Source organism: Tripterygium wilfordii, chromosome 11 (genome assembly GCF_013401445.1).
Source record: "Tripterygium wilfordii isolate XIE 37 chromosome 11, ASM1340144v1, whole genome shotgun sequence".
Taxonomy (NCBI): Eukaryota; Viridiplantae; Streptophyta; class Magnoliopsida; order Celastrales; family Celastraceae; genus Tripterygium; species Tripterygium wilfordii.
The window spans coordinates 4,070,618-4,211,403 of NC_052242.1; the positions used below are offsets into that span (position 1 = coordinate 4,070,618).

Below are 140,786 nucleotides of genomic sequence, written 5' to 3' on the forward strand. Positions count from 1 at the left end.
TATTGGTTGAACGTGAATATTTGTGATGTTATGCGCATTGGAATGAGATGTGTGTTAGTTTATTCATTTGTATACTTATACATTCATATGGATGATAATGGTGGCATGAGCATGTTCATATTATTCCTACCTATTCTTGCCTTACTCTTGAGTTGATTGTCATTGGGATTTGCTCTCTCGTGTTTCCAACTTTGTTCACTTACAAAGGTATTCATACGTGAAAAGTAATTGAAGTCGAAGAAATCATATAACAATCTTGTACATAATTCGTAAAATCGATATAACATATTCAAATCCTCAATTTCTTCATGGTAGGCCACATACCAATCCCTAATAAACATAATAATGAAAGCACCACATACCGATCCGTAAATCCCTATGAAACATAACAATGAAAGTATCGCTCAGAATCATAAAATTTGCTACTGAATTCACTTCCAAAGCATCTCAAGCACTAACATCAATTCATGAATGAGAGCCACTCGAACGTAGCCACTCGAACGTTGCGTGGATGATATTTACATTTAAAAGTGAAACTTTAAAGTAATTGTTGATTTAAAGTGAAGCTTTAAAGTACATGCGTCCTCCATAAACTCAAATCCTCTATCGGCTAATGATCAAAACCTCGAATCACACCTAGAGAAGAGAAGAAATGTTTAATCAATTTGCACCATGCTGGATTCAAACACAAGACTTCCAAGTTTACAATTGGTCCGCTTTGTTGTAATATGAAGACAAGTAGTGAGACTGAGATCAACAATTTACAAGGTCTGCAACTGAGTTTACTGACCAGAAACACTGCCAACAATGAACAAACTACAAACTAACCTTCTGTAACAGCTTCCACTACTGTAATAACTTCAAGACCAACAACCACCAGCAACCAAGTAGAATAAAAACTATAAAGAACTCAAACTTGCAGACACTCAGCCAAAGACAAGAGAAAACTCAGCAAAAAAGATCTTTTCTTCACTAGAGAGGTCTCTTACACGACAGTACAAGTAGAGTGTTTTTGTAAAATGAGAACTGAGACACCTAGACACTTCTAGATAAATAATCAAGCCATACACGTGGCTATATCATAGCCTTTCAAGGATTACATCACATGACACAACCAGAAAAGTATTTTACTAAACTAATCAAACCAAACTAGTCAACACAGTACAGTAAAACTGTTTCTATACTTGACTCATCTCAACACTCTTCCCTCTCTTACCATGGGCTACCCTTCTTCAGGTGACAAAGCAATTAAGATAAGGATTTGTGTGACTAAATATAATGTAAAAGTAGTAGACTTAATGATCTTGAAATATGTACTTAAATTAGGCAAGTAGTTTCAAATACTATTTCTATCTATCTTATCTTATCTAAGATACTATTTACACATAGGAAATGAAATACATTAATGAAATTAATAAATATAGACACGACTATGATTTGAGATAATTAACATAAAAAATTCGAGGTGATAAGAAGAAGAGATCATGACATTCGAATCTAATGTACTTTTGCCAATGCACCTGACAAATGCTTTTTGATTTTTGAACCTTAATAGGTAGAACATAAAAATTGACAGCTATGTAGGAACAAAATATGTAAATATAGTGCCAGTTTGGCAAACAATTTTTGAAGGCAATATATTGCCCAAGTACAATTCCCAAACAATATATGCTACTTGTGAAACAAACAACAATTTTTGGGTGCATATTCCTAGGCATTTTTTGGATAATATTATTGTCTTTTTGGAATTGTTCCAATTTGAACAATTTTGAGACAATATTATGCCTATATTACCGAAATACCCTCGATTGCTACTGATATTTATGTATATTTGTAATACTTAAATATTTTTAATAATAGATTATTTATATGTATATTTGTAATACTTAAATATTTTTAATAAAAATTAAATTTAATAATGAATTGTGAAATTTTTTAGTTTGAATTGAATAATAAAGTGAACGAAATTTTCAAAAAAAAAATCTTAAAATTAATTTCAATGTTTTTATCAATATTATAAATTATTTGTTATTTATTTTATTATTTATTTGAATATATTACAACTTAAATACATAATACCCCTGCACGTAATTTGTCACAACAATTTTAACACCAATATGCTACCAGCAAAAGTACAATCAAACACCTACCAACATTTCAGCAACAATATATGCTACCATTTTATACCAGCATAAATTGTCCACAATATATGCTACAATATATGCTACTGTCAAAATTGTTTACCAAACGGACCCTTAATTTTGTTTTATATGTGGGTTGATCACAAAACGTCCAACTAGAAACAGAGACAATGAAATTGCAAGCGCGAAAACCAATGTCACCTTAATGTCATGACACTAACCTTGCCGAAGTTCCGAGTAAAAGTGGATAGAGGCAACCAACTACCAACCATGTTCGAACAAACCTGCTAAGTTTCTTCAAATGACCAAGAGAGAGAGATCAGAGAAGAAACCACACATGTTAGAATCGATCCAACATCCAAAATAAATCCCAACCCAAAACAAATGCAAAAAATGAAATTGAACTATCCCAATAACCCATCATCAATTCATCACATGGGATTGCACAGATGCATGACAACTGACCCAACATAGCCATCGTCCACATAGAAGACGCATGCACATAAGAAGAGGTATCACACGGAGCACCCTCCCAACAGTCCATCCAACCATTGAATAGGGATATCACACAACATGTCTCAACCAAGAAAACAAGTACGACAAAATACTAATAACATAATCAAATTCTAGAACCATCTAATCCTATTATTCTCCAGGGGCCTGATAGTTATGATAATACCTATTGTTTTTGGTAGAAATATCCCCCTCTTAAGCTTTCTTTTGATAAATAATGAGTGTATTTATGTGTTGATTTGTATTTTGATAGGTTGATTGCGGTTTGGATGAAAAGCGACGGAAAAAGGGCTGAATTGAAGAAAATGTCCACCAACCTTCGTGTGTTCAAATAGTCATAACTTTCTATCACGTTATTATAATCGAGCGCAATAAAAGGCATTGGAAACTAGACATCTCAAGCTTTCCGTAGAATCTAAAATCATGCAAATCGGAGGTCATATGGAGACGTTATGGTCATTTGAATCATGTGCCTAGGGGTAACGCGCCTAGGCGTGCGCCTAGGCGTGGCGCGCCTAGGCGCACAATTTGTGCACGCCCAGGCTCACTCCTGCACGCCCAGTCCAGAGAGTTGGACTTGAATTTGAAGTTGTGCACGCCTAGGATTGCGCCTAGGCGTGAAAACAACGCGCCTAGGCGCAAAAAGCAATTTTCTGGGATGTTTTAAGTCGCGATTTGTCCGAGCTGCGGGAACTTTTTAGACCTAGAACAGATTTCTGGAGAGAGAAAACAGAGGGGGAAGGTGATTCTTGGAGCTAGGAGGAGAGATTCTTCAACTCCACTTGGATCTACTCAACTCATTGGGTTTATTCATGCCTTTCTCATCTATCCTCTTGTGTTTTTCTCTCATTATGTGTAACTAAATCACTTGTGCCAAGGCTAGGTTGGGTTTGATGAATTTGTTTATGACTTGATTTACATATATATGAGTTGATTTGGGTATAAATCTTGTGTTTCTATGTTTGATTGCAATTTTTTCATGCTTGTGGTGTTTGGCCAACACTTTAGGTTTTTGGATGAAATTGTTTGGAGAATTTGCTTAGACAATAATATGTCAAGTAGATTATGCTTCTTGAAACACTTGATTATGAATGTGTCTCCCTTTAATTAGGTGACAATTTGTATGAATCCTAATCTCCATGGAACTCCATGAATTCCTATGCATGTTTAGACCAATAAGATGGCTAGAATGTATTTAGGAATATCCGACCTACACCAATAAGATGGCTAGTAATCGATTTTAGGGAGATTCGGCTTAAGTGCGCTAAAACCGACTTAGGTACGGATTCGTTATGCCCGAATTAGCAAATATGTGTGTGAATTTGTGTCATTGCAAGTCATTTCCCAAGGGGGATTCCAAAGCCTTGGTGTTCATCTCATTTGCATTAGTTGCATCCTTATTCTAAGAAAACACCAAAAACACTTTGCTATTTGCTTGCTTTAGTTTAATTACCAAACCAAACAATCTTGAGTTGAACTTTACTTTTGATTGCATTGTCCATATATACATACAAATATACATTTGGATTAGACATAACACCGTCCCTGTGGATTCGACCCTTGCTTATCATTGTGCTGTAGTCGCCGACTAATACAATTGCTAGTAAGGTTAATTTAGACCCAACAGGGCCTGTCCATGTCACTCACGCTCCTCCTATCCGCGACCCTAGTACCGGAACTAAACTCACCTGTGAGGAGGGAATAAGGATAAGGAAAAGAAAGGGTGAGCGAAATGTCTAGTAGGGAATAATAACGAATGAATAATTAATAATAAGACTGAAATATTATAGAAAAGCACAAATGCAACAATATGATAATTAACATCATGTACACCCAAAACACAATTAGATAACAACACCATACCAAATCCTAACTTGGCCCACCGGCATCCCTATACTTATCGGGACCCTGAATAGCCTAACGGCATCACTGCATGGTGCCTCAAGTACATGTGAATTCCTAACTTGGCCCACCAGCGTTCCTATACTCATATGAACCCTAAACAGTCCACCGACATTCCACATTTCACATCAATCAAACCTAGGAGATGTACGGGTCCATACCCGACATATACCGTGCATCTACAATGCATGTCCAACATGGTTATGCAATGAAGTATACATACAACCTACATATATACTACTACATGATGCATGCCAAGAATAATTAATGCTCAATAAAAGACTGAACATGTAGGGTACGCAATATACTCCAGTTATACAACAAAGTAATCACAATGGGGTTGTTCTCCCTTAGGGACAATTAAGGCGAGAATGAAATCATAATGAGCAATGGGAAAAGATAAACGTTCTTAATAGGAGGACATATTTAAAGAAAATAGCAAAGGGGGTGAAATTTCCCTACCTCGAACTCCAAAAATTTGTTATGTAAACCAATACTCAACCTTGAATTCTCCGGCCTCAAATCAACCTATTATTCGGTAAGCCCATCCTCCAATCAATATACAACAACTTCAATTTCATATATCTAACACAAATTAACCTAATAACTCAAGAAACCATTACCTTTTCTTACCCAAGACTTTTCAAGTTCTTGAACTTCACGTATTCAAGCTTGCTACTCCAATCAACAATAGAATCTAGAAACACTATCATAAACAAGTCTAAATCAACCTATTAAATCACTAATTTCATCCAATTCGAAGATTATCCCCCAAACCCACAAAACCCTAGAATCCAAAATGCCCCAATCTCTAAATACTAACTTTTAGATTTGGGAAACTTGCCAAAGTTGTAGAAACAAGTAAAAGGAAGGGATTCAAGCTTCCTTTAGGCCTCAAATGATGTAGGAATTCTTGGATTTGAGTTTGAGTTCAAACCTTGAAAGATTAGGACAAAGAGAAGAATTTAAGAATATGTAAGCTAGAGAGAGAAGTCATGAATCCAACTTGAAAGTGAAGAACCTTACCTTGGTTGATGATCTTGGGTGATGAAAATGAGAGATTTTGAGAGAAAATGGGGTTAGGGTTCGTTTAGGTTGAGTTATTTTTTAGAGAAATCGCGAAATTGGTGTTTTTAAAACAAGTCACGTGTGCAGATTTTAGGGAGGTGTTCGGACACCTCTATGGCCGCCCAGACACCTATGTCTGAGACAGTTACACCTGTAGTCAATAATTTCACTTTTAAAACCACCCGTACACCCTCAATTCACTCGGTATTAATTTCTAATGATTTTAAATATATATATATATATATATATATACACTCAACACATGTTGGTCCTACCTAATTTCTAAAAGAAAAAGAAGTTCGGGATAGTATACCAAAACTCACATTTCTCCATATATCTAGTGCTACATGTCTACAAACAAGTTTTACTCCAAAAATCAAGCAAAACTTAGAGCCACTCCACATTTGAAGTAATTATTAGTTGATGAATAGTGAAGAGAGAGATGATGAAAATGAAGAGAGAAGAGGGAGAAAATGAGCATTGAGTGTTGGTTCAAGTGTGTTCACTAATATATTCGTACTTACCCGACAAACAAGGGTGCTGGATTGGATGGTTGAGACACAATTAAAAAATCTAAGAGCATCCATATCAGATTACCTAAACATGGTTCTTTCCCTAAAATAGATAACAAATATAGAGAACTAGTCAAAAACAAGCGTACATCAGATTATCTAGTGGTTATCTAAACTAGGTAACTTGAATAATGGTTCCCTAGATGTAGGGAACCACTGTTCAATTATCTAAGAATAAAATAATATTTTTTCCTTTAACTTTTATCTTTCATGTTCTACGACATAGTTCTTCTCTTTCTCATATTCTGCAACGGTTCACTTCCTCTATGGGTTTTTGTTGATTTTCTTCTCCAGCATCGCCGACTGACTCTGGTGATAATCGATTTTCGCCAATCAGGTATCCTTCTCCCCTCTTCCCGATTGTCTCATAGAGTTTCATTTTGGTTGTTTTTCAATTTTGCTTTCCCTGTTCCCGATCATGTGGAATTTCGGGTGATTGTTCGTGAAGAAGGGAGTGATGTCGGGATTGATTTGTTTATGGTTAGTGGGTATTCCTGGGTTTTGAGTTTTGGAATGGGTCTGACTTCGTATGGGTATTTCATGATATGCTATGTGATATTTTTTTTTGCCCTTTATGTGGTTTGCTTTGGTTTTCATGATATTGGTTTTTCGTGATCCTACTTGAACTCAATTACTGTCGTGGATATGCTTTTATTTTTTTCTTTGTGCTACATAATGTGTTGGACATTGATGAATACCGTACCAAATGATGAAGAAGCTGAAGTATTTACCAAACTTTGTTTGAGGGCAAGGAAGAGACACTGATAAGTGTGTGGAAATTACATCAATGCATTGCTATTGCTATATAATCAATTGTATCTGTATGTATTGAAGGAAGTTGCATATTTAGATTCTTAATTGACCTTTTTTAAGCCTTGAATGCTCCAAATTGATAGGAAATATCTTGTTCTATTGAGTTTGATTTGTTTGACAAGAATGAATTCAAATAGCAGTGGCAATTGTTTTTTTGATACTATTCTTCATGAGATGTCACTGGGAGGTTCACAATTGGAGCGCACCACTAAAGAACAAACACCCATCTAGCACACCACTGAAGAACAAACACCCATACAAGTCGAGCAAAGTGGGGAGCCAAAAAAAATCCACGCCTTGGGAACTTTTCCACCCAGGAAGATCTAGCTCTAGTCTCAGCATGGCTAAACATCATTGGATGCAATTCAAGGGACAGACCAAAAAGGGATGACATTTTGAAATAGGGTTTCCTCAACATACCATAGTGCCATAGGTTCATCTTTTCCATATCGCATCGATCGCTCCTTAATCAATCAATGGTTAAATGTTCAAAGTCGTGTGAATAAGTTCATGGGATTCCTAGCTCAAATTGTGACATCTCGTCCTTCTGGTGTAAACGAACAAGATAAGGTTAAGTTTTGAAGTTATTTTCATTCATTATATGTCATGTAATAATTGATAAACTAACTTTTGCTTTCTTTACATCAGATTGAGATGACAAAAGTCATGTATCATGACATTTATAAGACAATTTTTTAGTTTGAGCATTTCTGGAACATACTACGACACTAGCCCAAATGGCTTTCACACATTGATGGGGGAGTAACAAGCGACGTTCTAGTATGACAAATTCTACGAATACACCGAAGTCAATAAACTTAAGTGATGAAATGCCTCCCTATCATCCCATTATTGATTTGGAAAGACCTATTGGATAGAAGACTGAGAAAGAGAAACTTCGCAAAGGAAAAAATAAAGACAAAGATGTGGGTTATCTTGGTGATGTTATCTCTGATTTGAAATTGGGGAAATTAAAGATGCATGAACAAAAAATGAAGATGCATGAAGAGAAAATGAGTATGGCAAAGATAGAGATAGAGAGGCAAGATGAACATGAGAGCAAGAGGATTAAGTTAAAAGAGATGAAAGAAGAAAGAGAGCGTAAGAGGATGAAGCTCCAAAAGAAGCAATAAGAGACGAACATAATGATGAAGCTCCAAAAGAAGCAATAAGAGACGAACATAATGATGTAGCAATAACAGCGTAAGAGGATTTGAGTAGCTTGAGTGAAGATCAAGCTGAGTACCTAAATATTTTAAGGGCAGAAATTCTCGGTAAAAGAAGAATATGTAGCTTGGTAAAGTCATGGAGGTCTTGGATTGTCTGATTGTGTTAAAGGCATCATTGTGTTTTCTTTTAGTAGTTGTAGTTGATTAACTAGAGAGGCAGCTTGTCATGGCTTCACACTGGAGCAATTATGCTAATTGTGTTTGTTGACTATGTATATAATCAGCTCTTTAATGATAGGAATATCTGAATCATAGGCATTGTATAATCTTGTAATCAAGTCTCCCTAATGTTAGGTAGTGATTGATGATTCTCCATGTAATTAGGGATTGTATATGGTATATTTAAAGGAGACCTTGAGACCGTGTAATAGTATGAGAAAATATCAATAATATTCTATCTATCTTCCTCCCAAATCTGTGCTTTCTTCTCCGACTCTGGAAGTTCGTCCACTCTCACGTCTTCCATCGCGAGTAAACCGAGGTATTCCAAAACCTGTCTATGAACCTGATCCTAAATGTACTGTACGATATCCTTTGAGCAATTATGTGTCTACTAACCGGTTGTCGAAATCAAATAAGTCATTCATTTGTCAGTTATCCTATGTATTGATTCCTAACAGTATACAGGAAGCTATGGCTAATCCCAAATGGCGAGTAGCAATGGATGAAGAGTTGAGCTCATTAAAAAAGAATGCTACATGGCGAATAGTTAACTTGCCAGCTGGAAAGAAGTCGGTGGGATGCAGATGGGTTTTCACTATAAAATATCTGGCAGATGGATCAATTGATTGATACAAGGCGCGACTAGTAGCGAAAGGATATACACAAAAATATGGCATTGATTATTCAGACACTTTCGCACCAGTAGCAAAGATCAATACTATCCGGGTACTATTATCCCTGGCAACAAACTTCGATTGGCCTTCGCATCAATTTGATGTAAAGAACACATTTTTACATGGAGAGCTACAAGAAGAAGTGTATATGGACCTTCCACCAGGATATAGTCTACTTGGCACGCATAAGAAGAAGGTATGCAGATTGCAGAAATCACTCTATGGGCTCAAATAATCATCCAAAGCATGGGTTGACAGACTGACTCAAGCAATGCGACGTTTTGGCTACAAACAAAGTAATGCAGATCATACTTTGTTTATTAAGAAGAAAGAAGGTAAAATAACAGTTCTTATCGTGTATGTTGACGACATGATAGTCACAGGAAACAATGAAAGGGAACGGGTAGCACTTCAGTAATATTTGTCTAAAGAGTTTGAGATGAAGAACCTTGGTTCCCTAAAATATTTTTTGGGGATTGAGGTATCCAAGAATAATTTTGGAATCTTCTTGTGCCAAAGAAAATATATCCTTGATTTATTGAAAGAAACAGGGATGACTGCTTGTCAACCAACCGATACACCATTAGAGGAGGGACTAAAACTTGGGATGAGTTCAAACCAAATACCCAAGGATAAAAGGAGGTATCAACGGTTAGTAGGCCGGTTAATGTATTTGGCACATACACGACCTGGCTTGGCACATGCGCTTGGAGTGGTGAGTCAATTTATGCACAATCCTGGAGAACAATACATGAACACGGTCATGAGAATACTAAGATACTTAAAAGGGAGTCCTACAAAAGGTATTTTATTCACAAGAAATAATCATCTCAATGTCGAGGGATATACCGATGCTGACTGGGCAGGGTCAATAGATGATAGAAGATCCACGTCCGGTTACTTTACATTTTTTGGCGGCAACCTAGTCACATGGAGGAGCAAGAAGCAACATGTAGTTGCTCGGTTTAGTACTGAGGCAGAATACCGTGGAATGGCACTAGGCATTTACGAACTATTATGGATTCGGTATTTGTTACAAGATTTGGGTTATAATAATGGTCAACCAATGCATTTGTTTTGTGATAATCAAGCTGCTCGGGATATTGCACATAATCCAGTCCAACACGATAGAACAAAACATGTAGAAGTTGATCGATTCTTCATCAAGGAGAAGATCGAGAGTGAAGTTATAAAGGTGCCGCATTTTCGAACAAAAAATCAAGTAGCTGACATTCTAATGAAGGCTGTGAATAGGCGTATCTTTCATCGATTCTTGTCCAAGTTGGATATGTATGACATCCATGCACCAACTTGAGGGGGAGTGTTGACTTTGTATATAATCAGGTCCTTAATGATGGGAATATCTGAATCATATGCATTGTATAATCTTGTAATTAAGTCTCCCTAAGTTAGGTAGTGATTGATGATTCTCCATGTAATTAGGGATTGTATATGGTATATTTAAAGGAGACCTTGAGACCGTGTAATAGTATGAGAAAATATCAATAATATTCTATCTATCTTTCTCCCAAATTTGTGCTTTCTTTTCAACTGTGTTTATTGTCAATACTGACAATTCGTAGCTTCTTTTGGTATATATTTTCATAGACTTGAATCTTTTTATATTTAGTCTATTTCTTTAACTATTCTAGTCCCAGTTGTGTGCTACGGCAATACCTATTTGAGGGGTTCATGAGTTACAATAACTCCAATCCACGCATTTCTTTAGAAAAAACATGTTACACAATACAAGATAAGGAATCATACACATTGACACAACACAATAACTAGTCACTAGGTTACTAGTTAATGGAATTAAAATATTAAACAAGACTATGAATATTCCATAAATGCTTAACAAGGTATGACTGGAGTTGCGAGTGCACGTCTCTAGATTTTATGCCAATATGACGATTGATAAAGTCTTGAAATTCTGGAGTACGGTCATGTGTCACTATTGGTGTTGGGAGGCCTTCCTCAATATCTTCATAGGTGTTACTATCTAGTTGAGGGTGCAAATGTCGCTCGTCTTCAACAATCATGTTATGCAATACTACACATGCTATCATGATATCATTGAGTGTATTAGGTTCGAGATAACGTGCAGGTACACACACAATTACAAAACATGATTGAAGTACACCAAATTCTTCCTAGCCGACTCTTAACATTGTTAGGTGTGAAATACACCTATTTTTCTGGGCTTAAAGTTATTATTTTTCTATGTTCTTAGTGCAAAATACTGTCCATATTGGTATTTTTATGAACAGGTACTACTGGAGAGTAAAGCTGGCATCGGATAGAATTTGTAACTTGTTTTTGTAACTTGTTGCGGCCGCAGAACGCGAGAATCAGTTTGCCCGTTTAAGTTGCTGATGTGGCAATTACAGCTGGGCCATCTTAGGGTTTTAGAGCTATATAAAAGGGGCTTATGTGCTGGGGAGAACGCACGTTGCAGCTGTTGAACAAAAACAAAAACCTATTTTGGACAAAGAGTGACGGCAAGAAGGAGGCGGCACATCAAGCTTAGCAGTCCGATCCTTCGGCAAATTTCAATTCTTCCACTGATTTGAACATTGTTAATGAGTAATTATATGGTTTTAATTATGACTATGTGTAGGGGTGGAAATTCGATGGTTCGGTTCGGGTTCGGTTCGGTTTTAGTCAAACCGAATATTTTCGGTTTCATATTTAAACAAATCGAACCAGATCGTTATACGTATATGAACCGAAATAAACCAAACCGTATATTTCGGTTTTGTTTCGGTTTAAACCGAAATAACTTCATCTTCTTCATACAGACCACAGAGATCGATGAAACGGAGTCAAGAATGAGAGATTAGAGACCACAATACAAACTATCAAACACAGATCACTAGACCTGAGCAAAAAGGGAGGCAGTCACGGATGACGATGTTGATGAAGAAGAAGAAACGGAGAATCGTTGATTTCCATCATAGCCTTGTACCCAATACCAGATTAAGAAAAAGAAAAGGAGCAGCTTGTCAGGATTAGCCAAGCAGAGGAAGAGTCGCGACTCATGAGATGTCGAGATCAGTGATGGAGATCCAGATGTGTATTAGAGGCGGAGATATCATAGACAAAGGGAGAGGATAATAAGGAATGAAGTAAAGATAATTCTAATATCAGTTAAAAAAATAGAAAAGTTAAAACTTATTATATTTAAACTTTTAAAGTATATAGTATTAGTAATAAATTAATATATAAATAAAATATTTATTTAGCACACACCAGACAAGTGTAGGGCTTTCACTCTAGACTGGACATGTGTCCACTAGTTCATGCAACTTTAATGTATTCTAAGCTATGTATATGTGTACTCTATATTACATACAAATTTATTCGGTTTTTCGGTTTTAAGCCGAATTTAATTTTTTCGAACCAGACCGTAAACCGAAAATCGAATTTGACAAAATGTTGAAACCGAAACCGTACCGAAAACCGAAAAACCGAACCAAATAAAGATTTACGGTTTGATTTTCGGGTTGGTTTTTGGTTTGGTTCGGTTTTTAACACCCCTAACTATGTGTAGCTAAACTATTTTCTAGCTAGGGTTTGGTAATTTTTCTACCATACACAGATTTGATTGACAATCAGACTGAGTTTAATTCTTTGTTCTCTGGATTAATTGTTTATTTCCTATTGTTATGCATGTCTGATCAACATCATAATTCTAGGAATTGCTAGTTAAACATATTCGGCTGACCATGACCCAGTGTTTGACGAAGTAACAAGAACTTGAGTAAGATCCAAGTTTTGGGAACATAGGACATAATTGATTGGGTAATAGACCATTATCCTAGATTGTGCAATTGTCAATTTCCTAGTGCTTATGCTTGTCTTAGGAAATTCTTAGGATAGACCAACCAAGACTCCTTTGATAAGAAAAGATCTTGCAACTGGATCAAAGTCAAGGTCGTTGTTTAGGGAAATTTAATTGACTGTAGCTGGAATAAAGCCTTTCAATTGACATTGTTAAAATTTTAAATTGTGTGATTGCGTATTAATTTGTGTGCACAGGTGGAGGTAGTTGGCAAGCCAAACCCAAGCTAGTTTTTATCCATTGATATGTAGTTCAATTTTATTGTTAGTGATATCTGAATTATTTGAGTTTTATTTTACACTATTGTTAGTAGTTATAGTTGGTAATTAATACAATCTTCGTGGATTCGACCCCATTCACCATTTTACTGTCTTTTGGCATGTACACTTGCAAGTGGGATAAACCCGTCGATATTGAATTGTAAGTATTTCTTGTGGTTAAAAGTATCGATTAGACATCTTACAAAGTGTTTTGTCTTGTTATTTTGTGGTGCCAGTATTTTCTTCACAAAAGTTGCCCAGGAAGGATAGATTCCATCAGCTAAATAATACCCCATCGAGTAATGATTGTTGTTAACATAAAAGTCCACTACAGGTGCACGACCTTGTGTATGTTCAGAGAAGACATTGAATCGGTCTAACACGCTGATGTCGTTGAGAGCACCTTGCATACCAAAGAATGTGTGCCATATCCAAAGGTCGTAGGAAGCTATAGCTTCCAAGATGAGTGTGGGTTCGTGGATATGACCTGTGTACTTACCTTTCCATGCACTCGGACAATTCTTCAATTTCCAATGTATACAGTCAATACTTCCCAACATTCCAGGAAAGCCTCGATTTTCCCCAATCGCTAATAATCTAGCAATATCATTGCTATTTGGGGACCTCAAATATTCCGCACCGAATATAGAAATTATCGGTCTTGTAAATTTCTTCAAGCTGGCTATAGTTGTGGATTCTCCAATCCTAACATACTCGTCCATAAAATCTACGGTTACACCATAAGCAATCATCCTTAAGAAAGTTGTTATCTTCTGTAATGGAGACAATCCTAGCTTTCTAGCCGCATTTCTTTTTTGTCAAAAATAAGGATCGTGAGCTTCCACTGCTGCCTGGATACGCAAAAATAGATTTTGACTCATACGAAATCTTCTTTGAAAGTGATCATGAGGATACACCAGATTTTCAGCAAAATAATCATTGAAAAGTTGATTATGGCCTTCGATGGATCCTCGGTTGATGTACAAACGTCGTTCATGTGATGTCGATCCCCTGCTCATTTTCAAGCTCAGTCTTTCAGCTTCAAGCAGGAGTATATCTTCAACCTCATCATCAGAGGAAGAGTTTGAGGATGAGTTAAAAATAAATTTCTTGATAAAGGGTCTCATTGATGGAAATGAAGATAGTAAACAACCACAAGTAAATAAGAGAGATATTTGGTCTTGACAAGATAAATGTTGTTTACAAAGAAGATAAATAGAAGTGATAATTGGGGAATGGTAGGTGAGAATTATGGTGTAGCCATGTGAATTTTGTTGGGGGAGTAGTAGGTGAGGACTGTAGTCATGTGAAATTTGTCGGGAGTGGTATATGAAGACTGTAACCATGTGAAGTTTGTGGGGGAGAGGTAGATAAAGACGATAGTCATGTGAATTTTGTGGAGAGGCAAAAATATATCATTAATAATTATTTTTTATTTTCAATAAATTAATTCATATTTATTTTTTTATTATCGGGTCATCAATATGTACTTGATTATTGATAAAAACAATTATTTGGTTTCTTATTTATAAAAACTAATGGAATAAAGAAAGAAAAGAGAAAAAAATATTATTTTAAAGAAGTAAAAGAATATGATAGGTACCTGATACAGGGTTTGTTGGATATAAAATCTGTAAAATAAAAAACAATTACATTTTTTTCTATATTTTAGATAATCTATTAAGATAAACCGGTGCAAATGCCCTAACGACAGATACAAGGTGGAAGTGTGGAACTCCGTTTGAGAAGATAGAAGAAGTTTTGATTGCGAATATACTGGAAGTTGCACAATATGAAAATTAATAGGGTTTTGAACAATTTGATTTCATTTCATGGGATATCTGTTCTCTATCTATCTATCTATCAAGAGTTGAATTGGCTTGGGATGGGAAGATTGATATGGATGCGTAAACCCTCTTTGAGACTGAATGGTGGCAGATTGGGTCATGACTCATGAGCGAGTTTTCCAGAGCAAAATCATCAAACTTCGAGAAGCTGATCTCAACTCCATTGAGGTAAAGAGGTTGATTAATATTCCTTGGTTTTCATTTGAATGTGTTCCATAAAGATTGCATTGAGCAGTGGCTGATCAGTTTTCTTCAGTATGTTATAGTTTAATGGGTTGGACACCTGATTGAACTAGAGCTTACAAGTTATCACAAATCAAGTCTGAGATATTAAGGTCAAAATCTAAACTTGCAGAATGAAATGAAAAAAAAAAACACTAGGGTTTATGCTCAAATGCCTCTAGTTACAACGAATCCGTAAATCTTAACCAGTAAAAACATTTGGTTTATTTGTGCAAAGAAAAGTCCCTTAATTAAAACATCTGGGGCCTACTATCACCCAGCATTTGAGCGTGTATCACATTGTTTGATTTTTAGCACTAATGACTTTTCCAAGACCAAGACCAAGACCTTCAAAAGATTCTGTTTTTAAGGAAATGACACTGTCATTGCCAGTGTTGTCAATCAAAAGTGCAAGTGGAAGGGAAATTTCTGCAAAGAAATTAAGCGCAGCCGTAGTTAGTGGGTAGACTTTTCCACATCTTTAGTGCTAACACATCCTACTTATATGTGTACACAATAAAGTAGCAATATCACATTCTTAAGTTACTCAGAAAAAACATACACAATGAAGTCTATTGCCTTTTCAATTGTTTCCCTCTCCATTTTCCTTTTGATTACTTTGTTTCTGATTGCTGCTTCTGATTCTACAGAGGAAGCACATGCTCTTCTTAGATGGAAAGCCAGTTTTCAGAACCAAACTCAGCCTCTCTTGTCTTCATGGTCCATTCTCAATTCAACCAAGACAAGGCATTGCACTTGGTTCGGTGTTTCTTGCAACAATGCTGGAAGTGTCACTATGATTAACCTTACCAGTTGTGGCATACTTGGTACGCTCTATAACTTTTCGTTCTCATCTTTTTCCAATCTCTCATATTTTGATCTTAGCATGAATGCACTCCATGGTTCCATCCCTCCTGAACTCAATCATCTCTCCAACCTCATCCACCTTGATTTGTCGAGGAATAAGTTTTCAGGGCAAATCCCACCTACAATTGGCGAACTAACTCATCTTGAGGCTCTTTTGCTCAATGAGAATCAACTAAATGGCACAATTCCTCAAGAAATAGGTAAGCTAAAGTCCCTCAATAAGCTTAACCTGTATGTCAACATTCTAGGTGGAGCCATTCCAACTTCTTTGGGTAATATGAGCAACTTGTCTAGCTTGAATCTCTATACTAATTCACTATCCGGTTCCATCCCACCAGAACTTGGTGAGCTCTCCAAGCTTGACTACCTTGATTTGTCAATGAATAGTCTTTCGGGGTTAATTCCACCTACAATTGGTTTGTTGACTCATCTTAAGGTCCTTCACTTGTATAAAAATAAGCTAAATGGTTCCATTCCTTGGGAGATAGGAAATATGAGCTCTGTTTATCAGCTAGATGTGAGCAATAATCAACTTAGTGGTCAAATTCCGACATCATTTGATGGTCTAAGAGGTCTCTGTTATCTTTACCTATATGATAACACACTATCTGGCAGCATACCTAAAGAGATTGGAAACTTGACGGCTCTTCTTCACTTGCAGTTGAATGATAATCAACTTAGTGGTTCACTTCCAGCTTTCCTTGAAAACTTGAGCAAGTTAGAGAATTTGCAGCTCAAGCAAAATTTATTTTCTGGGTCCATTCCTGAAGAATTGGGAAGACTGAAGTCTCTTCTTTCATTCGATGTAAGTTATAATGAGTTAAATGGTTCTCTTCCAACTTCATTGGGGAATATAAGCAACTCAAAATTTTTCAGTGTAAGCCATAATAAACTCTCTGGATCCATGCCTCAAGAAATAGGAAACTTGACGAAGTTGATTTTTCTTTCTTTGTTTGAAAACCAGCTCACTGGTCACTTACCCGAAAATGTTTGTAGGGGTAGATTCCTCCAGTATTTTGGCATAAGCAATAACCGTTTTGTAGGCTCAGTGCCCAAAGACATGAGAAATTGCACGAGCTTGACTAGAGTCCGTCTTAATGACAACCAACTAGAAGGAAATATAGATGCAGACTTTGGAGTCTATCCAAATTTGACCTTTGTTGATATAAGCCACAATCGATTTGCTGGAGAAATCTCACCTAAGTGGGGTCAATGCTCACAATTAGCCACTCTATGGATTGCCGGGAATAACATTAGTGGGAAGTTACCACCTGAGATTGAAAAATGGAATCAATTTTATGATCTTGATTTTTCTATGAATCATTTGGATGGGAGGATCCCGAGTGAGTTGGGGAACTTGACTAATTTGGTGAATTTGAGGTTGAATGACAATCATTTTTCTGGTGGTATTCCTCTTGAGGTCGGATCACTTACCAATCTCCAATTTCTCGACTTATCAACAAACAGATTGAGCTATATGCCAGACAGCATTGGAGCTTTGTCGAATCTCCATTACTTGAATTTGAGCTGCAACAAATTCAGCCAAAGAATTCCAAGTCCAATTGGTGAATTAATTCACCTATCTGAACTCGATTTGAGCCATAACTTGCTTATCGGAAAAATACCAACGGAGTTCACCAAGTTGCAAGACTTAGTGATGCTAAATCTTTCCTACAATCATCTTTGGGGTCCTATTCCTTCTAGCAAACCATTTCAAAATGCTCCTGTGGAAGCATTCCAAGGAAACAAAGGCTTGTGTGGAAATGCGAGTGGATTGCAAGCATGTGAACTGCCACTAGAAGTACAAAAACATGGTCTAACAAAGAGCCATAAGATTGTTTTTATAGTTGTGTTTCCTCTGTTAGGAGCACTTGCTCTATCCATTGCAGTAATTTGTGTGTTTCGTAATTTCCGAAAAAAGAAGGGAGACTTAGAGAAGAAGGGAGACTTAGAGAACATCGAGCTATCGATTTCATTGTCAATTTTTGACAGGATAGTAAGATTTGAAGACATCTTGCAAGCAACCAACAACTTTGATGCCATGTATTGTATTGGGGAAGGGGGTCATGGAAGTGTCTACAAAGCTAATCTTCCTTCAGGTGATATTGTAGCTGTGAAAAGATTTCATTGCTTGTATGATAGTCACAATATGGCGGATCAAAAGGAGTTTCATAATGAGGTTAGGACTTTAACAGAGATAAAGCATCGGAATATTGTGAAACTCTATGGCTTCTGCACATATTCAGAACGTGTTTTCTTAGTCTATGATTATCTTCAAAGAGGTAGCTTGGCCGCAATCCTAAGCAACAATGAGGAAGCAAAAGAATTGGACTGGTGTAAGAGGGTGAATGTCGTCAAAGATGTCTCTCACGCTTTGTCTTACATGCACCATGATTTGTCATTGCCAATCATTCATCGAGACATATCGAGCAAAAATATTTTGCTAGACTTGGAATACGAAGCTCATGTTTCTGACTTTGGCACCGCTAAGCTTCTCAAGCAGGACTCATCTAATTGGTCTAAACTAGCTGGAACATATGGATATATTGCACCAGGTAAATTTACACCCTTATGTTATATTGAAATTTAAATGTATATAATCATATTCATTATTCTGTTTTAATCTGCAGAGCTTGCTTACACGATGAAGGTGACTGAAAAGTGTGACGTATATAGCTTTGGAGTGTTGGCACTAGAAGTTCTCAGAGGAAGTCATCCAGGCGATATCATATCAAATGCATCATCTCCATCTGCTACTTTACAAGTTAAACTTAATGATTTGTTAGACCGGCGTCTTTCACCTCCACCACAAAAGGTTCTTGATAAACTGAACTGCATCATGAAGGCGGCCATTTCATGCTTAGATGTGAATCCACGATGTAGGCCAACCATGCACCTCGTTTCTAAGTTACTATCCAACTGAATATATGGAAGTTCATCACGGCTTGTGAAAGGTTTCTTTTACTCCTATTTAGTATTTTCTGAAGTCATCTATTGCTAGTATTATTGTTGGAAATGATTAAAGCTCGGATACTTTCTTTACTGTTAATGATTTTTATTTCTTCTATGATACAAGCCACAGGTTGCTATATATTCATACAAGTTACGTTCATTAAATAACATCTAAATGCCTACAAGTAGGGCATTAATAGTGTATTGGCAAGTCAGATGTATTAGACACCACACGTTACAGTTTTCTTCTTGTTTAAGAAAACTGACTCCAACTTACAGGATTGGGGGTTAAAAATTTGTGGAAACTGTCAAGTTCGGAAAAGTGTAGTACCATTAGTCCTTTGTCAATATGAATTGAGGACACTTGGTTTGGATGATGTTATCCATTCAAATGGATTTACTGTTGGTACTGATATTTACCATTGGTCTGTGTGTGAAGCTGCTGATGGAAACAAAGAGACCTTGCGCTCACTTATTGAGAAGGTATATAATCTGTGTATGTACTTAATAAGGTGAAATTGTTGTTTCAGTTTTCAGGTTAGGTAATTACATTCTTAGATTCTCATGATTTGTGTTTTGAATCTCTGAACAGGAGCCTGGAGGAGGGTTCATCATGGTCTACGTTGATGAAGTCTATGTAAACTTGAATTTTGTCTTCTGAAAGTATTGAAGTTTTGTGCTGTTAAAGGAAGCAGATTATGAGATAACATCTACGAACATATGATGCTAGAACTATATTAGCGTTTGAACAATGAGTAAATAAAATTGTACTTTTACATGTGATCTTTAATTACCAACCAAGAACAAAATAATTGTAATTCCATCAATCAATTTCAAGTGAACCATTATAAATTTTTGTCAAAAGAATAGAGATCAAGATGACAATTAATAAGAGTAATGATAATGATATGATGGACATTTGGCGCATTTTCATCATAACATAGTAGTGCACACACCAACCCCACATGTATGTATTTTGACATTGCATGGAAAGATCAGAAATCTAATTTGATGCTGGACTAAAAAACAAACAAATCAACCTGGACTGAAGGAAAATGTGAGGGATTTTTCTGGGTATATATATGTACATATTGTACTCACATAAGCATCGTATTTACATTTGCACAAGGTGGTAAGGTTTGGCCTAAGCATCACTTTGTCAATGTTGTTGAAGATGACAAACAAATTAGTTTGTCGTCAGGATCCAATGTGGCAGGAAATTCCAGAGCTCCTACACTGGGAAACAAATAAATCTCGACTTGATCAAACATCATCCATCTCAAAAGCTCAAGTATAATTATTGTCAGAACCGATTATCTAACAGTATATAATTATAATGAGCTAAAATTTAACAAAAATAGTTCAAACAAATTTGACTTAAAATGCAATATTTGTAATATGGCAGGTCAAGATGACAGAGCACCTGTAGCAAGACTTGCGTGATTGTAGGTGTAGAAGTCATTGTGGAAGACTTGCTTAATTATAGGTTGACTTATGATTAGCATGATTATAGGAATAGATTTTTCTCTTGACTATTGTATTATAACTACAGCTTCTTTCTCTTGTAAAGATAACTTGAAGTAATAAGGGTTATACATATTGCTCAAACGTACTCTCTGTTTACACAATTTAGTAAAAGATTATATTCTGCCGACATGTATTAACAGCGTTGGTGCAGAGTGCCAGTAATGGCAGGGAGTTCTGCCTTGTAATAAAGGAAATTATGAGCAACTTTTGTGAGGGAAAGTCAGGTAGTAGACTTTCTTTGCTGCTAGCACAACATATATATATATATATAGACACACACAAGAAATATGATATACTTAAAACTACATTGAAAACATACACAATGGGATTGCAAACCTTGAAGAGAGCGTTCACAGTTGTTTCACCATCCATTTTCCTTGTGCTTATTTTGTTTCTTATTGTTGCCTCTGATTCTACTGAGGAAGCAAGTGCTCTTCTTAGATGGAAAGCCAGTCTTCATAACCAAAACCAGCCTCTACTGCCTTCATGGTCCATTGTCAATTCAACCAAAGCGAGTCCTTGCCCTTGGTTCGGAGTTTCTTGCAACAGTGCAGGAAGCATCACTAGCATTAACCTTACAAGTTGTGGCATACACGGTACGCTCTACAACTTCTCATTTTCATATTTCCCCAATCTCTTGTACTTTGATCTTAGTATGAATGACTGCTATGGTTCCATCCCGTCCGAACTCAATCAGCTCTCCAACCTCATCCACCTTGATTTTTCGAGTAATCAATTTTCAGGACAAATGCCGCCTACTCTTGGCCAGCTAACTCATCTTAAGGCTGTTTACCTCTTTGAAAATCAACTAAATGGTTCAATTCCTCAAGAAATTGGTCAGCTAAAGTCCCTCAATGAGCTTGTCCTGTACAGCAACAATCTAGGTGGAGCCATTCCGACTTCTTTAAGCAATTTGAGCAACCTGACTCTCTTGCTTCTGTACAATAATTCGCTCTCTGATTCTATCCCACATGAACTCAGTAAGCTCTCCAAGCTTGACTACCTTGATTTGTCAACTAATAAACTAACAGGGCAAATTCCGCCTGCAATTGGCATGTTAACTCATCTTGAGGTCCTTCAGTTGTATAAAAATCAGCTAAATGGTTCCATTCCTCTGGAAATAGGAAATCTGAAGTTTACTTTGGATCTAGATTTGAGCAACAATCAACTCAGTGGTCAAATTCCAACATCATTCGGTGGTCTAACAAGTCTAACTTCTCTCCTCCTATATAATAATACTCTATCTGGTTCCATACCTAAGGCCATTGGAAACTTGAAGTCTCTTGTCCACTTACAGTTGAGTGGTAATCAACTTAATGGTTCACTTCCAGCTTTCCTCGAAAATTTGAGCAAGTTAGAGGTCATTCAGCTCATGAAAAATGAGCTTTCTGGGTTCATTCCGGAAGGGTTGGGAAAACTAAAGTCCCTTGTTTCCTTGGATTTAAGCGAAAATGAATTAAAGGGTTCTCTTCCAACTTCACTGGGGAATCTAAGCAACTTGAAAAATTTTCAAGTAAGCAATAATCACCTTTCTGGGTTCATTCCTATAGAGTTGGGAAAGCTAAAGTCCCTTGTTTCCTTGAATTTAAGTCAAAATGAGTTGAAGGGTTCTGTTCCAACTTCATTGGGGAATCTAAGCAACTTGGAATTTTTTAGCATAAGCTATAATCATCTTTCTGGGTGCATTCCTGAAGAGTTGGGAAAACTAAAGTCCCTTGTCATCTTCGATGTAAGTGTAAATGCATTAACCTGTTCTGTTCCAACTTCATTGGGGAATCTAAGCAACTTGGAAACTTTCCGTGTGAGAGCTAATCAACTCTCTGGACCCATTCCCCAAGAAATAGGGAATTGGACCAAGTTGCAAAGGCTTGTTTTGGGAGAAAACCTATTCACGGGTTACTTACCCAAAAGTGTTTGTAGTGGCAGATCACTCCAGTATTTTGGCATAAGTAATAACAATTTTGTTGGTGCAATACCCAAAGACACGAAGTACTGCACAAGCTTGTCTAGAATCCGTCTTAACGGCAACCAACTTAAAGGGCATATAGATATAGACTTTGGAGTCGTTCCAAATTTGACGTTCATTGATATAAGCAACAACCAATTTTTTGGAGAAATCTCAACCAAATGGGGTAGATGCTCTCAATTAGCTACTCTATGGATTGCTGGGAATAACATTACTGGTAAGATACCTCCAGAGATTGGAAATTGGACTCAGCTACATGATCTTGATTTTTCTATGAATCACATGGTCGGGGGGATCCCGAGCGAGTCGGGAAAGTTGACTAATTTGTTGAATCTGAGGTTGAATGGAAATAATCTTTTGGTCGTATTCCTCCTGAGTTCGGATCACTTACAGATCTCCAAGTTCTCGACTTATCAGGGAACAGATTGAGCAACATACGTGACAATATCGGAGCCTTGTTGAATCTCCATTACTTGAATTTGAGTTGCAACAACCCAAAACATACTCAAACTAAAATATCAAAACTATATAGATACCTTAACGGAAACTCAACTTCTAAGTTAGTCTAATTAAAAGCAAACTAGTACCGAGACTCGTGCGATGCACGAATAAATAAAAACATTGAAATAGGAAAATAGGAACTTGAAGTCATGTGTAATACATGTATTAGGTAGGCTCTTACAAACTGAACGTCTTATGCAAATAAATCAACCCTGCAATCAAAAGAGAAAACTCAAATGTATCTCCCTTTGGTGACAAAACCCAATACAAAATTGCTAATCGACCGATATAAAAATGAATCTGATACATTGTTTTTTGTGAGATACCCTCACAGATTAATTCTCTATTCCAATACTTGATAAGTTGATCAAACTCATTTTTGGTCGGATTGTTCATGAATTACGGAGTTCCAATTAACTTTACTAAACTCAAAATTAGGAACCTGTCAAGTGTCAACTATGATTTTGTACTTATATGATTTTTCTTTGAGATAACCTTTAAAGACACTTAATCAATGGAATCAAACAATTCAATAACTGGGTCGGTGAACTCCTCAACAAAACTCAATCTAAATTTCATGAACTTCATTAGAGAATCTTCATACTCATTCAAGAAAATACACTTTCAGACTTCAAGTCCCTGTGAATAATATCAACATTGTGAAGATACAAGAAAATAAAGGAGAATAATACTCAATGATATGAGATGACATCATACTCATAAAGGTTGTTAATGTATATTAATAAATGCACATAAACTCATGATCCCACTAATAAAAAGACAATAGTAATGCGTTGTTGCATAATAGTTTCAAATTTCCAATGTATTAAACAACGGAAGCTTAACAAACCTTCTTTTGGTGGTATTTCTTACAACTAAGTCTTAATGCATTGGAAACCATACATCAATTTCCATTAGTAAACTTATTTGAAGAGAAAGCATATGCATACGTGGTTGCTTTCTGGTTTGGGGACCTTTACTTTGGCAATCTTATAAATTAATTTTATTTTTTCGTATCATTTACAATACAAAGCACCAATAAATTCAATCCTTGCAAAGAGCGGTCAGAGATGATTATAGGTTACAATCCCCAAGATCTTCAAGATCACTATGGATCAAAACAACTCTTCCAATATTAGATTTTGGCCCAGATAGTGGAATCTGCAAGTACAAATAAGAGCCTTTTGCTACGAAGACCCTATGTATATCATGTTCAACATGCATAGAAATAAATGCAAACATGAAAGAATACTATAGTGAGATACACTGATAACCTAGTATTCTAGAATGGTAAATATAACATAATAGTGATTGCACCACACATACTGTCTACACATTTTATCATATCTTACAAAATCATAAAATAAAAAAAATAAAAAAGGAATATGATAGAAATTTTAGATTTTTCTATCAACAGAAGATAACGCTGGATCAAACATTTTCATCTAAGCATAGAGATTGACTTCAGTCCACCCATTTGGCATCCTGAAGATAACAGAAGTGAGGCTGGGGAAATCCTTGAGGTTTGGGCTTTGGTAATGTGTTTTGTGGTGATTTTGGTAGAAACATTTATCTGGTTCTCAAAGGCCCTGTGTGGAAAAGTAGCTGGGAACCCGTTCAGGAGGAGGATTGATATGCAGCTAGAACCTCTTCCACCCTACAGAAAAAAGGCGCCAAGAGAAGGCCATGTCTCATGTTTTGACTGAGAATGCAATGAGCACATATTAACCTGTAAAATGGTTTGAAAAATCATAGAAAGTACGCACATGATATCATGTTTTGAAAACAACATTACCCCATGATGCAACCCTGAGTGGCAACGCGCATGACTTTGGCCCTATTTGTGACCTCCGACTCTCTAATGGTTATAGCATCCTCCAGCACCCTCCTTGGGAGCAGTAAACCACAGAAAAAGAAGGTTGTTTACCACTGAAAGCAAGTTTTTACTTTTATCTTTTACATATATATAGAGTGACTGATATTGGAAGATCTGATATGACCTTATTCACAACACTTAGAGGTGTTATCAATCATTTAAAAATCTCATTGCACTTTCATGGTGGATATGGGAAACCTCACAAAAGCACAACTTCTCAAGTACTAAAAAACATCCTTGAGAAGTTCTTGGCTTGGAGACCATTAGTTAATGACTTTCCTCGAAAATAATTGCCTTCATCAGAAAGAATGTAAGAAAATTCAGGTTGTACCAGACTGTGAAGGGGAAAAAAAGAAAGGAAAAAAAACCCCCATGACCTGAGGGCTTCAATGTAATCTAACTTTCTATTAGCAATTATGATTTTTCATTAATTAGCAAATTATTTGACGCAGTGAAACCATATTGTTTGCAGGAGGGAAAAACTATAAAAACATAATCCATGATTCCTTTATGATATAAGACATTTTCAAAGTAAAAAAAAATGATAGATGAATTATTCAAGAACTCCTTATACTCAGCATACAAATATTATATGTAGATCGTTTTGGTTCTTCCATGCTTTAAAAAATCTAAGCTAACAGACATACCATAGAATTTGAGTTTAGAGCCTCCAACTGTCCTGGAAAACCATAAAACACCACATTAAGATCGAACAATTTTCAACTTTTACGACTCTTGTTTTCACCGTTTGCTTGCCTCTTACCTCTTTCTTTCACTACCTTCGCCCGTGGCCTTAATTCGGTATAGATGAACCATTGATACTTGCTTCCTACCAGAGGCGGGAGGCACCGTCATGATCTCTTCGTCACTCTCCAAACCTGGTTTCACAACCCAGCAACAATTAACACAATAGAGTTCAGATTTTTCAAAAAAAAATGTCAACAAAGGGAATGGTGCGAATAATGGAGAATTTTATCAAAGAAGCGATTATCAGCAAATTAAACTCATAACAAACCAAAAATCACAGAGAGGTTGCAAGATGAATAACAGGGATCCAGGAGCAAACAAAACCCACTTAAGATTCAATCATACAATGCCATGATTTTTTTTAGGGGAAAAATCAGATCAATCAATGCAATAAAAAGAAATTTTGGATTCAATTGGACACCTGATTCATCCTCAAGAACACCAAATTAAACACCCAAGAATCAATCATACACAAGCTAAGCTCTTGCAAAGGGACACAATATCAAATGAAAATAAAAATAAAAAAACAATCAAAACAAACAGAAATCGTCTAGACACCATTGCACGGCTTGGGAAAAAGCGTTTTGTCGCTTTCTTCAGCGGAAAGTTCACGGGAGAGGGGAAGAAACCAATCGTCCATGGGTCTTCCACTGGTCCGTTAACCTACAGAGAAGAAGAGGCAGACGGAAAGGTTACTGGTAAGAAAAAAAATATATTTTTGGTTGATATCTCTATTATATCGGTATATGCTATTATCTTCTATATTTTTAATTTAAAAATATTTGAATTTATTAGAAGGCTTAAGGCTTGTGCTTTAGAGGATTTTAGGAAGAAAAAAAACTGTTAGTTAGTATTCTCTATTATATTCTATTATCCTATACCTTGATTTAAGAATATTTGAATGCTTTTTGAAATACAACTGAGAAAAATGATTCTCATTTGAATAAGAACTTTGGACATATGAATGTTGTTTACAATTTAAAAAGTGAAAAAAGATAAAGGAAATTTTAAATGGTTGTTAGAAGAAAATGGATGGAAAATTAAATTTATTTATGGTTATAATTAAGCAATTAAAAGATAATGATGATTAAAATATCTGAAAAATAATAAAAGTTAAAAAATCTGGAAAAAATCGTGGAAGTTTTGGGAGGGAAAAAAAAGTGAAGGTGTATTCTACTTTTATGTATATATAGATAGACTAGATACCAATAAGAATATAAATACTAAATAAATATTAGTTGGTCCAAATTAGCTGGCACACCTGGATATGTCGCACCAGGTAAATATGTATCCTTGTTATTTAAAATTAAATTGTTATCTTATTCACCATTTTTTCTCTCAACAGAGCTGGCTTACAAAATGGAGGTTATTAAAAAATGTGACGTATATAGTTTTGGAGTGTTAGCACTAGAAGTTATCAGAGGGAATCATCCAGGTGATATCATGTCGAATGCATCATCTTCAACTGCTACTTTCCAAGTAGAACTCAATGATTTGTTAGACCAACGCCTTCCACCTCCTCGTCAAATAAAGGTTCTTAACAAACTGAACCTCATCGTGAAGTTGGCCGTTTCATGCTTAGATGTCAATCCACAAAGTAGGTCGACCATGTGCCACATTTCTCAGTTATCATCCGCCTGAATTTCATCCTCACGTGCTTCTAAGATGAAATCTTTCTGGGAAGATCATGATCATGGCTTGTGGATGGGTTTTGTTTTACTCCGATAGATTATTTTTGAGCCATGATCTATTGCTAGTTTTGTTGTTGCAAATGCTATGCATAACTACTAAAATGTTATTTTTTACAAGCTATCACCAATAAAGATTGATAAATTATTGCTCAGATACTCTCTTTACTGTTAACAATCAACTTATCAACAAAGACCCACAGAATATTTGGACATGCAGCATATGAACTTATAAAGTATGGGGCTGGAAAGTGGCAGGAAATTGCAACAATCTCTGTAGAAACCCCTTTAATGCAAAACAAAATGAAATAGCTTATGGAAAGAAAATTAGGTAATAGTAAGAAATGGATTGACTAACCTGAGAAGCAGAGATTGCGAACCCAATTTCTCTGTATATCAACAAGTTTACACTGACATGACATCTTGAAGAAGTGCGACTCCGTAGCGGATTTTCAAGGCCCTTAACCCATTCTCAACCCTAAAACAATAAACTGCAAAATAATTCACACCTAGCTAACCCTACTATTGGAGAATATCCTGTGAATATATGTCATTATTGTATACTTATTTGTTACCTAAATTAGTGGTGGTAGTTAAGGATAATATTGTATAGGTGTGTGTTAAGGTCTTGATGATAGTATAGGCATATATTTAGGCTGACTTCATGGAAGAGACGGGATTTATAGAACCCTTCCTCCATATATACATGTACTCTGCCTGTGATATATACAACTAAGAATATTATTTGGTTTTCAATTTCTTCATGGTATCGGAGCAATGATATTTATCTCTTGCTTTTGCTTACCAGATTCTTGTTATGACAGACAAGAAGATTGTTGTTACTACTGAAGGTTCAAAGGAGGTTTTGCCTCAGTCCAATGTTGTTGATTTTGAGGCCAACACATCTCAACGATTGAGTTCAGCTTTGCTCAATGAATTCAATTATCTTCCTTGGTCGAGGGCTATTACTATTGCTCTTGGTGGGAGATCAAAGTTGGGGTTTATTAACGGCACTACAAAGTCTCCAGATGAGAGTTCACTCGAGTATGAGGCATGGCGGTCCAAAGATCAACTGGTCATGTCCTGGATTCTCAATTCAATGGAACGTCATCTTGCTGAGATTTTTAGTTATTCCAAGTCTTCCGTGGATCTTTGGAATGCGGTTCAAAACATGTATGGCAATCAGAACAACTCAACCCTGATTTTTCAGATTCATCGGGACATTGCTAATTTTGGGCAAATATTGGGCAGTTTGAAAAGCTTGTGGAACAAACTAGAGGTATATCGACCTCATACCACTGATGCTGCTATCCTGCGAAAAAGGACAGAAGAGGATCAGATTTTCTAGCTTTTGGCAAGTCTTAGCCCATGTTTTGAGGACTTGCAAAGCCATATTTTGATGAGCTCTGAATTGCCATCCTTGAAGTCTGTATGTGCTACTATCCAACGTGAAGAAGTTCGTCGGAAGGTTATGAATCGTGATCTCAATTCTAGCACTTCAGAGGTGCGCGCTTTTGTCGCTCGTCCCTCCTCTGAAGAAAAGACCTACAAGGAGATGAAGCCAAGGTTTGCAAAGGATCAGAGAGGATCTCAGAAATGAACTACTGACCATAAAGCTCATCTTGCTACACACTCCATCGAGTCTTTTTCTTCGAACCTGGTTGCTTTACTAAATGATTTTGCTAGTTATCTACACGGCAGGCATGGGCAAGGAAAAATACAAGATGGAACGGTTATCGGACAAGATCAGCATACAGCTCTGCTCAGCCAGTTTGCTGCTTTTCTGGCTGATGCCGACCCAGAAACTAGTCAAGGTATTATGAGTGCTTTTATGACTACTTTAGAGATTGGTATTATGCATGATTTTTGGGTTGTTGATTCTATCGCCACATATCACATGTCAAATAAAATAACCAACATATGTGATTTTAATCATTTTTCCACTCCCAATTTTGTCTCTGTAGCTAATGGGAAGAGTGCTCCTGTGAAGGGTAAAGGAAAAATTAAACTGCTTTCGGATACAGTAAAGTCTGATGTCTTATACGTTCCTTCGTTTCCTTTTCAGTTGCTTTCTGTTCGAAAATCGATCTCTTCTCTGAATTGTGAAGTCATATTTACTCCTTCTAAGGTTGTTTTTCAAGACCTCGTCACCAAGAAGATGATTGGTGAAGGTTTCTACTTGCATGGACTCTATTATTTTTCACCTAATTCTCGGGTCTCCAAGGGACTTCAGGCCATTTCTACTCCATCACCTGAGCATTTTTTGTGGCATCGTCATTTAGCACATCCTTCAGAATTTGTTCTTAGCAAAATAAATCCAGCTCTCGCTAAAGAACCTCTCAATTGTGAGATTTGTCATTTTTCCAAGTCGTCTAGGCTTCCTTTTAATTTGTCATCTTCTCGAACTACTAAGGCGTTTGAACTTGTACATTCAGATGTCTGGGGCCCTTTTGCTCCTTCTCTTGATGGTTTTAAATATTTTGTAACCTTTATTGATGACTATTCTAGGGTTACTTGGGTGTATTTGTTGAAAACTAAGGGAGAAGTATTCAAGTATTTCAAGGATTTTCATATGTTGGTTACTACTCAATTTTTAGCTCATATTAAAATATTTCGATCTGATAATGGCATAGAATTTATGTCCCATGACATGACACAATATTTAATCTCTAACGGCATATTGCATCAGAGTAGCTGTGTTGGTATCCCTCAACAAAACGGGGTTGCAGAACGTAAAAATCGTGATTTGCCAGAAAAAACTCGAGCAATAATGCTTCAAATGAATGTTCCGAAACATTTTTGGTCCCATGGAGTACTTACAGCTGCTTATCTTGTTAATCGCTTACCTAGTCGTGTGCTAGATTTTCAATCTCCTCTTGAAGTATTGCAGGACAAAAGGCTGGATTTATCTCATCTGAAGATATTTGGTTGCACGTGTTTTGTGCATTTACCAGCTGTTCATCGTGACAAGCGAGCAATAAAATGCATCTTCCTGGGCTATTCTAAAACTAAAAAGGGGTACAAATGTTATGATGCTACTTCCCAGAAATTATATGTCACTAGAGATGTCCGTTTTGTTGAAACCACACCCTACTTTGCCACTTCAAGTCAGAGGGAGATATTGCCAGAATTATTTCCTCTCCCTAGTATTGATTCTAGTGATATGCAGACTAATGAATTGCTTGCCAATAACCTGGAGAAGGATCAGGATACATTGGGGTCTCCTTCTCCTCTTATGGTGTCATCTGACAACTCCACGCAAGCTCATGAACTCACAGCCCAGGAAGTGACAACTGAACTCAGCGTGCAGGATCCACCTATTCTTAGACGGAATCCTCCACGGCAGCGCCAGTTGCCAACATAGTTGCATGATTTTGTCACGTATACAGCCAGGTATCCAATCCATAATGTTTTGACTTATCAGCGATTGTCTCCCATGCATATTGCTTTTCTTACAGCAATATCCGATGCTCATGAGCCTAAGAATTTTCAAGAAGCTCAAACCCAAGTTGTTTGGCAGAAAGCCATGAATGAAGAGCTCAAAGTTCTTGCCAAAAATCATACCTGGAGTATAGTTCCACTCCCTCAAGGCAAACATGCAGTGGTAGTCATTGGGTTTTTAAAACCAAATTCAACTCTGATGGGTCTATTGACAGACCTAAGGCACGTCTCGTTGCTCAAGGTTTTACTCAAAAATTTGGTGTCAATTACAAGGAGACATTTGCACCAGCTGCAAAGATGACTACTGTACGTGTTTTATTATTCGTGGCTATCAATTATGGATGGTCCCTGTTCCAAATGGATGTGAAAAATGCGTTCTTGCATGGTGACCTCAAAGAAGAAGTGTTTATGAAGCTTCCTCTTGGACATCCTCAAAGTGGAAATCCGAGACTGGTTTGCCAACTTCATAAATCTATTTATGGCTTGAAACAAAGTCCACATGCATGGCATCCAAAACTGAGTTCAGCCCTTGAAGTTCTCGGATTTAATAGAAGTTTGGCAAATTCTTCTTTGTATGTCCGCCTTGGTACAGTTGACAAATTGATGGCGCTTATATATGTGGATGATCTTATTATTACAGGAAATCATGTTGATTCTATTGCCCAGCTAAAGAAGAGTCTCCAGCAACAATTTCCTATTAAGGATCTTGGTGCCTTGGAGTATTTTCTTGGAATCGAAATGGCGGCATCTAGCAAAGGATTATTTCTTAATCAGCGCAAATATATACTTGATCTCCTACAGGATGCAAATATGTTGCATACTAAACCCGCTGCCACTCCAGTTGATAGCAAATTGAAACTTGATTCTTCAGGAGAAAATCTTGATACGACTAGTTATTATCAGAAGCTCATTGGTAAGCTTATTTACTTGACTATCACATGACCTGATATTACCTTTGCGGTTAGTCTTGTTAGTCAACACATGCATGCTCCTACTGTTCAGCATCTTTGTATGGTGAAACGTATTATGCGGTATTTAAAAGGCACTATTGATCATGGCATAGTGATGTCTCGTAATGGCCATACCGATATTATTGGGTACACTGATTCAGATTGGGCAGGTAATAATCTTGATCGTCAGTCTACCACGGGTTATTGCATGTTCGTTGGCGACAATTTGGTTTCTTGGAAGAGCAAAAAACAGCATGTGGTAGCTCGTTCTAGCGCTGAAGCAGAATATCGTGCTATGACTTCCGCAGCTTGTGAACTAATATGGCTTAAAGGTCTTCTTGCTGATTTGGGTTTTCCAAGCGTTACTCCTGTTAGAGATGTGTATTTTATATATTTTTAGTATAAAAGGGTAGTATGGTCTTCTCTTCATTCTCTTGTCTATATACTCATGTATTACTCATTTGTTACACAATTTCATATCTATTATCATGGTATCGAGCTGAGTTTTTTTTTTCCTACAATTTTTTTTCGTGCGGCACTCTTCTCCGACGAGCTCCTCCCAGTGCGCCACTGTTCCCAGCTCTCTCAGCCCAGCTCCGGCGAGATCTCGACAGATCTCTGCTGTCTGCCGACCAGCACTGCCCAGTTCGGTGCTCTCTGCGGCCGCTGTTCTCAGCTCTCTCAGTCCAGCTCCGGCGAGATCTCTGCTGCCGACCAGCATTGCCCAGTTCTCTGCCGACCAGCTTTGGTCCACTCTGCCAACCCAGCTGCCAACTCCCAGCTCCGATCTCTCAGCTGCTGGCGAGCTTCTTCTAGTGCGCCTCTACTCTCATCTCTCTCGGCCCAGTTCTCTGCCGACCAGCACTGTCCAGATCGGTGCTCTCTGCCTCGTTTGGTCCACTCTGCCAACCCAGCCAGATCTGTTTTTTTTTTATCTTCTGACGTTGCAGTTTGGCCCTCCATATTTCTGAAATTGCAATTTGGTCCCTCCAGCTTTCTGACATTGCAGTTTGATCCCTCCAGCTTTCTGACATTGCAGTTTGGCCCTCCATATTTCTGAAATTGCAGTTTGGTCCCTCCAGCTTTCTGACATTGCAGTTTGGTCCCTCCAGCTTTCTGACATTGCAGTTTGGTCCCTCCAGCTTTCTGAACTTACAGTTTAGTCCCTACAGATTTTTTTTTTAAATTGTAGTTTGTATTGATGGCAACTCTTGGTGCTGATTTTCCACCTTTGACGGGGACTGGTTCCTCTGCCACTCGGTCTTTGTCGACCTCGGCTGCATCATCGACGACCGTTGGTTTGACCACCCTTGACCTTCCTCGGGATTTTCTTCCCACTTCGACTGATTTTCGGCTCACCTCAGCCGGTGACTGGCCTACTTGGAGTGCCACGGTTCGTAATGCCTTGTTTGGCCGAGGGCTCTTATCTTATCTCACAGATGGTCCACCTGCTGATGGTTCTGATGATGTTTTAACTGCTTGGACTCTTCGAACTAACCGGGTCTCCAGTTATCTGATTGAGTCTCTCGACCCGGCTCTCCGTCCTGATCTAGTTACTCAAGCTGCCCATGTTGTTTGGAGATCTCTTACCGCTCGTTTTGTTGAGCGCAGTGGGGCTCGTCAGTATTCACTTCTCACTCAGGCTGCTACTGCTCGTCAGGATGATCGGTCTATTCAGCAGTTCTATCACCACATGCGTGGTTTTTTGGCGTGAGTTGGAGGTTTTTCTCCCTGCTGGCAGTCATATTGCTGCTGATGTGATTTTTTGGGATATGCGTCACATGTACGAGTTTCTGATGGCTCTCCGCCCCGAGTTTGGTCCTCTGGTTGGTCAGCTTATACATCGCGACCCCCCTCCCAGCCTCGAGACTGCAGTTACTGAGTTAGTCGCCGAGGAGACTCGTCTTCGCCTACTAGGTGGGGTCAAGTCTACTCCTGCACCCTCTGCTTTCTCAGCCACTGGTATGTCTAGTACTTGGATTTTTGACTCTGGGGTCTCTCATCATATGACCTCTGATGCCTGATTGGACCTCTATTTTGAGGTTCTAGTGTCCTTTAATTAGGATGTTCTAGCACTTAGTTAATGTATTTGATTGCATTTTAGCTTAATTTTACACTTACAAATGTTTCCCCTTGGTTTTGTAGGAATCGGACCTTGTTCGGGCAAGTTGGAGCACTTTTTGGGCACTTTTTGCTGTGAGGTGTCGGGACACTTCCCAAGGTGTCCGGACACTTACCGTCCGGACACCCACAGTACCCGTCCGGACGCTTTCTTCACAAATTGAGACAGAGGCTTCAAAGTTGATGGACGGATGAAGTGTCCGGACACCCGTCCGGACACCACCGCGGAACTGCAATTTTCCTGCACAACATTTCAAGGGCATTTGGGGTAAATCATGTATATAACCAATGGGGAACGTTTGTATAAGGGTAGTTAGGTATTTTCAATGGTAAAAGGAGGAGAAAACTCTAAGATTTCTTCTTACTTCACACAATTCATCTTCTCCAACTTCTTGCCTCCATTGTTTTCTCTCTACTTCTCTCTCTAAGTTTTTCTTGGTTTTTCGTGATTTTGTTTGTAAACATTGATTTTCATCTATAAAATTGATGTTTATACCCATTATGATGAGTGGCTAAGTTCTCTTTCTAGTTTCTAGTCCCAAACGGTGGGTGCTCGGTTTCAATTACTCAAGGTATGTTCATGGAATTGTAGTTTTGATTTTGCTCCTTTAATTTCGTGGTTGTGTGATTGGATCTATGGAGATGACATATTTGATTGTATCTTTGGATTGTCTAGTCTAGGGATTGCATCTAATGTGTTTGATTGAGAATTGTTAAACCCATTGCATGATTTCCTTAATTAATTGAGTTTTCCATAACATAGCTATTAATTATGTGTATTGATGATGGGGTTTTGGGTTAAATTAGGAATATGCATGGGAGAGTTATGGTTAATTGATCTTTGAGTGTGAAACTAGGGTGTTAGCCAAGCCAAGCCCCAAGGGGGAACATTAATTCATAATATTAGGTGCTTATCCCTTTGCGTTCATCGTAGATTAAGAGACCCGATGGCCTACATGTATGAATTGAAGTCTTATAACCCAATTCCCTTTGCATATGTATGATTGATAGTATCACACAATGCATTGTGTATGGTTGTGTGTGTTTGCAATGATACCTTGAGTATGAGAACCGAGTAACCACCGGGACGGACTAGAGACTAGGTTTTTAATTAATTGTTTTAAATTCAATTTGTGCTTACTTTGATTACAAAATCGCTCATGCTACCGAGTCATTCGGCCCATTTCTTTTGCTTGCTTTTATTTGATATTCATTGTGTTTTATTAGTGTTAGCTAGTCATTTGCATATCATTCACTTCAAATTTACATTGCTTCCTCGTGGATCGATACCGGACTCACCGGTTTATTACTTGACGATACCCTACACTTGGGGTAAGTACACACACACACTTTGGTGTCGGTCAATGCCTCACTGTTGACTGATTGTAGTCCCGCACCTCCTATTCCCTCTATTTACACTGCTGATGGTTCTCCATTGAGAGTTTCTCAGGCTGGCTCTATTACTACTACCTCAGAGCCCTCAGGACATCTCTAACAACTCCTATGAAATTGTTTTGTGATAACCAGGCTGCCACGCATATTGCTGCCAACCCAGTGTTTCACGAAAGAACGAAACACATTGAAGTGGATTGTCACTACATTCGTCAGCAAGTTCACACAAAGCTTATCCAAACTCAGTATGTGCGTACCCATAATCAATTGGCTGATGTGTTCACAAAAATCCTACCATCACTCAGTTTCACCGTCTATTCCGCAAACTTGGTTCCATCGATCCTCTCGATCCAGCTTGAGCGGGAGTATTGGAGAATATCCTGTGAATATATGTCATTATTGTATACTTATTTGTTACCTAAATTAGTGGTGGTAGTTAAGGATAATATTGTATAGGCGTGTGTTAAGGTCTTGATGATTGTATAGGCATATATTTAGGCTGACTTCATGGAAGAGATGGGATTTATAGCTGTAACCCTTCCTCCATATATACATGTACTCTGCCTATGATATATACAACTGAGAATATTACTTGGTTCTCAATTTCTTCACCTACATGGCTTGAAAGAACCAAACATTAAGAAGGAAAAGACAAGATTTGTGTATCAATAGGACTTACTCAATTGTCTGGATTGAGCGATTCATTGAATCACACGAAGAAGTTATCCCACTGAGAGAAAGAATTTGAGTTGACGGAGAAATTTTCCTGGCTGTATGTGCCATTTCTTCTTCAAAGTCTCTTCGTTCCATGTCGCAGGCTCAGACGTTCACTTGTATTGTATGAGAAGCCTCGAGAGCTTCCATCGTTTGTGCATTCTTTAAAACGGCGGCGTTTTACAGGTCAAAAACTCACAAATGAAACGGCGTAGTTTTGAGATTGCTAACATGGGACTTCGCTTGACTTGACTAGTGATGTTTTCTTTTTGTGATAGAAACTAGTGATTTTTTCCCAATCCAATAATGAAAATTGGTCAAGATATTATAGGCAATAACTATATTAACAGCACACAAATATCTTCTTCAGACAAAATAAAAATATCTGATCTGGTCATAAGCTTTGAGACTGGAAGTCTGGAACAGAACAAACCCAGTTGAGCTATGTTAGTTTCTACAATCCCAACCAATCCGTTCTCAGGTTTTCCTGTGCAAAATAACAATTTTTCAAGGTAATTGATGCAGTATTTTATGGAATTTTGATTCTTCTCTAAAAGTTTTTTTATTTTGTCATTTCTATGTGTTGTTGGGAATTATTTGTGTAACTTGTTTTCATGATTCAGGCAGAAGAAATGTGTTGTAATAAGGTCATGTGCTAGGAAGGCAAAGGAGATAACAACTAAAAAGAAGAGTTACTATGAGTTGCTAGGAGTTTCTGTTGATTCAAATTCACAGAAAATCAAAGAGGCATACAGAAAGTTGCAGAAGAAACATCACCCAGATATAGCCGGCCAACAGGTCTTTTAGTTAATTTCCTCTCAATCCCATTTTGATGATGATCATGTATAGTGTAACAACACTCAGGTTCTGGTTTTGAAAAACTGTTTTAGGGTCATGAGTATACTTTGATGCTGAATGAGGCATATAAGGTTCTAATGAGAGAGGATTCAAGGAGGGATTATGATGCATCGATCGGTCAATTCAGAGCGAATTTCGAAAATGGCACCTCTAGCATGGGTTATAGCTCATGGAGAGGGGTTTTGAGACCCCAAGCTCTATTTGTTGATGAAAATGCTTGCATAGGTGATTTTTCATGTTAACAACTTCTGTGTATTCCATCAAAGAGTAGTGTGTCTTCAACTGGTTTTTTTTTTGTTGCAGGATGTAGAGAGTGTGTGCACCATGCAGCTAACACATTTGTAATGGATGAGGTTCTTGGATGCGCCCGCGTCAGAGTTCAGTATGGAGATGATGATAAAAACCTTGAGGTAGCAAAAGAAAGAGCTTATTTGCTTTCTGTTTAACTTCCTAGCTAGGAAGATGATGACTATGGGAACTTATAGGTGGCGGTGGATTCATGCCCCGTAAACTGCATCTTCCGCGTGGAGAGCGAAGAGTTGCCGGTGCTGGAGTTATTGATTCAACCTCAGTATAAGGAAGGGTATGGTGTGTTTGGAGGAGGCTGGGAAAGACCTGCAAATGTTTTCAAGGCAGCAGAGTCATTCAAAAAGCAGCAAAAAAGACAGCAGCATACCGACAGACATTATCAAAGGAATGGTAATCAATTTTACCCTATCAAGCAGGCCAGTTTCTGGATCAAAGATGCTATTCTCTGTACTCATTTGTACCTGATTCTTTATATTTGTGGTACCAATTGCAGCATGGACAGCCGTTGACAAGGAAACGCCTGCTCAAGCTGAAGCGCGAGCTAATGCTACTGTAAGAATGAAGATGGAGATATTCTCAAGGATTTGGGATCTGCTGATAAAAGCTTTTGGTTCTGGCATTTGGGATGCTAAGCAGTAGAATGTGCATGACAGGAAGGGATTAGATTCGAAAACGTCGTCTTCTCATACAATTATAGTACAAGAACAATGTAGACAGCACAAATGGCAAGCCTTACAAGCCAGGTTTCAGAGCTTCACAACATCTACGCATCATGTATATAAGCTGTAAAGGGATTGTAATAGCTATGGAATTAGTATAACCTTAAGTTTTGATAACCTGGCTCCGACACCAATTACGGAGGTAAAGAAAATAATGAAAATATTAACAAGAGAAGTGAGGAAAGGAAGTCTGATTTCACAATCTTTATATAGCCAACGAAACCAAAATATGACAAATGACATACCATCACATAAGTCAATTGAAATAGTATAGTCAAGACATATTTCACATTACTACTTTACACATGTTTCCCTTATACATATGAATAGTAAATGACTCTAAACCATAAACAAAAATTATTAGACAACGTAGCTTTGGGTTTTCTGTCCTATGATTTTGATGGATAATGAAATATCCACAGCGAAGACTCTTCAGTCTTCAATGCAGCAACCTTTTCGAAATTTGATTTGCACTTTATAAATAAATAGAGCCTTCATTTGCCTGTTCCCGCACAAACTGCACATTCATCTGCATAACCTTGTACATGGCGTAAGCAGTTCTCTATCCTGTCAATCACAACGTCCTGCAACATGAGCCACCCAGTTTAGAAGGAAAGACCTCCGCCTCAGTTAAAAGAACCAAAAACAAGTATTCAGGCAGGGGATCTGGCTTAGCGACCAATTCGAGTGGGAGCTAGTTAAAGTAAGACGTTGTCAATAGAATCAATAATCATTCTTCGGCAAGAACACTTGGTGGTACTTCATGCCTCTGTGAACAAAGTTCAGAATTATAACACAGTATGACAGGATTAACTCTTCTTTTCAAAAGGAATTTCAAGATGTGATGAAGTATATCAGCAGTCAAAGTACACCTAGCTTGAATCCTAATATCCCATGAGTGGCCAATCAAGCGATCTGAAGACATCAACGACAAAAATGGGGACTGCCAATAGAGAATCACAAAACTCAAATGATACACTGAGCAACCTCAAGAAAAACAAACAACTCTAGCACACAAGGCTTCAGTAATGGATCCTAGGTCGGGGAAGGACAAGATGTATGTAGTCTTATCCTCACATGGCACAGCTTGTTGATAGGATATGAACCTTTGGCCTCTTGGTTCAATGAAGCAAATTTACTACCCGGCCAAACCCTGAAATATCTGCAACTTCATTCCCTTCCCTATAAATATAAATACAACAATGCACTCTTGATGATAACTTAAGACAACTTTAGTTTATCTAAAAAATTCCGACGTTATAGGTTGACAGTGGCTAGCTAGGATGGGCATGCATTTTGACAGAAAGGTACAGTGCAACCAAGGGCAAAAAAAGTTTGCCACAATTTAGCAACATTTCTATCCTCCATCAACGAGATCATGCAATCTAAATTTGTACTAAAATATCCAAAATCCTACCCCTTTTTTTCTCAATTTGTGTGTCATTCCTGCTCAGGGGCCATGCTAATCTTCTTCTCATTCCGAATTAACCGGAGTTGCAAAAAACCAACACAGACCAACAGGTACAGCAGCTCAAACCCGTTATTCAGTCAAGTTTCTTCACAAACACATACTTCCATAAGCTCAGTAACTTAAGGAGAAAACCAACCAGCAACCCTAGTCAGTCTGTGAATAAAGTATCACATAAACTATTGTACAATTGTAAGTATGTGATCATACCTACTTGGATGATTTGAAGGCTACTAGTAATTGGTTTGAAATGGTCTCCAGTCCTGCAATTTACCGCTATCCTTATGCCTTGAACTGTATGCAAGGTACAGCAATTGTCCTTTGTCGAGGAAATAGGACCAAGTAAAAGTGTACAACATCCTGGACAAGACCATGATGCTCTTTTCCCTATACCCCATCTGAAATCATCCTCATTAGAGATTGCAAAATCAGGATACCGCAAAATCCATTCCAGTAGCTCTCCCTACAAATGATGTTTAATAGATGGAATTGTCAGTAAGCTAGGTACCAATCTGGGATTTGGTTTAGTTCTATGCAACAAAAAAACATTATTTTACAATGTGCATAATCAATCTAGAGCTTCCATCCTTCCATGTGTCGCTACAAAAAATTTTCCCATGATAGCACCACCCCATCCCCTTGCCTCTGACAATTCTTAAAAACTTATCATATCAAATATCTAAGCTGAAGTTACTTTGATTTCAGAACCAAACCAATCTTAATCAAACCACCATTTAGCCTGGTTGACTCAAATTACGTCTTTAAGCACAGCTAATATTGGAGCATCGGTAGTCAAGGATTGACTGATTCATTGATTGGACCTAATTCAATCATAGTTTGGAGTATATTGCATCCTTCATGGCTCCTTTTTGAGTATCTAGGGCAAAATTTTCTGATACTATTCTACTCTCTGAATTCTAAAAGGAAAGGAAATAAATTGCCAATTACATAATTTCCTCCAAAAGTTTACTTATGGCCCACATTAATTCAATGCTATATAATCTAAATTACTACACAAAAAAATTAACTAAATCACATTAAGTTGCATGCTTACCTTTGGCTCTAAAAGTTCGATATTGGACTTGATTTGAAAAGCATGAAAGTGTGACATTTTACATAACTGTTTATTTTACAACAAAAATGACAATAGAAACACATAGCTCTGACATCATCTGCATCTAAAACATTTCTCTCTTCTTCAACATCATTGATAAAATTATGATTCTGGGAGCCTACTGCCCTAGTGACAGCTTTGACCATGATAATACAAATTAAATCAAACTTACTGTAACTTAGCTCGCTTTTGTTACATCACAAGAGAACAAACTCTTAGGCCACACAATGATAAGGATGAGAGATTTGGCAAGAAAATTCATGGTCTAACGCAATAATGGTTTATAAGCTGAACAGGGCTAATGGAATTTGGTTCAAATATCATCAGGTTCATCTTGGGTTTAAAAGAATACTCGAGGTTTGCAGGTGACAATGGTAAAGGGAGCTTACTCAGTCAGTTTGGGTCCAATGTCGTCCAACATTGGACGGATTCCAGTTTCTCCAAAAAAAAAAATGCAATAATGATAAACTCACATTTTTGCACCAAATGGTCCAAATAGCCATCGAACCTTAAGCCAATAAAAACTTTGCTAATATTGATTTGCAAAAGAAGAATTTTGATCTGTAACAAACCCGAAATAGAGCAGCAAAGCAAGAACTATAAATTGGTTACCCCAGCACATATCAGTAACCTAAGCACCATAAATCTGACCATATTGCAAGAATAACAACAGAACCAACCAACACCAACAACTTAACGCAGAATACAGATATAAACGGGGAAAAAAAAAGGAAAAGGTTGACTAATGAAAAAGGCCAATAGACTACCATTATGATCACATGGCCACCTATCGCTCAAACAAAATGCTACCCTAAAGTCAGTTATCTTCATTTATCTTTTCAGCTGATATCTGAGAAGAAAAATAGCAGTCTATGTCCGGAGCTCACAATGTTCCTGAATTGGCTTCCTTTTACTTTGCAAAATTTCATTAAAGACAGGATCATTGCCGTGCAAGTTATAATGATAAATGTCTCATATCGTTTGGTTTGGGTGAATTGTATGTGCATATATGTGGTACCATCTCCTCTATCTAATAGGTCCTTTTAGAGAGTGTATGGTCATTTATGAGCCAAATTTAACATGGTACTGGAACGGACCCCTAGCGATGTGTCTTGGACGGCCTTTCCTCCACCCCATTTCTTGGATCATGGTTTGCTCGTTTGTTGCACTTGTTGGGACTTTGGATTGTCCAGCCCACAAGTGAGAGCGAGTGTTAAGATATAAATGTCCCACATAGTCTAGTTTGGGTGAATTGTATGTGCATATATGTGGTACCCTCTCCTCTATCTAATAGGTCATTTTAAGTGTATGGGTCACTTATGAGCCAAATTTAACAATTACAACCATTCATGGAAGGAGGAAAATAACTTTCATAGGTTGTATTGTTAAGAAAACTGGTTCATGTTCCTATTATACTTATACATTGACTTATACCTTCATTTTAGCAACAATTTGCCGTCAGCTATGGAGAACATTTCTGGCTTCAATGCCTGTATTTTTCGGCACATGCTAACCACAATAGCCATGTTTCAAGAAATTTTTTTAATACTAATTGCTTAATGAAGAAGAAGCAGATTATGCATTTGTACATTACCTTACGACAGCATACTTATAGCAGAAAAATGTAACAAGTTGGGCACAATAGCTATCTATGCAACAACTTGGGGGTAGTGTTAAGGGGAGTGCAAAATTTAAGCAGTGTGCCAGGTCCGTAATTAAATATCTTTTTTTATTGGGCATATTCGTAACTTCTGTTGTTTTGAATGATATCGAGACGGTAGAGTGGCCATGACTTTAACCTATCTTCTCGAAAAACCCAAGTCCTCTCCTATTTTTCTAGTCTGCCTTTTTTTTATACCTTATCAACAAATTAGTCTATAAACCCAGCATCTGTTTCATGGGAAATTACGTATAGTTACCATGTATGAATCAAAAAAAAAAAGTATAATATCCATATTGCAAAAATTTGTCTCCATAGTTCAGGTTGTACCTTTTATGCAGTATCTTGATTCCTGTCCTAAGCTTCAAATTTTTCCTCCCGGAAGTTTAATGCAATAAGAGTGCATCCGAGTGTCTGACTCCAAAAGGTATAGGAAACATTACCTAGGGACCACCATTTCAGACCTTAAGAGCTCTAAAATTTCATAAATCTCAACTGAATGAGAGTGAGTTCCATCATCCGAATAAAAAGAATGGACAAGGTTTCTGACCTCAACCCAACTACATCCTCCACTCTTCTTCAATCCTTTTTCTTTCATTTTTTTCCTTATATTTGTAACATCAATCCATCTTCCAGCAGAAGCGTAAATATTTGACAACAATACATATCCTGCTGAGTTTTTCTCGGCCAATTCCAAAAGCTTTTTCGCTGTCCTCTCAGCTATCTCCTCATTTTTATAAGTTTTACAACCACTCAACAAAGCTGCCCATGCATTACTTTCAGGTTCAAATGGCATGGAACAAATAAATTCTTCAGCTTCAAATAGGCGCCCTGATCGAGACAGCATATCCACCATGCAGGTGTAATGTCTTCCTTTCGGCATGATACCATAGACCGTTTCCATGGAATTGAAGTACCTGAGTCCTTTATCCACTAACCCAGAGTGTGAACAAGCAAATAGAACAGATAAAAGCATGAGCTCATTAGGTGCAATAGACGAAGTTCTTTCCATTTCTTCGAACAAAAGAAGAGATTCCTCTGCAAAACCACTTTCTGCAAGACCTTGGATCATCACAGTCCAAGATATCTCATTTTTCTCTGGCATTGAATTGAAGACCTCCCTAGAGCTGCCAATATCCCCAGATTTCGCATACATATCAGTTAGTGCAGTTCCTAAAAAAACTTCATATTGAACCCCAAATTTAATGATTTTCCCATGAAGGATTTTTCCTGTTTCTAAAGAGGTTATGCCAGCACAAGCGCAAAGCACGCTAGAGAAAGTGGAGCTATTTGGAATTTCCCCTGCCAAAAGCATCTCGTTAAATACTTCGAATACCTTATCAAATTGTTTATATTCTAAATAGCCAGCAATTATAGCACTCCAGGATACACAATTTTGCTTGGGCATATTATCAAACAACTCCTTAGCCTCTTCCATGTGACCATTCAAGCTATACCCACTGATCATTGAATTCCAAGATACCACATTTTTCCCCTCAACTGAGTCAAACACTTGGCGTCCATCTTTCGTTTCTCCACATTTACAGTACAAGTCAATGAGAGCGCTACAGATGAAGATATCTTCCTCAATCCCAGTTTTTACAATGTGAGCATGCAGGCTCCTCCCCGCTTGCAAAGCTACAAGGCTAGCCAATCCACTGAGGACACTAGACAAACAAGAGATATTTGGTTTGAGCCCATCTTGAACCATTTGATGGAAGAGTTTCAATGCTTCTTCAGGATAACCACTCTGACTGTACCTTGCAATCATTGCACTCCAAGAAACTTCATTTCGCTCAGGCATCTCATCAAAGATTCTTCTAGCTTTTCTTAGGTCACCCATCTCCATGTACACGTCTAGTATTGCAGTCCAAGAAATAACATCTCTCTTCTCCATCTGAGTGAAAACTTTTCTTGCCAAATCAGCTTCTCCCATCCTCAAGAATAATGTAATTAAAGAATTGGAAACTGATACATCTGACTCATATCCAGATTTAACAATTAACCCAAGAATATTCATCCCTAACCAAAAATCTTTTAGTTCTACACAAGCTTTAATCACAGAGGTAAAAGTAACTCTGTTAGGCTTAACCTTTGATTCTAGTAATCTCAAAAATATCCTCCAAGCTTCAAAACTGTATCCATTTTGGACTAGTCCGCTAATCATCGCAGTCCAGGAAACCACATTCTGATATGGGTTTCTTTCAAAGTAACAGATTGATTCGTCTACTCTTCCATTTTTCAAAAACCCCGAAATGATCGCAGTCCATGATACCTCGTTCCTCTCAGGCATTTCATCAAACAGTTTACAAGCCGCCTTGAGATTTCCGTACTTTACATTGGCAGCAATCAAACAATTATGTGCAACAATATCAAACCCTTTAAACTCCTTCACTATCTCATTAGCTTCCCAACTTCTCCTGCAATCCAGGTACAGTATAAGGAGTTTAATGGCGATAAATCTGTCTTTTGAAACACCATTTTTTAGCAGATGGCCATGAAGGATTCTACCTTGAGTGAGGGAGTTTTGGGTTGTGAAGGATTTCAAGAGGTTAAGACACTTTTCAACATAAACATTGAAGCTCTTAATCGGGTTGCTTGCCACCACTATTAAATTGCTTGTCATACTGCAAAACAGACTTTTAACTCGCCGAGGAATTGAAGATGGTAACAAGTCATGCAATGAAAAATAGGATGTAATATATGAAAGGAAAATGCTAAGGGGTGCCTGTCGCCGTGTCGGAAGAATAACATAAATTAGGCACTTGGGTATCGGGTCAAAATGAAGGCTAGTTAGAGCAAGATTTTTGTGGATGGAATCAACGGAGGATACTTTGTGATATTACCTGTATTTGTGAGTAATTCACTAACCAGGTAGGCACTATAAAAATCAGGTGATTACTGACTTGACTTCTTATTAAGCACGAATTTGAAGAAATAATGAAACATCTCAAGGGTGTAGTTACCGAAAATCATACGGCCTGTTGGGTCACCTGATAACGAACCTAAGTCTAAAATACCCACTTCACGGGCCCAACTGGCACACTTTGGCCCATGTTGAGGTCCATACGAAACGTTCGAGACTCTGTCCATTGACGACACAGCCACGTGACAACAAACAGTGACCCTGACACTACATTCGACAAAAGCGGCTAACATCACGTCTTATATCTACTTTACTATATTCATGACATCATTACTTAATAGGAATTTCCTCTCACCTAGCAATGGCGCCACCACAACGAGCGCCTCGAGACGCCCAGGAGTCAATCCGGCCCATGATCATTCCCTTCTAGGGAGCATGATCAATTCCAGTTCACACCAACTGACAGGTACGTATCTCCAGGTATGATATGATATCAGTTCATTTATGGTTGCCTACTGCTACTCTCCATTCTGTGACCAACACTTGTCAAACCCCATATCCTAACATTTTCACCTTACTTTTCGTCTACCAACCCTGACACATCTGCTACATTTTGACTATTACACGTTTATACCTTGGAGTCCCATCAAAATGGACACGGGTTGGTGACACGACGTCCGAGGCCAGTCCTCACTCTGATACAAATACTCTTCTCCTATCTTGGGGAAAAGGATTCGAACATTGAGAACCAAGATTCGAAACTCTCCGACCCTTCACTAAATATTCAGCCATAAACACTCCAGCCATCGCCAATCTTCCATCTACAATCACCACTGACTTGATCGTCAGAGCCTCTATTACCGGCACCCCCCCAGTCTGGTCTGAGAGCTTTCACGGTTGCTTTTATTGTGATGTTTACAGGATTCAAAGGTACAGACGAGCCTCCACGTAATCTAAGTTGGCTCTTCAACGATTGTAGAATCTGCACCTACAAAGGGTAATGCAATTTATGATGATGAATAAAGAGAGAAAGGAATTTAATACCACAAGTAGCTCGCGAATTTGCAGCTTCAGTAGTTAATGAAGGTATATCTTAAGTACCAAACTATGAATTCATATTTGTATCTTAATTACCACTTACCAAACTTAATAAAAATGACAAAATTCATTGACACCCCTGCAGTTAAGGCCATTTCGATATACACCCGCTTTTATTCAAATTGAAAGAATTGTATCCTCTATATTATGTTTTAGTTGTACGCAGGTCCCTCAATCCATTGACCATTATTTCACTAACTATGTCGTTTTAATCTCAACTTAAAATAAGTGAAATGTTGAAATGGTGTCCTTTTGCTCTTATGGCAATTAGTATGTAACTCCTCTCCCTCCCCCAATTAGGAAAAGTGACCTATACCATATTCTTATTCTCCCTCAAAATTCTTGACTAAGCTAAATAAATTTCTCCCATTTCCAAGGTATCTTTGTTCGCGACCCAAATATTAGGTATGTTTGTATTCGTGACCTAATTATTTTCAGCATTCTTTGGTTTGTTCTTCCCGAGATAGGTTTGTAGTGAATTTGTTGTTTGTTTCATACTAGTTTGGTATACTTTGCATGTCTATTGTCTAGTAATTTCATTGATTATTGTACAAAAAAAATGTAGATGGCTAATGACCCTACCGTTATTGATGAGAATGTAGAGGAAGAAGATGATGACACAATTGAATTTGAGGATGATAGTGATGATAATGCTGGTGACTTGTTTATGGATGAGAACAATGTGGTTGCAAGTGACAAAAATCAACAAAAGGAAAAGGATGAATGGGTGTGGAGAAGATCAGCAAGGGGTACTTCAACTAAATCTATTGTAGGTGATAACAGTGTGGGAACAGGGCCACTAGTTAGTATTAGAGAACCAACACAAACTTCACAATCATCTTCACAAGTATCATGTGGACTAATACCATCAGACTTTTTAATCATCAAACCATCAATACCTCCATCACGTTTTCAACCACCAAGATGTTCAACGACTCCAAAATCATGTTTTCAGCCACCAAGATTTTCAACAAGATCTTCACTGTCACCAAGGGTAGCAGTAGCACCATGACTCATCAAAAAGGAGTATGAAGACATGTCTTCAAAATATCTAGTCAAACTATGCGAGCTAGCCTTTTTTTTGGTATTTTTATTGCTAGACAATATGATATTTGTTGCTTTACATAATGCATGGTCTTTTTGGGACCATACTATGTATTATATTGGATAATGTTGACTTGCAAGTTGACACCTTTTTTTCAAACCATACTAACAATGTATATCTTATTTTGGATATCGATAAGTCTTTTTTGTGTATAATGTGTTAGTTGGGTGTTGTTTTGTTAATGTATCTTTTTTTAGTTTTGTTTTCAGTTAAAACGACGCATTTTACCTTTGTCTTTAGTTTTCGTTTAAACCCAAAACAACGTCGCATCAACTCTTCACTACGATCAAAACGACATGGTATAGAAACCGTTAATCAAATGACGATCAATGAACGGAGAGACATGCGATGCATCAAAAACAAATTACATGGATATAATTCTTTCAATTTGAATCGAAGGAGATGCACATCGAAATGGCCTACACGGGGGTGTCCATGACTTCTCAATAAAAATATAAAGGAAACATGGGATATCTTAAGTACCATCCTTAAATTGTTTGCTGTATCTCCGTTCCTTTTGCAATATAGCAAAAATACATTATTTACAACCATCATCAACGGAGAGAAAGAAAATCAAAATGAGAAATACAAGAGAGCACTTAGTAAAACTCTCAATCCCAGAAACTTATTCCATCCCTTGTCTTCAATAACGGAATTTTTTTTTTTGTAATACACTACTTTACAAACAATTCAAGCCCTTCATCTTCCAAAGTCCAATCTCAGGATGGTACACTAGAGACTGTTACGCTTACACTTACTGGAAACTGCGGTTTACATATATAAGTAAAAAAATGTGCAATCAAGAATCGTGACCGAGAAGGGATGGTCTGTAGAAAACATGGGATTGTGCAATCACAATTCGATCACGTGGGTCATTCATCGTTTCATCTCGCAATGCTTGTAGAATGGCCTCAGCTGAAAACTCCCTGAGAATTAAAACGAAACGGAAAGCATGAGTTACAGGTAGAGAGAGATGGAGTAACCACATGCAACGTCACACAAAATTTACCGACTATACCTTTTTATGAGTATTTTATATAGCATCTTCAGTATGGGGCAAAGCTCAACAGGAGCTACGGACTTCTTTTCTTCAGGATGTAAGACACTTAAGCAGGACTGACTGAGTAGTTCATAAAATGCTTTTACAGCAGAAACTCCCTGTAGTGCAAAATGTGGGTTTAACTTAACGTTCTTGGTAGATATATAGAAGGAAAATGGGGCAAGAAAAAAATTGGAAGAATAAGAATCCATATTACAGATGAATGTGGCACATAGTTAGAAGAGTATTGAGTATTGACACACAGAAATCAATAATGCTTGGATCACTGATCCGTACCTCATCTCTAAATGGACAGTTAAATGAATTCGAGTCGATCACATGATCAAAGGTTTCACCAAACAAAGAAAGGAAAAGGAACGACAAACTGGAAAACAGAAGCAGCGGGCCTAGAAACTTCATTTATACAATTTAAACAATAAGTTGCAAGAGTAAATATCATAATCCTTTATAATTGTCACACAGTTTCCTCATCTTCACACATCATGCTCGCACAAAATAGCATTAATAAATCAATTGAAAAAACAATATTCAGCAAAGCTCTCTGTCCATATGATTTTTGTTCAACAGGCATGTCAAAACTCATATAGATTTAAGGCAAAGCTAAACTAATATCATTCAAAGCATGCATCCTCTGATTTGACTGTTTTAAAATAAACAATGGTTTCTCCTATGATTGTTTAAGTCAACATTCAGCAAAGTTCATGCGCAATTGTTTTAGAAGGGCCAGATGATTCCATGAGTAATCAAGATCTATACCTGAATCATCCCCTTGCCCTTGATGCTATCACCCATTTCAATGCTCAATTCCCCTTTTGCCAATTTTTGCCCATACCATGAATTACGGCCTTTCAACAGGGTCACATAGGTGTCAGCCAACAAAGGCCCTGCAAGTCTCTCTGGCTCTTCTGACAACAGATGTGTGATGAATATCATCTCTGACGTGCAGTGTGCGAAGTAAACTGATTTACTGGTGGCACTTTCATTAGTTAGGGCCGCTACCATTCCTGAAGAGTCAAAATTTAAGTTGGAATATTAACAGAATAATATCACCCATTCTTTGAAATGTTATTTAATTACATGATCATATTTTGATTCAAAAGAATTAAACAAAAACTTTCTCCCAATATTCAGCAAAACAACAGTGTGACCAGCATATGACACAAAATCAGGAGACTGTGTATCGAAAAACACTAAGCACATAGCAACCTTCCAAATAATTGACATTAGAATAATGATTTGAACAGGCTTGTTTGTTTGAAGATATTGTTTGAGAGTCCAAAAAAACTAAACATAAATTAATAGATGAAGGAATAAAACAGTTTCCAGTATTGTATCATCGAATTTGATTGGAAAAGAAGTTGCAGCTAGATAAAGGGCTCTCTAACTCCCGTTGTATGGACTCTAAGAAAACCCACTGGTGGCATAGAAGAACAACATTAGAAATGCTATTGCATGTAGAATCGTGCAATATTCACAACGACATGATATGAACTGTCCTTTTTCCAGATCAGATCTTTAAGGTACTCGTGGTAATATCGCATAATTGACCATGACAAGCAAGTTAGCTAGTTTTCCTATTTCTTTCTCCTATAGCTTTGTGCAAGTTTATTGTTTTCAGAGTAAAATATGATTGTCCACTTTTCACAAAAAAAATTGATAGTCCGAATAAAAAACTTCACATCCAGACAAGCAAACAGAACTAATCGTATTTTTGAAACAATAAAACTCTCCAACATGGTACGACAAAGGCATTTAAGCACTAATAGCTATCCAATGCCTGGTGGAAATGGCTACTGCTATTCCTCCTTTCATGTTTCTCAATGGATGCACAACAAACAATAATCAGAAGTCAATATCTGCAAAAGCGTAGATGCAAACAGTCTTTAAAGCAGATCAAAACAAGCCAGACGCCCCCAAAAAAAAGAAAACTCAGGCAAAACATGGGCAATATACCTTAAGTGCAACCTATCTTTCCACTGTCTTACCATGCCAAAGTATAAATAGTAAAAGCTTTTAATAAACAAGCACAGTAATCTATACTATAAAGGAACAAGGATGGTAATTCAAGTCTCAAGACTAAACAAAGTCATATAATCACTCATCAACATCCCACTTTAAATGTGCTGTTGAAAATTGAATCTTACCTGCTCCAATGGCATAAACATTCTTTAAGCCACCCATAACTTCATGTGTGACAAGATCACCATTATCCCAAACTATAAAATGAGCCTGCCTCAAAAACTTTGCCAGTGGTTTCCTCCACTTCTCAGACCCGCAAATGCGAGCATTAGCATATTCCTTGTTATAAATCTCAGAGGCGATATTAGGTCCTCCAAGATAGAGTATGTTTTCCATTGGAACTCCAGCTACAGAGGACAATATTATCAGCGGCAGTATAATTCAATCAGAAATAGAAACACAGTAAACAATAGGGGAGGAGTCTTACTTGCTCGATTGATCATTTGAGTTGGAGTTATTATGCGTGGTTCAGGCTCCATCTCAGCTTCTACACCCTTCGCCAAAGAAATTATGACTGGCACCGTAACCCTCTCTTTCCAATACCTACTAATCTCTTCAAACACCTCACGTGTCTCTGTTGATGGCAAGCCATTGATCACTATATCAGCGTCCCATACAGCCTCTTGCAAGTTGGTGACAACTTTCAAAGGACAAAGAGGTGTATCAATCATGTTCAAGCAAAACCCATCTTTCAAAATCTCATCTGCATATAATGTCCGATCACCTAATCTTGCCTCAACATACTTTAGATACGCACAACGCCGGATAAGTCTCCTTAATACATCTTCCCTCGAATTGATCACCTCAAACAAATGCTCCGCGGTTGCTCTATCAACTGCCCTTCCAGGTCTTCTCCATATCCTTATTAGAACTTTATCTCTTAAATGACCATAACCGTCCTGTAACATAGCAGTAAAAACACCACCCCAAGCTCCTGCTCCAACGCCTACAATCCTCAGGGGATCACCTTCAGCTTTGTCCATGAGGTGTCGAAGCTCATCAAGTTTTTTTTCAAGAGAACCATTTGGAATCGGGCTATTGGAATACACGTTATGGCTTACTGATTCGGTGGTTCCAACCATCTTCACACCGACACTCAGCTAAAAATACAACAATCAAGACACTACAGAATACAACAATAAATGGTAACACGCTAAGTAGCCTGAAAGGCCTTCAATTAGGCTTCAAAATTGTACCCTTTGAAGCGATGTATAGAAGTTTCCCCAAAATCTCACAAAGAATTGAAATCAACAAACTACCTCCCAAGCTTAAAAAACAGTTTGATTTTACAGGTGGGTTTATTCAGAAACAAAAACGATTCTTCTCAGCCACTACTGAGCCAAATTTCTCAGCTACTCGAGAACCAAAAGGAAATTGGCTGCTGCCTTGTCTCAGTATATTTTTTTTTCCCTTCCTGGTATTGTTCTGGGGTTTTTTTTTTTTTTTGTGATTCTTGCTTAAGAACAAAACAAAGAAGGAAAATTCAAAAGGCGTTCTTTATAATCAAGAAATGCAAGACAAACAAATCTTAGGAAACTCAGCCCACAAATGAAGCAAACCCGGTCAACAAAGAACAGCGTGGTCAAACCTTAGGAACTGCAATAGAAGTGAAACCCCAGTCCCACTGTGTCGGCTTCTCGTTTAACGCGGTTACAGCGAGTCTCTGGTTGTGCAACTGTAAACCAAACATTGACACGCACCAGCAACTTCCAGAAATCAAAAAAGAGCGTAATGGGTTTCTCAAGAAACAGAAGCAAAATTGAATTGCGAGTTCACATGGACTGAGACACAAAATGGGTCCTTCGGAATTTTGTGCCGCTTTTGCCTTTTGCAAGCAGAAGGAGCGTGGAAGATGGAGAAGGGAAATGAAACTGTGCGTTTTGGACACTCTGGAAGAGAAGGAGCAAATATTTGCCAACGTAGCAGATCTATTGCGTGACGGGACGGAGTATTCCAGAAGCGAGAGCCCTTGCTGACGTCACGATGCTCCCTCGACATGATGGTTTCATCGCCACCATCGATTTCATTCATGCGAGGATGGTTTCCCCACGTGCCAACATGGTTTTCTGCTTGACAGCAAAACAAGAGTCGTTTCGGAATCTGATTTTAAAAAAAAAAGAGGCGTTTTAGAATTACGGATCTAGTGGGCCTCAAAAGGTTGAATCGTTGGTAGGCAAGAAAAGCCCATCTTTCTGTTAAGATTGCGGCCCATGGGCCAAAACATGGGTTGAGAAGGTCCAATGGACCAGCCCGCATTACCAGACTACCAGTAATTTATCTATCTATCTATTACTTTCTCTAAAATTATAAGTGTAGGCGTGATTTTATGACGAGTAGGCATTGTATGAGTTTGACACAGTTGCAACACATCTCACAGCACCATGGTTTTTTGTCACACACCAAACAGTTTTTGCGTTCCAACTCACCTCACAGCACCACAGTTTTTTACCTCACAGCATCTCATCACACCTTACAACACTCTTAAACGTTTACAATATATGTTGAATTGTCCTACGTAATCAAATTAGGTCAATTATTTTATTTTAGATTAATGTACAATGTAAACGTTAAGTGATTTTATATTAATATTATTAATCATCTAATATAATCATAATTTAGATACGCCAAACGCACCTCACAGCACCGCACCACAGTTTTAAAAATGATACGCCAAACAGCTTTTTTGCGTTCCAACTCACCTCACAGCACCACAGTTTTTTACCTCACAGCACCTCACCACACCTCACAACAGTTGACAGCACTCACAAACAAACCCATTACAATTCTCTACTACTGCGTTTGTGAGTGCTTTTTCGTTGTTGTGGTGTAGTTTTTTGTCATTTTCTGTTGTGGTGTGTTATTTTCTCTATGTTTTGTACGTGCACAAGTGGCGTGGTTTAAAAGCTTTTGGGAGGTTTAACAGTATGTTTGCAGTGCGTTTAGGTACACCTCACCTCACAGTACTACAGCTTTTTACCTTGCAACACCTCATCTCACCTCACAGCACTCCCAAACGGACACAATTTATGTTGAATCGTCTCACGTAATCAAATTAGGTCAATTATTTTATTTTATATTAATGTACAATGTAAACATTAAGTGATTTTATATTAATATTATTAGTCATCTAATATAACCGTAATTTAGATACGCCAAACGCACCTCACAGCACCGTACCACAGTTTTAAAAGTGATGCGTCAAACAACTTCGCGTTTAAACTAACCTCACAGCACTACAGTTTTAGACCTCACAGCACGTCCAAACGGACACTTTGTCTTTTGCAAGGACGTGAGGTGATTTTGGTCCATTAGATGAGATGTTTTGGCATTTTGCCATTTTTTTTATCTTCTTTTTCGTCCAAATGTTACACTTGTTGTGCATCCATGATGAAAACCTTGATCTTAACATAATTATGAACAAGGTTGAGTTGAGAGAAAACTCTCACTTTTGAGAACAAGTCTCGATTTTTGTTTAATTTCTTTGATTGATCCAAATAAGTACAATTCTATCAGCTTATATAGTCAAAGCAAACAACCCAAAACCTACTCAAACTAGAATACCAAAACTATATAAAAAATTACTTTATACCTTAATGCGCGGAACCAACTTCTAAGTTAGTCTAATTAAAAGCAAATACCAATAAGAAAATAAATACTAAACAAATATTAATTGGGAGTAAAAGCTAATAATATAAGAAACTAAACTAACTAGAACTTGTCTTTCCTTGGTGCTCATCATTCCATCCTTCTTCAAGACAAGACTATCCATGTCCACAAGGATGAAACTGCATCTTGAACAGCTTTCTAACCACTGCATCAACCTCCCCTTATTGAAAAAAACTCGACTTCGAATTTTAGAAAATAATAGTGGTAAAAACCCTGTCGAGAATAACATCATTGATACGAAGAGACATGTCTCCTACCAATACTTCCTTAAACTCTCAACTTCAATTATCAAAAAAACCGAAAGATTCTTGACCTTGCCAAACTAGTTGGGAATGAAAAATCAACACATTCAATAAACACCATAATATTGTCGGGATTTGCTAATTGAATAATGTTTGATTTTTTCTCCAATATTTCTTCCTTGATCTCTTCTTGTAGGAACAAATCTTCTTCGTCCGGATAATCATCGAATATTGGCCGATAATTCATATATTCCTATATCAATAGAATTCACGTTCAAGTCTTCCTCTTTTTCTTCATCGAAAATAGACATTGATAATTTATTTAGATCATATTTGCTCTTGACAAGTAAGTCGTCAATCTTATATAGCCGTTGTCGGATTAGGGCAAACTGCTATTGAATCTCCATGCGAAACACTCGAAGGTTGACTTTGATATGATCCTTGTTAGAACCCATGATGACTTCTCTCAATGAAAGCACCAATGATGAAAACCTTGATCTTAACAGAATTAAGAACAAGGTTGGGTTGAGAGAAAACTCTCGGTTTTGAGAACAAGTCTCAATTTTTGTTTAATCTCTTTGATTAATCCAAATAAATACAATTCTACCGGCTTATATAGTCAAATCAAACAACCCAAAGCCTACTCAAACTAGAATACCAAAACTATGTGGGAAACTACTTTATACCTTAACGAAAACTCAACTCCTAAGCTAGTCTAATTAAAAGCAAATACCAATAAGAATATAAATACTAAACAAATACTAATTGAAAATAAATAATAATAATAATATAAGAAACTAAACTAACTAGAACATGTACTTCCTTTGTTCTAATCAATCCATAATGACATCTATCACCCATTTCACTTCACTGTACGAAAAAGCAATAGAGAATGCTACTATTGACAACCCTCATTCATGCACCGCAGAAGAGACCCTTCAGTGCATTAAGCAAATTACAGCTTCCGAGGCATTTATTCCGTGTTGTTCGTGTGGGAGTTGCTTCATGTCAAACCCCTCTTCGCTCTCTCCTTCCACAACAACATCCGTCGACGCGCTTCCATGACAATATCCTCGGTGAATTCTCACTTAGAGGCTCTTGCCTTTGTGAAATCAGGTTTGCGTATATTTTACACATTCCTGATCTCACTCATTGTGGGAGTCTTGTGCATGAAAATTATTTACCTTTTTTCCTGGTCCTTCCATGCTATGTAGATAATGACACATCATCAAAATGGTAATGACTCTCTTGACTCGTGCTTAAATCAACATGATGTGAAAGATTGAAGAAGAAGAAGGACTTGCTCTCATTTGTATTGATCAAAGTTAGCTCCAGGCAACGGCTAGAAGCTGTATAAATATTTACAAGTTTTGAACTGTCAACGGCTATAAGGTTGACAAACATTTATTTGAAATAGAAATGATAAAAGACAATGGGCCAGAGAAAAGATTGGCACCTTAATTAAAATGAAACAAGACAAAGCCCATTAAGAATAAATAAATGAACAAGCCCAACTAATGGAGGACCACCAGAGGAAGTAAGCCCAAGAGAAAAAGCCTTAGCCAGTAGCCACCACTTGATGAACTGGAGTAGAAGACGATGCTAGGGCCTACTTCTTCCATAGAGTTCTTCAAAGGTGAGAAGATTGCACTACAAGATGAGGATGTAAGGTCCATATCTTATCAGTCATTCAATTCTCTCAGAGCCCACTCTCAAAAATCTGTCTCAAACCCCAGTAACATTGAACAAGAAACCAGTCTCCCAATCGGGACACAAAAAGGAACAAGAAATGAACTCTGGAGTCTGAAGCCTTTGGGTTTGTTAATTCATTTCAATAAGGGCCCATAATGGTGGCCTGGAGCTGGATCATTCACAGCACAATGACTAATGATATTCCTAAAGACGTGTCCTAGACAAGAAAAGAGACCTGGCAGAATTCGATTAGTCACTGGCCCACTGCAGATTTTCCAAATCTCATCAACTAATTTTATGATGAAAGTCCATGACACGTATAAAGCACAAAACTGACACGTATCAAAATTGAAGTATAGAATGATCAAACATTTAATTTTTCCTGCGTGCACCGGCACCAACATTAACGGAAAAAACCAACCCTTATCCGTTATTAACAAAAATGTTGTCTGAACATAGAATGGAGCGTGTGGCCTGTGTGTCTCCGCTTCCCAAGAAGCTGCACGTGGTTTTGGACGCGCATTTTTTGACAATTTGACTGTTTGCTTCTAATTAATACTTCTTTTTCCTTCGCTTTCTTTCTTAATCTCACCGACATTTTTGACTGTTAGGTTGTTTGCGTACGTTTGGTGTTTGGAAAAAAAAAAGGTCCACTTCAATCCTCCGTAAATGAAGGTAGAATTTTCATTCTCAGCTTTAATGTCTAAACTAGTTACATGCCCGCGCTTCGCGCGGTACATATTTTGATTGGAAAATAAATATGTGTGAAATTTTTTCGATATTTTGTTAACATGAAGAGCAATAGAGCTTTAATTGTAGAAAATAAAGATGATTGTGAGATGGAGATAAAATATGTATAATACCTGTTTTTTAATTTGTTAAGAAAAAAATTTTCTAATAAGGTGTAAGAAATTTGATGCATAAGGAATAAGTATGCTAAGAGTTTATCAATTTTTATTTGCGTCGCTAGTATCTACAAAGTGTTATAGGTCACCAAAGACATGTTTATGAGACAATATTGTATGATTAGTACAACAATCTTTACAAAGTGACATTTAATATCGAGAAATACAATGTAGCATAAGTAGTATTTTTAAAATTATATTTTTGGAATAAAATTCTTAATATTTTTAGAATAAGATTTTTGAATTTATATTTTTGAAATGTTATGTATGACTGGTAGATTTATGCCTATAATCACTTTGACCTTCAACAACTCATTGAATTCTACCATGCTTTCCTGTCACCACTTACATGTTCCAATACCAAATGGGTTGAATTTACTTACACATTAGAACAATATAGCATGAGAAAAGCCTCTCATGTTGTGTATGCTGCAATCCAAACAGACTACTAAACCTAGCGAAACTCTAAACATGCACAATCAATCAACTAAATATTACAGAAACACACAAAATACATCAAAAACACACAAAATGATAAAAACACACAAAAATCCCCACAAAATGATGGTAATTAATGCTAAAAACACACAAAATGTTTTCAAACTAAATACTACAAATGAATTTCATTGAGTCATATCAAAAGACTCTCATAATTAGCAATACATGACCTTTGAGAAACCAAAACAACATCAAACCACTCCTATGAAACATTAATTCTCATACAATTCAATATGATTTTTAAATTATTTGAATACTATTAATTGTATGAGTGTGGTTGTGGGTCTTAAAGTGTATGAGTGTGGTTGTGGGTATTAAAGTTTTGCAATACATTTATGTGTGTGGTTGTGGGTCTTCAAGTTTTCTAATATATTTTTAAATTTTATTTTGTCTATATAGGCTTTTTTGTAAAGGCGTCCAGTGGCACCATGAATTGAGGAGAAGCCTTGTGGATCCTTAGCTTTATATATATAAATTGATATATATAACCACTTGTCGTCGTAGATAGGATTGTTGGTTATCTCTTCGGATTTAGAGAGTACGATATCCGAGATCGAGAATTTAAACAATCAACTTGGATATTTTTCTATAAAATCTTGATTATGGGTTTGTCCCGCTTCCAAGTTTTCAATCGCATGAGCTTCGCCCTAGTATTACTAATCGTCAATCTGATGTAGCTCGAAGTTTTGACCCACTCAAATGTTCAAAGAGCATGTTAGGTTGAGTGATTACTTGATTACCGATATGGATAATATAAAAGAGATGATGCACAAAAGAACATCTATCACGCTTACGTGTTAATAAATGTTTAATATTCATTTTCCTAAAGCAAAGATTTAGTTTCTATGAGATTTTATTTTTACGGGAGATTTGACTGATCAACATAAATATGTTATATGTGTATATGTTCCATTGATTTATTATATTTATTATGCTGTTGAATTAATAATTTTATTAAACAAATCTTCTTTTTTGCCAGTTTATTTTGGAAAATACAGTAAAAATGTGAAATGAAACAATGATCTCGTTATACTTTTTGCTAGTAGATTTGGAGAGACAAAGCTAATTTCGGAAATTCAGATTGATTCTTACATGATTTCAGTGTTCTAATTAAAACTTCTTGTTGAAGAGGTGGACAAAGTTATGCAAAAACATAACAAAGCAAAAGACTATAAAAGACATATGATTATGTGGAAGAAAAAGTGCCTATGATTATCGTTTATTACTTTTCTTACTTTTTTCCAGAAAACGTGGTTCATTCTGCATCACTTTGTTAGTTTGTTTCCCATGTAAGTTTCTCAACCTAATAAAATATTTTCCGGGTGAATGCAAACAATCCGACGATCCACATGTCAACTACTGATACGATTGATTGAGCGGTAAGCCTTCAAGAATCCTACCCCAGCTTTTAGTCTTAACACGGCTTCCAATAAGCTGTTGCAGTACGTGAACTTTGTTCCTACGACACCTAACATGTTGACTAGACATGACTTATTTTTCTCATCCACATTTTCTAACAAATTATTTCATACTAAAATATTTTACTGCAATTGCATCTGAGTGTTTTCAAATCCTTGTATCTAATTTTCTTTTAAAAATTAAATTTATTGTTCATCAATTTATAACTAAAATAATATCAAAAAAATGGGACTGTCACTTCGGGATAAGGGCTGTAGTTACTTCAGATATTATTAGAATTAGAAATATATTTTTTGTGTTATTTAGTATTTTGAATCATCATAATGTTATATAATATAAATGATTTTGAAAAAAAAAATCATAAATCCTAATCAGTAAATCCTAAACTGTTAATTTAAACCCTAAATCATATCTTAAATTCTAAATTCTAAACCCTAAACACTAAATCATAATTCCTAAATACTAATAACACGAAAAAAATTAGAAGAGAAAAATTATTTGCGGAGAATTAGAGCTGTATAACCACAGCTAAAATCACTACAGCCACACTTTTTTCCTGTCACTTTCGAATCAGATCTGTCAAAGCTGACGTAATATTAGGGTCATTTGTTAACGCGTTCCACCGAACGAAAATTTGGTCGTTTCTCACGCCTGTACTAACTACCTGCGCCACCATGTTGAGGTGGTTAATCTTGATTGGTTAGAGTGTTAGTTGATCCATTCGACAGTTGAAGCCGACAGTTACAACGGTTTCAAGACAAATCGATAGCTTAACTAACAAGCATACCACGTGGCACATTTGAACAGGTCCACATTATCCTTATCTCTTTATTTATTTTTTTAAATGTAAGACTCTATAGTCTTGTTGGGTCGGTGGCCGTGGTTGAAGATAGTACTGTAATTGTACACGTGGCAAGGGTCGGCAAGCAATTGTTACATTTCTTTACAGTTTAATATCGTAAATTATAATATATTTTCTTAATTAAAAAAAATGGAAAGTAGTATATACAAATACAACTTGGAAGAGGATCAGAGGCTGGAGTTAAAGCGAGGCCCGCCCGAATCTTTTTTTAGAGGAAGCCCACTTGATTTTTTAATAAAGAATAAATGAATAATAGTATCACATCCGTTTAGTTGTCGTTTTGACGTCGGGGACCATCATGAATCAAATTCCAGGGTAGCTGAGGATGTTGGCTAGTTATTACATTTATATATTTTTTTAAAAAGAATAAAATAAGTATATGTAGTCATTATCTTTTTTTAAAATACTGTTAAAAAATATATTTATCATTGGAATCGAACATTGATCACACATATGCAGTCATTATCATTTGGGAGTTAAAACATTGGTAACCCACGAGGATTGAAGTGGAAGAAGATATAGATGAAAAGCTAATTGTATTTCTTAATTGAGACCTAGTACAATACACTACTTAAATTATGTACAAAGAATAAAATAATGTAAAAGATATACTGTACAAGATATTTGGCTCCAAAGGGGAAGTAACTCCCGCCTAAACTATCACAAGTATGTAACATTATTAACATTAGGTTGACTATGAGTCGTGTAACACCCCCCTTCAAGGTGGACGGTGGGGATCCACAACGTTCAGCTTGCTTAAAAGATACCGAAGTTGAATAACAGTGATTGGGCTTTGTTAGAAAATCACTTGGTTGTTCTGTGGAAGCTATGTGAAGGAGACGAACAAAACCAAGCTGGACCTTCTCTCGAACAAAATGACAATCGATTTCAATATGTTTAGTGCGCTCAAGGAAAAGGGGATTAGACCCAATATGGATCGCTGCTTGAAAATCACAATATAAGGAAATAGGCTGAGGATGTGGTTACACAAATTTTCTACATAATGAAGTTTTCTCTTGCTTGTCTTTTGACAATGGTCGTGGTTTTTCTCCGATTTTGGAGTTTTCCACATAATTCTTGTGTTGTGATTGTTGCTCTTCTCAGTTTCAATTTCTCTATTGTCGTGTTAATTAATCTATCAAGGAGGAGAGTGGGTCTAAATTCCAACATTTGTCTATGCATCACATGATCGAAAATGACATGTAACCCATCAATTTGGTAGCCCATGGGAGCCCAACATGTTTATTCCATTGATTTAATCAATGTCATAATTTTATTTCTACTCTTTTATCTCATAATTCATTGTCCAAAATTTATTGTTTTAATATATATTCTATTATGTTTTCAAGCATAGTCTAGAATTCATTGTTTTAGTTTTGAATTCATTTGTTTTTGAAATTCCATTGAAAAAAAAAATGAAATTAAGAAATTCCATTTAAAAAAACAATGGAATTAAAAAAAAAAGTTTTAAAATTTCGTTTAAGAGACTTGAACTCCCATGAGCTATTACTATATGAGTTATCTAGCACTACTGTCACATGATTGATGATTAAACACTTTAAAAATGTATGGGTGTTTTTGTAATTTAAGGATTACTTAAGGGGATTGTCAGAATTTTCTCATTTTTGTCTTATTATTGCTTTACATCCCATGATCGGAATATGCAAAAAGCTTGCAACATTTGTTCTTTTATTCTTATTCTTATTTTTTTTAATTATTCTTATTTTTTATTTTTTCGCTTGGGTTGGGTTCCTTCTTCTTCTTAATGGAGAAGTTAGGTCAAAGGTGTCAATTTGGTCTGTAGATGAGATAAGAGATGCATGGCAAAAAAAGGTAATGCCCAACCCATTTGGTATATTCGAAGCATTTTATATTAACTAGCTTACTTTTATAAGAACCACGAGTAATTCAGATGTCATTAGTATCTCATAAAAATCTTGAGTTCAAGTTTCTCCACCCCTTCTCCTGTATTCAAAAAAAAAAAAAAAAAAAACAACTAGCTTGACCTATTTTTTATAACCTAACAGAAAATAATAAGATTATGAAAAAAATGTCAAAAAATCTAGGCAAATAGGTGGCATCATCATAGCCATAGTGGGTGTATATCTTTTTTTACTTTTATTGCATATCTTTGTTTTAGTATTTGCCAACACTTTCTAGCATATTGCATTTGGTCATATAAACACGAGCATTTCTAATATGATTGAAGATTCATTTGGAAGAATATAGAAAATTTAAGGTCCCCAAGGAATTTTGTTTGATGAAAACCCTAGAAACCCTAGAGACCGTCCATGATATTTGTGAAGGATATGGTCACACGTACGTTTTGGACATTGACACCAATATGGTGAACCAATTTGTTGGTATTACTCCTAAATATTCTCTCTTTATGAGTTCATGGATTCACTTCAATTTGAAGGAATATGTTAATGCAAGTGCACATGACATTGGACCCACTCTTATTTATTCCTATTTTTTTAACCTTAAAACGAGAATGGTTAAAAAAAAAAAAAGAACCACAAATGAAATTTATGTATCACCAAACCAATTGAAAAATAATAAATGAAATTAAATTCATGTTAAATAAAGAGTAAAATTAATAATATTATTGTGGAGTTTAAATGTTGTGTTTCACCCATAAGTTTGCTTACTTCCCACCAAGAGCAATACCCTTATGGTCATATAATAGATTTTGACCCAATTTACTCTATCATCAGGTAAAATTTTTTCATGCACACGGTTTTGATAACCCCAATTTAGACCCATATTGAATATCCAAAAAATAAAATTCATAATTAGAAAGTAAATTCTCTTCAATAGTACAATGGCCCCAAAAAGTAAACATTCAAATATGTTTGTTAGTATAAACATTGACAAAAACAAGAGGACCACACTAATTTAATTTTGGGTCTCACTTTTTACACTTTTCTACGTGGCAATTTATGAGATGGTCAAATCTCACAATCTAATGGGGCCCTGTCGCCTAGATCTAGATGCATGTTACATTTGTCACCTTTTAAGCTTCCAAATCACCAAATTGTCTACAACTAACATGGATAAACACTAATATTTCAATTGGATAACCTTAATAAAACAAATTTTCCTTCTCTAGAATAACCTTGATCTTTTTTATTTTTTATTTTAGATAATTTAAAATTAATCTCACTTTCCTCCCAATTTCATGCATGGTAGCCTATAAATACCATGACAAACCTTCCCATTTGTGCTCACCATTGAAGCAGTAAACAAAACACACAAAAGGCAAATCTTCCGAGATTTACTCATCACAAACACAAACACAATCGAATCAAAGTTTAATTGATTCTTCTTTCCAATTAAAGTTTTTTTCAGAATCTTTTTTTTTTATTTATTATTTCTTCACTTGCTCATACTTTCTCTATTTAAGTCACCAATTACTCCTTCGCATCTCTCACATCCTCCCAATTGATCCTTTCTTACCTGTTCTTCTCAATTTTTTTGTGGGAAAAAAGAATTTCCAGTGTTTTCTTAGGGTTCAGTATCATCATAAATGGCTCCAAGCCTAAGCAAAGCTAGTTCTGGTGCTGCAGCCCTTGTTGATGGCTACAAGCAATCTCCAATCACTCTTGAAGACTCCACTTTCATGGCCAATGGTCATGTTTTTCTCTCTGATGTCCCTGATAACATCACAGCCACTCCTTCTCCCTACACTTCAATCTCCGCCGTTGGATCCTTCATAGGGTTTGAATCCAAAGAGTCCAAAGACAGGCATGTGGTCCCCATCGGAAAATTGAAGGACATAAAATTCATGAGCATATTCAGGTTCAAGGTTTGGTGGACTACCCATTGGGTCGGGTCCAATGGAGGAGATCTCGAGTCAGAAACCCAAATCATGATCCTTGATAGGTCGGATTCAGGCCGGCCTTATATCCTTCTCCTTCCAATCATCGAAGGCCCATTCCGTGCCTCGCTCCAGCCCGGATCCGACGACAACATTGACATCTGTGTTGAAAGCGGGTCGACCCAGGTGTCCGAATCCGGGTTCCGGAGCGTCCTATATATTCATCCGGGTGAAGACCCGTTTACCCTTGTGAAGGAGGCTATGAAGGTCATTAGTGTCCATTTGGGTACTTTCAAGCTATTGGATGAGAAGGACCCACCAGGTATTGTTGACAAGTTTGGTTGGTGTACATGGGATGCATTCTACCTTACTGTGCACCCTCAAGGTGTGATGGAAGGTGTGAAGGGACTTGTTGATGGTGGGTGCCCACCTGGGCTTGTGTTGATTGATGATGGTTGGCAATCAATCAGCCATGATCATGATCCCATCACAACAGAAGGCATGAACCAAGCTGTTGCAGGTGAACAAATGCCATGTAGGTTACTGAAATTCCAAGAGAATTACAAGTTTAGGGACTATGTTAGCTCTAAGGGCAGTTGCTGTAAGAAAGAGAAGGGTATGGGTGCGTTTGTTAAGGACCTTAAGGAGGAATTCAAGACTGTTGATTATGTCTATGTGTGGCATGCTCTTTGTGGGTACTGGGGTGGGCTTAGGCCCAATGTTCCTGGACTGCCTGATGCTGTCGTCATCAAGCCGGAATTGTCACCGGGCCTACAGGCCACCATGGAGGATCTTGCCGTCGACAAGATCGTTAATAACGGCGTCGGACTTGTGCCGCCGGAGTTGGCTGATGAGATGTATGAAGGGCTTCACGCTCACTTGGAGAAGGCTGGGATTGATGGTGTCAAGGTGGACGTTATTCATGTAAGTTCTAACCTACACTATTTTTTTTTTTCTAATTTAATACATATTTATTATTTTTTAATGGTACGTTACTACGTTTAATAGTTATTTATTTATTTATTTGACTTAATTTATTTGGTCGGCACGCAATTACAATTTTGAAGTCTCACGTTATCGGTTTCAAGAAATATTTGTTAATAAAATAAAATATCATTATTACTTTCTCTTTTTCAAAAAAGAATCAGTTATTGTGTTTTTATGGTGTTTAATTATATTAATCAGTACACCTGAGCCATTAGTTGAAATAAGAAGGATGGTGTGTATCACCATGGTGATTAGGGTTTCGGTTTTTTTTTTAAAAAAAAACATGAATAAAGACTTAATTAGTTGATTAATTGAAATTTTACAGCTGCTGGAGATGCTATGTGAGAACTATGGAGGAAGAGTGGATCTTGCAAAAATATATTTCAAGGCTTTGTCATCCTCAGTGAACAAGCACTTCAATGGCAATGGTGTTATTGCAAGCATGGAGCACTGTAACGATTTCATGTTCCTTGGAACAGAATCCATTTCTCTTGGTCGTGTCGGTATGTCTGAATTTTCATCAACTTTTTTTTTATTTTTATTCTTAAATAGACATATGGGCCGAAGTTAAGGCCCAATACCAAGTTCATGATTCTGATCATGGGCCCAACTATGTAAAACAGGTGATGATTTCTGGTGCACTGATCCATCTGGTGATCCTAATGGGACATTTTGGCTACAAGGGTGTCATATGGTGCACTGTGCCTACAACAGCTTATGGATGGGCAACTTCATACACCCTGACTGGGACATGTTCCAGTCTACACACCCTTGTGCGGAGTTCCATGCTGCTTCCAGGGCCATTTCTGGTGGTCCAATTTATGTCAGTGACTCAGTTGGCAAGCACAATTTCGATGTCCTTAAGCGTCTCGTCTTGCCCGACGGCTCCATCCTTCGCTGCCAATACTATGCCCTCCCAACCAAGGATTGCCTCTTTGAAGACCCTCTCCATGATGGCAAAACCATGCTCAAAATCTGGAATCTCAATAAGGTAACCATATATAATTTTGCCAGTTTTCATCACATATGCTACTAATGGGCCTCATTGATTGGGCCAAGCTCACTAGTCCATTGGGCCTTAAGCCCACCTTGCTAATGGGCTATATCTAATTTGTGCAGTATACTGGAGTGATTGGAGTATTTAACTGTCAAGGAGGAGGATGGTGCAAGGAGACAAGGCGCAACCAATGTTTTTCACAATACTCAGTGAAGGTGTCTACCAAGACCAACACAAAAGACATTGAATGGAACAGTGGGAACAACCCAGTCTCCATTGAAGGAGTCCAAGTCTTTGCAATGTACTTTTACAAATCCAAGAAGCTGCTTCTCTCCAAGCCATCAGACAACATCGAGATATCGCTCGAGCCCTTCAATTTCGAGCTTGTGACAGTCTCTCCGGTGACTGCCTTGCCTGGAAGGTCGGTCCGATTCGCCCCAATAGGGCTAGTGAACATGCTCAACACTTCTGGTGCTATCCAGTCTGTGGTTTATGATGATGATTCTGCTCAAGTTGGAGTGAAGGGGAGTGGAGAAATGAAGGTGTTTGCATCAGAGAAGCCTTTTGCTTGCATAATTGATGGAGAAGATGTTGCATTTGAGTATGAAGGGCTAATGGTTGGTATTCAAGTACCATGGCCTAATAATTCTTCAGGCATCTCAATTATTGAGTACCTGTTTTAATTTAAATGTGGGGAATTATATTATTGTTTTGCCCTGCATTAACTATATTATGAGTAAGGTATTTATTTAACTTTTGTCTTAATTTCCAAGTGTTGGAGAAGTAAACTAATGGTGATATTAATGAAGTATTTTTAAGTTTTTAACTATCAATATTTGTCCCAATGCCTTTTTTTTTAAATATTTATTAACTTTTGTTTACATTAATGGCTATTTTTTGGCTGCTTCGGGTGTTTATGTTTCATAATTAAATAGTTGTCTATCAGATATCCAGTTACACTTTATCAAAATTGCAAATACTTTTTTGAAATCAATAGGAAAAAATGTCCAAATGTTAAACTTAAATGCACCGTATAAGTCACAGGGTCAATAGATGAAACAAGATACTCTAAAGAGATTTTTTTGTGTGTGGGTGGGAGGATGGGTTTCTGTTCTGTCGATGATTAGTTTTCTTTCCTAGAATATTAGAGGGCTAGGCCCCTCACTAAAGAAAAGGAGACAAAAGTGAATGTGATGGAGCCGTGGAGAGGAGCTTTTTTGGTATGTAACACTCCTGGACCAATTGATTGGGCATATAACAATCGATTTCAATTATTTAGTGATATAACATTTTGTCATTGTTGAGAACAGCGACAACCTTTTGTATTTATTGAAACAGCTATTCAGAACAGCGGCAATGTTATTTTTAACAAATTTTGCCTAAAGCCACTATTAGGAATATCGGTATTGCAAATCAAAAATATATTTAAATTGAAGCCACTGTTACAAATAGCGTTACTTAAAAAAACTGATGCCGCAATTCATAATAGCATCAATCGAATATATAAACACATCAAATATTAGCATTAGGGCAAAGTTTGGGAGAAAATAGGGAGAGCAGCAGCCAGCACCAGCAATCCCACACTTCTGATCAGCACAAGCCGTAGCCTTGCTTCATCTGCACCTCCACCCTCGTTTGCAGCCGCGACCGTGCTACTCGTCGATTGGACTTTCATTTCTTCTTAGGTAATTTGTTGTGTGATGCTTACTGTTTGGACTTGGACTGAGTTAATTGTTGGGGTATGACAATCTTGGGTCTTCTAAAAATGTGCGTTGGAATTGATTAAGTGGGTATACATATAGATTAGGTGGGTATGCCAGGGGTATGCCGCTGTTAGAAGTCTGTTTTCGAAGCATAACACAAGCTGTTTAGACACCCTCAACACATTCTATCTTCCCCTTATTTACAACATGGGCACGATATGTATTGCATTCATTGTCATCTCTCAAGCCAACCGTATGGTGACAAACATACAAATTAACATGTCCATGTGCCACACCAATGATTGTCATATCATAATAGTCAATCTCGTCTTTCAAGTCAACAAGACCAGAAGAAAAAGGTGCACCATGTCTAAGAAATTTTGACTATGCTAAAGCAAGCATAATATGAAAGCCATTTTTCAAATAATGGTAACAATTCACTTTATTCCATGTGAGGTGGATAAGTGCAATTTTCTGCAAAGTAATCCCAGGGGATGCTTCGCGATTTCTATGGATGATTATGCGTGCCCTAGGTTGAATTGTGGTTGTTGCAACAAGTAGGGGAAGCATTTGGCTTATATGTTTCATTTGATCTAGTTCATTTGCATGCAATACTTCTAGATCTTCATCAATCTACTTTGTCTCCGTTAAAATATGCCCCATCTTCTACTCGAAGAGCCCTCGGACATTTTTTTCCCTTTTGAGATGCAGACACTCATAAATTGTTTCATGAAGCTCTCAATTCTTGCGCTACACATGTCATATATTTGTATAAACTATGAAAAACTATCTGCCTGTGAAGTTTTACAATTATTCATCATGAAATGTCATTCATGTAAGTTCACATGATGCAATACTATGCTTCATGTGATAGTTGTACATATATATAATATTGATGTGCCAAATATATACATACATTTATGCATCTTTTACACATAAGTTCATCCCATTTTTAGTTTATTAAGAGTTGATATTCTAAGAAAACTATATTTACATATTGTAGGTGTCAAGGCAAGAAAGTGAGGAAAATAGTGCAAAATGAAGATTTGGACTCCAGAAGCGATTTCCGATCAATCGGAGTCATTCCCGATCGATCGGATTTGCCAAAACAACCTTGAATTAGTGAATACCAGATTACATTTACGATCGATAAAAAAAGTGTTTGATCAATCGGAGTTACTATTCACAGCACGGGCAGTTTCGCGAAAAAGTTCTTAATTCACGTGTTTTTGAGCCAAAACGACGTAAGAGTTTGGGGAAGTATAAAAGGGCATAAAATAGGGTTTTGGGGGTGTTCTTGGAGCTGAGATTCATTCTCTACCTTGGAGGCCACCATTAGAGCTTGGAGGAAAAGAGGGTTCATAATGAGATTTTCTCCCTCCTCTTTTATCTTAGTTTTTATAGTTGATTTCCATTGCTTGATGATGTATCTTGACTCTATGAGTGGCTAGATTTCTTTATTAGGGTCTTAATGTAACCAAACCTTGAAAATTCAATAAACTTGGTTTCCTTATTTCTTAATTTCTCTCTCTTATTGATTGTCTATGGGTGTGCTTAATGCTTTTGGATGCTTGATCACCTTCTAAATGATTTGTTGCATAGATTGAGACCGGAAGGAGATTTCTAGGGTTTGTCTCAAGTCATAGATGACATAGGGTGCATGAACCATAGAAATATAAGGGCGTGACCTATACAATCGCTAAATGGTTGATCCACAAATCTTACTGAGTCTTTATCTTTTGAATCCGATTGTTAGATATAACAGGGATTAGAGATAGAGATACTTTCGGTGTGACTAGACATAGAGTATTGGATATGTTAGGGAGACCGATTGTCATTATTGAGAGAGGAATTAGGGATTAAGGGACCAAGTGAGTTGAATTGGATAGGTGAGATGAAATTAAGTAGCATAGTGATGCTCATCTTTGATTACCTTTGTGTTTACTTAATTGTTCTTTTGTTCTTTGTTTTAGTTTAGTTAAAAACAAACAAACCACTCATCCTTTTCACCCAATTTACGTATTTGTTGCTTGTTTGATATTAATTAAGGCACCTATCTAATTATATACACTATGCTTTATGTCATAGTTGTATGTATATATAACATTATATATAATGTGTTATCATGTGATAGGTTTACATGTGTATATTTACAATATATGTATCCATATAGATAGTTCGCATATTATGTGGATGAATTTGGAGCGGCCGGGCATATCCACACCCGCTCCATGCAATTAATTATTAGGATCCCTAATATATATTATTTCATGTTAAAGTGAAATTTTATCAAAGTTCATATCATGTTTCATTAGTACAAATAAATAACTAGATAATGGTTTATGAACTCAATTTTCATCTATATATATATAAAAGTAGAAGACACCTTCAGTTTTTTTCTCTCCCAAACTTCTAAGATTTTTACAATATTAATTTTTTTTCCTTCCTCAATCAATATCAATATTAAAATATTTTTAAATCAAAGAAAGATATAGTTCATAATAGCATATACAGAGAATGTTAACTCAAAAAAACTAACAAAATATCCTTTTAACCAACTATATGATTTTTTTTTCAGATTTTTAAAAATATATTCAAAAAATTATGATAATCTTCAAAAATATAGGAGTCATCATTCGGTAAAATGATTTCATCATTTATCGTTAACCAAGAGTAATAATCAACAAATCATTTGGCATCACCCAAAAAATTCATATTTTTATTTCTTAATATCTATTATTAAGTTATTATTTTCATAATTTTCATTTATCTTTTACACATACTCAACATAATTTAGATTTATTATTATATACAAAGTCATACATATTACAATAATTTTTCTTTTTTTGTTGGTAAAAGGTTAAATTGGTACTCTATCTAAAAGAATAAATGGTGAATAATTTTTTTATTTTTATTTTATTTTATTTTAAAAGATATAATGAACATTACAGAAAAATATTATTAAATTTAATTTTAGGTTGAAGGATTTTATTGGAATAAGTTTAAGTTAATGGTCAAAAGTAATATTATCCTATTTTAAACATTTAAAACACTTTATTAACTAATGTGCAAGTATTTTGAATATTATCGTTTGTCACATCTGCTAGAACTTTATGGATTACGGAAATGTGAAATGCTTAACATTCTTAGTCAATCGAGAAGTGGAAGAATTTGCCAATGTGAAAGTGAGGTTGCAAGAAGCTAGTTATGAGTTGTTTGGATATGATTTGATATCTTCAATATCAATATTTAAAACACTTCACTAGCTAATATTTAAATTTATTAACTAATTTTAAAATTTAATTTGAATTTCTTATTTTAAATTATAACCATCTAACTTTTATATTTTTAATAAATTTAACAAAATTTATAAAAGATTAATTTTTTTATTATGGTAGGCGTGTCAACAAATTTATCTGAATTAAAAATTTTTAAAGCCTAATTTTAATAGTGATAAAAAAAATAATCATAAAGGTTAGTATGTGTAGAATTTCAAAAAAATAAAAATTACTAGGATTATAATTATTATATTGTGAAATTTGCAAAAATTATATATTAGTTAAAAATTATATTCAAATATTGAAAGTTGATAAGGATAATAATTAAAAATATGATTAAGGATCAAATTTTCAAATACAATAAGTATCACATAACTAAGACTTGAATCAGTAATAACATTGTCTTAACTTTTAAATTATGAAATAGTAATTGATAGTTATATTCACATAACTAAAACTTCTAATCGTGCTCAAATTTACTTTTAAAACATTTGTGCTTAAATTAATTTTCAACAAACTAAAGGGATTAAAAAATTGAAATTTATTACGGAGGTAATTAATTAACAATTTGTGATTTTAGTAGTGACAAAGAATAATTATATTAATTTAAATTATGGTAAAAAATCTTCAAATTGCTAAATTATGATTTACATAGTGATAAAAGATAACTATATTTTAATTTAAATAGTGATAAAGGATAATCACTAAATAATTAAATTATTGTTTATATAGTTATAAAGATGGTTCTAAATGATTGTTATAGGTTTTATCAAATAGCTACATTTAATTAATTATAGAACATTAAAATATATTTACGATTATGACCCAACAACCAAGACTTGATAAAAGGATTAAAAATTGAAAATTTTTACTTTTAGGTTAAGAGCACTCGCATAAGAGTCTCTTAAGAGATTATTTATTTTACTTACTTAAACACCACTTTTTAACAATTTACAGTAACTCTATTTAACAACAACTGCATCAGTATCTTTATCACAAATCTCTACAACATTAAAATATTAATTGTTTATATTAAAATTCCTAAAATAGTGGCATAGAAGAGAGAGAAGAGAGGAGGGAAGAGAGAGAATATTATCTACGAAGGATAATTATGCACGTGTACATTAAGTCTAAATATACTTCTTTCTCAATTCACATATTATATTTATATAGGTCCATGAAAAATAGTCTTTTTTTGGATGAGTATGAGCAATCTATATTGGAGACCATGAACTTTAGATTGAGTTCTGTTGAGTAATTCATCGACCCAATTGTTGGAGTGTGTTTATTGATTATGTGTCTTTAAAGGCTCTCTTAGGACGGAATAACTTTGAAAAGTGAATATTGTATGTGTCTCCATACGGTCATTGGTAGTCATCATATATAACTTGCTATTTGGGTATGTTTTTACATTTTTCTCTGTAATTTTATATTAAGTGTTCAAGAAAATTCTATACCTCTAACTCAATCCCTATTTAACAATAATTTTATAGATCAATATTCTATATGTGTTGGTTCTTCAATGATCAAGCATTTCACTGTAAATTGAAAATACTTTTTATCATTCGTGCATCGCATAAGTACAACACTAGTTTAAATAACGATATGTAATTAGATTTTTACTCCGTTTTTAAATCTCATTAAAGTTGACTTTCATATATAGAAGAATGTAATATGCCTACTACTGGATATAAACCAACAGTTATAACAACATTCCTAAACCTATAATTATGACAAAGAAGAGCATATTTTATATCAATGGTTAGACAGAGAGGTTGCCTGATTTCTTTCCCAACTTTGTAAGTCTTTTATCATCTGAGAGAGTTTTAATTTGTTGTAACATATCGGACTTCTACAATCCATTGTAAAAAAATTTTATGTTGTAATCTAAATTGAGCAACTTCACCTTATGATAAATTAAAAAATGAATCGAGCAATCACAAAATAAATTAAAACATGTAAACACCCTACTAATTGCAAGATACACTCCAAATCCTCGTGAAGTCTGACATGTGTATCTATAATCAATAGTTATCCCACATGTACATAAATTTAGGATAAAATGAGCATCATAAGCTAAGGGTATATAGCATAACTGTAGATAAAAATACTAGTAAAATAGATTTTCTAGATTCGATCCAATCTAATCCACCAATATTTCACATAAAATTTAAAATATAGGACTAACAACAATATAAGGCAGTTGAGAGCAAATAATATGACAAGAAACTTCAATATACAAAATATCACACATGTATAAATCGAGAGATAAGTCATAATCTTAAATTCATAGAAAGATATGAAAAAAAATATAAATATACTAAATAATATGACAATGACAAGGGCCTTCAATAATAGGGTAGCTACCAAAATATGAGAAAATATGCGTATTACAACACTAACACTCATAAAAAAATTATTAATTGAAGTTCACAAATAAACAATCATTAGTTATTTATAACGATTGAAAACATAAAATGAGAAACTGAGAGGAGTTTGCAACATTATCCGCAAATGTGTTTGGCATTTGACATAGAGCATTTTGAATTTCAAAACAATGGTAATTTACCTTCCATGCATTTGAGATATGGTTTGAAGCCTATCTATATGTATTCTTCGAGTTAGTTTCCATTATGATTTATGTTCCAATTATGTATCCGCTAGACATTGTAATCTCTTAGTACTTTTCATATAGTCTAAATCTCATCTTTGTTTGAGTCAAACACCTCAATATTATATGAGAATATGTATATATGTAGGGGGCGAACCCTCTTGTACCTGAGGGGGTTAGCTAACCCCTCTCAAAAAAATTTATATAGGCCTAACTATATAGTGAATTATAGAAAAGACCCTCCTAAAATTTCAATTTAGACCCCATTGTAAAAAATCATGTTCAAATGATTAAAACAATAACACACATGACAATTATTACCCATCATATTTTATAAACTTTTGATTTTTAGTGTTATTTTTCGTACTTTCGAATATATAATTAATAAATAGGGAACGAAGAGAGTAAGAAGGGAAAAAGAATACCTAAAAAGTTCTAGTAGAGTTGTAGAGGAATCGATCTTCTCGGTGGAATGTTGATGCGGGTGCATATGGATTTATTTCCCAACTAACGAGATCGATCTTCTCGGTGTATTTGGGTTTATTATCTCCACAACAAATCTATCTTCTCATATTTAATTTTCCTTTGCATGCGTAGGAGACGAAGAACTCAATTGATCTTGGATTTGTCTATTAATGATTGGGTTAATTTAAACTGAATTTAAAGTACATTAATTTAGACAATTATATTTTTCAAATATTAAAGCTTTGTGGGAAGATTGTTGCCTCTTGCCAATAAAGCTGAAGAATTTTGCCTATAGATTTATACAGGAATTAGGTACCCAATCCACATCTAGTGGTTTGCCAGCTATAAGGCCTGGTTAGCAGCGGCAGCCACCGGATCCTGAAGTGGTGAAGCTAAACTGCGATGTGGCAGTAGGGGTATATAAGGTTGGATTTGGCGTTGTGATAAGGGATTCTGTTGGTGATGTTCCGGGCTCGGGTTTATTTGGAAGGCATGCCGGCCTGGGTTCCTTTCATGCAGAGGCGGAGGCCATCCTATATGGCCTTGAATTTGCACTCTCTATTGGTTTTCAGTCCATTGTAGTGGAAAGTGATTCCTTGCAGGTCATCTCCGAACTTAATTCTGGTGTTGCCTCCCTCCATCTTTGTGGTCATACCATTACAGATATTCTAGCTTGTTGCCAGAGATTTTATTCTTGTTCTTTTAGACACGTTAGAAGGTCGGCAAATTCGGTAGCCCATGAGTTAGCCAAACTTGGAAAACTCTCTTCCGAGGATGGTTTGTTTATTGAGGATTGTCCTTATGCTATTATGCACTTTGTAAATGCTGATAAGCTTTCTATTTAATGAAGTTCCATTTTCTTCTCAAAAAATAAAAATAAAAATTGGTATGTTAAATTATGAAAAAGTGAAACATGGGTCTCAATTAAGTGGGCATACATTGAATAGTGTTATACCACCCCAATTATAGTAACTCCCATTGAAATGAAAGAAATTTACAAACCCATTTTGACACTATTCAAGGTGCTATAATTCAATTATTACCTACTCAATTTAGCAACTCCGGAGTTGCTCTAGCCTCTAAAGGGACTTATTGGAAATTTTCCCTTAAATGAATAAATAGATGGTGTCAAACCATAATTATTGAATTCTAGTGGGAGAAAAGTATAAATTGTCATTCTTATTTTTGTACTCCTTTCCAGTTTCCAACTTTCCATTCATAATTTTTTTTCTTTTTTGTGCTCATCGTTTCTCTCTCCCTCAACAATCTTCTTTACAGCTTCTAACCCAACAACCAACATCAGTACGAGTATCGCCAAAAACCCTCACAATATCACGCTCTCTCCAAAATCTCTTGTATTCTGCTAGCTCTCACAAAATCCCTTTTCGATTTTGCTCCCTATTACGATCCTCTGCTCCCGTCGTAGCTATTCGTTTTCCTCCCGCGAATGCCCTTTCGTGGCCTCGTTTTTACCTCCTTAGCCATCATCACGTCGGAGTGGAATTAATCTGTAATGAAACGGGACCGCGAAAGCTATGGGCGGCTCATTTCAATCTTGAAGATTGCGTAGGTATTTCTATTTTGATTCTCGCTGTTGCTCTTTCTTGTTTCTGTCATTTTTAATTGAATCTCTAATAAACTTAGATGAATGTTTCTGGTTCAGTTCGTTCAATTTCATTTTAATTGTATTGAGATTATCTTGAGCGTCTCGGTTGTGTAATTTGTTGAAATTAACGGCTATTGAAGTTTCGTTTGACGGTTTATTTTGGTGGTATTCATGTATTGAACCATTATCTTGACTAGTGTCCTCGATCAGGGTTATAGTTTTCTAGTTTTGTGTTTTTTTTACTGTTGAATGTAGCTTGTTGGAAGGAAAATTTGAATTTGTGATTGATATTATATTGGTTATGAACAGTTTGTTGGCTGTTTAGAAGTCAATTAGAAACTGTTTAATTCTGATGTATTGCCAATTTTAGTTGGTTAACACTTAACATCTAACCTTGTGGCGATTGATCAGTGGTTACTATTGGTTGTGTGCCAAACTGTCTCTGCCATTACTTTAGGTCAGGTGTCTTCCCTTCATGAATGGGTTTATATATTCACTCGAGAGAATTTCTGAAGGTTGGTTCGCAAAGCAATTTAATGCAGTTAATGTGAACTTCCGGGGCAGTGACAGAGAAATTTGATACGTTATCGGGTCTAATTTTGGTTAGAGGCCTTCACAAATCAGGTTACTCAAGTTTGTCAATTTTCATAATGTCTTGATGGTATATCGATGTGATAATTGTCACCTTGTTGATATTTTTATTGGGTTTGTCAACTAGGCCAATGGAAGACAGTTTTGTTATCATAATTATCATCGAATTCATATCACATGCTTAAGTAGCCAATTATGCCAAAAGGAGTTAGCTATGTGTAAAAGCCATACAGGATAGTGAATCATAAAAGATTCTTAACGTCAAAACAAATCCCATAACATTAATGTAAATATCTTGTTTTCTTTATATAAAAAAATAATACGGTTTGACGTTCCTGACTGATTATGGTTAACGGTAAAGCTGGAGCTGTAGGATATTAAGGAATAAGGATGGAGTAACTACCACAGCAAAATTTTTAATGTTAGAAAATACAATAAAAAAAGTAAATTGTGATTTAACTTAACAAGTTCTTCTGACATTGTACCATAAGAGTGTAATAGATTGATATAATGACATAAATATCAAATGACTTTCTGATCCATAAATTTTTTCTACAGAAGTTCAAATAACTTGTTTTGCAATGATTAATATGGTTAATCAGTTCTAGTTGTCAGTTCAGACTGAGTAGATTCCAGCATTGTCTTGTTTTTCTATGTTTGTAATACTCGGTATAATTGTTAGTGTTTCTGGACATGGATCTTTGGTTATACCCCTAACATATTTGTGTGGCTTCTCTACGCAAAATGTCTTGTACAGTCTGTTTGTACTTTGTAATTAGAAACAAAATTAAACCCGCAAAAGATCTTGTACACTTTGTTTGACGTTAAAAGAAATGCTAAGAATGAATTGAGTCAAGTTTCATTTCTATGGCGCATTTTTAACTGTAACATTGTGGATGGTCTCTTCACATACTGGAATATGAATTTCATGTAATCCTGATATATGCCTTATGTAATAATAGTAAAATATTGTGTTATTTTTCATGTATCTTCTAGCAATTAAATAACTGAGTTCCCTACACATTTTGTAATCGTTAACAGTACCTGTCCAGGATGATTTGAATTGACCGAACAATACAAACTATATAGAATATTCTTCTCAAAGGGAGTAATAGATGGGGTTTTTATAAAATTGCATTTGCTCGTCATTCCTGCATTATGCTAAAACATTAATGTATGTTTGTGTTCGTGATGCCAATACTTCAATTCAAACTTTAGAGGTTGGGTTCATTAAATATGAGCCTTTTGGCTCTACAGCAGTACAGCTTGACCATTCAGATAATTAAAATTGAATCCTGCATAATTGTTTGACTGGTCACCTCTTCTGGAGGATGCTGTATTCAAGTCATTAAATCTAGTGGGTTTGAGAGTTCCTGTTAAGTTTTGGAGACTTGTGGCATCCTCAAGCTGCTAAAGTTGTGGGACACTCAACAATTCATGCTTATATATACAACCCAACACGTTCCCACACACACCCCCATGCATAGAAAAGATAAATGAAGAATGATGGAAAATGTTCCCAATTTACATGATCCTTTATGTACAATGAAAAAAACGGTTTTTGAGATGCTAAATTTGTATTGGGAGGGTCTCCTATACTGAATATTGGATGTGCTGTTGCAAACTCAAACTCTACTGCAATGGCCGGTCATTACACAATGACATTCACCGGAATTCATATAGAGGCATTTGAACAGCTGCTAATCATATGAAAGTTCTTCCTGTTTGCTTATTAATTGACCTCATAAGCTATCCTTAGGGGTCCTTGAAAATAAGAGAGAATGTGTTGTCGAACATAAAGTAAAGTGAACAACACTTGTGCACAAGGCTCCTGCAGTGGGCCGGGTCGGGGACAATCAAGATGTACGCAGACTTTACCCTCACATCACATAATATGTGGAGAGGCTGTTTCCAAGAATTGAATCTGTGACCTTTAGGTTGCACCCCTACAATTCTACTACTGGCCACACGCCTATGATGTTTTGTTGAACATATTTATCTAATTTAAAGTTTTGCCTTCCTTTTGTTTTAAAGTTCAGCCAGGCAAATATGCAATTCATATTGTTAGCATCAATTGACATTCTAGTTTGGTGTGTGGGTTTCAAATACTTGATATTTTCTGCCTGTCTTTTGCATTTGTAAATTGTCAAAGTTGTATTGGCGTCACGTATATTTTGTAACTTTGTGTTTCCAGTGTTATGGGCTATAGATATACGTGATATTGCAATATTCAATAAATATGGTTGCATTTTTGTTAACAAATTTGCATCGAAATTGCAATTTTAATTCCATCAAGGTATATTTTCTTTCACGACTCATATCATTATGGAAATGAATAACTGACAGCTACCGTCTGCTGTTCTCTTGATGTAAATGTTTTAGCTTCACTGATTGCTGAACTGTTCTCGAAAACCGAAGTGGCTCAATTGCCACGTCTGGTGAGAGCTTGGGACTTTTGATGCCATAAGTAACCCAGCAGTATATATCAATCAAATGGAGCTCAAAGTTTCATCTGCAAAGTCCAGGGGTCTCACCCCATCTGACTGTGCCAGTGATCCTGAGGAAAAGGAAGTCAGTGATGAGGAGGATGATGATCGTAATCATAAGCATCGTAGACAGGACGCTCGGTCGCAGTATTTGGAGAGAGATACTGCAGAATCAGTTTATGCAAGGCCGTATAAGAAGCGTGACCCTAAACTTTTTGAAAATGGGCATCCTTTCCGAGAAAATGAATCCCAAGCAAGTCAAAGCTGGAGAAACTATAGCAATGCTCCGCTAGAGAAAGATTTTCCTATGAAGTTTGAAAAAAGGCGTCCTGGCTTAGTGTCAATGCCACGAGGACCTTTGGATCTGAATCAAAGGATCAGATTGAACCAAATATTTCCTTGTGATGCTGGTCTAGGAAGGGGAAGGGGAAGAGGAAGGGACCCTGGCTCTTGGAATCAACATGATTCAAGGTTCAGCTCTGTGGATATCGCTTCTCAAATGCTTCAGCAGGGGCCCATTACTCCTAGCCTTTTTGCAGGGAGAGGGTTGCCAAATGCATTTGGATTATTGCCAGGGCTGCCAAATGGTGGCCTGGATACATTTCACTCCATTGGTTTGCAAGGAACTGTCAGAGCACCATTAAATTCTTCACTAAATATTGGTATACCTCGCCATCGATGTAGGGATTTTGAGGAGCGTGGATTTTGTCTGAGAGGAGACATGTGCCCAATGGAGCATGGTGTTAACCACATTGTCATTAAAGATGTTCAGGTATGTGAATAGTGAACATAAATCCTGTTTCTAGCCTTCAGATATTTGATATTATAAGCAAAAGGAAGTGCTTTTTGGGTTGTGTCAATGCTTGCCATTGTGGATCCAGGGCCAGTAGTTTGAAGATTCAGGTTATCTATATGGAAAGATACTGATTTTGTATGAGCTAGTTATATTTTCAAAACTTCAAATAAATTTTTGCTTTACCTTCCAATTGCCTAATTGCATCCAATCTGCATGTGACAGCAGATGCTTTAGAGGCAGGGGATTTTGCTTAATATATTGTTGTTGCTATTAAATTATTTTTTAAATTCCTGATTGTTTTGCATAATCATCTATACCACCATAATTCCAATGATTTTGCAACGGTGTTAGATTGGCGCAATGGTAGCTTTGGTTTGTTTTGGAGTATATTTAATTTCTTGTTTCGAAGTTAACAAGATGTTGGTCCGTACTAGCTAGAAAATATTTTCAAATTTCCGTAGCTAATTCCTTTGGTTGTGTAATTTGCAGAGCCTTTCGCAGTTTAACCTACCAGTTTCACTTTCAAGTGCTCAACTAGCAGGAGCAGCGGCTGGACCAGGAACTCTATCTTCTATTGGTAATCCTTCAAGTACTTTTATGAATAGCAAAGGCCATGGAAAGGGCACCAAACTTGGAATGGCTGATGATGTCTTGGGCTTGAATGGTGGATTTTCTGGTTCTTTTAGTGCTGGTGGAGCAGACTCATACGATCCAGACCAACCATTGTGGAATAGTAACTACCCCAAAACCTCTACTTCTCTCTTGGTGCCACATTCACCCAAGAATGATGAAAATGAATTGTTATTGAATGCTGATGCTTCAGTTCATCCTCATGTCAGATTACATGATATTGCTGATAGTGAATGCCCAGAAAGAAGTGCAGCTACTGTCATTGGTTCAGAGGGTACAAGTTCGTCAGTTTGGGGTAGAATTGGTAGTTCGAAAGGAGGATTAGATATAAAAGAAAATTGTAATTTAACTATAAGTTCCTCAAATTATATTGAGAATGATAGTAAGAAAGATCAAGATGTAATAGCCAATGTCAAAGGCACTTCTCGTCATGGAAAGTCATTTAATCCTGAGGATGTTGGTAGAAAATTCATGGTTTCATCTCCAGGGACACAGATTGACTCATTTCGTAATATTCGTAGACCGTCTCAGAAGGCTGTGCGTACTCTATTTGTCAATGGCATTCCTCAGAAAACCAACAAGAAGGAGGCTCTGCTTTCTCATTTTCAAAAATTTGGAAGAGTTATTGACACATATATTCCATCAAACAGTGAACGAGCTTTTGTTCAGTTTTCAAAAAGGGAAGAGGCGGAAGCTGCACTCAAGGCACCTGATGCTGTAATGGGTAACCGCTTTATTAAGCTATGGTGGGCTAATCGTGACAACATTCCTGAAGATGGCATGAGTGGTGGAAGTGATGTATTATCCCTTGCAGTCACAGCTGCTCCTGTACCACCCAACCCATTCATCGCTAACAAAGGAAAAGATGGTTTTCAATCTGTGCCAAAGGGTAGTACAGTTCATGCTTCAGAAACTTCTCTGCCTGCTTCTGATCAACCTAAGCCTTTGGTAACAAACAGTCCCAAGGTTACACCTCCTTTACAGAAGAAGCTAGAGAGCTTGGAGCACTTGAAGGAGGAACTTCGCAAGAAGCAAGAACTGCTGGACCAGAAGCGTAACGACTTCCGGCGCCAGTTGGACAGACTTGCTAAACAGGTAATGCTAAGACTCCATACATTTTGTAGTACTAAATTTTTATGTGATTCTTTTTGATGATTTATGAATTGTGCCCCTTTACATATCTGGTGCAGTGCTTATGTGGTAGTGCACTTGGCATCTTGCTTCTGATTGCAAGGTGATAGAGGACAGATTTAGAAATTCTGTGCTCGTGTGCTACAAGTGTTTTTAGTGACTTATGCTTTAAAAAAGGTTTTAAAGCAAGTGGCTATCTGCAACTTAAGTTCTAGGTTACTGAAAAAACTGTAACATCGAGGAAAGGATGAGGTTTTGTTTGGTTTTTTGGTGTGAAAAGCTAGGAATATTATGGATGCTGTGTTACAGGACATATAAGGGAATAGTATCAGAAGAAAAGTAGAAGGTAAAAGAAAGCGAAAGAAATAATTATTGGTGATGTTCTTGTGCTGAAAGTGACACTAATATTGTTGAAAAGGTTCCAATCAGAATTGTTAACCCAAAGTTTTTACTTGCTAATAAAACTTTCCATTAAGCAAGTGAAGTTGTTTCTTTGTCTTGAAAGATTCTGCTGTTCCTCTCCTTTCTAAGCAGCCAACAGATAGCCATAGGATGATAGGAATATGGTGCATGTGGACCAATTGTTTTTGTTTCAGGCCCAACGATTTTAAGCCACCAGCTCAGAGGCAAACAGCCCAGCTTATGCCCATGCAATTAAAAAATGTTACCAAAAATTTCTTCGTCCAAGGGCAATGCAGTGGCAAGTGATTCACAGATTTGTCTTCCCTTTTGTATATATAGCATTTATTGTCAAGCGAGGGGCCTCTTCTTTTTGGATAATTCTCCCCAATCCCCATACTACTTCCCACATTGAAAAATCTACCCTTGGGAGAACCTTTAGCTTTTGAAATACATCTGGGTTGCCAAAACTGTAGTTATTTAGAAGCAGCTGGCTGTAGTAAGACTGTGCAGTGGATTGCTTGTTTGTGCTCAGCAAATAACACCTCGTCTTCTTGGTTAATGGTTGGGATTGGTGGATACTCATACAGCAGCTTCCTAAAGTTTAGGAGGGAACCTATTTCTGGTCTTGTGCTCATCTACTGAGTGTGAAGTACCAGATCTCTCCAACGAATTATTTTTAGAAGTCTCCTATCTGGTTGGTGCTGACTTAGGAAGATGAAGGATATATAATATATTCATTATTCAGGTAAGTTGGAAAGAGTGCTCTTGGTCTGAGTAAGTCTGCCAGCCTTTAAGACGTTTGATTCTTCTTGCATTCTGAGAAACTCTTCTCAATTCCTTCTGTAATTGAATTCCAAATAGTGGTGTTGTATCTAGGCTCGAGAGGGTAGCCAAGATACTGAATAGGCAGATCACTTACTCTGAAGACCAAGATGTTAGCAAATCTGCTATTTGTGAGAGGGCTAGCGGCAGTAATAATGTAATATTGCTTGTTCAAATTTACCTTTTAACCCAGAAACTGCCTTAAATCCCAGAAAAATGGTTCTTGGATCCAAAATTTGATTGGAGTCAAGTTGCAAACGGGCAAGGTGTCCTCGGTCTTTCAATCATAATACTTTAGAATATTCATTCCAAGGATGAAGAGAAAGGTGGAGAGAGGATCCCCTTGTCTAACACCTTTCATGAAACTGAAGAAGCTCATTACAGAAAAAAATGATGATATTGAATAGGCTGATTTGATAATTATGCAAGTATTGTGAAATAAAACCAGCTAGACATTTAGACCAAAATAAACTGCCAAGGACTCTTGATCCCAAACCAAAACATCTTCTTTATCGTTGTAGAACTTGCAACCCTATCTTTAGGCTTTCTTATGGGATATCTTGGGTCCTGTCGGGTGTTTGGTGATACTTTTAAAATTGACGCTAGCTTATACTTGATAATTTTACCATACGCTAATGTATTTTTGAAATAAGCTCGTTGGTGAAGGTTATATTTTTTGAGCGTATACGCTGGTGTATATGGTGCGTATGGTAAAGCGGTCTATGATAAGCTAGCATATACACTTTACCAACCAGGCCTCTTGTCTAACCAAGTAGTAGATGCGGCAACAGAATATGTAAAAGTCGAAACGTGCTTGTGAAATTCTGAGATGCATTGATGAGCCTGCAACTTTGCATTAAAGACAGCTTTTGGTTGCATACTTGCATTATGGCATTACTTGGAGTCAAGAAGAAAAAACAAATGAGCAAGGGATTTTTCCATCCATTTGCAATGCTGATGTAAAGTTGTCCAACTATGTGCAATGTGATTTTTTCTCCACTTCTAACATCCGATTGTTTTGCAGGCTACAGGAGTCAAATTTGATGTAGTGACTGAACAAGCTACTAAGAGACAAAAAGTGGGAATTGTTGATGACGTTGCAAAAGCTACTGCTCCAAGGCCGTCTGATCCCAGTGCTGCGGCGACTTCTCCACTTGTTGAGATGGCGGATAAAATTAAGAACAAAATGGAGAATGTTGTTTCCTCTTGTCCTGAGAAAAGTATGGCCATACTTGAGCAAGAGTCCACAAACTCAAAACACCAGATTCTTCCAGTTGCAGCTGCTAGGACTCCTTTTCTGTTGAATAGATACAAGTTGGACAACCGGCCCACTGCATTTAGAGTTATTCCACCCTTGCCTTCTGCGTTTGCTAATGTAAGTTGCTTTTTGCCTCTCACCTGCTATCCTAGTTTCCCCATCCCCTTCCTCCTCAAACAACAAATCCCTCCCGCATTAAGAGACAGAGAGAGGAATTTAGTTTCATGCCTATTGAAAAGAAATAGAAATATTTGGTGACTTTACATCCAAGACATATTTAACATTTAGGAGAGCCTGCAGAATTGACCAAACTAACATGAGAACTAGATGGATAGGGTGGAATAAGCTACTCTTTAAGCTTTTAACATATCACGTGTTTGGTATTTTTTGAGTATAAGGGTAGGTATAATATTTTGGAATTGTTTTCAAATCTAGGTTAATTTTGTTATTTAATATTTGCATGATGGCAAGAAGTCGTTCCTGGTTGGACTTTGTAAGTTATAATCTTCCTCAGTTTTAGTTGAAAAACACTTACCTATAGAATGCAAATCAGGACTCGAACATTGAATAGGCTAATCCTATCATTATTGTGTCCTATTCACTCCTTGAAACATAGCTGCATAGAATACTCTTTCCAGTACTTGTTTTAACCCATCCTTTAAAGGGGCAAACAGGGTTTTGGGTATTTGGAATGTGTTCTTCTCTTTCCATGATCCATCATTTTGTACTGCGAATTTAATGGTGCCGGAGAGTAAGGATTATGACGAAATGTATATGCTTGTGTTGCCACCCTTTTATTTCCATCCCTTTCTGAGCAAATCGTGTTGAACTATTGGCTTTTCGATAGATGAAATACGCTAACAGCTTGTAATTGTCTGTATGTATAGATTTCCCCTTGTTCATTTTTTTCTCTCTTTGTAGCCCTCTAATAATTTGAAGTTCTGGTTGAAAAAAAAAAACATGTGCATTTACACGGTTTCTCTCTGTGTTTTTCTCTTCTGTGATGCCGCATGATGAAATATTTAGGTTCAGTAATTCTTTCTATAAATGACATTAATGAAGAACAGATGGGTGTTCAATGTCATTCAGGTTGCTGTCTTGAAGGAACACTTCTCATCATACGGTCATCTTTCTATGGTGGAACTTGAAGATGTGGAAGCCTTGGACAGTAGTGACAGTTCAGGGACAAATAAGAATTGCTCAGCTTGTATAACATTCAAGACACGCCATTCAGCTGAGTTAGCATATCTAAATGGTAAATGCTGGCAAGGACACACAATGCAATTCATGTGGCTAACATCTTGTAATTCTAGCAGAGACCCTACTGGCAGAGAAAAATCTCCTTTGGCCCCCAAGTTTCATGCAGATTATAATTCTAATCCAGCAGAAAAGCTAGTGTCCACAGTTTCCCTGGAAGCCACTGCATCAGGAAATGAAGAAACTGACAATTCAGGTGGAAGAGATGGTGTCCCCACCATGGCGTCACAGGAAGTATCCCAGCCTAGTCCAAAGGCAATTTCCAGTGGTGAGGAGTCCCCTAAAGGCGATGACTGTTGATGGCTGATTGTTGATTTGTACAGTGAGGTAAAAAGTTAAGACCTATTCAACTGTAATTTTCTCACATTTTGTCTTAGCAATTGTTGAAATTTATTTTTCTCAATAGTTTTTCATGTAACGCATGGATATGTAAAGCAGAAGGTATCTGAATTTTGACTTCCACCTGAGGAAAATGGTTGGAGGCTCAAGTGGGAAATTCTGTTGTCTTTCAACATAGATTCATTCTAGGGACTGGAGGAACAAAGTTGAACATTTTTTGTCGAAGTTACTTGAATGTAAGCAAAAATAGGGATCTCTGATTTCCCTCGACTTTGAGACGGAACCATTCATTGATATATATGAGATATGGCTTCAAAATATGTTTTGATAGATTTCTTGGTTTATGCTATTAGCTGGTATTTGAGTGTTTTTATAGTGACATCGCAAATATGTACAACTGCTGTCGTTTATTTATGGATGTCAACAAATTGATTGTATCTGTTAAATGATGCTGCTTGATGGAATTTCCCGGAGTGAGGTTGTTGCGAGTGTATAGTATAAATTTCGAAGTTTTATACATCAAAAGACACACAGAGAGACAAGCAAGAAAGTGGTGTTACTTCTATCCACACGAGCTGATTGTGAACAACAAGCTCAAACTCTGAACTAGGCAGTGTGGAGTACGACGACGGTCCTGTTTAAGATTTGTTATTGTTGACTTCTTGTGATGTTGGGCTTTTAGTTGGTGCATTTAGTAGTTGGTGAGTTTCATTTGCACCCTACTATTTTCAAGTTACACTTCAGTTTTGGTTAACTTAGCTTTGACACTCTGTTTTTCTCAAGGTTCTTAAAACCGGACCGGTCATCAAACCGGAAAAGTCTTCGGTTCACGGTTCAAAGGTTCAACCGGGGTTCAAACCGGGTTCGAACCGGTTTTAATGTAATGAATTATTTAGGTATATATTTATATTATATGCATATAATATGTAAGAAAACTTCATAAAAATACAATATATTCAAATAAAGTACCATTTTAAACAAAGAAAATCTCATAACCTAGTGGTTAAAGCCTTTTTTAATGAACAAAAGGTAATGAGTTCAAACCCTACAAATAACAAAATTTCAAAAATATTTTATTAACTTTAATAAATGATCGAACCGGTCAAAACCGGCCCGGTTTTGACCGGTTCAACCGAAGAACCGGTCGGTTCAACCGGAAATATCCCGGTTCATCAATTACCGGTTCTGGCACCTCAACTGGACCGGACAAGTGGCCGGTCACCGGTTGGACCGGTCCGACCGGCCGGTCCGGTCCGGTTTTCAAAACCTTGGTTTTTCTAAGTATAGGATTATCACACTCCATCCCAAATGTTCAACGAAAGACTTGCAAGCAGGAAGGGAGTCTTGCGAGCACATTGCTGCTAAAGGTTTTCTAATTCTAAAATTATGTTATCGGTTCTCTACACGAGGGGGTCCTAATTCTATCTCGTGTTCTTGTCCATTTTCGAGGAGAAAACTCTTTTGGTTATAGTTCAGAAACTGAAGACAACAAACACAAGCTTGGAAAGTTGAACCTTCCAATGCTGCTTAGTAAAAGGTAGGCTGGTAGTAGTCCAATTAAAAACACCCCTGAATTTGTTCACCAGTACTGTAGGTTGAGAGAATTGGGGAAAATTGACTTGCACTAAAAAGTGACAAAGAAATTATCCTAAGTGTAGGGCGGTCGTCAAGTAATAAATCCAAAAGTTTAGAGTCGAACCACAAGGAAACGAGCTTTTTTGGTATATAGCACATTTGTACAAATTAATTGAACATTTTGTAAGGATATAGCACAATACCGTTGTTGAGAACAATGGCTACACTTTGTTTTTAGTGAAGCCGCTATTGCAAACAACGGCATAACATTGGTCTCAAATTTTACATGAATGTTGTTGTTTTCTCAAATTTGGAATGTATCTGCCAGCCCAAGAGTGAAAAGTTCGCTTGCTTTGATGGTAGATGGTCACAAACGTAAGTTGTATGGGATCTTGCTACTTATCTTGGTAATCTCAATGGGTGTAGAGTATTTATGCATATATAATATTGACTTTTGCTGATTTTCTGGTGTTTTCATCATTAACATTACTGCCATTATAGTTAGGTTTTGGCTCATACTACCGATCATTGAAGTGTCTGAAGTAAATTCCCATAATTTGTAATTGCACTCAGTTTCCAGCACAAAGGAGATCCCATTCCCTATTGTTCACCCTCACAGTGAGAAACCCCATAACTCACCCACCTTACCGCTCAAGATTCACCTCATCCATTAAGAGCAGGACTCACAAAAACCCAAATATCCACCCACCTTACCATACATGTTTTTTTTAAATTTACTTTTTATTGTTCATTAGTCTGATTTGAGTGAATAAAACTTCCACTGGTGCATAAACCATTTCACAATATCGCATGCAGAAACATGAATTGGGATAGCAGTTTAAACGACCGTCTTATGATGAATTGTCTTTGGGATGCACTATTCAAAGCCTCCTCCCTATAACTCTATACAAACCCTCCCTATCCCATCTCATCAATCAATCACATAAGAGAATCTCATAAAGCTTGGATCAAGAAATACATGATAAGAGAATCCCATTTGCCATCCCTTTTCTTTTTCTTCTTTTTGCATGAGAACCCAAGATAAACCTGTAACTATATTATATATTATTGTGAATATTATTAGTTAATCTTGTTCCTCATTTTCCACATTATTTCTTTCATTTTAATATTTTTTACATTATAAAACAAATCCTCTTGAAGCATCCTCTTTGGGATGGCACCGACCAGATTTGACATGTGACAATGCATGTGCCTCATGTATAAAAGATGGGTAGAAAAAACTCATTGAATAAAAAGATTGGTTACTATTCATGAGCATACCGTTACTATTCATTAGCATGCTGCTACTACTATTCATTAGCATGCTGTTACTGTTGGCCTAAACCCTATGATAATCTTGACAGTCTAGCTCCTCTATCTCAATAGTCACTTTCACCTCTAGGCTAGATTTTTGACCACCTTTAATCTTTCACAATTTCACCCACACCATATCCACCTATATAAGCTGCTTCAAATGCACTTCAAACCATGAAAGAATGAACAACAACAGCTTATAGAGCCTCGCCAGTAACCGGAAGAAGTGCATTTGAAAGAGCGGTGCCAACAACAACGCCAACAGCAAAGCCGCAGGTTTGATAGCAGCTCTAGGTGCCTTTTTTTTTTTGATAATTCATGGACAAGTTTTTGGTTATACATTTATGCTATAATTGATATCTTGAGGCAATGTTTATCTGATAAATGCCATGTATTTGTTCATGTGTTTTTTTTATTGTGGGTAGTTAAAGTAACCGAGATCTATTGTGGATATGAATTACTTGAGCGATCTTTTCGACTACCACTTGCCAAGCAGTTCCAGTGAACATGTAAATATTGGTGTATTTTAAGTAAATATTTTTTATTTAGTGTTTTTCTACACATACTCAGTGTAAATTATATTGTTGGTAGGGTGATTTTATCTCAATCGGAATAAAGCAAGAAGATGAACATGCGGACGAGATGGCAGATAATATCAAAGTTGACGATATATGTGAATTTGAAACTGATATGATATAATGTTTTAGTCAATCAAAATATGAATTATTTTGTTATGTTGAATGAATATTAGTAAATTTCTAATAAGAACTAACACATTATCAGGTGTTCAAATCACGACAATCGCTGATCGATTGGGTTCAATAAATTGGACGTAAATTGGGATATATCATCGTCATTTATAGATCAGATATTGGTGGGTTTAGTAAAAAACACAAATTACAATTCAAATGTGATCGCGGTAGCAATTACAAAAGCAAGAAACCCTCAACGAAGCAGACTGACACCAAAAAAATAGAATGTTCGTTCAAATTGAGAGGGAGGAAAATGAAGCTAGACGATGATTGGATGGTGGAGATGGTGTGTGCGGAGCATAATCATGATCGTGCATCATATATGGAGGGACATTCATACCCCGGTCGAAAGATGTTGGACAGATCACTAACAAATTCGGATGTCACGTTCGTAGGAGATACGGACTACCGTGTGCTCACGAACAAGCCATGTATGTAAGCAAAGGTCATACTGTACCGCTTGATGCCATTGATAAATTTTGGAGAAAGCTTGATCTAATGCAATGTCAGTCGCTTGAAGAGTATGACATCGATTGTAACGCTGATGTACAAATGTTCACAGAACAGTTCAAGCAGTAACCAAGACATGTTCAAGTCAGTTGGCTAAGGAAATTGAGGGAAATATTCAAACTTTCAACAACTTCTCTCCGTGAACCGGCTGTGAAGAACAACACTAGAGGGCTTCTGTCCACAAAGAAAAAGGTAGCCACTACCACCCTTAACAATCCAACTGCATCTATTGTTGATGGGAGTGATTTTGTTCAACCTCGGGAGCCTCATAGACATAGTTCCTCATCCGGACGCCCCAAATCAAAGGATTTTTAGTACGATTTTTTCCAATCTTATGAACCAACGAGACACAGTTGCTCCTCAATTTACAGTACTCAGTCTCTCTCTACACTAGGAAGTTCGATGGGGAAAGGAAAACTACTCTTTACAATCCTATATTGATCAGTTTTCAGCTATATTGCATCCTTACATTAGAGACGTACAAGATGTAAAAGCTGATGGAAAATGCTTATCGCAACTCCCTAGACTGTCTCATGTGCAAAAACTAGTTTTTGCATTCAATGCTGAGTTGAATGGATTTAATGCAAAAACTAGTAATAAAGCTTATCGCAAAGAACAATGAATTTTGTGCAAAAATTTAAAAAGGCCGAATGATTTGGTAGCATGAGAAAGTATATCAAAACTAACGATTTTAGAAAACTATGAATGAAAACAACCTAGTCCCTAATCCATCCCCGTAGATATGTAGTTTTCATGTTCAAGGCAACGACAAGCAATCACGCAAGTCTAATTGGAAAAGTGTTTTTCACGACTTCAATTTGAAACATGACAAGATATCAGGTTCATTGATTTACGATAAAAGCTTAAGAGTAGCCTAGCCAGCATCCTAGTTGCCCACTCAAAAATCAATGCACTATAACATTACCATACCCATTCCCTAGGTACCAAACTACTTCCAATCAAAACTTATATAATCACAAAACATGCAATCAACAAAGTTAAGAATTGGACTTTGAAGACTTTCATAAAAACATGCTAACACATCGGATCGTAAGTTTATCGATGAAAGATTAGAATACAACACACCGAATATTATGAATCAATGTTCCCAACGGCTTGGCTTAGTTGTCAATATAGTTTCACACTCCAAATCTATTAATCACAATATTAGCATGCTCGTTTCTAATTACCAAATCAAAACCAGCAACCAATCACATGAACACATCAAAATATTTAGAACTACAAACCATACCTTGAACAATCCAACTTTGCAACTACCGTTCAAAGATTAGAGACTAGAAAAAGAGATTTAGCCCTTCATGATTTTGTGATAAACAATAATTTTATTGATAAAAATAAATGCTTACACAAGAATCAATAAGAAGAAAACCATAAATGCTTGAGAGAAAATTGTTTTACTATTGAAGGGCTAACCACAAGAAAACGAAGCAAGTATCAAAAGGTCCCCAAAATAACTCTTAAGAGTAGGGTTATATACAGTCTTCTAACCCTAATAAGTCCTAACTACCTGTACAAAACGAATTCCAAAGGTTTTATGTTTTATTTCTCGAGTTTCCTCTTAAAAATACTGTTCACGGGTTTGCTAGTCGTGACAACCCCTCTGGACGGCCTTCTAACATCAGCCTTTAAAATCTTCTTTGCCTGTCCGGATAGGTATTTTGGTTGTTCGAATGGCCTCTCATTCGTCCAGACAGGTAAGTTGATCGTCAGAATGGCCTATGCTGCCGTTCACTTGACAGTTGTAGAATTCGCTCCAAAAATAGCTACTTTGCTCCCATTTACTACAAAACCAATAGGAAACGCTTGTAAGAGTAAAATTATGGAGTGGCGGGAGTCTATTGTAAATTCTTTACAGTGGACCCCGCTGTAAATGTATTACACTATATTATGATTTTTTTATAAATTTCAAAAAAATTATGATTGTATTTCGATCAGAATTATGAGCTTAAAAGTATATTTTTTGTTTTGAACACAAAAAAGAAATAAAAAATTTTGACCGTTGAATATAAACCCGAAACATCTTTTTGACATGAATTTGATTTTTGTTTGAAACAAAAAATATACCGTTGAACTCATAATCCCGATCAAAAAGATAATCATGATTTTTTTTTGAAGTTTATAATAAATTATCAAGTGATGAAAGTGGATTTACAACGGGGTCCGCTGTAAAAGACCGCTGGCTTCCAAAATTATGCTAAAACACAAACAAACACATTAACTAGATACTAAAACACCCTTATTAAAGGACATTGGAATCTCAATTTAGAGGTTCAATCACACCCTCCCTAACAATGCAAACACACTCTAAATAAATAAAATAAAATCTAACTCATTTTCGTAGGCGTCACGGTTGCATTTAGCACATGCAACAAGTCTTTAAATCCCTATGACACCCTAATGGATGGGTTGTAGTCTCGTGAGGGTTTATCATAGCGATACCCATAAACACTTTTCAAGAGATCCACATTTACTTTGAGAGTACAACTAAAAATTCTTGATTTCAAATAAACAAGAGATAAAGCTAATTCCTTAATTCTCCGCTGGTCAATACATACAAAATTGTTGGATAACCAATCTTAATCCCGTCAAAGATGACCAAGAACACTTTATAATAAGAAAAATATTAGTGCAAGGAAACAAATATACTTGGTAAATTCACACAAGCATGACATTATTGTTACGGACCCTTTTAACGTTCATCAGCCCCCAAAACGACACCGTTAATGAGGGTCTAGTCCTCGGCGGTTCTTCCCGTTCCTTGCATTGTTTTTCCACTCAAGGAGAGAGTCGATTTTCTCACTCCCCTTAAATACTGCTCTCCCTCTCTCTCTCTCTCTCTCTCTCTCTTAAATAACAAGTCTATCAATGGCGGCGATGTCGCTTTCAGAGCTTGATGAAGATACGGTCCGCAGCATGGCTATCGGAGCCGTCTTCTCAGACTTCGTATGCTTCTCGTCCCTTTCAAGTTTCAATTGCATTAACGCTACGAAGATACACCCTAAACAATGAGAAAAATTGGACAAAAAACATAATTAATCGCAAAATTTTAAAATTTTGTTTCAATTTCAGGGCGGGAAGATAAATTCTCTTGATTTTCATCGGACAGACGATCTTCTGGTCACCGCCAGCGAGGATGATTCAGTGAGACTCTACGACATAGCCAACGCCAAGTGAGTTCTCAATAATTTTTTTGTGATATAAGGATGCTTAATTACTCTTAAGACACTCTCTGGTGGTGTTGATATTTATTAGAGTAGGCGACTAATAAAGTTAGCTTTTCTTGTGAAATTTGAATTGCAACTTCTTTCAGTTTTTCAATTGAAATTGAATGTTGGCTGTAGACATAATAAATATTGGCCAACTTTGATTTTGTAATTAATATATGTAATGCTGCTTCTGACTGATCATTGTGTTTCAAACCTGCAGATTTTTTGTTTTGAATAAAGAGTCGAAGTAGGAATCTTTTTCTTATGCTTTATTTTGGTTATCTATATAGGTTGCTGAAGAGCACATATCACAAGAAACACGGTGCAGAGCAGATATGCTTTACCCACCATCCTAGTTCGGTTATCTGCTCCTCCAAATACAATTTAGATTCCAGTGGTGGTGAGCTTATACTTTCTACTTTATTCTTGAGAGGAAAAGCTTCCATGAGACGTGCTTTTCGTGTTTGTAACTGTTAATTCACTATATTTGTTTGGCTTGGCTTAATCTTTTAGCAGAATCCTTGCGATATTTGTCAATGTATGACAACCGATGCCTACGCTACTTTAAAGGGCACAAAGAGAGGTTTGAATCTTACAACCTATTTTCACTTTAATAATTAGCAAGAATCTTGTTTGAATCTTGCTTATATATCATCATCATTATCATGCGAGCCTTTTCTCAAAAGTTTGGGGTCGCCTACATGAGTTTATGAGGAAATCAATAGGAATCCACTACATGTATTCGTTTCCACCATCCATTCCTATCTAGGATCATGCTTTCATCAAATCCTATTGAATCCATATCCTTTCTTACTAATTCAAGTAATGTCTTTTTAGGTCTTCCTCATGCTTATATATAGAAGTGCTTATTAAGTTGTGTTACATACGATATGATCCAGTAAAATAGCAGATAACCAATAAACAATACTTATATGCTCAGAATTTTGATTTTGAACTTTGCCTAAAATGTTCTGTTTTGGTGGGATTTATATTCAACCCAGCAAGTAATGGCATGGACAAATTATGGCCTGTTTTCGATTGTATAAGTATGGGCCTTGTTAACGGTTAGGATTCTAGAGAGAAACTTCTTTATGTGAGTGAGAGCTTTGACCAAATGTGGGGTTTTTGGGTTGAGTGTTGCGTCCACTATGGTAATATTCTTCATTTATCATGAAATTCTCGATGTCTTGCCTGTAAATATAGGGCAAAGGCCAACCTCATATTTCCAACAATCTTGTGTGTTGTTGTTGCCAGTTTTTCTTTTTGTCGTTTTCCCTTAATCTCAGCATCGTGAGTTTTATCATAACTCATAACACAGTCCACATGCTAGACTACCACTGATATGGAGTCAGACAACTTCTGTAATGTTAGCAATTTGAGTGCTTCATCTATCTGTTTATATCTGATATGATTACATACAGATATATGCTAGGCTTGCTAGCTTCTTCCTCATTTTTTTCCTGGGGTAAGGGAGGTGGGGAAAGGTAGGGGGAAGAATATATAAAAGAAATAGGGTCTCAGAAAAATTAAAGAAAGAATTAAAAAAGGGCAAAGGGTGACATGTATGATTCGGCCTTTTTCATTTATTCTCTTCATTTCACATTGTGCATTGCTATCTTGAAATTTTATATTTATACCACAAACTGCTAAATACTAATGTTGTGTGGAACACCAGGAAAGAGGTGATCATAAATGATTCCATGCAATCTAGGTTAGGAGTAGCACCAATTGAAGATTACGTGTGAGAAAATCACTGTACGGTTTGGAAATGTCCAGCATAGGGATAGTAGTGCAGTATTACAAAGAGTTTAGAAAATTCGTGTAGGAGATATACTTAAAACAGGGGAGAAAGACCAGAAAAGACATGGATGAAAAATGGTAAGAAATGATATGGATTATGTAGGAATAGGTGGGAGTACGAACAGTGGCGGAGGAGGATATGGATTGTGGAGTCATGTAGCTGACCCAATTTATTTGGGTAAAGGCTTTGACGATGACAATGATGATAAACTAATATTGTTGTTACTGTTTTTCTTGTCTATCCTTTAGTTTTTAACAAGGTCATCAAGCTGATCATTTGGCTTGTTTTGCTGCGGTAGGATTGTTTCTCTCTGCATGTCTCCTGTCAATGATAGCTTTATGTCTGGTTCTCTTGACCACACTGCCAGAATATGGGATCTTCGTGTAAATGCCTGCCAGGTTGGCTTTTTGTTTCTCAGTGTTCATGACATATAAGAAATCAATAGGAAAATTGCAAAAAAGGTGATCTAGAAATCAAGACAAGCTGAATTTTGTTTGCATTTTCAGAAATTTGATGTATCTTTTAAGGCTAATTACTATAAGTCTAAGCTTACCACCATCCTTCTTGATATATTTCTGTTCGGGTTGGATTTTCAATAGCATTTGAGATGTATATATGCTGATAAAAGGAAATTATTAGTAATAGTGGCCTGCACTTTTTTTTTCCCTGAATTATGAGTATACTTACTGTCATTGTTTTCAGGGAATTTTACATCTACGTGGCAGACCTACTGTTGCATATGACCAACAAGGCCTTGTCTTTGCCGTGGCAATGGAAGGGGGTGCTATTAAATTATTTGATTCACGTTCCTATGATAAGGTTGGTACCCATGTCTTACTAATTTTGACAAAAAAGCAACAACCCTTTTTCTTTTTGAATGAAAAAATAATTTATAAATAGGTACCAAGGGGGTGCAACCGTAACAGATGGAAGCAAATTGGTGTGCTGAACTTAGTTTTTATGTCTGATTGTAGGGCCCCTTTGATACATTTTTAGTCGGTGGAGATACAGCTGAGGTTTGTAATATCAAATTCAGCAATGATGGTAAATCAATGCTGCTGACAACGACAAACAACAACATTTATATTCTCGATGCTTATGGTGGAGAGAAAGTAAGCTTTCTTGTCCTAATAATTTTGTTTCAAGCTAGCACAGAGGGTAGACATTTTATTGGTACATCTGTTGTTAAAGCCTGTCCACTGTCCTCGAGATTGATTTTAATGGGCATTTGAAATCTGTTACGTTTTCTAACATACCATACGATTAGTAACGTAGAACTTCACTTAGTGCAGCGTTTTGGGTTCAGTGTGGAACCATCTCCAAATACTAATGTAGAGGCAACATTTACCCCAGATGGGCAGTATGTTATTTCGGGTACGCCCTTCCTTTTCTCCATGGTTCTGGAAATGAACATATAGCTTGTGGTATATGTGCAAATAAATTTTACTTATTTTAATATTTTCTTTCCACTAAGTTTGACTATAGAAGCCTATTGAAAAATAGAATGATGTTTTAACACCAAATGTTGGTGTTGTTGTTCGGATTGATTTCATTTCCCTTGTAAAGGCACTGCATTTGAGTTTCAAATTTTGGATCAATTTTGAGTTTTCTTCTGTGTGCGTGGGCTAATGGCCTGAGTTGCATATATTCCTGCAAGATTTGAATTTGCAGGATTCATTGGTAAAGGAAGCATGTTGCAGAAACTTTTACACTGAAATCTATTGAATTTGTACATCTAGTTTGTTCTTCGAAACACTGTATTCATTCTTAATATTGTCCCACATACAGGTACAGCTAATTCACTCTTCACTGTGTCATGTTTTTACCGCCTGCTAATAATTATTTCTGATCTGAACCTGATGTGGTGTTGATCAATACCTGCTTACTTCAAATTCCTTCTGATGTGTTGTTTGATAAATGCCTACTTAGTTCAAATTCCTTTCTCGGGTTTAGGCTCAGGAGATGGATCCTTGCAGGCCTGGAACATCAACTTAGCCAAAGAGGTATTGTATTTCTTTTTGCACTTCCATTTTTTCATCTTACATTTTTGTTTACTTTTTCGTTTTCCTGATAGCTTTCTTTGTTTTACTGGTATATTCAATGAAAATTATGGCTTGTTTGTTCTATATTCTGGATATAATGCAATGGCTCAACAAAATTGAATTCGGATGTAACTAAACCACACCACCATTCTTATTCTTCTGGTGACCATCTTTTCAAGGGTGGTGGTCTAAGATATCTGGTTGCAGAGGATCCCTTGGAAGCCTATTGTCGGGGGGATTTGCAGTATTTACCTTTGTTTACAGCAGATGGGCATTAGATTATTATTGCAAATTATCCTCTCATTGTTAAAACTGGCCATGCATTTCCTTCACCCTTTCCCTTTGCTGAATTGAGCGACTGGCAGCAAAGCCCGCTGCTGCCTAATTTAGGATATGGGTTTTCCTGTCATTCCCCTAGGGTGTTCTTTTTATCATTGATATGGGTTTTGCAGCATTCTTCCCCCTTTTGATGGGGCATTGAACTGTTGACAATCCCATCAAATTCATTCATTAACATGGGTTGCGTTGGTTTGCCTCGCAGGTGGCAAGCTGGAATAGTCACATTGGAGTTGCGACATGCTTGAAGTGGGCTCCTCGAAGAGCCATGTTTGTTGCTGCATCAACTGCTCTCACCTTTTGGATACCCAACACTACTACCGACCCTGGTTCCAGAGACGCTGTAGGCGAAGCCCCTGCCCCTGCACCTGCACCTGCATAACTCTCCTCACTGGGCTCAGGATCAGGATTCGATTTTGTACTTGTCTCATTTGCTCCAGTTTTGTAAAATAATCATATAAAAAACTATTGAAAACTTCTAGATCCCATCTGTTTTGGCTTTCAAGCAGTGTTTAGTTTCAGAAAACTAGCAAAATCATAAAACATGCATAATATAACAAATGTATTACTCCAAATACAGACAACGAGAATTGATCACACTCCTCTCTGGTGCTGCATGCAACAAAAGTACATCAAAGACCACACACCCCTTCAGAACTCAAGGAAACCACTTAGGAAACCCACTTTATTCCCTCACTACTACTCACCTAATTTACCATCCATAGAACACCTTTATCATCATATGGATCACGTCCTCCCTCCTTCCTGACCTGTTTTCTTTTGTATTTCCTGGGTGGCTTCCTTGGTCTTCTGGCCCACATACCCTGCCATGTCCTGCATGCGCTTCTTTGCCTGATCCAGCTGCTCAGGCATTCTCCCGGTGATCTGCCGGATTTGGCTCATGAGCCACCCAAGTGCCGTTAAGCCGGTGACCCCGAAAGCCTGGGATGTCACAAAACCAGTCACAGCAAGCCCAATGGCGATGGCAGCAGGGACAAGAACTGGGCTGCAGATAATGAAAAGTGGCGTAGCCACAGCCAGCCCTATGAGAGAGCCTGTGAGTGTTAAGCCTGCTAATGCAAGGAGAGTACCACCCACAGGAAGGGAAAGCAGGACAACAAGGATCTTGCCTACTGATACACCTTGACCTTGTTGTTGTGTGAAGCCACCCCTGCCCATGGCTTGTGGGTGCACTTGGATCTGGTGTGGCTGTGGACGGTCACGATCAGCCATTGAAACACTTACCCTTGAATTTTTGTACAACAAAGTAATGGGTTTACAGTGGAATGCAGAGAGAAATGGCTTTGTTTAGACAGAAACGATGATGGTGTTTGTGTTATATAGAAAGGAAGTTGGTGTTATATTGTGACACGTTAGGGGATGACATGGAAGGTGAGGCCCTGCATGGAAAACAAGTTTCAGGGTCTCTTTTATTATTGGGAACATAACCCAAATAACACAAAAAAGAGGTGGCTTTTGACAAGGGATCCCTATTGACACATTGCTATCGTTTTTCTGCATTGTGGTGGGTTTGGGTATTTTTTTTGTGCCTTGTGTTGGTTCTGGGCGCTTTTTTACACTTCAACAAACCCATCAGAAAATTACAGTGACCAAATAATCCTTTTTTGTTTCTTATTTTATTTCATTTAATTTACAAAATTGATGTCGGATGATGAAATTGAAAAGGGTCATTGATTCAATAAAAAATTTTAAAAAAACAATAATACTATCCTTGAAGTATGGGCCATTAACGGGCCTTTGGGCTTTTCGCATGAACGGGCTTTTATCTCTTTCGTGAAAACTGAAAAGCCTTCAAGTATCAAGTTCAACAAATTAAAAGGAAAGAAAGGAAAATAAAATGGAGCTTCGAGGAGAGCAGGTAGAGAGTTAGTTGATCGTAGGGTTCTAACGGATTCGTCAGTGGAATTGCTTGATTTATCCTGTTTGACTCTGATTATGGTAAGTGATTTGGCCTATCTAATTTCAGTTCAGTTCGATCTGCAACTTCCCTTGGAATTTTATTGGTATGCACATGTTTGTCTGTTAGGGAGTCCTGTTAGTGGCGTTGGACAGGTGAATCTCTAGGAAGGGAGTTGTTTGTTCATCGTGGTAGATTATCATGTCTGGACTAGAGGAGTTGAAGAAGAAGCTCACGCCACTATTTGATGCCGAAAAGGGCTTCTCCGCTGGATCGACCTTGGACCCTAGCGACTCTTATATGGTAATAATTGAGTTTCCTTCTTAATAAGAACTCGGGTGTGTACATTTACAGTGAAATTCCACTAATGTGTTGTTTTTATCGTTTGGTTATGTGAAGCTGTCAGATGAGGGAACTGTTAACTTATTGAGCAGATCATATGGAGTGTACAACATAAATGAGCATGGATTGCAAAAATGCAGCGGCAGCGGCAGCGGCAGCAGCAGCGGCAGCGGCAATTCTTGGTCAGTAGATGAGGACCACAGTGAAAAGACTTATCGGTGTGCCTCCCATGAGATGAGGATTTTTGGTGCCATAGGCAGTGGTGCTAGCAGTGTGGTTCAAAGAGCGATTCATATTCCCACCCATAGAATTCTCGCCTTGAAGAAGATTAATATTTTTGAAAAAGTATGGATATCTTATCTCTCCTTGCTATCACTTTACATAGATCGAACAATCTGCTTATATGGGTTCTTCACAGCTTCTACTGCTAACTGCTAGTGTGTGGGTTCAAGCGTTAAGAGTGCTTCTTCATTAATTGTCAGGAAAGGCTTATGGTCTCAAATGAATAAGCCAGCACCTGGTGCAAGAGACTCTTGTAGTGCTGGCGGGGTCTCAAATTAATAAGCCCGAATCCGAGTCGGTGCTTCCTAGGATATAGGTAGCTTTAGCAGAAATTATACCTCGTAAAAGAAAATTATTTCCAGATCTTCTGCCATTTTCTTTTGCCAGGTTTCCTTCCATCAAAAAAGATGGTCTTTGCTTTGTGGGCAATGCAGTGAGTTGATTCTCTGTTTAATCCATTGAGGTTGAATTTTGGTGGCAATAGTGGCACTTGCAACTATAAGTGCTCATGCTCTTTCAAGTTAGCTTGAGAAGACAGCATTTTGAGTCTTAATTACATCAAACACTATAGTTATTTCACTCATATTATGAGCTTAGAATGAAACTTTGTTCCCTTGAAGACATCAAAGTTCAAAAGGGTTAGCTTGTAACCTACGCTTGGATGAAGTATGGTAAAAACTGGCCGCCAGCATTTTTTTTTTGAAATTATTATGGGTAAAAGATACCAAAGCCATTCTAATGTTGTCTTACAACCATGTCCTTCTTTTTCCATTTAGGAAAAAAGACAACAGCTTCTTACTGAGATACGGACACTCTGTGAGGCACCTTGCTCTCAGGGTCTTGTTGAATTCCATGGGGCATTTTATAATCCTGACTCTGGGCAAATAAGCATAGCCTTGGAATACATGGATGGTGGATCACTTGCAGATATTTTACGTGTGCAGAAAAGTATACCTGAGCCTGTGCTTTCATCTATGTTTCAAAAGCTTCTGCTTGTAAGGATATTTTCTTTTTCAGCTATTTTGTCCTCATTACAGAGGCTTTTACATTCATTTGAGACATTCTGCATCTTTATTCAGTGAAGTTGACCTTGTTATTTCTTCCTTCAAGGGACTAAGCTACTTGCATGGTGTTAGACATTTAGTTCACAGAGACATCAAACCAGCAAATCTGCTGATTAATCTCAAGGGGGAACCCAAAATAACTGATTTTGGCATAAGTGCTGGCCTTGAGAATTCAATGGCGATGGTGAGTATCAATCAATCTGTGTTTCAGTGGCTATGCTTTCGTCTCTAACAGAGTAACAGTTGTTTCTAATGTCTTCCTATATGTGAAATACAAGTGTGCTACGTTTGTTGGAACTGTCACATACATGTCGCCTGAGCGAATTCGAAATGAGAATTATTCCTATCCTGCTGACATTTGGAGCCTTGGTCTAGCTCTCTTTGAGTGTGGTACAGGTGAATTTCCGTATACAGCTAATGAGGGACCTGTCAATCTGATGTTGCAGGTAACATAACCTTTTTTTTAGTTCTATTGGATCTTATGTATCTTCTAAATTTCTAATAAAGTTGAATAGTATATTTATGTTAAACCACTTGCTCTTCATTGAAGATCTTGGACGATCCATCGCCATCACCATCTAAACTAAAATTTTCGCCGGAGTTCTGCTCATTCATTGATGCATGCCTACAGAAGGATGCAGATGCAAGGCCAACTGCTGAACAGGTAAACAAACAGATGAAATCAACCTTCTTGTGATACAAAGCAAATCTTGCTAGGATTTCTGTGAGGTACTAGAACTAAGTAGATTGGTGGATTTTAGTTAAATCGACTTTGTGAACTAAGGTAGAATAGTGTTGGTTTTCTATTAATAGGCTAAGCAACTAGCTTTTTTTTATTCAAAGAAAAACAGGGCTCGTCAAATTTTTTTGCACTCATGTTGATTCATTTCTATAGATCCTAAATGGCTTCCGCTTGGAGAAATTTGCCAATGAGAAGCTGAATCAAATACCTAAAAGACAAGATGAGCGAAAGCTATATCTGTACAAATTCCTGTCTATGGCTTCTTTTATGAATCTAGGGTGCGGAAATGTGGGGTGTTAGGGTCTGAGAGTATGGAGTATGGATTTTGGGTTGTACACGATAGACATAATTGGGTGCAGTTTAATGAACAAAAGAGAAGTTGAATTCGAAAGAAGACAGTTGCGCTATGTTTTGGAGAAATTAAGATTAATGTCCAAAGTTAAGGTTTGTGTGAAACAGTTAGGAAACAATACGCATGTTAGAGGGGCTGCAAGAGAGAACTTGTGGAAGAAAGTTTAATGTTAGAGGAACTGATTCCGAGTATTTTTCGACAGATAAATACTCCATAAGGCTACTGTAGCAAGAAAGAAAGGAAGTTAGAGAGAGAGAGAGAGGAAAATATTCTAGACATGCAAGCATCCAAACTTAGCCAAAAACTTTTTTTTTATTATCTGAAAAGCATGGAAAAAATAATTGCGGACTACAATTCTAGGACTTATATTTTTAAGAGGCAACTGCTTCTCGATATTCAATTAGTTAGTAAAGATTTTTTGACTTGAAATTGCCAACTAAAAACCAAAACTTAAAAGCTCAGTAATTGATTAAGACTTGAACAAAGACCTAATGAACCAAACTAAGATCCATTTCCAGCAAGATGGAGAATTACTTAGATTCCCATTTATAAAGATGCAAAATAGACCATAGATCATAAAATCAAAATCACACCAATAATCAAATTTGGCATGTATAGGAATTATGAACAAATTATTTGAATCTGACTGTTATTGCTTGACTGCAGCTTCTTTCACACCCATTTATTACAAAGTATGAGCATGCAAGAGTAGACTTGGCAGATTTTGTTAGAAGCGTCTTTGATCCAACACAAAGGATGAAGGATTTGGCAGATGTAAGTGCCTGGTACTCGCATGTCTTTGTGTGTATGCTTACACTCATTAACATGTTGATAGAATAAATGAAAAAGAGTATGAAAAGAGCTTTAGACCTCTGGACAGAGAAGCTGCTGCTGAAAATGAGAATTAAGAAAAGCAATCGTATTTTTTTCTGATAACACACTCAAAATGAATTTGATACCATTGCCTAGAATCTGGCTTTGTTTTGTGGGATGGTTTACATTTTGATGTTATATTGAGAAAGTCTACATAAGACTTAACACTATTCCTTGTTACATGGTAGTAAATGTTTCTGATTATGACTTTCCGTGATAGATTTAGAGTTATCTCTTACAGTGACACAGTAAATTCAGTGGTTCAATATCGTTTAGTCAGTCTAATTCTAGTCTTGATCTTTGTGTTCAATCTACCAGATGTTTGCATTTCCTCATGTGGAGAGCCTGTAGAAGATACATTGAGATGGAATCTCCATCTGTTTGGTACTTAACTAAGAAGTATAATTATTCCTCATTTCTGAATTTTGACATACATAAAGAATTGGCATGGTTTCACTTGGATTTTATCTTTTTTAATTCATACTTTTTGGATGTGACAGAAAGTTCTTAAGTTTAGCTACTGTTAGTTGACAATCTTTATCCAGTAAAATGGGTGGTACATAGAGATTGCTTAAAATTTAAACTGCTTTTGAAACATTTCTTATTAGTCCATATGTGAAATGTCTTCTAATATCACATTTGTGTGGCATGAGCAGATGTTGACGATACACTATTACTTACTTTTTGATGGAACTGATGAAATTTGGCGGCATGCAAAGACCTTATATAATGAAGGCTCAACTTTTAGGTACCATGCTATGGAATAACTATTTCCCTATTCATTTTATGAGTTGCGGCATTTGGAAATGATCAAAGAGAAGGTTGAGCAATATGAAAAAGCCACAGGACTCCATCCATGAATTAGCAGTAAAAGTTTATGCTCCTTTGCCCCGAAATTGAGAATCCTGAATCATATAAAGATCGGTCCTCCTTTGTTCAGTAAAAGCATTGTTTTAGCTATGAATAAGCATATATTTTCAAGAAGTCTTAACTGATAGAAAAAATAAATATCTCCAATGCTTAATAGTAAAAGATCATTTATTGTTTCATGTTGTGTGGCTTAATATACAATGGTTAAACATTCAACTGGATTAATGGAGTGAAGCATACTGAGATACTGATAGGATTGTCCCACATCGAAAGATGTGGGAGTTAAGGTGTTGTTTATAGGGGGAGGTATGGGCCTCCCTTAGTACCAAGGTTTTCTAGTATGGGCTGGGAGGCCTTGAGTACAGCCGGCCCATATGGGTGAGTGTCGGTTGGGCCTTGGGTGCTGAGCGTGTATGGGCGCGACTCTATCAGTGGTATCGGAGCATACGATCTTGTTGTGCCTTCAACTTGGGGCCGCACCTGTGGAGTGGCCGGCCATGGTGCTCGACCGCCGGCCATGGTGCTCGACCAACGTGGGCGTTGGTCTTGAAGGGGAGGGTATTGATAGGATTGTCCCACATCGAAAGATGTGAGAGCTAAGGTGGTGTTTATAGGGGGAGGTATGGGCCTCCCTTAGTACCCAAGGTTTTCTAGTATGGGCTGGGAGGCCTTGGGTACAGCCGGCCCATATGAGTGGGTGTCGGTTGGGCCTTGGGTGCTGAGCGTGTATGTGCGCGACTCGGCCGGCCATGGTGCTCGACCAACGTGGGCGTTGGTCTTGAAGGGGAGGGTATTGATAGGATTGTCCCACATCGAAAGATGTGAGAGCTAAGGTGTTGTTTATAGGGGGAGGTATGGGCCTCCCTTAGTACCCAAGGTTTTCTAGTATGGGCTGGGAGGCCTTGGGTACAGCCGGCCCATATGAGTGGGTGTCGGTTGGGCCATGGGTGCTGAGCGTGTATGTGCGCGACTCTATCAGATACATTTGAGAAGTTTTTTTGCAAAATTGAGAATCCTGAATCAGATGAAGATTAGTCCCCCTTTATTCAATGAAAGCATTTATTTTTAGCTATGAAGCATATATTTTCAAGAAATCTTAGTTGATAGAAGACAAAATTTTCTCCAAAGCTTCATGGTTAAAGATCATTTTATTGGCTCATGTTGTATTGCTTAATATACAATGGTCAAACATTCAACTGGATTAGGAGAGTGAAGCATACTGAGATATATTTGAGAAGTTTTTGTCAATAGCTCTCTTCTAAGAGGACTACGATGAATGATGGCGAGGATGATTTTTTATATGGTGGCTCTGGGTAGAGATAAGAAATGGACTGTGTTTTATTTCTGATTTGATGTACTTTGATTTGCAAAGATTATATGTAGACATAAACCTCTTGTATTCATTTGGCATTGTGCAATGTTCTTTCTTGTCTTCTAACAAGGTTCTACGTTCTTGCTAGTTTCTCTGGGAAACAATCTATTGGTCCAAGTGATATCTTTGCGACTATATCAAATATTAGGAGCACGCTAGCTGGTGACTGGCCTGCTGAAAAACTCGTGCATGTTGTAGAAAGACTTCAGTGTCGTGCTCATGGACAAGATGGAATTGCGATCCGTGTATCAGGATCCTTCATAGTCGGAAATCAGTTTCTTATTTGTGGAGAAGGTTTACAAGCAGAGGGCTTGCCGAACATCAAGGATCTTTCAGTAGATATTTCCAGTAAGCGGATGGGTACATTCAAGGAGCAGTTCATCATGGAACCAGGCAATCTCATTGGACGTTATGTCATAGCCAAACAAGAGCTTTACATCATGCAGTAGAACTTCTGAGGACAATAATGGCTCCTCTGAGGTGAGGTTGATGAAGATTGGTTTTTTTCTGGACTAAGGAAATTGAACTAAGCTCCCCCTCAAATAAGGACCGTCTCCCCCTTTGGCACGCATTCTACATGGCATCAGTTGTGGGATCACCTAAGTGCCTGTGAAGAATGGTATCCTGGGGATGACTGAGTAGCGCTCATATTCTGGAGAAGCTCATTTGCCATGTAATGTGTCTGCACATTCTTTCCCTTTGTACCCCTTTTTTGGAGGGTGCAATTGAACAACAAAACCAATTGCAGATGTATATTTATATTTATATAGGGATCGCATGAAACAATTGAATCGATCCTTCTCTGAGGACTCAAGTGTCATGAAAGTTATCACGAAGTTCACTATCCAAGCCCCTCTGGTAATTTACTACAGGAGAGTCAGAGACTGGAAGGGTGAATCCACTTAATTGTAGCTTAGATATGTTAGCAGTCTCTTTTGAAAGAAAGTAATCCACTATGTGTGGCAATGAAATGTAAAGCATAAGCTGTTTTGCTTTTCAAACACTTCATTTTCCGACATCTAGGTATTGTCCTTTCTGGAGTATCTATGCAGGGTTTTCTTACCCTCCCCTCATGATTTTGTCTAAAAATATTGTTATTTTCCCATCTCCTCCACTGTTAAAACCCATGACGTTATAACTAAGAAGGTTATGGGTTCTAGCAGTGGATAGGCGGGAAAATAAGAATATTTTTCAGATAAAACTGTGAGATATGAAATCCGAAGCAAACCCATAGAGGTATCCCGGAATGGACAATATTTAGATGTCGGAAATAGCATCCACAGGTGAATCTTATTCGGAATGAAGATGATGACTACCTGACGGTTGACACTGGAGGAGTAACTAAGAGATAGAGATTCGTCAAAATTAAGAAGTATATAGGTGAAGTTGCTGAAGAAGCAAGTCACTAAAAATATAATGCATCCTAACACTAAACAAACTGAACAATCTGTTTCATAAAAAATATTATCAATTTCATCAACGCATCATGAAATCGTCCAAATATCGGTGAGCAACAGACAATTTTCTTCTTCGATGCCCCTGGTGTATAGTTTCAGACCAATTTCATATTTACTCATGATGGGCCCAATTAGACATGACCCAAACACCAGCCCACCCCACTAGAGTGGGCGGCCCAAGCCTATAAAACGTCTTGGGGTTCTAACATAAACCCTAATCACCTCTTCTTTTTTACTTCTCCGCTCATCTCCGTCCTCACTCTGCTTCTATTGACATCGCTTTCCGACAACTATGGTGAAGCATTATAGACCTCCTGTAAGTAATCCAAGTTCATGTTTAGCGATTCCATAATAACGTTTTCAAATTATAATCTCCTTCTCAAATTTCTTTTGGATATTCCAGGGAAAGAAAAAGGAAGGCAACGCCGCCAGATACGTTACCAGGTCTCAAGCTGTCAAGCAGCTCCAAGTTACTCTACAACTTTTCAGGTCTGTGTCTTTGTCGCTGTCTCTACTTTCCTCTCTGCTTCTCAATCGATAGGGAAATACATATGCACACATATACGTATCTGCGTATGTATATGTATATGCAGATTGTTAGGATTAATACTGTATGTTTGTGTGATCTATAGCACGAAGTTGTTCCACTCAAGACATGGTTGTCTTCTTCTTTGAATTGCTTCTTCAGAAGTCAATACATGCCCTTAATTCACTGTCCACATTAAAAATGTTCATCCAATTGATATCATCAGCCTCTAGGCAGTCATCCAAACCTCCCGAAATGAACTGGGCAACAGAATGTAACTGGTTCTTCCAAATCAGATTTCCAGAAATGTTTCTGTTCACCTGCCAGTGGTTGTGTGTGAAATGATTGTGTATATGCATATTCTGCATAAAGTATTTAGGCTGTGATATCTTTTGTTGCATGATTATTGTTTTCTTGATTTCCAAACTGTAGGAAACTGTGCATTTACAAAGGTGTTTTTCCTCGGGAACCAAAGAAGAAGGTGAAAGGGAATCACCACACTTATTATCACGTGAAGGACATTGCATTCATTCAACATGATCCATTACTTGAGAAGTTCAGGGAAATTAGGGCATATCAAAAGAAGATAACCAAGGCAAAGGCAAAGGCTAACAAGGAACTTGCAAACATTCTACTAACTCGACAACCTAGTTATAAATTAGACCACGTCATTCGGGACAGGTTTGTAAGTTCCATAGTTACTCTTTCCGGAATTCATAATTTTACATGTGTGTGTGTGCATAGTACTATTTTGTTATTTGGTGTTGCAGGTATCCTAAGTTCATTGATTCTCTAAGAGATTTGGATGATTGTCTCACATTGGTGCACCTCTTTGCGGTGCTGCCTGCAATTGATAGGGTGAAAATTGAGGTCAAGCGTGTTCATAACTGTCGAAGGTTGGTGCTGATATGATTGTTAGATATTTGTTCAATCAGTTATTTGACTGTGCATCTATCATCTATTGTACACATCTTGATCAACTCTGGTACTACATTTTGCCAGGTTGAGTCATGAATGGCAAGCATATATAGCTCGCACTCATAAATTGAGAAAGGTTTTTGTGTCTGTTAAGGGCATATATTACCAGGTAGTCAATTTTCCATTTCACTCTTTTACCATTTGAAATCTTTAAATACTTCAAGTTAACTGTGTTGTTTGTTTACTCAACTAGTTTGTTCTGTTTAACTGTGCAGGCTGAGGTTGAGGGTCAAAAGATCACATGGTTGACTCCTCATGCATTGCAACAAGTTTTGACTGATGATGTAGACTTTGGTGTTATGTTAACATTTTTGGAGTTCTACGAGGTTGCACTTCAAAGAAATTCTTTGTTTTTCCTCTGGCTCAATGTCTCTCCCCCCAAACCTCAACTTTTTCCAAAAGGAATATTTGTTATTGACCTTTTGCCATGATGATTAACATAGCCGTCACTCAGACCAAAAATAAAAGTGAAAACACACTGATTTTAATGCCCTTAATCTCCCAACTAGTGAAATTAGTTTTAGATTTAGCCCAGCCAAGAATTTATTTATGTATCTTCTCTATTCTTGCCACCCCCCCCCCCCCCCAACACCCCCCAAACGTTAAATAAACAGTTCAGTTGATGATGCTATGTATGTGTTGTTGACTTTTTGAATTGTCTTCTGAAAATTTTCTAATTGGATGCAGACTCTCCTTGCCTTCATAAATTTTAAGCTATATCATTCTATAAATGTGAAGTATCCACCCATTCTTGATCCCCGGTTGGAATCTTTGGCTGCAGGTATGCTTTTTTGTACTGTTTTTATAGTGAAATTTCATGGTTCTTATGCGGATATTTTTATATAAAAGTTATCCAGTAACTCTCTCTCTTAAATTCTGTTACTTTTATAATCTGGGATTTCCGTTCTTGATTATTCATGGGTTTTAGCGTTTGCTGAAATATTTCAGATCTTTATGCATTGTCAAGATATTTTGATGCTAGCTCTAGAGCTTCCTTAATGGAACCTCATGTGGCTGGCTCATCTAATTTGGAGCAAGTTGACAATCAGCCAGATAGGAAACAACATGATGAGTCAGATGTAAGACTTGCCCAACTTCAGCATCAGCTGCCCTCCAATGAGCCTGGTGCACTGATGCATCTTGTTGGAGATGTCGGTGTTGACACTGATAATGATGATGATGAAGATACTAGACAGTGCAAGAACCTGTTTAAGAATATGAAATTCTTTTTGAGCCGAGAGGTGAGAATTGATGTTCACGTGAGGATATTCATCAACTGGTGCAGAAATTGCAAAATTTCATTGGCTTCTGGTCGCTTCTTTTGCACAGTTGGTGCTGGTGTTCATTTAATAAAGTTTACATGTGTAGCTGGTGAAACTGAAGTTTTTTATCGCTTATTGTTGAATTTCGTGTTAGTTGCTTGGCTATACTCCTGATCTTTGTTGTAGGATATGCTGGTGTATTTTATATTTTTATCCCACTAAGAGTTAAATCTTAAAGTGTTCACCTTATTTATCCCATTATGATTTCTATTCCGCCCCATTATCTCTATGTTGAACTTGCCCATACCATCAGTTTTCTCCCATCTTGTTTCTTTACCTTATCCTGTGTTTGCCGCATTCATTCTTTGGGCAATGTTATCTATTCATAGCGCAACTTGGTTTACCTTGGATCTTGATAATGTATTGCGTACTTGACTGAAACTCTTGCTTATCTCGTATAATAATATTGTTAACTTATAAATCCTCTTTTGCATTATGAAAGAGAATAATATGTTTAATTTTAATTGAACTGCCTTGTGGAGAGCCCCAACTTTGTTTGGGATAAAGGCTTCGATGATGATTATAATGATCCTATAGCCTTGTGGACTCTACCTCTTTACAAGGATTGTTCAAAGTTGCAATATAAATAATGCTTCAAAAATTGCTTCAGTACTAAATGAAGGAATTGCTGAGGTGGTTATATTATGTGAAAATAAAGGTTGTCAAAATTTTCTTCTCTTTGTGATATTCTGTGTGATGTTCAGGTTTGTTGCACAACTTGTTTACAACTGATAGTGGTGTCATTATTATTTTAACTATATTGATTTTTGGTTATACCAGGCTACAGTTTCTGTGGTTTTCTTTTTGTTGTGCTGTGTTCTGATTAGCTAGCATGATGGTAATGGTTAGGTCCCTCGGGAGTCATTGCTTTTTGTCATTCCTGCTTTCGGTGGTGTTGTTTCTTGGGATGGAGATGGGGCTCCATTCTCAGAAGGTGATCAGAGCATTACTTATCAGGTTTGCCATAGGAAGCATGAGAGAAATGCACCTCCTGTTTGATTTTTTTTTAATTTCTTTCCAATACCAGAATACGGAGTTCATTGTTCTTGTTCTGGTGTGCAGATTGTTGACAGGCCAACTCAGGGTCATAAATACCTTTCAAGAGAATATATTCAACCGCAGTGGGTTTATGATAGTGTAAATGCTCGTATCATATTGCCAACTGAGGCTTACACGGTGGGAAGGTATTTTTTTTTTAACTAAAATTAACCTAAAAATCTATGCCCTGCTTTGGAGTCCTATTTGCCTGCACTTTTCGGACTCTATGTTTCTTTGTGGTTTTAGTTCTTAGTTGCTACATATGTGGTTGTTACCTAGTCATATCTTGTATCCTATTGGTCTGTTTGAGTTGAATATTGGAAGTTTGGAACATCTTTTGCAGTATGTGTATGAATTGTGTTAACATCATTAACATTCCAACAGGGTTCCTCCACCTCACCTTTCACCTTTCGTTGATCATGAGGCAGAAGGTTATGTTCCTGACTATGCAGAGACTATTAAACGGCTGCAGGCTGCAGCAAAAAATGAAGTCCTTCCAATGCCTGGTGTGGGAAAAGAAGACATTGATGATCCTCAGAATTTGTTGGTTGAAGGTTATGTCAGTCGGGCAGAAGCTATTGAAGCTGCCGAGAAAAGGCAGAAGGTATGTAACTCATTAACAACTCAAACGTGGGGAGGTGGTAATCCAATAGAACAATGCATTTGAGACGACAGTGCTGCTATTTGGTTTCTTCGTTTTCCTGGTTGGTTAATTTCTGCCCCTATTGACTTTACAATTTGTGTGAATGCAGATGATGACTCTTGAGAAGCAGTATCATGATGAATTGAAAAAGGAACTTCAGGGTGTCCATGATTTATCTTCTGTCTCAAATGCAATTGAGCAAAGCCCTGGAAAGGATGCAGAGGCTGTGAAGGAAACTCTCCCTGACCTTAAACAAATTGCTGAAGATGCTGAAAATATGTCGACAATTGTGATGTCACGTAAAAAGCGGGGCTTGTACAAAGCCATGCAGGTAATATTTGTTGTACTTCGCATAATTTTTGTAGAATGTATACTTGTTTTTTTGTACAACAATACATGGAAATGAGGGATATCCTATCCGTAATTATTTATCTTTTTTCCTTTATCCAGATTGGCAAGGAACGGAAGCATTCACGTGTTAATCTTCTCAAGGAACGGAAGAAAAAGTTAGTAGAAGAAACTCAGAAGGCTAAGAATAACTAGGGACACTGAGATAAGTGGTGGTGTTAACATTTACAATTTTGTAGCATCTTTTTATTCCAGTTCACTTCCCTGCTTGCTGGAGGTTATCATTTGAGTGATCTTTGTTGAACATTGGTTTTTTTTTTTGGAGTGTGACTAGCAAAAACTTCACTGCGCTAATGTTGATTGTGTATTCAATTGTATTTATAATTCCCTTCTACTTAATTCTGATTTTTCATTTGCTTTGATATGCAATCCCTACAATGGTTTAAATCTCAGCCATCCATTGTAAATGGATGGCTGAGATTTAGGTTCCCAAATAATTCCAAGTACAAAATGGAATAAGTATGAAATGAAATGACTCTTGGTACTTTTGAACATCGGTCAAGCCCAATAAAACATTTTTGTTACTCGATCAACCCTCAGGAGAAGTAAATACAACAGGTACACTAATCAGTAAGATTAATGATGTAGCAATTAATACAAAAACAGGCAATTGGAAAGCAATAGTCATCTTTCTAATCCTCCTAGTTACCAACAAAAGAACTATACCATTTGATTTGATCACTCTCTTATTCAAAAAACAAATCTAATTGTAAGAAAATGTATCAGAGAGATTTTACTTTTTACCATGAATCCATTAATTTTATATTACTTATTAACATCCCCCGTGAACACTTTATTTGAGCATGGGGTCAGGAGTAGTGACGTGGTTGTTAATGCATGATTTTTTTATCAATTCCGACATTGTAGACATGTATATTACCAATCAGTTTATGATATGGCATCATTTTTTATTTTGTGATTTTGAAAATTAAAAAGAAAAAAGAAATATCGTTAAGCTCCTAAACTTTGCACAAATGGGTCAAGTGAGTTCCATATTTTGAAACAGTCGTAATGAGCTGCAGAAACAGCTAAAATTAGAAGAAAATAGATTTACAAACACATTGGCTTACATCAGAATCAGATTCAGGTAGATGATATCCTTAAAAATTGGTATTTATCTTGCTTGACATCAGAATTGATGAGCTCTTGATTTGCATTAAGAGTGAGACCAAATAGCCAAGAGATGGTTGCCGAATACCAACTTTATATATTAAACCAAATAGGGACCCAAATTTAAACCCAATAGAGACCCAATTTGAAACCACAAATTGTAACCCCAAACACCCCCAGTCCAAACCCAACTTGAAGTCTTAATTAGAAAACTAAAACGGAAATATTATCTACACACCACAAAAACACTATCTTTACACCACTTTTTAATTTTTTGTAGTTTACATAAATATCCCTTTATACAATCATATATTAACCCTTAAATTAAAATTTTAAAATAAATAATTTTTACATATTTAATTAGAAACTACTAAGTTTACACCATAATTCTTCAAAGGGAAAAAAAACAACAGGAGGATGTTATTTTTCTTCTGGAAGAAAAACAATACGGTCCCGTCATTTTTTTGGAAGAAAAACAACAAGGCCCTATCGTTTTTCTTCAACAACACGAACCTGTCATTTTTCTGATTGAAAAGCAACACGACCTATCTATTTCTAGAGAGAAAATCAAACCTGGTTTGCTGATTTTCGTTTCAATAGTTTTTAACACAAAATCAGCACATGGAGTACAATTATACACACCCACTAATACTATGTAACAATTATTTTACCGATCTTGTTTGATTTTTTATTTTCATAAGTAATATACATATTAGAGAGTTACAAATCAAGAGTCTTTTCCTCAACTCAATCTCTTACTGTTTGACCTTAATATTGAGCATCTTCTAGGTCGAAATTGTAAGTCGACGCTTTTTGGTCAGAAATGAACTTTGAATATGGTGTGGACAATCGGTGGCACCAATCATCTGGGTAGTGGTTAAATCGGTAAGAGAGTGTGAAGATGAATTTAGCGTTAAAGAGACAATGTGCGTGTAAACTTAACAGAATTTCTAATATTTTACACATCAAGGGTACATTGATATTTTCATTATAATTTTATGTGTAGACTTATAAGTTTTTTGTGTAAACTTTTCATGTTCAAAAAATAATGTAAAGATAGTATTTTTGTAGTGTGTAAATAAAATTTCCCCAATTAAAATCAAAAACCCATAACCGAAAATCAAAGATGAAAACCAATTAAACCATAAAATAAACCTTAAATAGGCAACGCCACAATAAAGAGTTTTTTTGGCTTTGTTTTAAAGACATGTCATTTACACTTAACATTCTTCTTCTTTTTTTTTTTAAAAAAAAATTGTCATGTAACATATTTGAGTCCATATAAACAATATTTTAAAATCTATTTTGATGAAGAAGTAACGGAGACCAATCTTCAAACTAAGGAGTTTGTTTAGTTCAAAACAAATTATAGGAGCTTTATCAACCTATTTTCGAATGTACATGGGTCATTTCCATACTTATTCCAATACCAAATACCTTCAGCCCACGTCTTCTCTCTTTCTTCACTCCTCCCTTGTGTCGGACTCCAGAGGAGAAGGGTGGGGCAGGGCAAGGTGGGAGGGAGAACTCAGGATCATTAGTATTACAACCCACCATAATCAAGAAGATGCAGGGCAATTCAGTCATTTTGATCAAATGTAAAATGAAGGCGCCAATAAAATTAATTATTATTAACAAATAAAAGATGATAAGATAAGAGCCACAGCCCCCGCCTTTCTCGGGCTAAATTTTTATTCCTCAACTTGGCGGGAAACACAAAGTAGTAATTGAAATTTAGGGTTTTTATTTCCCGCCAAAAACATGAAGGAAAGAAAGAAAAAAAAAAAAAAAGACGGGCAACCCGGGCAGAGAGAGAGAGAGAGAGAGAGAGAGAGGCCCAAGTGGCTGAAACCGCGTTAAGACCAAAGTCAGCTTGAGATTGGGCCAAAAGAGGAACAAAAAGTCGATGATTGAATGATAATATTCTCTCTCTCTCTCTCTGTCTGAAAAATCAATTGAATTGTGTGTTTTTGTGTCTTAGGATTCCGTCAAGGAGGCCCATGTGTGCATGTCTACCCTATCTTTCATGGCATTGGATTCCCTTTTCTTTCCTTTTTTTTTTATTACTTTGATTCTCCATTAGTCCTCCAACCCTCAATTATATCCCATTTACATATTTTTATATCCCATTTACATATATATAATATATGTATTTGTACATTAATTAATGTCATTAAATTACTACATGAAATACTTTTGCTATAACAGCTAACTGTAGATTTCAGTAATTTGATCTTACATAATTGTTTCTCGATCATCAAATGATGGCTCACCTCCAAGAGCTGACATGACATTGGTGACATGGCATGACATTAAAAAGTCGAAAGAAATTATTTTTTAAACTTAATTGGACAGTGACAATTATTATTAATTGCTAACAAATTCCTCACTGAATAATTGTATTGTACGTTGAAATAACACTTTCTTCTATCAGAAGCCTAGAAGATTCTCCATTTGAACTTATTTTCAACAGAGCAGTAATGTTACACCCGCATGAGCAAAAGTTGACCATGCATTGTCTGAATTGAATGTCATTTTCCAAAGCACGTATCAAATGTCAAATAACTTCGTCAGCACCAATTAGGACACCGGTATGAATCAAACTCATAAGTCATAAATCATACATACCACCTTCTTTTTATTTTTTTTTTAATGTCAAGTTGGAACGACTGCTTGATTGAGATGAGCTACCAATTCACCGAAAAAAGATTATGTATGATTAGATTAGCGTCCAAAATGTAACATTTGAACAATTAGTGATTGAGTTGTCATGAGAATTATCTTTCAAAGATAAAAAAAAAATTAACATTTTCTTGCAAGTAATGAGGTGTAATTGTGGTGAGTTAAACTTAGATACTCGTATGAGAATGATTATTCGTCATCAACCAACTCGATCATCTTTGGGTGGCTAACCAATAACTCCATAGCCTATGAAAAAAGCCATTTACCTTAAAACTTAAATGTAAATCTTTATAATTTAACTATTAGTCCTATCTAGTAGTTTATATATATTAATCTGGTATATGGTATATGATATATGATATATATGTGTGTGTGTGTATATATATATATATATAAGTGTGCATTTGATCATGACAAGGACAAGCACAAGTCATTCAACTGGATCTATCTATTGCTTCTCACTTCCTCAATTTGATAAGGACTAATTTTGTACTACCTTGAACCCCATCATGCATCAAAGACCCACAACAATCAACCAGAGCATAATTTTATACTAACAATTTCCCTACTAACTTAAGGACATGTATATATATATTAACTTTGGGAATTGAAGTATGCATCTTGTGCAGAGTTATGGAATTATATCGTCCTTGGATCTCAATCTGTATACTTGCAAGATGTAGGCTACGCTTCAAAAGAGCTTTGTTAGGAGGGGAGAGTTTTTGAGCGGACGGTGAATGTCTTAAGTTTTTCGTTTTAAACAAAGACGTTCAGTCTATTTATCATTGTGGGGTACACTCATTTTGTTGAATTTAGTAAACATATTAGACATCTGTGATTAGAACTGCATAACAATGCAAGGAAATCTAATATTGCAGGGCCCTTAGCTCAATTTTAGTGCATTTCAACAGAAATTTAACCTAATTTTTGTTGAAAGACTCTCGAACTCAAATGCTCCCTTCTCTAATACTCGCAAACCTCCTTGACAAGTGTATAAAGTAAAAGTATCAGACTAAAATTATATTACCGAAAGGAAAAGAAAAAAAGAAAGAAAGAAATTTAAGCAAAAATTATATATGTTGTTCCCCGAGCAGCAGCAAGAGCCAATTCAAAATTGTCCAAAGAAGAACAATTTATATGAATAAACAACCTGCTTCATTTGGCAATATGTGCAATTATATGGTGAACACCAACTCTTATTTAATCTAAAGTGATCACAATCTGACAAAGCATGGCCTAAATATTTGTGAACAACTTCACCAATTATGTATAGTTTGCTTTCTTAATAGATTCCAATCCCTAGAAAGCAACAAACAACCCACTCTTTAATTTGCAAAGAACTAAGAACCAATGAACCATACATAGGTATGGTAAAGCTTCTCTTTATCAATCATCTTTTAAACAAATCCATGAATTCTGCAAACCAATTAATCTTGTATTCTCTTCATAAACAATTGGGGTATGTTTGGTAAGGTAAACATGCATGTATATATCATGCCTATATAACATCTTAAAAACATTCATAATGTGTAGAAAAATGTCTTTGTCACAAGTGCTGCAAACACATTTAGGTTTGAAAGTGAAACCAAACAAACAAGTTCTCTTTCAAACCCCACATAGGATTCTAACCCTATCAAACCCATAATTGTTTGTCATTTTACAATCAGTCTTGTGGGACATATACAAAAGAAGATTAAAGAATAAATCTTCTTTTAACTCTTAGAGTGTGTTTGGATTGAGGGATTTGAGAAAGAAAAGAGAAGGGAAATGAAGTTTTCTTCCAATTCCCTTATTTGGATAATTAAAAAAAAAAAATTGATGGACATTTGAAGAGAATTGAGGTCAAAATTTTATTAAACTTTTGTCAAAATACTCCATCTCCAAAATATGGTCATTTGGAAAGAAGTGATGAATAATTAAATTATTTATAAGTTAAAAAACTTATTTTACCTTTATACATAATAATTAAACATAGAAAATAAAAAATACTAAATTAAACCAATTTTCCTTTCTTTTTTATTATCTCTTCTCTTCTCTCTCTTCCATTTTCCTCTCTTCCCTTCCCTTCCCTTCAAATCCCTCAATCCAAATACACTATTAATGTTTATGTTTGTACTTCTATGTATATCTATATATACATAGATGTGTGTGTGGTCATAGTTGAAGCATCCATGCAGCATCTCAACCAGGAAAAGATGTACTTTTTTTCCTCTTTTTATTTGAATTCGTTGGGATCATACTTTGCAAACCTAACCCATGTACTACCCCACACGTGTTTTGCTTTTTCAAGAGTTGAATAATAAATAAAGATTGAAAAAATTCTATCTTTTAAAATTTTTTATTTGGTCAAAAATATTTTCTCACCTAATTAGTTATAGGGAATAGAGAGAGTGATATGAATGATTGGTTTAGGCAAGCAGACCAAATTTTGCTTGTATTCGGCTCTGACAAATACCATTGGATTTGACATGAACCAAATTCCCACCCAATAATCGAACTCTTCATGACATCAATATTGTGTCACAATTAAGGAGAAAAAAAAAAAACCCTTAAAATCTTCAAGACTTGAGCAAAACATTGAACGATAATGCAAATCATCAATTTCAGTTCATTGTAGTGCAAACAGTACATTAGGAAATTAATTAACCAACAAACTTGAGCTAAAACTAGGCTAATACCATTTTCATAGATATACTACTATTTGTACACAATCGACTCTTCTATTCTAATGAACAAAAAAAACCCCTAAAATTCTACTTCTTTCTAGTCTTTACTACTAAACTTATCTAAAACACAGAGAAGGAGATGCTAAGACTAACTAAAATTAAGACAAAATATATCTTAACCAAACAAGAAACCTTAAACTTAATTTGTTTTCTCAACATGGAACTTGAAAACCGACTCCAAATCAGGTGGAGTGAAGAAGTCTCTGGCATCAAAATTGCATCTTGAAGTAGGTCTTCGCTTTCTCGGGGCAGGTGGGCATGGTATTTTCTCTGGTATTCTTGCTTCTTTAGCTGTTGGAGTTGTCGAACAGGCCTCTTCGGTGTTGTCGTCGTCTTCGGTCTCTTTGCCTCTTGATTTTGTGTTGATTGGCTTCAAGGAAGTCCTAATCGTGATTCCGGCGATAACCCATTTCTTGGCTTCCGATTCTAATCCGGAATCCGCTTGTGATTTCTTTGAAAACCCCATATCTGAAGAAAATGAAAGAAAAGAAACCTCAAAGCAGTACAAGAACAGAGTGAACCAGAGCGAATGAAAAGATGGGTTTTTTATTCAAGAATCGGAACAACTGATGGAATAAGAGAAAAGAGTTTATTCTGAAGTGAAGATGAAGCCAAACGAAGCAAGCCAATACTACTTTCCCTCAATCAAAAATCGGCAACAAAAGATTACCGATTATGCTCTAAGAATCAGAACAAATCAAGAAAGCTAGTAAGTATCGCAGACGCTAGAGAGAGAGAGAGAGAATGAGAAGTAATTTTTGTTGAAAAATAAGAAAGAGTTTGTGAAAGAGAAGTATAGAATATATATATTTGACTGGGGAAAAGAGATACAAAGAGAGTTTTAGTGCCCGGAATAGTACGGGCAGCCGAAATCGAGTGCAAGGAAAATTGGCGCCAAAAATATGTGGTTTAATCGGCAACGGCTCTTTTTCCCGCTATTTAGTTTTTTAATGATTTTACTATTTTGACCCTTTTTGTATTTAGTAATTATCTTCTGGGGGGAGACTGACACCGCCACGCCAATACCTGCCAGTCAGAGCACAATCAACGGCATTTACTTGAACATTGAGGACGACGTCGTTTGGCTTATGTAAGAAAACGCGCTTTGACTGAATCCTATGCTGGTATGCTGTACACCGTCAGGCCAATAAAACTGAAGCCCATAAAAAAAGCTTTTTTTAAAAAAATATAAAAAAAAATCAATAAGAATAATAGTAAAATAAAAAGAACACCAAAAATTAAACTTTGTAAAAAATACTTCAATTATATATTTTTTTTCTATATCTATAGAGCACTAGAAAAGAAATTATATGAGTGTGTGTGGATTGCATTGTGTATGTGAGTTGAAGGATACGTATGTGGTGCATGTGTGAGCTTCTATTGTCAGATAAAAAATAAAAAAATTATTTATTTTAAAATACCACTGAAAAATATGTTTTTCGTTGGAAATTTGGAATCAAATATTAAACACACATATACCTAACTCAATCAATTGTCAACTGAGCCACTAGATTTTTGGAACAATACCCTTCATTTCATTTGCATAAGGCTGTCCATATAGCACAAAAAGTGAATTTTAACCAATAGACAACAACCTCTAAAATCCAATTTTTTACCACAAAAACTGGAATATGATTCCAAAAACTTCTCCTTTTGGAGTTTCTGGAGATTATTTTGAACACCAAATGATCAATGAGAAACTTAACAATTGTTTTTCCATTTATCATTTTTGAAGCAGTAGCAGTTCTATGAAATAGTTTGTGCATTCCCAGTCAAAAGAAGCATAATTCAAATAGGAAGAATCCGAAACTACACAATCTAAAGAAGTTGGTCCACAATAACAAAAAAAAATAAAATCTAAAGAAGTTGTTGCAAAATTGCTAATCAGTCCGCGAAAAGAAAGAAAAAAAAAACATTCGACTGGCATTGAACTCTATAAGCTGGATCAATCAAAAGATAATCAAAACACAAATTAAACATATAATCTCTGTTCACAATGCATAACTAAATATAATCCCACCAATTAGTTTCCAAGACACAATTCCAGCACGTAGCATAACATAAAAAAAAAAAACCCCGCCACTAGCCCTTCTAATTAACTTCCATACTATTGTCTCGAAATATAGCGCGATCATTCGAAATCTTCACCTCACTGGTAACCTCAGTGCATAATTAAAAGATAATCTCAGTTCATAATGCATAATTAAATATAATCCAACACAGTGCAGAGTGGCTTAGTTTTGTCATCATATTCTGGTGCCGGATAACATCAAAAATAACCATCACAACCCTAACAGCTTCCATACTATGTCGCCAAATATGTTGTGATCATTGAATTGAGTGCACCTCACAAGTGTCAAGAATTTCCATTATCTATGATCAGAAAGTAGAAAATAACCAACCATGACACTACAGATGGGTCTTGATAGTCAGAAAGAGGATGTTAAATGACCTCTCACAAAAACTCTCATGTGATGTCTGCAGCCAGAAGCTCTTTGATCTGTATATATGCTAAGAGTGCAAAACACACAAAGGCATGAACAAAATATATGGATATCTATAAAATAGATTGCATAATCAACAGCCTCCTATAATCGTTATTGTCTTTTCTCACAATGAGTAATGTATCAGGGAAGGAGAAATTTCTAACTAAAACGAATTTTATCCAGAAGAACAAAGGGTTACTTCAAATAATGCTCTCCAACGTTAAGACACCTGAATTTAACTAAAGTGAAACTACAACACATAATAAATTAACCAAAAAAATAATTCTAATTATCCACTTCAACCTTAAGTTATAACCAATTGCTCTAATATACCAAAAAGATAATACAGCGTCACTAATAAAAGGATCAAATATATAGGTTATGCATTAAGGATACATTGATAACAGGAGGCTGCAGCAAAATATATTATCAATAAAAAATGAAAGGTTTCAATATGCAACGGATATACATAACCTAGTTGTAGCAATAGCTGCTGCTGGACTTATGTTGAGAGCATATAATCATTTTATCTCCCTCTTCTCCTCATGTGGCTAGTCCATACATAATTACTCAAAAGCCAAACTGGTCAGTACGAGTACATAACCAATCATTAAACTGAATCTTCTATTCAGTACGGAGAGAGCATAGACCAAAAGGGGGGTGGCCAAGTTGAACAAGTGAATTCTGGAAAGCAAGGGAATGGTTCAATTTTTCCATTCGTCATGTCATAGGCTCCCAAGTCGTGGCCCCCATACAAGTGCTTGCTTGTACCCTTGATGTAGGCTACATAGCCATTGACACAGTCATCTGTGAAATAAATGTAATTGGCTTTGCATTCAGGGAAATCGTTAGCGGAAAGAGACAATGCAAAATTATTGCCCACAAAAAACATACGATCCCTGAGATCGGCGACCTCGACCCAAGTCAGGCTCTCTTCGTCCAACTTAAAAACCATGAACTTCTTTGTTCTGCGATAATGCCTCTCTCCGAAACAGCATTCTTTTGTCCTAGAAACCAACAATAGTTCCTCTCCTGAAACTACTAAGTAACTTCTATCTCCAATAATAAGCCGTGTGGTCAATATTCTCTTTACCTCAGGGATCGGACCCCCCAAATCACATTCTATAAGCCTTCCACTGTAGTCTACAGCATACAAATTTCCCTTCCAGTAAACCACATCTTCGAAAATGAGTTTTGCATCATCTTGATGTACTAAAGTCCAATTGTCATCTCCCTCTCTACAAAAGGCTAAATGTTCCAAATCACCATAGATAGCGAGGACCATGTAATCCCTAGTAACAGAAGGATTCCCAGTTAAGGCCACCTTGTTGAGGAATCGGCTTTGCATGAGTTTCCCGCTATATATATGGGACCGATCAAGCACATGGGGTCGATAACAATATTTTTCATCACCATCATCCGAAACAAGAAAATCCTCAACCTGAGGAAAAGTTGTAATCGGTGGGAGTGGAATCCGAGACCCTGTGAGGGGATTCAGCAGAAACACATCAGGGCTTTTATCCACCATTACCATCCAGCCATGAGATGAACCGCAGCATCGCCTCTCGCGAAGCTCAGGCAGCTCAATATGGTGAAGCTTCCTTTCAGTGAAACTATAAAAGCGACAAGTATTGCTATTTTCAGCAGGTGGCAGAGCCAGCCATGGAAGTTGGTTGTGTGGATGACGTGGGAAACGCTCTATTAACAATCGCCATGGCTTGCATACAGCTTGGACACGGACATAATCTTCTATTCTAAGGCGATTTGCAATCGCTTCAAGCAAGTCGGAGTTCAGACTGGACCAATCAGCCTCCATTAATAAACACAATATTCAAGTCTCACTGAAGGTGAAAACCAGAATTAGCGCTTAATCTTCAAAAGTCCCCTTGAAGAGCAGATCAAGATATACAGAAACAGCAAGCAAGCTTATGAATTCCAATCCCTAATCTATCAAAAAGATGAATATCTTATTCAACTCAGACGCATTGAGGAGAAACAATTTCAGCAACACAAATTCAAATCGACAACTATAACTGAAGAATCGGAGTGGAAAAGAATCGTTACCGTCGACCCATCAGAGACTGCTGGCCAAAATACTCGACACAAGACCTCTTCAATTTGAATCCGCGACAAGTATCGTCTTATTTTCCGCCGGAATTTGCTGTTGAGTTCGAAACTCAAAAGCAGTCGGAAACCCAACTCCACTTCACGTTCGTGCGAAACGGAGACGGAGAGTCGTCGAGTACTGATAAAACTTGATCTAAACGGGATGTAAACAACAAGACCGAGAGTTTGTGAGGATAAATTATTGTTTTTTGTTAATTTGTTTGATTAATATACTTAAAAGCTCTACCGCCTATTTATAGCCAAATTAACATTCTTCTACAGTTCTACCTGGACTCAAAATACAATCAAACTAAAGGAAAGATATTTAATAAGGAAAACTAACTATCACAAAGTTGTTAATCAAAGAGAATTCTTCTTGCTTGGCAATTCCAAATTCTACTGACCTGGACAAGCTATTAGAACGTTCCATTACGACGGCCTAAGTCTTCATCAAGAACTGAAATCTATAATATGTGATTCTGTAACCCAACTCATTATGGGTTATCTAATTTGAAATAGAGATGGAAATTGGAGGTCGAAAACTACTTGATAGTTTTGTTTTTCTCTAATTTAATACACATGATAGGAGATGTGTATCTCTCTGGCATATGAATTAAGACTATATAAACAGCTCTTGACCAAACATGTAACTTGAAAATAAACGGTTAATTATGAAGGCTCTCTCATCGACACTTTATTCGTATAATTACAATGTATTTATGTTGTTGATTGTCATTGTTGTTCTAGTGATGCGTATCGTGTTAGAATTCTCAGAAGAAAAAATCTCTAAGTTGATCCAAACTTTCTCCATCGTAAATTTTACGTAGTGTTAATGTTTATGATGTAATTACTTAATATTATAGCTAATTATCAATCTATCTATTACATCAATGTATTACTGAAGCTCAGAGAAAAAAATTGATGATTTCTCTGGTACCACATCAACATTTTTAGCACCATAATTTCATTACCTTAACAAGGCTATTATTAAATTGTGTGTTTTTCTTGGCCCAAATAAATTTATTGCTACATTGATTGACATACAAATTTGATGTAAAGGTAATTGTCAATAAGTTTGTTCAAATTTATTAAACATGTTAGGCCTTTTAAAGATTATGATATGTTTTGATTGAGCAGGACACGCTCATGCATGCGGTTATATGAAATTGGAAGGGAAAAAACATTTCTTAACGTATTGAAGGAAATACTCATTTATCAAATTAAAAATTTCAGAGTTATTGAAAGTAAAGGTGTACAAACTAGTGATTGAGAGATACTTTATCGTGTTTTTGCCTACAACAAAACTGCAGAATACAACGGATCACGATACTGTAGCCATCGAGAAATACAAGTTCCAATTTCAATCATCCAATGAAATCATTAATAGGTTGAATAACAATAACATTTTGTCAAGTTCGTAATTTATGGTTTTTATGTCTATCATTTTTTTAATTAACTAACAATACGATAAAATAATTATGTCTACCTCATCAAACCATAGGTGTTGGTGCAAATGACCATCCTTTTTATATTTGAGTAGAACGCCCAAACATGCCTCCTTCAATTAATGCATTACAAAACCAATTCCAAATTCTTTTCTGGTTTTTATTTTCTTCACGTCACTTTTCCTTTGTTGTTGATGATGACTATTTGCATCTCACGTTTTATTAAGTGCACCCCAAAATATCGTGAAAAAACCCAATCTTTAGACACCCCACCGTCGCCTACCATATCAACCCAAATCTTCATCCTTCTCCTTCTTCTTCTATGTCTTCATATGCCTGAACAAAACCCTAGCCCCAAATTCCATCTGCCTTGAGTTCGATTGAAATGCATTGAAAGCCATAGAGAAGAAATAAATGGGTTTCAAGCTTTTCAAAGGGAGGAGTTGAAGAGAGGAGGAGGATTTGACGAGGGAAGGATTCGACCCTTAATATTCTCTTGGTGGTGTTGCTTCTGTTGGCATCCTAGGTCTATTCCTTTTGGCCTTTGTTTTCTCCCCCCTTCATAGTTAGGGTTTTTCAAAACCTCCAATTTTTTGGTATGTTACTTTTCGTTTGCTACGTTTTCAATGGAGCACTTACAGAAGGGCCTCTTTTTTGCTACTGGTTATCATCTCCGTTCGTTTATGGCTTCTTTTTGAGGCTGACTGACCGACAAGGCGGCAATCAGTTCTGAAATTTCTTCTCTACCATGGCAGAGTTGGGGTTTGGGGATGGGGTGCAGTCTGTATTTTTACTCCAAAATCAAAAAGAAGGGCATGCTATTGAATGTTATGTTTAGAACTATGATGCATTAATAATGGGGTGCAGTCTGTATTTTTATTCCAAAACAGAAAAAAGGGCATGCTATTGAATGTTATCTTTAGAATTATGGTGCATTAATAATGGGTGTACTTAGTTATTTTTGGATGCATATAATAATGTTCATCTTAATTGTTTTAGTTTCCTACTGCTTAATCATCTCATAGACGGGCCCCACCTCTCCTTTTATGCAAGAATCAAGATTGCTGTCCTTTTCTCATAGCCCGGCCCCACCTCACGTCCCCGTATCCTGATTTCTTGATTTTCTTCTTACGTCTTCTTTACTTCTTCTTTCCATTATTGTAAAACTAGATGGCCCACCTTGCTTTCTTGATTTGAACAACAAAATTCTTTCGTTGTATTTTGCTTGGCAAGCTTCTCACGAGTGTGGATCTCTTGTTTTCTTTTTGACTTTGGATTGGGCTCAGGCAAAACAATCTCCTTATGGCTTCAATTATGAAATTTCAGAACCAATCACAATGCAAGGATTTGAGCTTAAGCATAACCCAATACTGCTTTAAATTTATCAAAAAATGTCATCTAAGCATCCTCTTGACAAATATTGGATACATGGGACCAATTAAAATTCTATTTTTCATATAAGTACATATTTTCCATATTAGTGCATCTTTTAACAATTAAAAATTATAAAAAATGACATATTAATATCATTTTAAAAACTGTTGGACTTTTGATCCACTCAAACAAACTTTATCCATCATAAATTCATTTTTAATTTTTATAATATTTAAATCATTTAAATTTTATATAATTCCTTTTTTGCTCTTTTCTCAAAGATGATTATCTCTAATATAGTTTTTCTCTTGTTACTTTCTTTATATATTATATCTTTCTCTTATCTCACTACATCTTCTCTCTATTGTATCTCTCTTTCATCACATCAACTTTCTCTCTCCCACTGTATCTCTCTCTCATCACAACAACTGTTTCTCTCCTACTGCATCTCTCTCTACTACGTCTCTCTCTTTACTACATCTTTCTCTCTCTCTCATATCTTTTTATGGTTGTTGTTTTGGTCCAAATATGGCTAAGCATAATGCGTCTATATGAGGGGAGTCCAATGGTATTGGTGGTGTGGCAAATTGTTATCGAAATCGACTGAATCTGAAGTTTTTTCCAAATAATAACATTGATCGACCAATGTTATTATTTTGAAATAGTAACACTGGCCGACCAATGTTACTGTTTTGAAATAGTAATATTGGCCGACCAATGTTATTGTTTTAAAACGACCATATCCGGTGGCCATTTTAGGCCGTACTTGACTGGGCATTGTGTCCTTACGTCAGATGACTTCCTCTCACATCCTACTGTGTATAACTCGTCCAACCCACACCTTCAAACGAAACCTCGACGAAAACCTCCACCTCCCCGCGACAACGTGTGGGCATGACACTAGTTTACTATATAGTCTGCTTGTTTGGCAGAGCAGAAGACACAGCGTTTTCGCTTAGCGGAACGCTGACATCCGATGCTCTGCCAAACGACAGAGCGGTGGCAACGGATCCACTGCCAAAATGGAAGCGGATCCGTTAGCATCTAATAAGCTCCAAATAGGAGCTTATTAGATGCTACCGCTTTCGTCAAAGGCGGTAATAAATTTTTTTTTTCTCAAAGAGTTATTAGACACTCTTCTCTCTCTACACCCACCCGATGTCCATCTTTTTTGGCTCATTCGATCCAATCAATCGACGATCTCCATCTTCCCAAGCCTCAATCCAGCTTCTTATCGAGTTCGGTGTCATATTCTGAAGAAAGCCTGGTTTCTTTCCTCTTCGCGAGTAAGGTAAGCTTCCCGATTATCTTTTCTTCGGTCGAATTCGATTTTTGTTTTTTGTAATCTCATACTGGATTTGATTGTAGCTGTTATCCCATAATGGTTATCTCAGTAGGAAAACTACAATTGATTTCTAAAATTACTTCATCTGTGGCCATTTTGAGTTTATTAGGGTTATGCATGTACAGAAAGAACCTAGGCAAGAGATCTGCTCGTAAAGCTTGAGTTAATAATTTGTTGTTCCATGTAAATTGTAATTGAGAAACCCAGTTTTGATTGGTACATAAAACGTTCTTTCCCTTGTTTTAAGATTTGTATTTTGCAACCAGATGTGGCTCTGTTATGGGATGTTTGTTTTGGAAGTATTGTTTACTTTGTAATTGATTGGTAATATATGTATTTGATGCTTGGTTATTGCTTTGGTAATAAGCCTCTATTATTTGTTGTTCAGCTCACTTACAATGCCCATATTTTGGTATTACAAAAAGTTTATTATAATGCATATTGATTGTCTTTTTGCTTCAAGTTGGTTAAGGGTGGTTAAGGGCATTTCTAACACATATTTTTTGTTTTCGAAGAAGTAGTTGCATTGTTTATGACTATTATTTGGTAATTACAATTATGGAAGATCTAATATAAGGATTAGTGGTGGATAATGATCAAACCATTTGTATTGTTTTGTGTTGTTTAAGCATAACTAGCACATAAAAAAATATTTGCAGGTATATAAATATTTTACTGCATATCGAAATAGCTCTTCCTTCTCAGTAGAAAATTTCATTGCATTCTTTGTTCAAACCATCTAATTTTCAATACCTGCTATATGTTAATGTCCTTTTTTTTATTTGGCACGTGCATACTGTTAATGTTATGTGTTTATAGATGTCACGAAAAGGAAAACAAAAGGTTGGCTCAATTGAAGGTGGGGAGTATGATAAGGTTAGATGGGATGACAAATCCACTGCAGTCCTAATTTAGTCGTGTTATGATTTAATGCAATCTTCTAAGAGGGTACCCGGTAGTCGGATCCCTAAGATAGAATGGGAGGATCTCATTGTAAAATTTAATGCAAAGACCAAATACAGCTGGCCAAAGACAACTTTGAAAAACAGATGGGATGCCCTTAGAAAGGATTGGACATTATGGACGAAAATGATGGCTAAGGATACTGGTACTGGATGGAATGTTGAGTTGGGTACAGTTGATGCATCAAATGAGTGGTGGGAGGAAAAAATTAAGGTAAACTTTCTATTCACTAATATCTCTAAACTATTATTTCTTATTTGATTTATGCTTCTTAGTTTTTGTAGATGTATTCGTATACTGTGGTCTATGATTGCCCTTTATTTTTTCAAAAGTCATATGAAAATTGCCCTTCACTCAAGCTTCTGTTTCTTAAAAACCTAGCATTAATTTTATTGCATTATTTTTTCCTACAACTTCTTTCAGTATTCATGTATTTTGGTGATAGCTTATTTCAAATAATGATGTTGATAAATATTTGTTGCATTTTGCAGGAGAACAAGGAGTATGCGAAGTTTCGCAAACATGGAGAACAAGGAGTATGCGAAGTTTCGCAAACATGGATTCAAGTTCAAATAACAACTTGAGTTTTGTTTTGCAGGTACTTATGCTACTGGTGCGTATCGAATGGTACCTTCAAGTGGTGTGAAACATTCATCTCATATATCGGGGGGGGGGGGGGGGTTTGAAAAACAAAACCACGAGGATTCAGATGGTTTTGATACGTGATTTGATAATGATCCGTATGTGCCCGAGCCACCCTTGTAGGACCTGAACCTGGATAACAGCCTAGTACTAGTGGTGGAGGAAAAACATGATGATGTTTTCTCTACAACTACTTCCCCACCAAGCGTTCAGTCAGTGACGCCAACACATGCAACTGGTAGCTTGGGTAAAAGGTCATCTCATATGAGTGGATGCAGGATTCGCAAGAAGCGAGCCACTACCAAGGATGATACAATGAACGAGCTAGTACAAGCTGTGTAGAGCGTAGCTGGGAAATTGAATTCACCTTCACATGATTCAAGTATGGGATATGGAGGAGGGCAAAGCCAGTATGGAATAGCTACTGCAATTCTCAAGAAAATGTTACATGACCAGCACATGAGTACTGAGTTGTACCTATTTGCAGTGGATTTGTTGCGTGACAACATGAACAGTGAATTCTTTATTGATTGTGATGATGCACTGCAAATGCCCTTTATAGAGAGGAAGTTTGATCAATACCAGAAGGGGACGAACGTCGACGGTTTGTGAAGTCTGAAACTTGCTTGAACAGTTTTGTTACGGTTACCATTATGGGATGACACGCATATTAATCACTAGTTTTTTTTAGATAATGATGTATTATGTATATTATGGAATGTTTATCACGGTTCTATGATGTATTATTTATATTATGGAATGTTACATAATTTTTAATGGAGTAAAATGGATGTATTTTGAACTTTATTTGTTACTTGTGCTCAGGATTGGAAACTATTAACATGGATGGTGATGCCAATAGACGTGCAGAACGTGAATGGGTAGTTTGTAGTCGTTGTGAGTGCTACAGTAGCTGCCATGTTATATTACAATCGGCGTGGAACATATATTGACAGGGTTGCGTGTAGGACATCAACTTTACAGGGTGCTGATTGGGTGGAAGAAATTTTGAGAGGACACCCAGCTAGATGTTCTCAACTTTTCAGGATGAAGAAAGAAATTTTTAGAGAGCTATGCACAGATCTAAGGGACAAGTATATGTTACCGACCACGAACAACATTCAAATTCCGGAAATGGTTGGTATGTTCCTATTTACTCTGGGCCAGGGTGCTAGCAATAGATTGTTACAAGAATGCTTTTAGCATTCCGGAGAAACAATTAGCCGGATTTTCAGGGATGTTCTGCATAGCGTGTACCTAATGGCCATGGACCTTATCAAACCGAGGGAGAACCAATTCGATGCAGTACCTGCTAGGATTAGGAATGACCCTAAATACAGGCCATTTAGGGACTGTATTGGTGCTATTGATGGTACTCATATTCTAGCCGTTATTTCCAAGGATGAGAGAGGTCGGTTCATAGGGAGGAAATGATTCACTACACAGAACGTGATGGCCGCATGCGACTTTGACATGTTGAACATTTTTGTCTCGGCTGGTTGGGAGGGATCTGCACACGATGCACGGGTATTTTAGGATGTAATTACCGATGAATCGTTAAACTTCCGCATCCACCGCCCGGTACAACAAACTCATACTACTTTAAAGTCGTTTAAAGCATAAATTATTTTATTTTAATTATTTTAATTGTTGCAGGAAAGTATTATCTAGTAGATGCGGGATATTCTAACATGATTGATTATCTTGCCCCATATAGAGGTGAAAGATATGATTCGTCGCAATTTGAAAATGGCCGCAGAGCATAGGGACCTCAGGAGGTATTCAACCATGCACACTCATTGCTTCGAAATGTGATAGAAAGAACTTTTGGGGTAACAAAGAATAGATGGCCGATGCTGAGAAATATGTGTTCATTCCTGTTCCCGATTCAAGTGAAAATTGTGATAGCGTGCATGGCGCTTCACAATTTTATTCGATTAAGGGTAACAAATGATGAGGAGTTCACGGACATAGATGAAGAACCAAGTTGTTCATATGAAGAAGGTCCTAATGACGCTGCTGTAGCAGGGGATTCAGATTTACGTGATGACAATACAATGACGCGTGTTCGGGATCTTATTGCAAACAAACTTGTCCGTCGGAGGGAGCATAATTGAGATTGTGGGTATATGTAAACAATATTTAAGTGTTAACTATTTCGAGTTATGAGATTGTAATATGATACTTAATATTATTTTAATGCATGATTATTTATGGTACATGAATTGTGTTAATGTTAAATTAGTAATTTTTTTAAATTAAAAAAATTATATAAATAAATTTAAAAGAGACAGTTATATATTTGTTTGACTAAAACATAAAATAAATATAATAAAAGTTGTTAAGACTATAAGATGAAAATCATTTGTGCAATTATTAAATATTTGTATAAATTAAACAGTATAACCACTTGCGTTAATTTTATTATGCGCCAAACACCTCACAGCATATTTTACAATATAACCACTAGCGTCAGCTTATATGTGTGTCAAACACCTCAGTCAGCTTATATGTGTGTCAAACACCTCACAACATATTACACAACTTTAAGTTCAACTTTTTTCCTACAACATTTCCTCTAGTATTGAAAATATAGTATTCCGCTGTGCCAAACAGAGCCAATGTTTAACAAGTCATCAGATTCCAACACTTGGTACTATTTCATTTCCAACCCTTTTGTTTAGCAAATAGCATTCCGAATTAGGAACAACGATACTATTCCTCTCAATAGGAACAATGATACTATTCCTCTAAATTCTAATAGCATGAAAGGGAAAAAAGAAATTTAATGAAGCAGGGACCCTAATAACTAATCCATCATAGAATAATGTGCTCATGTCATCAATCTCTTTCTTCTACTTCATTCCAACAGCTTTTCCAGTAAAGACAAGTTTAGTATGCATACCCTTTTATCCAAAGGAAGAGACAGATTAATCAAATAAAGCATGAAAAGATGTCTGCGCCGTTCATAAGAATGCGAAAAGACAAACTTTCATCCGATGACATCTCGTCCCAAATGTGCTTGTGAGAGCAATAAAGGGACCAAATTTATTTAAAAATTATACCTGTCGATGATCGACAGCATAACCCGTCTCCAAGCATCATTCCCAGTCAGGGTGCACAGTTTAGCTGAAGCCCAGATATACATAGTAAGCAGAGGTACTACCGAACAATAGCAAGCACACCTAACATTCACGCTAGTCGATCCTAGTTCTACTCGCAGTATAGCTTCAAGAATCTGGAAATAGAACAAGAAAGGACCTATCTACCACACAGAATTACGAGTCCGCAAGTCAAGAGAGAATGTAATTGAACATTAACGTGAGAATGCCGTTGATCTTTCAGATATAAGGTCTAGCTGATTACTATTGTACAAGATGAAACAAGTGTTAACAGGAATGAAGTAATACGTGGAGACACAAAACCCAGCATGGAAGGTGGACCATACCCATATAGAGGTAAGTAGCACTGTTCCAAGCCCAAAGGGACTCGACCCAGATCCAGAAATCACCCACATTTGAGCCATCATGACCTTCAACCACACCTTTCAACACAAAAAATGCAACCGGGGGAAAACTAAGAGTAACCAATACCAAATTAGTAACCATCCTTGTAACACTTTTCAAATTACAAGCTTCAGTATCCAGCTTCAATGGACAAGCGAGCAAACATGTAGGCACCATCAGTAAAGCCCCAATCTCTGCTGTAGCGAAATTAATAACTGACATAAGACACAAACCAATGAAGACCGCAGAGATAGTCACCGATTTCAGAATAGCCCATTCCCCCTTTTCATACCGGGATACTTGGGCAAGAGGTAATTGAAAACCCAAAATAAAGTACAAGATCAGGAGGACAAGCAAGGAGAATATCACCCATATGCCAAATCTGTACTCTGGGCTGCAATCTGGAATTTGACTGATGAAATATGGAAGTAAGGAAACAATGGCACCCCACACATGAACCACAAACACCTTTCTTGCTGCATTCAGCCATTTCCATGACCTGAATGTGATTCCAAGCTCATCAGCAGCTACAGTTGTGGAAGAAGTGGATTTTCCATTTTGAGGACTAAGATTCTTACTGTTGCCATCCGCATAAAGAGATGCAGCAACAAGTGGAAGTGGTGCCACTAGGAGTGCAAAAGGGATCATGTAGACACCAACTGAAACGAACTTACTAGGGGATGTTAAAAGATAAAGGAAAAATGACTGGTGAAACTTCTCAAGCAGATTATTTACCGATCTTATAACACCTTCAATTAACCTGTATAAAGCAATGGGAAATATTTAGCCAGGATGAAGAGATTATTAAATCTATTATCTGTTCTATCTTTCCAATGAATGATCACGTAGACAGCATCAGGCAAAGGAAAGAAAAAGGAGAAACCCATAGAAAGAGTTACAAACCAAATTGTAAAGCTTAAATGTATATCAAAAACTATTACTGCCGCAAATGCATCATACATGATTGCTCAAAAATCTGACCATTTTAAAACTTAAGAAAATTTCCTATTTTACAACTCATATATAACCATTAATGCCGCTGATTATCTTTGAATTTTCCATTAATCTTGTAGATAACTGTGCAAGCTTCACAGCAAGACCATTTTCCTGGTGTCTTCCATGAAAGACACAGGGCCGTTTTGCCAAAAACTAGTTTCCAAATTCTAAACTCAACTTCCTCCCAAAAGAATAACAATGTCAAATATAAAGCTTAGACAGCCTAGTATTTATATGATCGACCACCATACAATCCATCCACTAAAAAGGCTTTAAATATGTAACTTGTACATTTGTGCATGCACATATGAATCCACCGCCTACCCCAATAGCCAAAAGAGTCATTGAGACTTGAGTGTAGAGAAAGGTTTTAACTCAACTGAACAACAGATCCTTAACCCACAAACTGCAGAAGTTGCAACAAAAAAAAAACATTTTACAGACTCGGTAATCCACTTGGTCAATAAACATCACAAGATTCTGCAAGAGAAAGGAAATTAGAACAGGAAACGAAAAGCGAGAAAAGTAAACACTGACCGGCCACCCCGAAGAAGAAACTCATTGCGCCTGCCCTTGTTAGTGGAAGAAACTCGAGGGGAAATTTCCAATGTAATTGCATCAACTTGGAAATCTCGAAAAGCACCATGGGCACCAGTGGGAATACCCAATGCCTGACAGCAAGAACACATAAATAAGGGTGAATTTGAAGTCAATGATGTGGGGGAAAGAAGTGAAATTGCAACCAACAATATTTTCCTGTCAAGCAATACAGTGAAAGAAGGAAGAGACAAAAAATAATAAACAGGCGGAAAACCTATTACCTGATAATATAGTGAGCTCACAAGTGTCGCAGTTCCTTCAACATAATCAGCAGCTGGGATGCCAAATTTCCATTGAGGATTTAAGCTTTTTGCCACTTCTCCAAGCGATTCAAATACTTCACCTAAAATCTTGAGCCATTTTGAACCAAGTAAAGACCAAAATTTTTCCACCTTTACACGCAACCCTTGTCTATGTACAGCTAAATAGTTCACAATATTAATAAGGTCTAGGTTTGGCATCTGTCCATTGGATGCCTCTACATACATGCCAAGGCTGTCCTCAAATGGTTCATTCTTGTCTGCAACGTTTATCACTAGGGCAGCAGCCATAGTCCCAGCACGTTTAAGTCCATCAGTTAAATTTCTTTGTTCAATAGAATCCTGTTCCAATTCATAAATATTATAAGTTTTGCAACACATTTCAGCACCTAATGTGCCAAAGGAACCAAATGCAGGAGTGTGATAATCTCTTAACCAAGCAGCAACGGGAGGATATTCACCAAATTGTGCATCTGCAACAAGCCAAATTATATCCTTGGCCAGCCAAGTAACTCGAGTGAGCAAGGAAAATACCGAAAATGCAATGCTCAAAGATAAAGTTTCCCCCTGACTACTTCTTCCAAAGTTGTAAGGAGTGACCAAAACAATAGCTTCCTTCCCATCACCTCGTGGAGCTCTTATTATTCCAACCATGTTGACACCATATATAGAACAGTTAGTGCTCCCTTCTATCATCTCAGAATCAGGGGTAGCAAAAAAGTGCAGAGGATGAAATCTATTCATTGGAGGATGAAATTTATGATAACTAGCTTCAGCACCCAAGTTTGAAATATACTGAGCTATAAGCCTTCGACGTTGTCTGCATTACAATAAAAGTGAGGCCAAATATGACGCTAAATGAAATTCTGTTCTCTTAGAGTAAATCATTTATGATAGTATTTGAGTGGCAGAGAGAGAGTTTAAATGAAGGAGAAGAAAGTTAAAAATAGCCATCTTATAAAGCAGAGAGATATATTTAAGCAGATAAAACAATCAAACAATAAGGAACATGCTATAATGCACAAGAAGCAACCAGGAAATTTTAGAGTGACGAGAAGCACATCTCCGTGATGTAAACTGTGCCACCAGAATGCAGAAGAACCATATAACAATGTCCATAATAACAAAAGGAGGGGAAAAACCAGTTATGTAAAGGATGGCTTAAAGAGGAAAAAGAAATGGCGTCAAACTGTCAACATTGAAGGTCTCCAATCTCCATCCATACAAGTCACAATAAAGAACCAGATAAGCAGCATACCCACCATTACATCTAGATAAACAATGCATGATAAGTCCCAATACGAAGCTCACACATTATTGAAACCAGGGATAGTATCATTCAATTTTTGTTGGAATCAGGCTAATTATAAAAATACTGGAAATGCAAATTCACTCACAAAAGTCAAAGAAAGAAAAGACAATAATTTATTAATAGAAAATCCATTGTGGATAAGACGTTTGGAGTAAGCAGTAAGAACATACATGCCCGCTGTTTCTGCAGATTTGAAATCCAAATCAGATAAGTCCTCGGCCAGTTTATTTGCCTGCACGATGTCCTGATTACTGAGCATGGGATTTGCAGAACCTAAGAGCATCAATTAAAGACTGATTACAAATGCACAAAATAAAAGAAAAAAATTAAAAGATTAAGTGCAGAGAAGAGTTGATGATTAACCTGGCATGAGAGCATTTTCAGAAATGTAAGTGTTCTTGGCTAGAACAGGAAGCAACAATAGAGCTAAAACCCCTGCGCTGCAGCAAACAATACTAACACAACCAGAAAAAGAAACATCAGTAAAAGATTTAGCCGCCAAGAATGATAATCTACAGATTCAATATTGACAAAAAAGAACGCTAATGACGGCACCTGGCGAGGAGGCTATGTGACATGAGGAAGAGCCCAAGACGCACGATCGGCCTCGGCTTCATCTTCGGAATATCCGTTTCAGTCTCCGCCATGGCTCCTCCTAAGAGCGAATCTATAGGTTTGTTTGTGGGTTTTTGTTAAACAGACATCTCCAATGGCTCTGTGTTCGTCTCCGATCAGTTCATTGCCGGAGCCGTTCCTTCTCTGCTGGACTCGGCGGCGCTAGGGATTTCGTGAGAGAGATGACGTGTTTTGGTTAGTTTGAGAACAGGAGTATAGTTAATAAACTCTGGTCAATGCTGACCAAATCATCTCAATGCGCACCGTATTGAATCTCTCTCTCTATGTGAACTGGTGGTTGAGTCCTCGACCAGTTCAGCCAGTTTCGGAGAATTCTCCAGCGAACCGAATCTCTCTTCTGCACAACTCAGCCTCTTCAGTCCAACACCTCTCCATGGCCATCTCTTATTCGCACTTGGTCTCCCCTCTGACACTGCATTTCACACCCAGATACGCTCACACTAGTTTCAATAGAAAAATTCCGGACTTCTCTGTCTCCACCAAAACCAATTTGTTAAATCTCACTTATTGCAGTATTAAACCCCAAAGTTTTGGAATCCCATGTTCGTTATTCGAAGAATCATTTGGCAACGAAAATAGGCGTAAGAATGCCAATCTCTTAATGATACTTGAAAAATGGGTTTGTTGTGTACATTCTGTGCTTCCTGGTGGTAGTTGGTGGAATCTGCCCGATTCTGAAGATGTAGGAAGCAGTTCAGCGAAGCCAATTACTGTCTGGGTCGCTCTTCGGCGAATAAGGGCACTGATTGCCGACGATATATGGATTATATATGTTGCGTTTGGTTCGTTAGTCATAGCTGCGGTCAGTGTTCCTTTTTGTAAGTTATGTTTTTGTTTTATTTTTTTTGTAATTCCGTGGTCGACATTGTTGAAGATTTTTTTTTATTGCACTTACCTTACTTAGCGTGGGAATTGGTTTAGCTAGAGAATTAAGGAAAGAATTTAAACTTTTTGTATATGAATTTCGTCTGTCGTCATTGAATTACTGATGAATGGCATCTATTATTTCTTTTCAGAAATTCAACTGGTTTCAGATGTGTAAATATGGAAAAATTTACAGAAATGGTGTTTAGAGGAATGTTATTGAATACTCCTTCCGAATTTAACTCATAATATATATTGGTAACTTCTGGAAGGAAAAAAAAAAGAGCAAGAAAAGAATGATTCTCAATTCATGATTCCAATAATGAACTTTGTAGTAGGTAGGCAGTTGGAGAAAGCTCATTCTGTATTTGTTATCCTATTTTTTTTTGTACATAGAAATTGGAGTAATCTATTTTCCAGAAACAAATTATGTGTGGTAATGAAAAAAGAAGAGAGTTCAGCATTCTAGACTTGATTGTAATAGCAGAAGGGATTTCAGATTCTATGTTTTTACTGAAAGGATTCACTTCCACGCAGTTTTCAGAGATCACGATGCCAAACCTATTAGCTACATGTGTCTTCTCTGCGCAGAGTGGTGATTCGATGGTGTTTTATAAGACTTCACAATTCTTGGGTATATTGTGTATTACCTCAGGGATATGCAGGTTTGATCATATTTTCTCATTTGTTTGGTCAAGCTTCTTAAGGTTTGATGAACATGTGTCATTCTAATGTTAAGTATACGCTGACAGGAAATGCATAGATTATAAAGTTTAATTCATGTTGCAGTCTGCTGTAGAAGTGTTGATAATTAGTCTAATGATACATTTGTTCTTTATTTCTAAAACTGGCTTAGGAACATCTACAGCACCTTTGTAACTAATTAACTATTGATGATCTTAAGTTTTTCTTAGTGCCAATATGCTTCTTGCAGAGGTTATCCTGATTCTTGACCAATATATGTCATGCAAAGTCTTTACCAATTGTATTTTGAACTACGTGGTTGAGGTGCCTTGATGAGTTTTACTGATTCAATATGTTCCTCAGTGGCTTGCGAAGTGGTTGCTTTGCGGTTGCAAATATGATTATGGTGATCACTTTTCTTAGTACCCGTTCAGCTCAATTAACTTTTATTACTTGTCAGAAAAAGGAAAAAAGAGTTTCTTTTGGGAGTTTTACTTTTTGGACAGTTGATTAAAAACCTAAGTTGGTCCCCTTCATACTATACACATGCACGTATTCTCTTTGTTGATTCTGGACACTCTAGTAAATAATATGCTCCAGGAGATTCTCAACTGGGAGTAAATGAGTTCTGCTTTCATCAGCTTCATGATTTTATGTTCTTACTAGGTTTATTTAGACATTTTACATGCTAATATTGTTGTTACTAAAATCTGATTTACCAATCACCTCTTTGTCGTTATTCATGGACCTTTCAATTGATGGTTCTTTCTATACTTACAGATGAAGCGTCTGAGGGAAACTGTATACTCAGCTCTTCTCCTTCAGGTGGTGTTTAATTATACAGTTGTAATATCTGACACCCAATTACATATTCCAAGCGTGCCAGCAAAAATTTCATTTAGAATACTTTCTTGTTCTTTTATTGATGTATGTATTGTTGGTGTATGTATAGGATATTTCCTACTTTGATGCTGAAGCAGTCGGTGGTTTGACAAGTAGGCTTGGTACTGATTGTCAACAACTAGCTAATGTCATAGGAAATGATATTAATTTGATATTACGCAACGCTTTGCAGGTGTCAATAATTGTTGAATACTCTCTTCTTTGTTCGGTCATGCATTCAAGATGTGAGTCTAACTTAAAGGTTTCTTCCTTTAATTTTTAGGGGATGGGTGCATTGATAAGCTTGTTGACTTTGTCTTGGCCTCTTGCATTATCAGCAGTGATGATATGCTGTATTCTATCTACAGTCCTTTTATTTTATGGCAAGTAAGTTTTTATACCTTCTTCTATTGTTACAAGTCTTCTAGATGAGCCTCCCCCACCCCATGAAAGTTGAAGGGGTATCTACCTTGAAAACTACAACATTGTAATCATCCAAGATGGTGTTTATTATTTTATATTTAACGGTGCTTTTGATTGCAACACATAAATTGTTCTTCCTTATTGGAGTGCTATTTCTTTTCATTATTTTCTGAAATGAGTTGAGTGTGTGTTATCTTTTGACTTTTAGGATATAAAATCAAAGATATTTGTTTGTGCAATGAAAATTTGACAAAACTTTGTGTGTTTCAGATTTTCATTAGCATTTTAAGTGAATATGAAAGATCCAAGGAAAAAGTATGCCATTTTAGCTAATTATTGTGTATGCTTGCTATCTTCCGTCTTTCTAATGTAATATGTTATATTACTATGCATTGAAATTTCTTCCTTAGAATATTCCACTACAAAAAGTGGGAACTGCTGAAAGTTGTTTTTCTAGAAACTGTTTTCCCAACTGAGTAGCTCTAAACCTCTTTCTTTTTACTCATAAGGGTGCCTTATTACCATGTCTGACGATTGAAAAAAGTTTCACTAAAGTATTTTACATTTGGTAGGTACCAAAAGCAAGCTGCTAAGATGACTCAAGATTTGACGGCCTGTGCAAACAACGTAAATTCCATCAACTAATGCGTATCATTTCCATGAACTTCCACTTCAATATTATCTGTCTTTGGTCACTTTTTTCTCTTTGATAAGTAGGTTGCCGAAGAAACATTTTCTTTGATGAGAACTGTCCGGGTTTGTGGAACTGAAGGGGAGGAACTTGGAAGGTAATAATGTTCCCTCTGAACATCACCTTAAATATCCGTGATTTTATTTCCTGCCTTTCTGGTTGATTCTTGCAAAAGAGCAGTCACTGATAAGCTAAACACACTTGCCTCTTACCACACATCATCACTTGAATACTAACCTATGCCATTCTATACAATATTAGGTACAAGAAATGTCTAGAAGAGATAGCTGTTATCAGCATTAGAGAAAGCGTGGCTTACGGATTCTGGAATATGAGTTTTAACATCCTTTATCGCTCGACACAGGTTGGGAACATTTTAAGGGCTATGAATATAAATGTGTATATCTGTTTATAGTTTGTTAATTGTTTGTTCTAAAGTGTTCTATCAATTCTGGGTTTGTAGTACATACTAATCGGTGCAACAAAGTATAGTAAAAAAGCCATAGCTCTTTCATCTTTCATTTTTCTCATAATTAATTGCTAAAAATGTCAATTGAAAAGTAGGCAACGGGACAATTGGTTTGTATGTATTTTATCATTCAGATGGAAACGCCTTCAATTTAAAAGATTTTTTTTTAAAAAAAATCTTTTGGACAGCTATAAGCCTATAACTTGCATTTGGACAAAATTATCATGTTTTCGACTTACCTTTTGTTTTTTGTAAGCTGTGTCAAATAGGTTTCTTCAAATATATGTTTTTGTTACTTGGCAAGTGCCAAGCTGTAGAAGGTTATTCATTATTGTCTGTATGTTTCTTTATTTCTTTATTTGTCCTTCTTTACTTAGTAACGCAGTGATCATGACATGCCTCTATGTCCTAGGATAACAGAAACACTCCAAATAGATAAATGCTGTAGCTGTGTCAAATAGGTTTCTTCAAATATATGTTTTTGTTACTTGGCAAGTGCCAAGCTGTAGAATGTTATTCATTATTTTCTGTATGTTTTCTTTATTTCTTTATTTGTCCTTCTTTACTTAGTAACGCAGTGATCATGACATGCCTCTATGTCCTAGGATAACAGAAACACTCCAAATAGATAAATGCTGTCTGGATCTATCATACATCTTGGTCACCTTTCAAACTCTAAGGTCTATGCCAGGATGAATTGAAAGAGGAATATGTGTATCTTTTTTAAGTTTAATTTGCAGCCATAGCTAATACACCACTGGCCCTTGATCTGGATACGTTTTCAAGTTTAATACTTAAACTTTGTAATCTACTAAGGCATATTTTTTTGAGTGCTCATATAAATGGGGACGCATTCATTTACAAATTCTTGATTTCAACATCTTTATGAATGAACACAGATAGATATAACACGCTCTGCAATGTAGATTTAGCTTTGTATGCAAGTGTCACTATAAAGAAGTATGATTTCTATTATGTCAAATCATATCTTATAGGTGTTTGCCCTGCTGTTGGGAGGAATGTCTATTTGCACTGGTCATGTATCACCTGAGCAACTAACAAAGTACATATTATACTGTGAATGGTTAATCTATGCAACCTGGAGGATGGTGGACAGTTTAACTTCCATACTCCGGTCCATTGGAGCAGGTGAAAAGGTGTTCCAGTTAATGGATCTCTTGCCGGGTGATCAATTCTCGTCAAAAGGCAAGCAATCTTGTGTTTGATTGAGCCTCATATTATTAGTAATCTCCAATTTACGTGCTTTATGTGGCTTGGATTCATTTCATGGATTATGTGGGTCCTGAATTTCTGAAGTCGGCATGCGTTCACTCTCCTCAATAAAAAGCTCACGAACTTCTTACTAAAATGAGTTAAAATATCCGATATTATATGTGCTTTTATTTATGCCACTTTCACTGCCTTTAATGCTTCTTTCAGCTCATGAATGATGTCTAGAAGTAAAGATTCCCTTTTAGTTTGGACTTTAATATGTTGAATAATTTGCCACTTCTTTCCCCATGTCTCTAGTGTGGATTCATTTTGGTGCTAGTAGAGATTTTACTTTCGTGTTTGGTGTCTACATGGGGAGTCTTGCTAAGAGATTCCGACTTATCTGGTTTCATATTTTTGCTACAAAATACGTCTCTGTTGTGTGATTGAAGCCATAAGGGGCCTTTTCTTTTTATAATTTCCATATTGTGCCATTTTTCATTGTGTTATAGTTCTTGCTAATGTTGTGTCCCATTGGACAGGTTTGAAGTTGCAAAGATTAATGGGACATGTTGAGTTTGTGAATGTATCTTTTCACTATCCTTCGAGGACAACAGTATGTCTCATGTTCTTAAATAGTAAAGAATCTATTTGAGTTCAAATGTTTTTTTGTTGGACTTCATGCGAGTTACTATTTTAATGCATTCATTGGTTTCGTGAACAAGGCTATTGAGGTACCCTGAATGTTGAAGATTGTAAGATATATATTATACATGTGATGTGAATTGTCTAGATCCATCACATAAATAACTGCTATATTGGAAAATATTATAAAAATTCTGATATGCAAATTGCCGAAATATTGAACTTGTTTTATGTGCAATCAGCAATTGCTGATCC

At 36.7% G+C, this 140,786-nt stretch overlaps 16 protein-coding genes, 1 long non-coding RNA gene and 1 other non-coding gene across 25 annotated transcripts in view; 9 read left to right on the plus strand and 9 right to left on the minus strand.

Annotated features, from left to right (window-relative positions):
• Nucleotides 1–13,282: 13,282 nt before the first annotated feature.
• Nucleotides 13,283–13,930, minus strand: LOC120008691. Its single transcript, XM_038859074.1, has one exon. It carries the CDS (start codon nt 13,928–13,930, stop codon nt 13,283–13,285), a length of 648 nt encoding a protein of 215 aa, XP_038715002.1.
• Nucleotides 13,931–15,774: 1,844 nt separating this feature from the next.
• On the plus strand, nt 15,775–20,244 carry LOC120009890 (probable leucine-rich repeat receptor-like protein kinase At1g35710). The gene is made up of 4 exons (XM_038860616.1): nt 15,775–18,669; nt 18,745–19,068; nt 19,506–19,549; nt 19,659–20,244. Exons 1-2 carry the CDS (start codon nt 15,813–15,815, stop codon nt 19,035–19,037), a joined length of 3,150 nt encoding a protein of 1,049 aa, XP_038716544.1. The 5' UTR covers nt 15,775–15,812; the 3' UTR covers nt 19,038–19,068; nt 19,506–19,549; nt 19,659–20,244.
• Nucleotides 19,879–36,109, minus strand: LOC120009892. Its single transcript, XR_005470759.1, has 3 exons — nt 35,955–36,109; nt 27,730–27,849; nt 19,879–20,302 (listed from the first exon to the last, which is right to left on the minus strand). It is a non-coding gene; the product is annotated as an uncharacterized LOC120009892 (long non-coding RNA).
• On the plus strand, nt 20,376–23,045 carry LOC120009891 (probable leucine-rich repeat receptor-like protein kinase At1g35710). Its single transcript, XM_038860617.1, has one exon. The coding sequence runs from the start codon at nt 20,790–20,792 to the stop codon at nt 22,986–22,988; it is 2,199 nt and encodes a 732-aa protein (XP_038716545.1). The 5' UTR covers nt 20,376–20,789; the 3' UTR covers nt 22,989–23,045.
• Nucleotides 36,110–36,365: 256 nt separating the features above from the next.
• Nucleotides 36,366–37,992, plus strand: LOC120008985 (chaperone protein dnaJ C76, chloroplastic-like). Its single transcript, XM_038859403.1, has 6 exons — nt 36,366–36,501; nt 36,613–36,787; nt 36,880–37,072; nt 37,151–37,257; nt 37,333–37,546; nt 37,650–37,992. The coding sequence occupies exons 1-6, from the start codon at nt 36,434–36,436 to the stop codon at nt 37,793–37,795; spliced, it is 903 nt and encodes a 300-aa protein (XP_038715331.1). The 5' UTR covers nt 36,366–36,433; the 3' UTR covers nt 37,796–37,992.
• A 65-nt stretch (nt 37,993–38,057) lies between these two features.
• On the minus strand, nt 38,058–45,015 carry LOC120008984 (pentatricopeptide repeat-containing protein At5g42450, mitochondrial-like). Its single transcript, XM_038859402.1, has 2 exons — nt 42,448–45,015; nt 38,058–39,806 (listed from the first exon to the last, which is right to left on the minus strand). The coding sequence occupies exon 1, from the start codon at nt 44,741–44,743 to the stop codon at nt 42,557–42,559; it is 2,187 nt and encodes a 728-aa protein (XP_038715330.1). The 5' UTR covers nt 44,744–45,015; the 3' UTR covers nt 38,058–39,806; nt 42,448–42,556.
• Nucleotides 39,283–39,383, minus strand: LOC120009977. The gene has a single exon (XR_005470774.1). It is a non-coding gene; the product is annotated as a U6 spliceosomal RNA (small nuclear RNA).
• Nucleotides 45,016–47,618: 2,603 nt separating the features above from the next.
• LOC120009414 (probable glycerol-3-phosphate dehydrogenase [NAD(+)] 1, cytosolic) lies at nt 47,619–52,528 on the minus strand. Of its 2 annotated transcripts, none has more exons than XM_038860009.1 (6): nt 51,854–52,528; nt 50,693–51,365; nt 50,391–50,612; nt 49,003–49,250; nt 48,205–48,344; nt 47,619–48,112 (listed from the first exon to the last, which is right to left on the minus strand). In XM_038860009.1, exons 1-6 carry the CDS (start codon nt 51,953–51,955, stop codon nt 47,986–47,988), a joined length of 1,512 nt encoding a protein of 503 aa, XP_038715937.1. In that variant the 5' UTR covers nt 51,956–52,528; the 3' UTR covers nt 47,619–47,985. The 2 variants fall into 2 exon arrangements, with proteins under 2 accessions (XP_038715937.1, XP_038715938.1); XM_038860010.1 differs by having other exon boundaries at nt 50,693–51,388; nt 51,854–52,524.
• Nucleotides 52,529–62,782: 10,254 nt separating this feature from the next.
• On the plus strand, nt 62,783–66,186 carry LOC120008867 (probable galactinol--sucrose galactosyltransferase 5). The gene is made up of 4 exons (XM_038859230.1): nt 62,783–64,293; nt 64,682–64,859; nt 64,980–65,347; nt 65,476–66,186. Exons 1-4 carry the CDS (start codon nt 63,079–63,081, stop codon nt 66,034–66,036), a joined length of 2,322 nt encoding a protein of 773 aa, XP_038715158.1. The 5' UTR covers nt 62,783–63,078; the 3' UTR covers nt 66,037–66,186.
• Nucleotides 66,187–74,637: 8,451 nt separating this feature from the next.
• Nucleotides 74,638–85,048, plus strand: LOC120009426 (zinc finger CCCH domain-containing protein 41-like). 2 transcript variants are annotated; one of them, XM_038860025.1, is made up of 5 exons: nt 74,638–74,980; nt 77,990–78,865; nt 79,379–80,614; nt 82,899–83,249; nt 84,222–85,048. In XM_038860025.1, exons 2-5 carry the CDS (start codon nt 78,101–78,103, stop codon nt 84,687–84,689), a joined length of 2,820 nt encoding a protein of 939 aa, XP_038715953.1. In that variant the 5' UTR covers nt 74,638–74,980; nt 77,990–78,100; the 3' UTR covers nt 84,690–85,048. The 2 variants fall into 2 exon arrangements, with proteins under 2 accessions (XP_038715953.1, XP_038715954.1); XM_038860026.1 differs by having other exon boundaries at nt 74,638–74,976.
• Nucleotides 85,049–91,672: 6,624 nt separating this feature from the next.
• On the plus strand, nt 91,673–96,790 carry LOC120009446 (protein ANTHESIS POMOTING FACTOR 1). 4 transcript variants are annotated; one of them, XM_038860054.1, is made up of 10 exons: nt 91,673–91,843; nt 91,970–92,070; nt 92,397–92,506; nt 92,620–92,689; nt 94,206–94,305; nt 94,610–94,726; nt 94,882–95,019; nt 95,200–95,281; nt 95,837–95,910; nt 96,491–96,790. In XM_038860054.1, exons 1-10 carry the CDS (start codon nt 91,766–91,768, stop codon nt 96,665–96,667), a joined length of 1,047 nt encoding a protein of 348 aa, XP_038715982.1. In that variant the 5' UTR covers nt 91,673–91,765; the 3' UTR covers nt 96,668–96,790. The 4 variants fall into 4 exon arrangements, with proteins under 4 accessions (XP_038715982.1, XP_038715984.1, XP_038715983.1 ...); XM_038860056.1 differs by having other exon boundaries at nt 91,674–91,843; nt 95,861–95,910; XM_038860055.1 differs by having other exon boundaries at nt 91,674–91,843; nt 92,623–92,689.
• A 30-nt stretch (nt 96,791–96,820) lies between these two features.
• On the minus strand, nt 96,821–97,678 carry LOC120009447 (oleosin 18.2 kDa-like). Its single transcript, XM_038860058.1, has one exon. It carries the CDS (start codon nt 97,516–97,518, stop codon nt 97,033–97,035), a length of 486 nt encoding a protein of 161 aa, XP_038715986.1. The 5' UTR covers nt 97,519–97,678; the 3' UTR covers nt 96,821–97,032.
• Nucleotides 97,679–98,112: 434 nt separating this feature from the next.
• On the plus strand, nt 98,113–105,080 carry LOC120009445 (mitogen-activated protein kinase kinase 3). The gene is made up of 10 exons (XM_038860053.1): nt 98,113–98,244; nt 98,333–98,506; nt 98,603–98,890; nt 99,604–99,822; nt 99,938–100,075; nt 100,170–100,337; nt 100,442–100,555; nt 101,652–101,759; nt 102,515–102,606; nt 104,189–105,080. The coding sequence occupies exons 2-10, from the start codon at nt 98,405–98,407 to the stop codon at nt 104,547–104,549; spliced, it is 1,590 nt and encodes a 529-aa protein (XP_038715981.1). The 5' UTR covers nt 98,113–98,244; nt 98,333–98,404; the 3' UTR covers nt 104,550–105,080.
• Nucleotides 105,081–105,753: 673 nt separating this feature from the next.
• On the plus strand, nt 105,754–110,811 carry LOC120009900 (pescadillo homolog). Its single transcript, XM_038860630.1, has 13 exons — nt 105,754–105,873; nt 105,961–106,046; nt 106,516–106,764; nt 106,854–106,979; nt 107,086–107,170; nt 107,277–107,387; nt 107,749–107,842; nt 108,010–108,302; nt 109,233–109,340; nt 109,446–109,567; nt 109,806–110,025; nt 110,174–110,395; nt 110,515–110,811. Exons 1-13 carry the CDS (start codon nt 105,850–105,852, stop codon nt 110,605–110,607), a joined length of 1,833 nt encoding a protein of 610 aa, XP_038716558.1. The 5' UTR covers nt 105,754–105,849; the 3' UTR covers nt 110,608–110,811.
• Nucleotides 110,812–116,841: 6,030 nt separating this feature from the next.
• Nucleotides 116,842–117,786, minus strand: LOC120009626 (cyclin-dependent protein kinase inhibitor SMR6-like). The gene has a single exon (XM_038860279.1). It carries the CDS (start codon nt 117,454–117,456, stop codon nt 117,130–117,132), a length of 327 nt encoding a protein of 108 aa, XP_038716207.1. The 5' UTR covers nt 117,457–117,786; the 3' UTR covers nt 116,842–117,129.
• A 1,896-nt stretch (nt 117,787–119,682) lies between these two features.
• Nucleotides 119,683–121,806, minus strand: LOC120009950 (F-box protein SKIP23-like). Of its 2 annotated transcripts, none has more exons than XM_038860687.1 (2): nt 121,541–121,806; nt 119,683–121,317 (listed from the first exon to the last, which is right to left on the minus strand). In XM_038860687.1, the coding sequence occupies exon 2, from the start codon at nt 121,290–121,292 to the stop codon at nt 120,105–120,107; it is 1,188 nt and encodes a 395-aa protein (XP_038716615.1). In that variant the 5' UTR covers nt 121,293–121,317; nt 121,541–121,806; the 3' UTR covers nt 119,683–120,104. The 2 variants fall into 2 exon arrangements, with proteins under 2 accessions (XP_038716615.1, XP_038716614.1); XM_038860686.1 differs by having other exon boundaries at nt 119,683–121,423.
• Nucleotides 121,807–130,631: 8,825 nt separating this feature from the next.
• LOC120009170 (glycosylphosphatidylinositol anchor attachment 1 protein) lies at nt 130,632–134,822 on the minus strand. The gene is made up of 6 exons (XM_038859642.1): nt 134,581–134,822; nt 134,389–134,480; nt 134,196–134,298; nt 132,675–133,533; nt 132,391–132,524; nt 130,632–131,617 (listed from the first exon to the last, which is right to left on the minus strand). The coding sequence occupies exons 1-6, from the start codon at nt 134,670–134,672 to the stop codon at nt 130,741–130,743; spliced, it is 2,157 nt and encodes a 718-aa protein (XP_038715570.1). The 5' UTR covers nt 134,673–134,822; the 3' UTR covers nt 130,632–130,740.
• A 46-nt stretch (nt 134,823–134,868) lies between these two features.
• Nucleotides 134,869–140,786, plus strand: part of LOC120009169 (ABC transporter B family member 26, chloroplastic-like) — a 9,047-nt gene continuing 3,129 nt past the window's right edge. Inside the window, exons 1-11 of one of the 2 annotated variants that reach the window (XM_038859640.1) lie at nt 134,869–135,463; nt 136,063–136,190; nt 136,573–136,615; nt 136,990–137,034; nt 137,162–137,284; nt 137,375–137,478; nt 138,087–138,141; nt 138,232–138,302; nt 138,467–138,569; nt 139,670–139,880; nt 140,429–140,502. In XM_038859640.1, coding sequence (XP_038715568.1) covers nt 134,897–135,463; nt 136,063–136,190; nt 136,573–136,615; nt 136,990–137,034; nt 137,162–137,284; nt 137,375–137,478; nt 138,087–138,141; nt 138,232–138,302; nt 138,467–138,569; nt 139,670–139,880; nt 140,429–140,502 — 1,524 coding nt within the window. In that variant the 5' untranslated portion in view covers nt 134,869–134,896. Of the gene's footprint in view, nt 135,464–136,062; nt 136,191–136,459; nt 136,616–136,989; nt 137,035–137,161; nt 137,285–137,374; nt 137,479–138,086; nt 138,142–138,231; nt 138,303–138,466; nt 138,570–139,669; nt 139,881–140,428; nt 140,503–140,786 lie in introns of those variants that run through there. The other variant, XM_038859641.1, reaches the window with a different exon arrangement.

What these genes read in the sequence shown, in the direction of transcription:
- LOC120009445 (XM_038860053.1), top strand. Translation starts at nt 98,405, where the DNA reads ATGTCTGGACTAGAGGAGTTGAAGAAGAAGCTCACGCCACTATTTGAT. An exon ending in ACCCTAGCGACTCTTATATG is followed by an intron (nt 98,507 to 98,602) that starts GTAATAATTGAG and finishes GGTTATGTGAAG; the next exon opens with CTGTCAGATGAGGGAACTGT. An exon ending in AGATTAATATTTTTGAAAAA is followed by an intron (nt 98,891 to 99,603) that starts GTATGGATATCT and finishes TTTTCCATTTAG; the next exon opens with GAAAAAAGACAACAGCTTCT.
- LOC120009891 (XM_038860617.1), top strand. Translation starts at nt 20,790, where the DNA reads ATGAGCAACTTTTGTGAGGGAAAGTCAGGTAGTAGACTTTCTTTGCTG.
- LOC120009890 (XM_038860616.1), top strand. Translation starts at nt 15,813, where the DNA reads ATGAAGTCTATTGCCTTTTCAATTGTTTCCCTCTCCATTTTCCTTTTG. An exon ending in ATATGGATATATTGCACCAG is followed by an intron (nt 18,670 to 18,744) that starts GTAAATTTACAC and finishes TTTAATCTGCAG; the next exon opens with AGCTTGCTTACACGATGAAG.
- LOC120008867 (XM_038859230.1), top strand. Translation starts at nt 63,079, where the DNA reads ATGGCTCCAAGCCTAAGCAAAGCTAGTTCTGGTGCTGCAGCCCTTGTT. An exon ending in TCAAGGTGGACGTTATTCAT is followed by an intron (nt 64,294 to 64,681) that starts GTAAGTTCTAAC and finishes GAAATTTTACAG; the next exon opens with CTGCTGGAGATGCTATGTGA. An exon ending in CATTTCTCTTGGTCGTGTCG is followed by an intron (nt 64,860 to 64,979) that starts GTATGTCTGAAT and finishes TATGTAAAACAG; the next exon opens with GTGATGATTTCTGGTGCACT.
- LOC120009626 (XM_038860279.1), bottom strand. Translation starts at nt 117,456, where the DNA reads ATGGGGTTTTCAAAGAAATCACAAGCGGATTCCGGATTAGAATCGGAA.
- LOC120009447 (XM_038860058.1), bottom strand. Translation starts at nt 97,518, where the DNA reads ATGGCTGATCGTGACCGTCCACAGCCACACCAGATCCAAGTGCACCCA.
- LOC120008984 (XM_038859402.1), bottom strand. Translation starts at nt 44,743, where the DNA reads ATGACAAGCAATTTAATAGTGGTGGCAAGCAACCCGATTAAGAGCTTC.
- LOC120009950 (XM_038860687.1), bottom strand. Translation starts at nt 121,292, where the DNA reads ATGGAGGCTGATTGGTCCAGTCTGAACTCCGACTTGCTTGAAGCGATT.
- LOC120009900 (XM_038860630.1), top strand. Translation starts at nt 105,850, where the DNA reads ATGGTGAAGCATTATAGACCTCCT. An exon ending in GACCACGTCATTCGGGACAG is followed by an intron (nt 106,765 to 106,853) that starts GTTTGTAAGTTC and finishes TTGGTGTTGCAG; the next exon opens with GTATCCTAAGTTCATTGATT. An exon ending in CATTTTTGGAGTTCTACGAG is followed by an intron (nt 107,388 to 107,748) that starts GTTGCACTTCAA and finishes AATTGGATGCAG; the next exon opens with ACTCTCCTTGCCTTCATAAA.
- LOC120009446 (XM_038860054.1), top strand. Translation starts at nt 91,766, where the DNA reads ATGGCGGCGATGTCGCTTTCAGAGCTTGATGAAGATACGGTCCGCAGC. An exon ending in GAGCCGTCTTCTCAGACTTC is followed by an intron (nt 91,844 to 91,969) that starts GTATGCTTCTCG and finishes TTTCAATTTCAG; the next exon opens with GGCGGGAAGATAAATTCTCT. An exon ending in ATGCTTATGGTGGAGAGAAA is followed by an intron (nt 95,020 to 95,199) that starts GTAAGCTTTCTT and finishes CACTTAGTGCAG; the next exon opens with CGTTTTGGGTTCAGTGTGGA.
- LOC120009170 (XM_038859642.1), bottom strand. Translation starts at nt 134,672, where the DNA reads ATGGCGGAGACTGAAACGGATATTCCGAAGATGAAGCCGAGGCCGATC. An exon ending in TCTGCAGAAACAGCGGGCAT is followed by an intron (nt 133,534 to 134,195) that starts GTATGTTCTTAC and finishes ATTGTAATGCAG; the next exon opens with ACAACGTCGAAGGCTTATAG. An exon ending in TGAGCTCACTATATTATCAG is followed by an intron (nt 132,525 to 132,674) that starts GTAATAGGTTTT and finishes TCTTGCTGTCAG; the next exon opens with GCATTGGGTATTCCCACTGG.
- LOC120009426 (XM_038860025.1), top strand. Translation starts at nt 78,101, where the DNA reads ATGGAGCTCAAAGTTTCATCTGCAAAGTCCAGGGGTCTCACCCCATCT. An exon ending in TGGACAGACTTGCTAAACAG is followed by an intron (nt 80,615 to 82,898) that starts GTAATGCTAAGA and finishes ATTGTTTTGCAG; the next exon opens with GCTACAGGAGTCAAATTTGA. An exon ending in TGCCTTCTGCGTTTGCTAAT is followed by an intron (nt 83,250 to 84,221) that starts GTAAGTTGCTTT and finishes AATGTCATTCAG; the next exon opens with GTTGCTGTCTTGAAGGAACA.
- LOC120008691 (XM_038859074.1), bottom strand. Translation starts at nt 13,930, where the DNA reads ATGATTGCTTATGGTGTAACCGTAGATTTTATGGACGAGTATGTTAGG.
- LOC120008985 (XM_038859403.1), top strand. Translation starts at nt 36,434, where the DNA reads ATGTTAGTTTCTACAATCCCAACCAATCCGTTCTCAGGTTTTCCTGTG. An exon ending in CAGATATAGCCGGCCAACAG is followed by an intron (nt 36,788 to 36,879) that starts GTCTTTTAGTTA and finishes AAACTGTTTTAG; the next exon opens with GGTCATGAGTATACTTTGAT. An exon ending in ATGATGATAAAAACCTTGAG is followed by an intron (nt 37,258 to 37,332) that starts GTAGCAAAAGAA and finishes GGGAACTTATAG; the next exon opens with GTGGCGGTGGATTCATGCCC.
- LOC120009414 (XM_038860009.1), bottom strand. Translation starts at nt 51,955, where the DNA reads ATGTTTGGTTTACAGTTGCACAACCAGAGACTCGCTGTAACCGCGTTA. An exon ending in TGTTTATGCCATTGGAGCAG is followed by an intron (nt 49,251 to 50,390) that starts GTAAGATTCAAT and finishes TTGACTCTTCAG; the next exon opens with GAATGGTAGCGGCCCTAACT. An exon ending in TATAAAATACTCATAAAAAG is followed by an intron (nt 48,113 to 48,204) that starts GTATAGTCGGTA and finishes TTTAATTCTCAG; the next exon opens with GGAGTTTTCAGCTGAGGCCA.